At 50.6% G+C, this 144,179-nt stretch overlaps 1 protein-coding gene and 1 long non-coding RNA gene across 4 annotated transcripts; both read right to left on the bottom strand.

Annotated features, from left to right (window-relative positions):
• Window positions 1-264: 264 nt before the first annotated feature.
• On the bottom strand, window positions 265-69,624 carry NR3C1 (nuclear receptor subfamily 3 group C member 1). Of its 3 annotated transcripts, none has more exons than XM_053991021.1 (9): window positions 69,463-69,624; window positions 66,443-67,631; window positions 28,441-28,604; window positions 24,470-24,586; window positions 18,838-19,116; window positions 16,217-16,361; window positions 10,075-10,205; window positions 5,396-5,553; window positions 265-4,542 (listed from the first exon to the last, which is right to left on the bottom strand). In XM_053991021.1, the coding sequence occupies exons 2-9, from the start codon at window positions 67,615-67,617 to the stop codon at window positions 4,390-4,392; spliced, it is 2,322 nt and encodes a 773-aa protein (XP_053846996.1). In that variant the 5' UTR covers window positions 67,618-67,631; window positions 69,463-69,624; the 3' UTR covers window positions 265-4,389. The 3 variants fall into 3 exon arrangements, with proteins under 3 accessions (XP_053846996.1, XP_053846998.1, XP_053846997.1); XM_053991023.1 differs by lacking the exon at window positions 69,463-69,624 and adding an exon at window positions 68,921-69,167; XM_053991022.1 differs by lacking the exon at window positions 69,463-69,624 and adding an exon at window positions 68,388-68,428.
• A 2,522-nt stretch (window positions 69,625-72,146) lies between these two features.
• Window positions 72,147-76,447, bottom strand: LOC128814809 (uncharacterized). The gene is made up of 4 exons (XR_008439484.1): window positions 76,282-76,447; window positions 75,719-75,777; window positions 72,493-72,580; window positions 72,147-72,305 (listed from the first exon to the last, which is right to left on the bottom strand). It is a non-coding gene; the product is annotated as an uncharacterized LOC128814809 (long non-coding RNA).
• Between the last annotated feature and the right edge of the window lie 67,732 nt (window positions 76,448-144,179).

Consider the following 144,179-nt stretch of genomic DNA (forward strand, 5'->3'; position numbering starts at 1 on the left):
CCGAGGCTTTTCAGTACCTTTTATTTCCCTCTATCACTAATGTTTGGCAGCTGGCACCTGCCGGGGGAGAGAGCTTTTATCACATTCTGATGAGTATCAGACAGTTGGGAACCACCGCAGTGACAAAATACATTAAAAATCATAGAATTAAGGAGGGACTGAGGTTGGAAGGGACCATAAATTCATAGAGTCCCTCCCCTGCCATGTCAGACCCGACCCTCTCCAAGACCACAACAAAAACTCCACAAAAGCATTTTGGAGCCATTTAATGAAAAAAGCAGAATTTTATTATATGGTTTCTGTCCATTATTCGGCATTGCTGTAAATGGCTCACATTTACTGCAACTTCTGTACAGATGTGTGGCTTTGTATTACCAGAACAGCAAATTTAAATGAAAAAATAAATGTTCAACAATTCCACACAAGCTTTTACAGTCCAACATTTCACTGAGTAGGTGAAAACTACAGACTTGTTACTACAGAATTATTCAGCATGAATAAAAAACTACAACTTTTATTTTTAAACAGGAGTCACTGGTTTATTTTTTTTTTTTAATGCTGTTTAAAATTGCTGTGATAAAAATAATGATTTTTTTTTTTTTTTAATAATGCCATACACTGGTATGATATAGGATTTGTCCCCAGTATATATCTTTTTTGTTTAATATACAAAATAGAGTAATGACCCATCGCTGCCTCTGCTGTGGGCAGGGGGCTGGAGGTGGGGCGTTGCCACACGCTCCCAGCCTTCCCTCGGACACGAGGCCTCTGGCTGGAGAGGCCCTCGACCTGCACGGAAAATTTGGTTCCTATGAGACATGGATGGCTCAGCAAGCCCTGGCTGCAGGCTGGGATAAGGGCAGAGCGTGCCTGGTCTGCCACCATGGAATCCCAGCCTGGACTGGCTCGGAAGGGACCCTAAAGCTCATCTATTCCCCCCCTGCCATGGGCAGGGACACCTTCCACCAGAGCAGGCTGCTCCAAGCCCCATCCAAGCAGGCCTCGAACACTTGCAGGGATATAATAATACAATCTTTATAAAACCTCACTCTTAAGTCATGTGTCCCTGAAGTCCTCCCTCTCTGGAGTTCGGCTGCAGGATGCTCCCCACAGCCCACGTTCATCCAGGCACTTCCTCCTTCCCTACCTTTCCCTGTGGAAATGGCGAGGTCGTTTTTCGGCATCGATTGGCACCGGTCCCCAGCCCCCCCCGCCCCTGTCCCCGTGTCCCCCTAAGGCCATTGCGAGTCCTGAGCTGCCCCCGCCGTGCGGGCGGATCCGTGCACTTTGTGATAAGGCACTGAAGGGCCAAGGCCGAGTTCTCCCTGCTTTATCCAGAGTGCAGGGACTCCCCACTGCTACACGGACTACGGATAACAGGACACGGACTTCTCACTGCTGGCTACAGCTCACTGGTGAATTTAAACTGAACAGCATGTACAGGACGATTCTTCCTCTAACATCACAGTTTCCTCTGTTTTTTGTTTTTTTTTTTTTTTTTTTTCCTTAAATCCAGAGACTAAAAATGAATATACAGGCAAACAGACACAAGGGGCAGAGAGCCTCTCCTCCTATGTGACCGGTTCTCTCATGGGGGGGGGATCACAGAACCCCAGAATTTGGGTTGGAAGGGATCCTAAAGCTCATCCAGTTCCAACCCCCGACTCCACCACCTGCTGGAGTTCACTGCAGTTGCTTTTGCTGGCAGAAATGACAATTTGGGGTCCCTGCACCCCGACCCGCACACGCTGTCCCCAGGCTCCGACCGAGGGCTCTGGGGATGCAAGTTTATAAAACATTCTCCAAAGTAAGAGCAGGTTTCCCCTACCCCACGGCCCCCCAGCCCCCCCAGTACAAACTCCTATCTGTATCCCAAACGGGCGCGGGAGGATTCCCAATGACTTGGGCTGGAAGTCACAATTGAGTCCTTAGAAAAATTGAGTCGTAATTGGGCCCTTAGAAAAATCCTGACCTTTAGCAATTACAAAATGTACATATTCCTTACAGATCAAAGAAGAGGCTGATTATTTTCTTTTATTAAAGATGCTATTTTACTCCAAAGTACTGAATATAGGATCTTTCTTAATAGGTTTAACATTCAAAAAGAGCTTTAAGAAAGGATGAGAATTGAGTTTCCTATTTCAGTTGGAAACCAAGGTCTGCTCAATGTAGAAATGTGCTGTGAGCACCCCACGCTCTGTATTTACATATTGCTGGCACCTGGATGTGGATTATTGCCCAATTTCGAAGCTGTTTTTGCTGTCAGAGCTGTGACAGTTTTTGCAGCGGGGTCTGGCTCAGCCGTGCCTCGGGAGCGGCTCCCGACCATACAGATAGGAGTATCCCCCCCAAGACCAACGGGAACTTTACACAGTGATTCAATGAACACAACCCAACCCCACAAACACCCACGGAGCACAGGTTTCCCCCTCGGAGCAGAGCACTTCTTTGGATACCAACACCGAGAGCCCCGGTGCTGCCTCCGGCCCAACCACGCGCAACGGTTTCCGCTCAGCATATCTGTGACCCCTACCAAAAATATAATTACATGTATCATGATAAAGCAATCTGTCATCTAAAAATCATCCTTATTATACACTATACAAGCTATTTTACAATCATTTAATAAATTGCTTTTAAAGCTGCAGTAGCCCTTCCCTTTTTTTCTTGGATCAGCGAATATACCGATTATACATATTTGAAACTATAACTAAATATAAAAATATATTAGGTTTTGTATTTTCTCAGACGATCTTTCTCATTTCTATTACACAAACGATCTGGCCACTTCGAGTTAAAAATCAAATTTTAGAGTGGCATAGTAAATATTTCAGTTTTGAGATACAGAAAATTGTTAAGGTGCACGTAGAAAAGGCTACTACAGCTTCTAAATGTCGAAAATATCCTCATCAATGGCAACAAGGAGAAATCCACAAGGCCTATGGGAATTTATGGCACGCCAGGAATTCAGTGTGAAGGGCTGCAGCCTTACAAAGACAGAAAGTTTGACGGACAACTCTAAGACCACGAACTCGGTAGCGGAGCTCTCCTGCTCTCCCGGAAAGAGGATGGAGCAGTCAGTGAAGGGTGGAGATGTGGAATTGGGTCTCTAACCAGGCGAGTTCGGAGCTGGGAGATCCAGTCCCAGCTGCGTGGACAAGTCCCCGGAGAGGAGGATCCTGGAATCCTACAGGAGAACAACCCCAGCCACCGGGCGCACGCGCGCGTCCTCCCCCGTCCGTGGGGTCTCCAGAAATACTTGTGTGATGGCAGCTTTAAGTGTACAGAAAACGGAGTTTCTCCACACAGAAGTAAACTTTTCTGAAGCTATGCATATTTTCCTGAAAATTTCCTGATGGGCAGTCAGGACTGATCTTCTTGGCATCAATGCAGCCCGTGACTCTTTGCGTTATGGCTGTTGCATCTTATGCAAAAATCAGGCTTATATATATATATATTTTTTTTTTTTCAATATATAAAATAACCTGCTCATTTACATCCAGTTAGGACTGGGTTAATTTTCTATGAATCTGCATATCCAACACTTTTGCAATGTACCAAAAGGATTTGTTTCATCTGGATCTACTGAAATGAGATTTGAGAGTGTTCTCCCACCCACCCTGGCCCTTAGAAAAAGCCCAATTTTCATGGCCATTTTGCCGGTTGAAAGCATTAGGTTAGAAAAGCCCAACCCAGTTTCACATGAGTCTACTCGAGTATTTACTGTCTAGAGGTCATTTAGGAAAGCTACGAGCTGCCCCACCTTAAAAAACCAGCTGTACAATAGGCATCTTGAAGTATTACAAAAAAATTATGTAAGAAAAAATGAACAAGCCGAGTTCACGGTATATAAAGTTAAAGGAAATTGCTAAAACCAGACAGTAATAGCTATAAAAGGCACAACTTCCCTTTTCTGATATACACTTGTAAACTTTCTTCAGGTTACATGCATAAACCAAAATACTACCTTAACTTCAAAAAAAAAAAAAATCCAAAACACTTTACTAAAATAAAAAAAAAAAAAAAAAAGCCTAAAAAATTGTCTCCAGCCAACTGCAGCAATTAATTAATTAATTAGCAGAATGTTCGTAACAGCCTCAGAGCTTGTCACTGGTGGTTTGATGCATCCAGGGATGGTGCACGAGGGGAGAGAGAAAATTTCTGCCAAAACCAACTTCTTTTCCTTTCCTTTCTCCCCAACCCTTTCCCCAACGAGAGAAATCCGCTGCTTCTCCAGCCTAACTCTTGGCCCTCTGTAAACCACATGTAGTGCATAATTACAAAAGAAACACCTGCGAGGACAAAAGGAACAAGTTCTGTAGGTTTTCTCTTTACAAAACAAAGCTATCGTGTGACGGTTTCTTAAGGCAACCCTTTGTGTTAAGGCAGTCACTTCTGATGAAACAAGAGCTTCTTGATATTTCCATTGGAATATTTTGGTATCTGATTGCTGATGATTTCTGCCAACATTTCTGGGAACTCAATACTCATGGATTTATCCAAAAATGTCTGGAAGCAAAAGCTCAGAAGATTTTCAACCACCTACGAGTGACAAGACAAAGAATTACTTGCACATGAAGATGTTCAGAGAACATTCTCCTCCCTCCTCCCCAGCTCCTGCCCACAGGATGGGGCTCAGGCAAGACGTGCACAGGAATCCTCATTTAGTTCAGTAATTATTGTCCATGGCACTCTGATGTAAACCAAACAAACAGACTGTGCAAGGCTTTACAAACTGAGGAGATTCAGCACCAATTCCCATCCCAGCAGATAAATAACACACACATGGATCAGCTAAATGAGATATTTCCAGGTGCTTGGTACAGTAACAAGAAAAAACAGTAATTCTGATGTCTCAAAGTTACCCTTGTCTTAAACACTGCTTTGTGCTACATGTGTAATTAGAATTAAACTGCCAAAGGAGACGGTCTGAATTGGAAATTCCTTCAAAATTAGATCACTGCCAACACCACACATAGTGCCGAGGCATTGTTTTAATGGAATGACAAACTATTCCATAAACTCTTCATTTCTTGGGCTCTGAGATAAGACTGCTTTTAAATGTCACATTTCTGCTTCTACTGCAAAGTCAGTTACAGCTCCTGAGCTCCTCCTTTTTAGAGCAACGTAATTTTAAAAAACTGGAGGGACTGAAAATGAGATTAATTATACAGTTAATTGCTGTGGATTGCACTGCAGAGGCAGCCCGAGAGGACCCTGTTCAAGGCTGTCAATTTGCCTTCCGTGAGACAGCAGAGGAGCATGGCTTCCTCCTCCTCCTCCTCCTCCTCCTCCCTGATATCTGTCCCTTTAAATAGAAGAGCTGGAGGAGCTCGCTGTGCCCGCCCCAAACGTATTTCTCTGGAATGCCTGCAGCATTCCTGTCAGGACTTACATCATGCATAGAGTCCAGCAGTTTAGTCAGTTGATAAAATCGCTGCCAGTTCTGGCTGGAGTTCCCTTCCCTCTTGACGATGGCCTTGCCCAGCTCCTTGATGTACGTCATGCGGATCTCCTCAAACAGGGACTGGCTCTTCAGGCCCTCCTTGGGAACTGCAACATGGACACCAACCTTTAGAACACTGTCAAACTCAACTGTGGCACGACTGAAGTTCTCTTACACTAGTTACACAGAGATGGAATCTTCATCAGGAGCTTCAGTGACAGGACAAGGGGCAAGAGGGGAAATTTAGGTTAAAATACTGAATTCTTCCCTGTGAGGGTGGGCAGGCCCTGGCACAGGGTGCCCAGAGCAGCTGTGGCTGCCCCTGGATCCCTGGAAGTGTTTAAGGCCAGGTTGGAATAAGATGTGCTTTAAGGTCCCTTCCAACCCAAACCACTCTGAGATTCTGTGAAAATGAGCAAAAGGAAAAGGACTTGGACTGACTGAAATGACAGCAGAGAGACAAGGAGAGAGCAGGATGGGACAGTGACCAGCTGAACACAAAGCACAGGCTTGGTGCAAAATGAAAAAAAAAAACCTCCAAAGGTACTCCACCAAAAAACAGTGGGAAGGGAACTGGACCATGGAGGCAACAACAGCCAGCCCTGGAAGCACCTTGATGGAGAAGCACCAGGGCTGGAGCTGCTGTGCTCTCCAGCCCTGGGGAAATGTGACATTAGGAAGGTTCCGTAAAAATTCCGTGTGCCCAGGGAACAGCAAGGGCAGGGTCACAGGATGGCTTGGCTTGGAAAGGAGCTTGAAAGATCATCTGGTTCTGAGCCTCCTGACATGGATCAAGTAACAGGTCCAGGCAAGGCAGTGACAGACTGGACAACAAACAGACTGCACTGGCCATGGGGAGTCTGGGCAGGGACACAGCTTGTTTGGGACAGGGCTGGGACATGGAGACAGGGCTGGGCAGATGAGGAGCTGGGGACAGAAACCCAGGGCCTGGGCATTCAAATCCAGGTGAAGTCCCTGTGCCTATCCCCTCCTGGGGGGCTGGTCCCTCCACAGGCCAAGGACCAACCTGGACAAATGGAGCACGTGGACTCCAGAGGTCCTTAAGGTGCTGCCCTTTGAGGCCTCTGATCACCTCGGGGAAGGGAGAGAGTTGAAGACAGAGAAGAGAAGGAGCTGAGACAAAGGTGACCGAAAGCACCTGTCAGACAGGAGGAGAGAGGCCACAGAGCACGTTCCCTTCCTTAGGAAATCCAACCTTCCCTGCACTGTCAGCACCTGAGAGATTCTGGAATGAAGTCTCTTGTCTGTCTTGCCTACACAGGAGATGAAACCTGTCAACTGTTTCAATGCTTCACATGGAAAAGGTCTCTGAGCTACGTCTGTGTGCGAGCTGCAAGCCTAGACCTGTGTGAGATTCCTGTTTTACTCCTCCTCCTCCTCCTCCTCCTCTTCTCTTGGAAAACTTAACACAGAAACACAATAAACAAATTTAAATTGTCAAGTCGTGGATTAAAGAGCTATAGAAATTTCAGCTATTCAATTGCAGAAGTTCCCTGATGTACCACTCACACAATGCATGTACTCAGCAAAATGAAGATAAATTGTCTCCCACTGGAAATCGAGTGGAGAGGCCTCTCTGGGCAGTGCCAGCCCCTGCCCAGCCCCACTGCTGGAGCAGCTGAAACCTCCAGTGCTGCCTCCTCACCACTTCTGCCATGGAAATCTCTCCGTGGAAATTTCCAGCTCCTGTGAGGAAAGTTGGCCTACACCACACCCGAAACACTTGAGGAATTTCTGGGAGAGATTTCAGAATCAAACAGGAACTGTTTGAAATCTGCAGCTTCAGGGAAGTTTTAAGTTCCTACAAAGCCCACGGCCGTGAGAGGCTGAAAGTTTCCTCTGAAAAGAGCCCTTGTCCCAGTTCTGGGCTTGGCAGCGAGGCAGTGCTGGGCACTGCCAGGCTGGTGGGGCACTGGGGGAACTGGCCATGGCACCCTCACACCCCTGCCCACACCCCGACACGTGAGCAGTGCTGGGGCTCCCAATCCTCCTGCTCCGATCCCAAAAAAGCCCAAGGTGAACAAATTCTCATTTCTGTATAAGAATCAATGCTATTATTCACTGGAAACATTAAAGATAAGGAATGTTTACACCTCCAGTGTAATAAACTTAACAATATTTACTTTTCATCACCTTTCAGGTCCCTTCCAAGCCAAGGCACCTGATGAGGATGATGCACCAGTACCAAAGTTTGTTGACAAATCTTCACTTGCTCTGCTGCTACCTTTCAAACACGTTGGCACCTCTGTCACTGCTCTGAAGCAAACCCCTCGTGCCAGGCAGGAGCAGGAACACGTCAGGCCCTGCCTGAGGCAGCTCCCTCGGGACCCTGCGAGCGTGGGATGGGGTTTCCCAGGACACAGAGGCTGTGCTGGAGCGAGGTGCCTGGTTCAGAGCCACCCCAGCACACTCACACACACCCAGCACACTCACACACACTCACACACACCTCAGCACACTCACACACACCCCAGCACACTCACACACACTCACACACACTGACAGCCACCCCAGCACACTCACACACACCCCAGCACACTCACACACACTCACACACACCCCAGCACACTCACACACACCTCAGCACACTCACACACACCCAGCACACTCACAGCCACCCCAGCACACTCACACACATCTCAGCACACTCACAGCCACCCCAGCACACTCACACACACCTCAGCACACTCACACACACCCAGCACACTCACAGCCACCCCAGCACACTCACACACATCTCAGCACACTCACAGCCACCCCAGCACACTCACACACATCTCAGCACACTCACAGCCACCCCAGCACACTCACACACACCTCAGCACACTCACACACTCTCACACACACTCACAGCCACCTCAGCACACTCACACACACCCCAGCACACTCACACACACCTCAGCACACTCACACACACTCACAGTCACCCCAGCACACTCACACACACCTCAGCACACTCACACACACCCCAGCACACTCACACACACCTCAGCACACTCACACACACTTAGTCACCCCAGCACACTCACACACACCTCAGCACACTCACACACACCTCAACACACTCACAACCACCCCAGCACACTCACACACACCTCAGCACACTCACACACACCTCAACACACTCACAACCACCCCAGCACACTCACAGCCACCCCAGCACACTCACACACACTCACAGCCACCTCAGCACACTCACACACACCCCAGCACACTCACACACACTCACAGCCACCCCAGCACACTCACACACACTGACAGCCACCCCAGCACACTCACACACACTCACACACACCTCAGCACACTCACAACCATCCCAGCACACTCACACACACCTCAGCACACTCACACACACCTCAGCACACTCACACACACCCCAGCACACTCACACACACTCACACCCTCCCCAGCACACTCACACACACTGACAGCCACCCCAGCACACTCACACACACCTCAGCACACTCACAACCATCCCAGCACACTCACACACACCCCAGCACACTCACACACACTGACAGCCACCCCAGCACACTCACACACACCCCAGCACACTCACACACACCTCAGCACACTCACACACACCTCAGCACACTCACACACACTCACAGTCACCCCAGCACACTCACACACACCTCAGCACACTCACACACACCCCAGCACACTCACACACACCTCAGCACACTCACACGCACCTCAGCACACTCACACACACCCAGCACACTCACACACACTCACACACACCCCAGCACACTGACACCAACCCCAGCACACTCACAGCCACCTCAGCACACTCACACACGCCTCAGCACACTCACACACGCCTCAGCACACTGACAGCCACCCCAGCACACTCACACACACCTCAGCACACTCACACACACTCACAGTCACCCCAGCACACTCACACACACCCCAGCACACTCACACACACTCACACACACCCCAGCACACTCACACACACTCACAGCCACCTCAGCACACTCACACACACCTCAGCACACTCACACACACCCAGCACACTCACACACACCTCAGCACACTGACACACACTCACATACACCTCAGCACACTCACACACACCCCAGCACACTCACACACAACTCAGCACACTCACACACACTCACACACACTCACACCCACTCACCCACTCTTTCTCTCTCTCTCTTTGCTCAGTCCCTGGGTTGCAGCCGAGCCTGGGCTCAGCTCAGACCCTCAGGGAGCTCCAGCCCCACGGAGCAGGGGAGAACAAAGTCACTGGCTACCAGTGATACCAACAGAGGGGAAAAACAACACTGTAAAAGGTATTTACACATCATCACTTGATATACTTACACACAATCACTGTAAAAGGTATTTACACATCATCACTTAGGTTAGTTTATTTCTGTATATTCTAAAAGGACTATTTTTGACACTGCACTTTGAACTTTCATGCACTACAGACAGAATTTTCGAAGCTGCCACTTGTTTAACTCCAGCATATCCTACCTAAAGATAAAAACCAGCATGCAGCACGTTGTATAAATCTGCCTCACAATATCTATTGCAAATCCACCACATACTTCTGTAGAAGTAAAAGGCTTGGTACGGAGCTGTTCACCTACTTGTAGAGAGGAGAAGCAACGTCTTCATGCAGAGATACTCCTCGTAGGAGACTTGGAGCCGGGACAGCTCTCGGGCCACCATGAGCATGTGTTTGCATTGTTCATACATACACGGGAGATTCATCCTCTGCCTGAGGAGTAAAAGCACAGCATTAGTGCAATGTCTGCCTAGCTGCACGCTCGGGGGCTGCTTCTGCACGCTGCAGGTGAGGAGCTGCAGGTGAGCCATGGCACAGCACCGAGGCTCCATTTCCCAGGGCACCCCCGAGGTGACTGCCTTGGTGGCACAGGTAAACCTGGCCCCGAGGGCAGCAGGAGCCCTGTGCCACCCTGAGTGCCAGTGCCTGCACAAAGGGAGCCTGTCTGCACCGAGGACTCGGCAGCAAGCTCTGCTCTCAGCAGCACCAGCACGACACAGAAATCAAGTTCAGTCCGAGCTCCTCGAGCCTGGCAAAACATGATGGAGTGCCACACTAGAGCTGGGATTTCTCTAATTCTTTCAGTCCGAGCTCCTCGAGCCTGGCAAAGCATGATGGAGTGCCACACTAGAGCTGGGATTTCTCTAATTCTTTCAGTCCGAGCTCCTCGAGCCTGGCAAAACATGATGGAGTGCCACACTAGAGCTGGGACTTCTCTAATTCTTTCAGTCCGAGCTCCTCGAGCCTGGCAAAGCATGATGGAGTGCCACACTAGAGCTGGGATTTCTCTAATTCTTTCAGTCCGAGCTCCTCAAGCCTGGCAAAGCATGATGGAGTGCCACACTAGAGCTGGGATTTCTCTAATTCTTTCAGTCCGAGCTCCTCGAGCCTGGCAAAGCATGATGGAGTGCCACACTAGAGCTGGGATTTCTCTAATTCTTTCAATACCTTTGAGAAGTGCACCTAATTGAATGCGTTTATATGTTTATATACAAATATATATGAAATAAAGATATAAAATATATAAAAACTAAAACTATAAAATATATAAAAATATAAATATATATAATATATATTACATATAGATTTATGTATTTAGGAGTATCTTCCTGTAACTTCTCCATTTTAAAAGTGACTTTATACTTGTGCCTATGTTCCTGAAGCAATGACCAGCACTGCAATTAAACTTCATTATCTTTGTACTGTAATAAACTTGTTTCTAACCATAAATGGAAAATCATGTTGACAAGCAAAGGCAAATCTTGGAATCAGAATGACAAACATTATGTTTTTGTATGGTTTTTTTTTCCTATTTCAATGAAGCCTTGCATCAAGACAGGAACTGTTTTTATCTAATGCCTCATCTGACACAGCAATCTTGCTTATCAGTGCTCTTACAGTTGGTTACTGTGAATATTGCAGAATTAGTTTTGAGTGGGAAATTAAGAACAGACGAATTCTTAAGAGTGTAAGACAGATTTATGATTTTCCATGGGTTTTCTTTTGTAGAGAAAAAGACAAGCAAAACAACTCCATGCAATGAGTACACAATCTCTCTGCAGCAATGCCAGCACTTCATTTTTTGTTAATAACGTGTCACCCTTCCTTGGTATCACCTATAGAGCATTATAATCTACACAGAGACAAAATGGGATCCCTGTGGGAGTTACGAGTAAGATTTGGTTATGAAACAACAATTCCTCCATAGTTGATCACTTTTCCACTCTCCCTGCCTCAGCCCTTAAGGAAGATTATAAAATTTTCTCTCACAATCACCCTGGCAAACCCTGAGTAGAAACAGGGTAGAGCCCCTTCTCAAGGTGCAAAAACCAGGGGGGATTCTGATGGCTTTTGAAAAGACAGAAACACAAACGACTGAAACTGCATTAAAGCAGATCAAGCACAAGTGTACAACCCCAGCATTTCCAAAGGCAGCTGTTGGACAATTCCTTCCACATGGAACTGGGCCACGTGTGGCACTGCCCCACAGCTAGAGCTCCAGCTGTGGGCACTCCCAGCAACCCAGACACGCCGGCCCCAGCTCAGCATTGCACCACAAGCAGCACCAGCACGAGGTGCACACGGGGTGATGCTGCACAGAACAGCAGCAAGGGCAGTGCTGGGCTGTGGGACATTGCACAGGGCACCTGGCACAAAGCCACCACCTGGCCAGGCAGCAAACACTGTCCCAGCCCCTCTGGGCTCTACCAAAGGGCATCTAACACACTTCAAATTGAGTCATTTAACCCCATTCTCTGCCAGGGCTCAGCAGTTTTCCTCATGTAAAACTGTGCCCGTTTCTGGGCAGAAGGTTAAAATAAACATTAGGAAAGGGGTCAGCCTGTTGTTTGTTTCTGCCTGCTGGGAATGCAACCCCATCCAGGAGGCTGAGGATGCAGAGGAAGACACACAGCTTTTGGGCAGGGCCAAGGCTGCACAAGCCGTAGTTCCCAGAGCACGGGAGCAGCCACGGCCCCTGTGCTCAGCCAGGCTCTGCCCCGTGCCCACTGTCAGAGCACAGGGAGGCTGGTTCACCACCCTGTGCCAGGTCCCAGTGCTGGCACAGCTCTGGGAACAGCTCCCAGCCAGGCCCATCCTGGCCAGGGCACATCAGATGATCTCGGCTGGCACAGGGCGCTGTCCTGGGGACAAGGGCAGGGCTCAGGGCTCTGCCTGCTCAGGATCCCAGCTCTCCTCCCTGCACTGGGCACTCAGCAGCCCCACGGCTCCACTCACCCCACACGAAGCAGTGGAGCCCTTCACGGGGCTTACACTCAGCTCGTGGCACAGACACAGAGCTCGGGGAGGGCAGCACACACCTGCACTGCCACGAACAGGCTGCTCCAGCTGAGCCCTCCTTGTGCCCTCAACACCCAGCCCTGTGCCCCAGCGCAGGCCTGGCACTCCCGGGGCACAGGGATGGGAATGGGGATGGGCACAGGATGGGCATGGGGATGGGCATGGGATGGGCACGGGGATGGGCATGGGAATGGGCATGGGGATGGGCACGGGGATGGACACGGGATGGGCATGGGGATGGACACAGCAATGGGCACAGGGATGGACACAGGGATGGGCATGGGGATGGGCACAGCAATGGGCACAGCAATGGGCACGGGGATGGACACAGGGATGGACACAGGGATGGGCACAGCAATGGGCACAGGGATGGGCACGGGGATGAACACAGGGATGGGCACGGGGATGGACACGGGGATGGGCACAGGGATGGACACGGGGATGGGCACGGGGATGGACACGGGGATGGACACGGGGATGGACACGGGGATGGACACGGGGATGGGCACAGGGATGGGCACAGCGATGGGCACAGGATGGGCATGGGGATGGACACGGGGATGGGCACAGGGATGGGCACAGCAATGGGCACGGGGATGGGCACAGGGATGGACACGGGGATGGGCACAGCAATGGGCACAGGGATGGGCACATGGGTGAGGGAAGCAGGGCAGGGTTTTTGCACTGCTCTGAGTTACCCAGTTCAGCAGAGCTGCACAGCACCAAACCCCAGTAAACAAGATGCTGCTGTTCTGAAATCCAGATGGCACCAACTCCACACAAGGAGTTACAAAAGAATGTGGGGGGAAAAATTTGGGGAAAAAGGGAACTGACAAAGCATTGCTTACAAAAGTGACCCCACTTGTTGTTTTGCTACTCACAGCCAGCAGCACAGCCACCCTGCATGGCACACGAGATCAGGAGGACAAACGCGTGACCTCGCTCCTCCCAGCAAGGAGCTGCAGTGACGAGCACGGAACCAGAGACAAAATCCTGGGGCCCAGGACTTCCAGGAACTTCTGCCTCCAGCTGGACAGCAATTAAATGGCATCTGCTACTCGAAGAACACCACTGTGCACTGTCACTGTGCTCACTGTAATTTCGGGCACCCTGTGACATACCCAGAGGACGAAAGCTGAGACAGAAGCAGTGCCAGTTCCAGCAGGGCATGTTTTCAATCACAAACTGAGGAAACAGTTATACAACACTGCAAAATCACAGGTTTAAACCCTTTCCAAGTACTAAATAATGGCCTAAAGCCTAAGATTTATTCAGCTGCCAAACTTTTCAGCAGCTTGAATCAAGTTTCATGTGTATGTGTATAAAAACACGTATAATATATATAAAATTGCCAGCTAGTATAGACATACCTCCATAAAAAATAAATAAATTACAGGAGTACAGACATAAAAGTGGAATATTCAATAAATATTAAATTTTTAGGAGAAGACTGAGCAAATGACTAATATGCCAGTTTAAAACATAAGAAGAGAATTTAATCATCTTTCCTACCACAGACTGTGAGCTACTGGGTGTTGCTACTCCATGTAAGTAGCAGTAAATACACAGGAACACACTGGACAGGGCTGGCACAAGGATAAATGCATGAAGGACTGATGCTGCTCAGATGCTTGAGCAGATACACGAGGCTAAAGAAAGTCTAATTAATCCCATAAAGAAATCAGTCAGGAACTGCAGTTCTGTCCAAGTGAACCGCCGAGTCTCGGGGAGATGGAGTTTCCCTTTGTGAAGCTGAAGACACTGAACTGCACTCAGCATTAAGCCCTGAAAGCTCACAAAGAGGGTAAGTGGTTTCTAACCCCCCTGTAAAACCCCAAGAGAATTAAGCAGGAGTAGCTGCCCCTCTCTGCAGCCAGGGCAGTGCCCACTGCCCCAGGGGCAGCAGCTGCAGCCCCAGCTCAGCACCACTGCCAGCCCTCAGCCCACCTCCCCACGTGGGCACAGCTGATCACCCAAACCCAAGGGTGTTTATTTTTGTCTGCCTGCCCACAAGGTCCCTCCTGCAGGGCTCTCACGTCTCCCTTGGTGTCTGTCAGGTTTTACCCCGAGGTGGCTCTGTTTTATTGAGGGATGGGACATAAAAAGTTACGAGCAGAGAGTTTTATGGAGAACCTGTAGCTCACTGGAAGGAGCTGCAGTGCTCTGTCAGCTCAGTGTTTTATTGAAAACAAATGTCACTCTGATCTACGATTCACCAAACCGTAGCTGGAAGGAATTTGGGAATTACTGTTTGCTGTAACAGCATTACTCTTTCATTTCTGGGGGTTTTCAAGAGTTCCAACACCTAGCAGTGAAGCTCTGTGGTTTTGACCCACTGATAAAACAGCAGGAGACCTCTGAGTTACAGCAAATTAGATGTTATTACACTTAGTGACAACATCAATTATTTCCATTCCACCACATAGGAACTATTCTGCTCCAGGGACACATTCTTAGCACTTTAATAAACATAAGGACACAGATGGGCCCTCACCTGCCATCTCCTCCTCAGCCTTTAAAAAAAAATTATTATTATGAGGCAATGATTACAGTTTATAAAAGCCTGGATAAATATTTGCAATGAAAAAAAAAAAAAGCAAGGGAATAAATAAACATGAACTATAAATCGCTGATCCCACAGAAAATGTAACAATTATTATATTTTTTTTAAACACAGAAAGTATTTGGGAGATCTGATTTTGAAGTGAAATAGGACCAAAAATATTAAACTGTGCCAAAGCAGGCTAAGAGTATTGCCTCCATATGAAAACCAGAAAAAAGACACACGAGTAAGATCCAATCACCTCAACAATCTCAAATTCCCTCTTCCACAGCACAGAATTACTGCACAACACAAAGCTGGAAAAATACAAGGAAAACGATGTGTGGTGCAAGAAAATATACATTCAAACATTCCACCAAATTCAACTCTGCTTGAAAGCTGACAACAAAGTTCAACAAGCAAATATACGTCAGGCAGGTTGTTCCACCTTTAACCTTGTCTTTTCAGCCCTAATTTCATCAGATCAGACAGAAAAGTTTCACTCTCATTTCTCATAGGGCCACACTGCCACTTTGATACACTAAACAGACAGAACATTATGCAATTTGCCAAACTTTTCTCTCCATCCCGGGCATATTTTTAGCTGTGACTGTGTTGGCTCTGCTAAAATGAATGATTCTAGTGAATGGTGCAGGAACAGTCACAATATGGAATGTTAAAGCACAAACACCTCCTACAAAAACTTCTGGATATAAATACACTTTAATATCTCAATTCCCTTCCGTTTGACTTAGTGGCAAACGCAAAGCAAGCTGCTGGGGAGAAGCAAGTGGGGAAGGAGAGGGGCTGTGGGATGCCTGGGAGGATTCAGCAGCCCCGGATCCAGCCCAGGCACAGCCCAGCACTGGCAGCTCCTACTCACTCGTTAATGATCAGGTCTGGAGCAAAGCACAGCAGGTTGCCATTGGACTGCTTGTAGGATCTCCAGCCTAAAGCAAAAGCCATCAGGAACATCCAGGAGTACTGCAGAAGGGTCATTTGGTCATCCAGGTGCAAATTCCGGAAACCTGGAGAAATAGAAGTTACGGGGGGATGGTGTCAGTTGCAAAAAAGCAACAAAGGTCAAAAAAGTAGCACGGCTTGGAAAAGGAGCAGGGTTATGAGCAGCACAACTGTTGTGTTATCAGGGCACGGGTACTGCAGGGAGTAAAAGAGATGTAATATTAAAAAAAATCACAGTAGATGTGTGTGGTTATCTGGAACTGATGGTCAGTCAGATACATCACAAAAGGCAACAATTATAGTTCACATACACTGTAATTCACTGGGCTGCCTTCCAAAAATAACAGGGTTAGCTCCTTTTCATGAGAGCAGTCTGCTAGACAATAAATGGTTTAATATCAAATGTTGTTCTTATTCAACAACAATTGCACACTGAACCCACAAAATAAGTACCGCACTGGTTACCAGCATGAACTGCTTCTAATCTCACACGTAGCATGAACACAGCCAACTGAACAGGGAGGAAATGAGTAAAACCTGACAATTGGTCCCTCAAAGAGTCTGAAAATGCCACCAGCTTTGGATTTGCAGCACCAGCTCATATCAGATCCAGCCTACACTTACCAAGAAACCATCGTGCCATACGGAGCCATTATTAGAGCCTGAATACAAGCTGATTTTATCTATTTTTATGAAGCATCTGACATCTAAAGAGCTCATAACATCTGAAGAGCTGCTTCCTGAAGCTGTGCCAACAAGAGCCAGTGGATGAACGTGTAACAAACTTGGTGGGTCTAAACACAGCCCCTGGCTTTGGAGGCACCAGGAATGACCAGCTTCTGCCTCCAAGTTACAAAGAGAGGGTTTCAAAGTGACTCCAGTCTTTCTGGGTCAAACCTTGAAATCTGTGCTCAAACCCTCCCCAGGAAAAGGTTATTTTGAAATCCCAGCTAAAGGGTTTGGCAAGGAATGCTGGCGTGCTGTCAGCATGGCTGATGGGCTACAACAGGAGCAGGATATACAAATTAAACACTCATGAGGAACCACCTCAGCAAACAAAAGAAAGGAGATAAAAATGATAAGAATAGTTGCTATTAATGTAGCTATTAATGAGAAGATTGGCATTTTCATTGAGAGCATAAGCTCTAACCTGAAGGGTTTGGCTAATTACAAACATCTCTGCTGAGCAGAGATGATGAACAGAGAAGTGTTTTATAAAATGGAATCTAAATCTGGATCTGGGAATACCAGATGGTCTCCCAGAAACCTGTCCCAGAAGGAAGTGTGTGCATGTGAGCCTCTCCTCGAGCAGACTGAGCTAATTCAGCACAAGTGCCCAGTGCAAACAGCCCTGCCACAGAATGCCAGAATCACTGAGGTTGGAAAAGTCCCCCAGAATCACTGAGTCCCACTGGTCCAACCTGCCCCACCTTGTCCACCAGACCCCACACAAACCTCTCCAGTCACATCTCTGCTGGATATAAATGTATTTGACTTTTCCAGCCTTTCTTTCCCACTGTTAATTTACTTCCCCTGCTCAAAGAGACACAGTTATGACTCATAAATCTCATTATCAGGCTTTTTTCTTTTTTTTTTTTGGCAGACCTGTTCTGTGATGTTATTTTTGGGCAACCTATGCGTCATGGAGGTGTTTTTGCCAGGGATTTTGAGAACAGGTAGCAAACAGCACTGACAGGGGTGAGAGGGAGATAAACACTGGCCTTTGTTCTGTAGGAACAAACATCTTCAGCTCCCCTTGGCCCTGGCCTCTCCAAGACAGATGCCAAGTGTCACGTCCAAGGCTGAGATCTGACATCACTTCTTCTGTGTCTCACTGTGTCCTTAGGTGGGAGCCAGAGCAGCAGCAAACCTCCCCCTCTGCCCAGGTAAGAGTCAGTTTGAACAGAGCAGGAGAGAAAACAACACCTTGACTTCCATCCTGGAGCTGGACAGTGAGGGGGAGTCGGGAAAGATCCACCCATGAACGCAGACCCCTTGAGCCAGCACAGAGATGCTGGGCTGCAGAAGTCAAGAGAACCTCATTGCTAAAAATATTCAAGAAATAATTGTTTAGTGCCCAGAGAAGCTGTGGATGCCCCTGGATCCCTGGAAGTGTCCCAGGCCAGGGTGGGCAGGGCTTGGAGCAGCCTGGGACAGTGGAAGATGGGGTGGGACTGGGTGGGCTCTGAGGTCCTTCCAACCCAAACCATTCTGGCATTCTGTGAATCTGAGGCACATCCAGACAGAGGTAAAGACAGAGCTAATACAAAAAGTTCTCTGTAATACTTTTACAACAAATACCCATTTAAATAAGAATTTCAATATTCAGTGGTCAAAGTGTCCAAGTAAAATGACCTAATTAGTGGTAAATAAACGTTTGCATCTGCAATTTTTTCTGCTTTTCTCCTCCGGAAGTCCCTGAGCCATGAAGAAGCCCCGACACTACCCACACTTCCCGTGTACAGCTCTGAAGGAAAAGAAGGCAGATTTAGGTTCAGCAGGAAGCCTGCAGGCAGCATTCCCTGTGTGCGTGTGCCTCACCTGGGATTGCCTTTGCCCACTTGACTGCAGCGACCACCTGGCGGCCGCCCAGCATGTTGAGCGTGGAGAGGATCCTCCAGCTGGAGTCGGGCAGGGAGCTGTCGTAGCCCGAGTAGAGCACCTCGGGCTCGATGACCTCGAGCAGGGACACCAGGGTGGGCGTCAGCTGCGGCAGCGAGGCGGGCACGATGCTCTTGCTGCCAGCCGCCTCCGGAGCCTCGCGCGCGCCCGCCGCGCCGCCCTGCTGCAGCCCCTTGATCTTCTTCTTCGTCTTGCGGGCTGCAAAGGGCGGGGAAGGCACAGGTGAGGGCTGGAAGTGACCACACAGGGATAAAAGCAGCGGAGGAAAGGCTGCTCTCCGCCCGGCACAGCTGGCAGCAGGGCAGCGAAACCTGCACGGCGCTGGCTTGCGAAGCCAGGCTCTTCACACTCGTGCCAAGCAAACTTCCAGTGAAAATAATACTTCATGTTTTAATAGAAGTCACATCTATGCCAATGCTTCAGAATGCTCAGTAATGTCTGCAGGTACCTCACGAGGCTGACCCTAAAATACAAGGCTCAATCCCATCGCTGGAAATATCTACAGGACTGCACCCTTTAAAAGTTCCTTTAAATAGCAAACATAGAAACTAGGCAAAAGAAAGGAAAAAAAATATATTTAATGGGTAAGAAGTTACTGGATCTCTCGAGCCAGGGAAAATGTTTTTTTTTTTTGAAATGCTGGGCAGAAGGAACTTTTTCTCTTGCCAGCTCCCTTGCATATAAATCACTGCTGCGTAATTAAACCATAAAACTCATTCGCCAAATAAATAAAACATCACACAGAGATGTTAACTGCAAACTACAAAAAGCTGGAGCAACGATTTTATTAGCATCTTGTCCCTAATGGAGTCTCCTGCTTGGCTCTGGCTCTCCCGGATGCAGGCGGCCACACGGACCTCGCTGCGAAGGGAGACCAAAGGAGCCCAGCTCCTTCCCTGGGTGCCTCAGTTAATGAATTGATTTCTGCTCTGGAACTTCCGAGATAAATCTGCAGCCCGTAAAGGCATCACGTCATGTGGTCGTGCATTCCAAGTCGCTCCTGACCTGTTCAGAACCCCTGAGCACCCAAAACGCACCAAGCCCGCAGTGCCAGCACAGAAATCCCCCCCCGGACCCGCTTCTCCCTCTGGCTGCAGCAGAGCCTTCGGAAATCAACTGCCAAAGACAAGGAATCCTCCACAGACCTTGGATAAACTGCATTTTCCCAAAGTTTTGTAGACCGGCCGCATGTGCCAAGCCTGCCATGAGGGAATAGCAAGAGTTGTTTCCTTGGAGCAAAGAGCTTCTTGTTATTCTCGTCTCAATTTTGAAATGGCTGCTTCAAAATCCTTTCATATTCTGGCTTTTTTTTTTTTTTTTTGCCCCATTATCCGTGTTCTGAAGAGCAAATGAACTGCTTTGACTTAAATTTAGAAGCACATGCCTTCAGCTTCCTGCAGACACCTGGATGGAGTATTTCCAGCCCAGAAAGCCTGATAAAATTATAATCAAAATAAACCGATCTGATAAGACAAATTATTATGCAAGAATTTTTATTAGGCTGTTACCAGTCTTGACTTAGATATATAGTTGTACCTCACAAAAAAAAAGAAGAAGGTTGAGATACTGTATTTCTTTGCAATTAATTTTCAAATAGTAATAATAAAGACCACGAATTTAAAGCCAGCTCCTCAGGGCACGTTACAGGAGATAACCCCCACAGATAAACTCAGCATGCAGAGAAATGCATGCAGGATTTTCTGTTCAAAACAAACCAAACCCCCCAGGCCCCAACCTCCTGCAGTCTGGCATCCACCAGGCTGCAGAGGCTTCCTCCTCCCTGCCTGGGGGCAGATGGCCGAGCACCTGAGCCAGGTGGGGAGGGACCTGCCACCACCCCCGGCAGCCACACGGCCACCAGGCACTGCCCTCCTCAACTGGCAACCAGAACCAGCCCACTGCAGGCAGAGCAGGGCAAAGAATTAGCAAAAACTAAAGATTCCGCAAAAAATTGAAATAAATTCCAAGTGAAGGCTGCAGAAAAAACCTAATTAACTGCCAAGTTTAACTGTAAAATGCAGCATGAAAAGCCAAAAAAATTATGAGCCTTTTTTTTACAGGCATAAAACCTAACAATAAATCTTTTCTTCCAGCACATCACAAAGAGAGAGGGTGCCAAAGAACGCCAATTAACAGTGGGAGTGGAAATGAGAACTCAAGGAAATAAAGGCTGGAGTACAAAATATCATCATTGTGCTGGGTAAATCTCTGGTACCTGCAGCTTGATAGTTTCATGTTTTTCCAGTCCCCTACGCCCCAAAAAATATGCACTAGAAAAAAGAAAGTTCCAGAAAGGGATGATATGCAGGGCCAAAAGGATGACTGATGGACTTGAGGTCTTTTCTAACCTTAATGATTTTGTGGTAAAAAAGACTATTAGAAAATTATCACGTGACTAGAAAGAGCCACTTTGAACTCAGGACGAGAATGGGTCAATTAAAATACTGCATGATAGAATGAAGGAATGAATTCATTCATTTAAAAATAAATTTGTTTTCTACCCAATACCTAACAGTGAAATCCACTGTAGGTACCAGAAACTGAGAGCTACCCAAAACAGGACAGGCTCCTGGAAAAAGTCCAGCAGGAAGTCAGGTGAGTGCAAGGGGCCCAAGGACTGATGGGCTGGACACTGGGATCTCTTCTGACCATTCACTGGTTTGCTATAACCATTGTTCAAGCACTGAGGATACAGCTGGGGCCTTTTCAAAAAGAAATTACTGTCTAAAAAACATGCAAATTTAATTATCTTTTGAACAACAGTCATTCCTGAACTGAGACCCTAAAATAGACAAGATAAACTGGATTTTAGTCTGTTCTGCACTTTTTGCTGCCTCCCAGTTTGCTTTTCTGCATGACCACTTCTCCATCTGTTCAGATCTGTCCCAAAATTCCTTGTTTTCAGGGTGTTTTTCACCCTTTCACACTACTCTGGGTTCTTCCATTTTGTGCTCCTGAGTTTCTAGATTCCTTTTCCCTCTCAGCCGTAAAAGCTTTCCTCTCCCCACCTTCTCCAACAACATAAAAAAAAAACCCAAAATCCACCCTCCAAAACGTCACTGTTCTCTGGGATTCTCTGTGCCAAAATTGAGGCACGCTGCTGGAAGGGCTGCGAGCCACAGGTGGAGAAGGACAAGAGCCCGAGGCTTTCTGTGCTGCACAGAGGGCCAGGCTGCACCAGCCTGGGGCCACCTGGGCCAGGGGCTGCAGGAGCTCTGGGGACCTTCCCAGCCCAAAGCCTCCACAATTCCCTGATCCCACGTCCTAAAGCCACAGGCAGCAACTCTGGTGTCCACTGGAAGTGATGTGGGAGGGAAAAGCTCACAGTGGGAGTACTAAACCTGAGTGTTAGAGTGTTCCTTACTGTGAGAGCACTTTTTCCCAAAGGTAAATACATGAATATCACAGATGTATTTTGAAAACAACTTTGAAGAGAAAAAACCAGAAATCAACCTTAATCAAATTGCATTCTTTCCCACCTCAAAACCAAACCCGTGGGGTTTGGCATTATTTAAGGTGCCTTTAGGCTCTGCTGTTAGGTGTCCTTGCTCTCAGCCACACTGGCAGGGCAGTGACCTGTCCCCGTGGACACCAGAAGTAGGCAAGAGGCCTGTCCTGCTCTGACCTCTGAAGGATGAGGTCCAGCCCACTGGGAGTGTCCAAAACCCAAATCCAGCTCCTGGGAGACACTCTCTGACCATCCACGGCCTTTGGGGATTTATTTCAGAAGCCACTACTGCAGGTTTTGGCTGTGGCCTCCCCTCCTGCACACAGATGATGAGAACAGCTCAACAAAGGGAGCAGCCAGGTGCCAGCCTCCCCTGAGGGGGATGTGCCTGGAGGGCAGGTCCAGTCCCCTGCAGCCCAGGAGAAGTGGAGCTGTGTCCTCCCGAGGGAGGCTGGGAGCAGAAGAGGAAGGATGTGCTAACACAGACACCAGTCTGTGCTTCACTGATCTCTTTAACTTATCACTTACACCTCACCAAGGATGTTAGCACTGACTGAAATGAAATTCTGTTCATCCTTGGAGCTGACAAATACATCTTTGACATTTTTATTTTATCTGACAATTTTGATTATACACGTACTGCCAGGATAACTGCACTAGTAAGTGCTGCGTTAATCTCTGCTGCTCAGGGAAAAATAGCAAACATAAAATGAAGCTGACACTAATAAAAGTGTTTTATGCCATTTTACAACTGCTGATAAATCTCTGGTTGATGTGGCCTTCAGATTCTCAGGAGTCATTCAGGACTCAGCAGAGAATCATGTAGTGGTATGTTTAATTTAACCAACCTTTTCTAGAGAAGTTTTGACAGATATTTAAGAACTATCCACAGCATGAACAAAAGTATTTCAATTTTCCTCAGCTGGAAGATGTAACCCCCATTCCCATCCCTGTGCTCCACGGTCTGTGTCAGGTCACTCAGGCAGCACACCCTCCTACAGGGGTTACCCCTCCCTCCAGGTGTTCTCCAAGAGTTCTGCTGTCCCACATTCCATGAAAAGGCCATGAGATGCACGTGCTGAGAGGAACGAAGGACAGCCCCTGTCTGTGTGCGTGACTCACTTGTGCTGAACACACAGAGCCAGCAAGTGAGCCCAGACAGGAGAGGCTGCAGCACCAGCCCTGCTGTGTCTCGTTACAATGCCCACAGAACGCAGCACAGACCCAAGTTGCCCAGCAGTTGCCCCAGCAGTTGCCCCAGCAGTTGCCCTGGCAGTTGTCCCAGCACTGTCCCAGCATTGCCCCAGCAGTGACCTGGCAGTTTCAGTGCCTCAGAATTGCCCTGGCAGTTTCATTGCCCCAGAAGTGCCCCATCATTGCCCCAGCAGTGCCCTGGCAGTTTCATTGCCCCAGCAGTGCCCTGGCAGTTTCCTTGCCCCAGCAGTGCCCCAGCAGTGCCCCAGCAGTGCCCCAGCAGTTTCCTTGCCCCAGCAGTGCCCCAGCATTGCCCCAGCAGTGACCTGGCAGTTTCAGTGCCTCAGAATTGCCCTGGCAGTTTCATTGCCCCAGAAGTGCCCCAGCATTGCCCCAGCAGTGCCCTGGCAGTTTCCTTGCCCCAGCAGTGCCCTGGCAGTTTCATTGCCCCAGCAGTGCCCCAGCAGTGCCCCAGCATTGCCCTGGCAGTGCCCTGGCAGTTTCCTTGCCCCAGCAGTACCCCAGCAGTGCCCCAGCAGTGCCCTGGCAGTTTCCTTGCCCCAGCAGTGCCCCAGCATTGCCCTGGCAGTGCCCTGGCAGTTTCATTGCCCCAGCAGTGCCCTGGCAGTTTCCTTGCCCCAGCAGTGCCCCAGCATTGCCCTGGCAGTGCCCTGGCAGTTTCATTGCCCCAGCAGTGCCCTGGCAGTTTCCTTGCCCCAGCATTGCCCTGGCAGTGCCCTGGCAGTTTCATTGCCCCAGCAGTGCCCCAGCATTGCCCCAGCAGTGCCCCAGCAGTGCCCTGGCAGTTTCCTTGCCCCAGCAGTGCCCCAGCAGTGCCCCAGCAGTGCCCCAGCAGTGCCCCAGCAGTTTCCTTGCCCCAGCAGTGCCCTGGCCAGCTGGCAGTGTTACCTTCCAGGTTCATGCCCGCCTGCAGACACTTGCGGTAGCGGCAGGCGGGGCAGTTCTTCCTGCGGATCTTGTCGATGATGCAGTCGTTCCTGCCGGCACACAGGTAGTTGTGCTGCCCTGGCACAAACACAGACAGACAAACGTCAGCCCCCCACGGCACAGACCCACTCAGCCCTTCCCTCATGACAGCCAGGACCACCAAAAACCTTCCCTTGCTGCACGGCGTGCCTTGCAGAAACACCCGTGCTCACCTGACTTCACCAGTCCAAACCCATTTCTCATGTTTAGATCTCAAAGCCAATACATTTAGGTAAAAATATTATTTTCTGTTTGTTAACACCAGGCAACTTCTGGTTTTAAAACTATTCCTCCTTGCATTTACCAAAACTGTCTTCTACAGCAGGTTTCCCATTTCTCTAAATAGGCTGACGTGAGACATAAATAATGTGCACAAACACGTTCTCAGAAAACACTTCTACAGAGCACAGACACAGCTTCATCAGCTGGACAGTCATAAAACCTTCCTGTAACTTACAGCCTCACCTGGACAAACCAAATTCTCTGACATTTTTATGGATTCGCAGATTCAGAGCAAAACTGGCCCTGAAAACATGACAAGTTTAAGTACATAAATTAAAATAACTGTATTTCTCAGCTGTTTAGAGCAGGGCAACAGAAGTATCTACTCTTAATTATATGAGTTATGTGAATGAATGTCTGAATGTAACTTATTTAGGGAAAGGTATTACCAAAGAATAGATCCTTCTCCCAGACAGGGGTCAAGGAGCATGTTTTTCCAGAGGGCAGAAAGCTACAGCCTGGGCTTTTACTCTGTATTGCAAAGTACTGACAGTACAATATTGTGAGAAACAAACAGATTTTCCAAATACTGAGTTATTAACAACAGAGTCCAAGAGTTTCTCACAGGAAAACAGCTTGGAGAAGGAATTTCTTACAAGTCAGCTGTGAAAATTATGGGCATGCAGAGTTCATTCCTATGGCTTTGGCCAAACTTCTCCTGTGAAGCGTCTCAAGCTGATATTCCAAGGAATGTTTTTCTGAATGACCCCCCCACCTCTTCCACTCGGGGAAGAGAAGCCTTCCTGACCCTTGTGCCAGCTTTGTGTTTAGTTAATTCAGACAACAGATCCTCCACTCCCCATGCTGGCTGCCAACAGCATCCTAACACACAGGAACACACAGGAAACTGATGCCCATGTGCCAGCACTGCAGTGGAGCAGAGACAACAGCTCCACGTCCCTCCGTGCTGTTTGATGAGACCACAGTTTCACAGCTCAGTACAGGTGAGGATCCACAGGTGAGGATGCTCCTGAGCTGCTCCATTCTGTTCCTAACCAAGAGCTTCCTCTCCACAAACGCTCGGTTTCTTTTATTTACTGCTCACCTATCCTTGCCTTTTCTAGGACCAAGCTACACTATTGCTTTGTATTACACCACACCAAAGCCTCTTGCCACATGACCATTTTGGGGGAGAATGAAGGGAAGCTGGTGCTCCATGCCTGCCTGCTGCCCAGGGACGTGCCAGTGGCCAAAGGAACGTGCTGCGGTTCTCTGTGCTGCTCAAACCCAGACACTGCACAAACACTCTGCTAAAAAACAGCAGTGAGCCAATGCAGCAGTTTCCAGGGGGTCTGGGGCACACTGGGGCATTTTTCAGAGGCTGGCCAATCCCATCCCCATCTCCATGCCCATCCCCGTGCTGCCCACAGCCCCGCTGGTGCCAGGGCCCTGATGCACTGTGGCACCAACAGCTCTGTGCCCATTTGAGCACAGCAGCCTAAAAAAGGTTGGGAATTGCAGACAAAGGACTTTGGAAGATGGAATGGAAAGTGCTGACGAACAAGGCTGATCTGGAGCAGAGCAGGAGGGAGAGGTGCTGGGGAGTCTGCAGGGAGGGAGGTGTGAGGAGCTGGGGAGGATCCAGGTTGGGACACTGGGTGAAGGGCTGGGAGCTGAGCGGGGCTGGGGCTGGAGAAACTCGGTCACGAGGGCGCTGGGCTCTGAAACACCACAAATCAGAACTGGAAAATGCTCTCTCTGGCCAGCCTGGGCTCCTGAAGAAAAGGCCTGTCTGCCTGAAGAACTGCACATAAATTGACAGCTGCTGTCCCACCTTCACCCATCCTCTTCTCCTCTGGTTTTACTCTTTGCTGAAAAAATGCACTTTATATTGACTTCCTAGACACTGACACTTCCAGTTTCTGTGACTATTTCTGTCACAGTACACAGGCCTGGAGGCAAAGGTGGAAAAAAGGGCTTTGGCTAAAGGCCGGATAATAAGTGTGCAGAGTCAGCTTGATCTGAGCACTAACAGGTGCCTGGCAGCCACTAATAAAAAGGATATTGCAGAAACAAATTCTTTTTACATGTGTTCCTAATAAGAAAAATGCCTATAAAAGATAAAACCAAATTGTTTGTTCCTTAAAGTGAGGACTAGGACTAAGGGATCCTGGAAGCAGTCCTGCAAACACCCATGTCATCGAATGGAAGGGTTTAGGGTGCTCAGGCCTTGGTGCTGTGGCCCAGCTGACATGGTGGTGATCAATCAAAGGCTCGACTTCATGAACTTGGAGGTCTTTTCCAACCTTAATGATTCTGGGATTCTGTGAAAAGTGGGATAATTTGTGGCACAGTCAAAATGGAAGTGGAGGTGAGCCTTGAGGAACTGATTGCCACAAGCCTGCTTACATTTTTAGTATCAAAACAGTTGATTTATGGTGTGCCAAACCCAAAAGGAATCACTGGGGTGATTCCTTCCAGTATCAATACTTTTGTGATTTAGTTAAGCTTGAGAATAGGCAAACCCATGGCTATGGCACCTCTCCAGCTGCCCTATAAATTGTCTTCTGAGGGATCTCTGGTGACCATGTTTTAACCAAAGGTACAGATGATTGTTTGCTTTGCACTTGAGCTCATACTGCCTTGTTATACTTCAGCTGCCACAGAGCCAACACCCCTTTGTGACCAGCAGAAACCAGGACATGAGCTTGACTTTCCTGATCCCCCCAAGGGGCTCTGCCCTTCCATGGAGCTCCCCATGGCACCGGTGAGGGGGAGCTGGGGGAAGTGCTGCTTCTGGGGGCTGAAGGGTGGCTTGTCTTTGTCAAGTGTCAGCAGAAAGAGCCTGCTTCAGCGAGGGCTGCACGAGGAAGGCACAAGACAGGAAACCCTGAGGGCCAGAACTAAGAATGATGTTCTTCAGACCTAAGGAATCACCATCTTCTCAGAAACACTGGAAATATGCTCCAGTTTTTCTGCATGTGATACTGAAGCACAGTCAGATCTTGAGGTACAAGCTAGTCCCTTACAAAATGGCTACTGACGCACCCAAAAATCACACAGCCCTTATTCACGTTAGTTTTCCATCATCTCTGTTTTGCAGAATGATTTTCTCTAATCACAACGAGACAGAAATCTCAGTGATCCAATCCCACACGCGTCCCTGGTACCCAGTGTCCCTGCAAATAACACCCAGGGACATGGATGCAATTCAACCAACATTGTTTACAGGAAAACTACAATAACCTCACACACAACAGATTTACCAAGTTCCATGTAAGTTTTCTAAACAAACCAACTAACCTTAAATTGAAAAATCAAAACCTTTACAAATCTATTGCACACAGACAAATATCTGTATAAAAATGGGACAAATAAACAAAAACAACAGTGAAAGAAAATGAAAGAGACAAAAGCCAAAACAACAATAAATTCTTTTACACAGAGTGAATGGGAGCATTTTATCAATGTGAATGGAATCCATGCTTTGCATAATGCACCATTATCAATGTGATTTACTATGACAAGATCAGTGATCTAATGGATGGGATGTTCAGTAGGATTCTGGCAAAACCATGGATGCTGGGCTTGAAAATGGATGATGTGCGTGGGGATCTTATATTTATAAGCAGCAAACTTATATTTATAAGCAGCAAACAAGCAGGTCCTACCTTCCACTGCCCTTTTGAAGAACACTTTGCAGCTGCCACACGTCAGGACACCGTAGTGGCACCCGGAGGCCTCGTCGGAGCACACCAGGCAGAGCTTGGGAGGTGGTCCCGTAGTTGTTGAGGTTGTGGATGGAGAAGAGCTTACATCTGACCTCATTCCAGGGCTGAAACAAAGCAGAAAAATACCTTTAATTGGGATAGAGGCGAGCACAGGGCTCGTACCTGCCGGGAACAGCTTGTCCCCACCCTCGGTGGGGCAGTTCTGCACACAGAGCGCACCAGAAACAGTTAAACAAGGATTTCTGTAAAACCCCACTAAAGCTGTATGGATTTTTCACAGCCTATTTGGCTGCATCAAGATTCCTTCCCTTACACGTTTCTGAAGCCAAGTTTCTTGCACAATTATCCCAGCCTTTAAAATTGACTCTTTAAACACGCTCTTACTCCATATTGTTTCCATTACTGCCACATTCCCTGCAGTCTGCACAAGGGCTCCCTTCCCAGCACCACCACCGCCTTTCCTACTGGGATACTGTTATGCAAGAAGCTGTGCAAATTGGGCCATATAGCAACAAATATTCACAGCAACAAGTGATCCTTTCACCCCAGCAGTTTAGGAGAAGAGTGAGAAGTATTCCTCATTTCAGGACCTGGATGTAAACACCCAGCCCAGCTACAAACGAAGGATTGGTTTGTTAAGAAAAAAAACCCAAATCCCTCTTAGAACAACAAACAATCCTTCCTAATCACCTTGGAGCTGCTCCTAATCCTCAGGGCTGACCCAGCAGTGCTGGGCCAGAGCTCGGGGGCTGATTGTATAGAGCTCCATGGCACCCTTACAGACCAACCATGATTTCATAGACCAACTGTGATTTCATAGACCAACCGTGACCTTACAGATCAACCGTGACCTTACAGACCAACCGTGATCTTACAGACCAACTGTGATCTTACAGACCAACCATGATCTTACAGACCAACCATGATCTTACAGACCAACCATGATCTTACAGACCAACTGTGATTTCATAGACCAACCATGATTTCATAGACCAACCATGATTTCATAGACCAACCGTGATCTTACAGACCAACCATGATTTCATAGACCAACCGTGATCTTACAGACCAACCATGACCTTACAAACCAACTGTGATCTTACAAACCAACTGTGATCTTACAAACCAACTGTGATCTTACAAACCAACTGTGATCTTACAGACCAACCATGATCTTACAGACCAACCATGATTTCATAGACCAACCATGATTTCATAGACCAACCGTGATCTTACAGACCAACCATGACCTTACAAACCAATTGTGATCTTACAAACCAACTGTGATCTTACAGACCAACCATGATTTCATAGACCAACCATGATTTCATAGACCAACTGTGATCTTACAGACCAACCATGATTTCATAGACCAACCGTGATCTTACAGACCAACCATGACCTTACAAACCAACTGTGATCTTACAAACCAACTGTGATCTTACAAACCAACTGTGATCTTACAAACCAACTGTGATCTTACAGACCAACCATGATCTTACAGACCAACCATGATTTCATAGACCAACCATGATTTCATAGACCAACCGTGATCTTACAGACCAACCATGACCTTACAAACCAATTGTGATCTTACAAACCAACTGTGATCTTACAGACCAACCATGATTTCATAGACCAACCATGATTTCATAGACCAACTGTGATCTTACAGACCAACCATGATTTCATGGACCAACCATGTTCTCATAGACCAACCAGGATCTTACAGACCAATCATGATCTTACAGACTGTGATCTTACAGACCAACCACGATTTCATAGACCAACCATGTTCTCATACACCAACCATGATTTCATAGACCAATCGTGCTCTCACAGACCACCCAGGCACTGCCTCACAGCCCTGGAAAGGCCCAGCTGTTGAGTTCATCCACCTCCACGTGAGGAAGAACCTCCTTCCATGGAGGGTGGCAGAGACTGGCACAGCTGCCCAGCAGGTCATGGAGTGTCCCTCTCTGGACACATCCCAAACCCACCTGGACACGTTCCTGTGTCCCCTGCTCTGGGTGACCCAGCCTTGGCAGGAGGTAGGGCTGGATGACCTCCAGAGGTCCTTTCCAACCTCAGCTATTCTGTGATTTCCAACTAATTTTGAAACTCCTAAAACATGATTTCTATACTGCCTGCTTCATTTGAAACTGATTTTCACAGAAAATCCTGTTCACCAGGGTTCCAGCCACTCTCCAGATGAAGCTAGAAAAATGACACTTTTATTTAAGGTTTTGGTGCCTCTCCTTGGAAACTCTCCAGACCATCCACGTTCCCTGATGTGGGCTTAGCATTTGTATGTGGGATGGCTTTTGCATGGAAAATTCCTTTTCCCCTCCTAAAGGAAGTCTGACCAGATTTGGTCACACATTTAAAAAAAACCCCACAGCTCCAACACGCTCACGCAAACCTTAAAATTCCATCCCAAATTAAGACATTCCAACACCTGGGAGCTCTGCTTTTGCACAGGTCCATATGTCCCATCCCTAGAGTGCACCTGAGAGACATCCCATCAGTGAGCCAAAGGACTTTGCCACTGTGTTTGTCCTTTCCTATAGGGATTGAAGCAATCAAAAGACAAGGAGCAGGATCCTCCCACTCAAACACAGAGGGATCAAAGTCAAACCACAATAAATGTGTCAATGAAGTTCTCACTGTGACAGAAATGGAACCAGAAGGCAGAGAGAAGTGACAATTACTTGCATTAGGGGGAAAAATGAGACAGCACAGGCAGGCAAAGACCTACGGGATGTGCAGACCCCCTAAAAGCAGTGTCTGAGGTGGGGAGAAGCTGAGCTGTGTCTCAGAGCAGAGAGGGCTGGGCAGAAGAGAAAACACCACACAGGAACACAGCAACAGCTTCAACGTGCTGCAAGAGCAGTGGGAAGAGGAGAGCAGAGTAAGAGCAGAACAAGGGTGGTGCAAAGCCCTCAGTAGGAAAGGCTGGCAGCAGGAATGGAGGAGAATGAGTCAAACTTGAGGAAAAAGGGAAAAAAAAGGCCCCTCTTTTCCCAAAGGGAAGAATGCTTCTTTCCAGAACTTGGAAAAGAACTCAAATCTGTCACATCGCTCCTCGGCGTGCAGAAGTATCCGTGGAATGCTCGACACGTCTCCTCCGTGGCTCTGCCACGAGGCTGCCAGCCCCCACAACGCGTCTGTCAGCTGGAGCAGCGCTCACTGGTGGGCTGCATCCCTGCCCATCAGCCACGGCACGGCTTTCCTGGCTTCTCCTGTTAATTACTCTTCTTCTAAAGAGCAGCGTGCTTTGACAAACCCCTCTGGCTGCACCAGGCCAGAGGTGCCTGAGCCCTGGCAGAACGGAATCCAAGCCAGTGGCACGCCTCCACGTCCACAGAACACACAGCTTTAGTTACAGGCTCACCCTGCTTTCTGCCCTGCCTGCCTCAGGGGCACACACCTCTGGAACAGCTCTGGGAGGATGGAGGGGCACGGAACTGCCCGGCTGCAGCTCCTGGCTCTGCGGCTGCACGAGCTGAGACCTCATGGAAAGGAAGCTGAGGATTCACATCCGTTTCTGCTGTGCTGGCTCTGGCTCTGCTGCTCCGTGGAGATCTCAGAAGGAGCCCAGAGGCGAGAGGAGAACCTCAGGCTTGAGAGCCAGCCTTGGTTCTTTGCTCTCTCACAGCTTTCCTGTCTGATCATCAGACAAGGAATTCTGACCTCAAAGCTTTGCTTGCTTTCATGTGATACACATATTACTTTCTTCTTTCATGGTTTTTTCCTTCTCTCCCCAGCTGACTGATACATTTGGAAAAAGAAATTTATTTCTCTACTTTTAGACTGTCATATGCAAAAAAAGCCAAATAAAAAACCCAACACTTACCTCAAATCCAAGCAATACTCCTTCTACAAGCAGCAGTCACTGTCTGGCTACTCTAAGATGCCTTATTTTCTCTAGAAATTTAGGCCCAATAGCTCCTTTTCTAAGACCAAATATCTCAGATTAAACAATGAAGTACAGGCTAGGAGCTATGAGTTTAAATAAGGAATTTATAACTTGAGAACTTCGCTTCATTAAAATTATTAAAAAGATGGAAACAGCTTTCTATGTATAGTTTTGAAGACAGCCAATTTAGATACAAAAATAAAACTCTTTATACATCTCAAATTTCTGACAAAAGCATTTTTAAGGAAGCATTCATCAGCTGTCAGGGGAAACCATGACAGCGCCAAACATATTCCACTGAAACTTTTCAGTCACCTTTAATTTTTAAACAGGGCTCATTTTCTGCACCAGCACCACAGAAAATGTAATATGAGAAAGAAAACAGATGATATGACTTCTAAAACTAAAAATAAATGATTACATTGATTAATACAGCAGTAGCCAGCAATCTAATCCGGGCTGCAGGCATATCTTCCCAGCCTGGCTGTATCAGATAAGGGCAATATTTACTAACCGTGTGGAGAGCTGCCAGACAGCCCCGCGTGCAGAGCAGCACCAGGAGGGATTGCAGGGCAGCAGGGCTCCCGCAGCAGCCACAGCTAACCAGGCTGACATTTCATAGAAACCTCTCCCCTGTAAAGCTATACACAGCAACAGGCAAATGACCACTTCCTAAGGAAGAGGTAAGGTAGGGAAATTACACTCTGAGATAATATAATAATGGAGTATGTTTCAGTATGTACAGAAATTGCTTTCAGCTCAACAAAACCCTAATAAACTGCGAGTCTTATTTAGATAAAAGAAAAAATCAAGCAGCACAGATGAGAGAGGGAAAAACCTCCCAGTTTTCAGGGTTCCAGATCGGTAAAAATTTGATTAAATTTCATTTTGGGAGGCAAGGTATTGGTATGGGGTACTAAACTGAGTACATTCCCATGTATTTTTCAGAAATTATTCATATATAATCTGATTTTATTTATTTGTACAGATGTGCTTATCATTGCCAGTCAGTGGAACGTAAGGGGGCAAAATGGGAAACCTTAATGAAGGGGGTGAAACGGGGATTTTAATGAAGCAGGCAAAATGGGCTTAACGAAGATGCCGCCCCAGTAATGAGCTCTGCAGAAATCAAGCTGTTTAACTAAAGCCACTGCAGGGTTAATCATTCACCAGACACTTCTGCCCCGGCTCAAGGGTCACCTGCAGCACCTGGGTGGGTGTGGCAGCGGCGCTGGGGAGGGCTCCTGGCTCCTGCTGGGGGATGGACACAGCACAGCCTGGGCAGCAGGACACACGGACAGGGAAACAGGGACACACGGACAGGGACACAGGGACAGGGACACAGGGACACATGGACACAGGGACACATGGACAGGGACACAGGGACACATGGACAGGGACACACGGACAGGGACACACGGACAGGGAAACAGGGACACATGGACAGGGACACAGGGACACACGGACAGGGAAACAGGGACACACGGACAGGGACACAGGGACACACGGACAGGGACACACGGACAGGGAAACAGGGACACATGGACAGGGACACAGGGACACACGGACAGGGACACACGGACAGGGAAACAGGGACACATGGACAGGGACACAGGGACACACGGACAGGGACACAGGGACAGGGACACACGGACAGGGAAACAGGGACACACGGACAGGGACACAGGGACAGGGACACACGGACAGGGACACATGGACAGGGACACATGGACAGGGACACATGGACAGGGACACAGGGACACAGGGACAGGGACACAGGGACACATGGACAGGGACACACAGACAGGGAAACAGGGACACACGGACAGGGACACAGGGACAGGGAGACAGGGACAGGGAGACAGGGACACATGGACAGGGACACAGGGACAGGGAGACAGGGACAGGGAGACAGGGACACACGGACAGGGACACAGGGACAGGGACACAGGGACACATGGACAGGGACACAGGGACAGGGACACACGGACAGGGACACATGGACAGGGACACATGACATGGACACACGGACAGGGACACAGGGACAGGGACACACGGACAGGGACACACGGACAGGGACACATGGACAGGGACACACGGACAGGGACACATGGACAGGGACACATGGACAGGGACACAGGGACACGGACACACAGACAGGGACACACGGACAGGGACACAGGGACAGGGACACACGGACAGGGACACACGGACAGGGACACATGGACACGGACACATGGACAGGGACACACGGACACGGACACATGGACAGGGACACAGGGACAGGGACACAGGGACACGGACACACGGACAGGGACACAGGGACAGGGACACACGGACAGGGACACATGGACAGGGACACATGGACATGGACACACGGACAGGGATACATGGACAGGGACACACGGACAGGGACACATGGACAGGGACACACGGACAGGGACACAGGGACAGGGACACACGGACAGGGACACACGGACAGGGACACATGGACATGGACACACGGACAGGGACACACGGACAGGGACACATGGACAGGGACACATGGACAGGGACACATGGACATGGACACACGGACAGGGACACATGGATACACAGACAGGGACACAGGGACAGGGACACACGGACAGGGACACAGGGACAGGGACACACGGACAGCAAGCACCAGGCTCTGGCCCTGCCCCAGCCCTGGCCACGGAGCAGATGCAGGGGAGGAGGGATTCACAGTGTGGAGAAATAACCTCGTCCCAGTGCAGGGGGCACTGCTGAGGAGAACATCTGCTGGGCTCTCTTCTTCTTCTCCTTGCTGAGAAGGGCAGAAATGCCCAGCACACAGAATGGGCACAGCCCCACACGCTGAACCCAGCAGCACTGTAATGTAACTGAAGAAATACAGCACCCTCGTTACTTTGCATTATTAAATGTAAACCACGAAATGAAATGAAAATTACTAAATGAAAATCACAAAAGTATTGAGCTTCCAAGAGCGGGTTTAGATTAGACCTTGGGAAGAAATCCCTCCCTGGGAGGGGGGGAGGCCCTGGCACAGGTGCCAGAGCAGCTGGGGATGCCCCTGGATCCCTGGCAGTGCCCAAGGCCAGGCTGGGGCTGGGAACACCTGGGGCAGTGGGAGGTGTCCCTGCCATGGCAGGGGAGGCACTGGATGATCCTTAAGGCCCCTTCCAACCCAAACCATTCCATGATTCAGTGATCCTATGAAAAACAACTCTAGTGAGACAATGGCAAGGAGAACACTTTCAGGAACCAAAATTACTGATCATTTCCAGCCTGCAGCCTGCACCCCTTTCCACCAGTGTGTGAAAGGGATGGCCAGCCTGGATCACATGCTGTCCAAACAGGAGGTCACTGCTGACACACCCAGACACCAAAACGTGGCCTGCCACACATCAATGGACTCCTAAAAGCAAGTTACTTATTGGTGTAAGTGGTATCACCAAACTAAGAGTAAAGAAACCATTTTCAATGTCATTGCCATCTGGGCCTCCTCCTTATCTTCCAGCAATGAGAACAATGTAAACACTAGGCTGTGGACACTGCCTGATTACATTTTTTGAATTGTTTATTTATTTCTTCATTAACTAGAGAAACTATTAATTATTTTTATATCCTCTTAGGCAGGGAAGTAGTCTTGAGTTCAAGCAGGAAGAAATTTTAATCCAAGACTGTTGACATTAGACTCGTCATGACTATTGAAATAGAACTGTGTTTGCCAATTTGAAATAATTCCAGAAAGGCATTTTGCTGTGAACCTGAACCATTAGTTTCTTCTGTCTCTTGAAATGTTTTCACTTCATTTTGAAGAGACTGAGAATTGGTAAGAACCCAGGTTTTCCTCCCGGGCTGCCTGAACTCTGCAGACACAGAGCCAGCCCTGGCTGGGTGCCACAGAGGGGGCACAGAGCCACTGCAGAGGCACAAAGCACATGGTGACAGACCCCAAGCCAAGGTGTCCTGGGGTGCTGACTGCTCATAGAGCCACAAATCCTCCCTCACATAACTTCCTTACAGACCCACCCATTCTTCAGTTCTCTTTCCTATTTTCTGTTTAAAATGGAGGCCTGGATGGTTTCGGTAGGAGTGCAGGTCTTGACGACAAGCACGTCCACAATGATGCCGTAACAAATGAAAAATCTACTCTGGAGTATTTAACCACAGCCTGTAAATAAAAGCCCCCAGCATTTCTGGTTTCCAGCTGCTCTGAGAAGCAGGACGATTAACACGGTTTCCTTTATCGCACATCCAGATAAACACTGTATTAAAAACCCCGATAAGCCAGGAAATCAGATTTTGAACTAACGGTCTCGTTTCGTGCAACATGCCCACGACACGGCCCAGATAATGCCACCGTGAGGGATGTGTCACTCCGGAAGGCCACGGCCGAATTTCCTTCACTGCCAGAGCCAGAACCTCACGGCACAGAAACTCCTGGTGGGCAGGAACTGTCCCTCCTCCTGACCCTGCCACAGAAAATATTGCTGGGGGGCTGCCACAGTTCTAACAGAAACATTTAAAATACAAGAGACATGTCAAGCAGCAAATCCTCGGGATCATCCCCCACCTGCAGAACACCCCGTTTACCATCCCGTGCCACAGCTAAAGCTGGCTGCAGGACTCGTGGGTTTGCACAGTCAAACAAAGGCTGCTGGCAAATGCCAACAGCACGGAAGGAGAGGAGGAATCTGCAGGTTGCCCACAGAGCACGCGGAGCACGGCCGCGTGAGCTCCCCACGGAGCGCCCAGCCCTCCCCTCGCCGCGGCTCTGCCCAAATCCCCAGAGCATCCCGCCGAGCTGGGCTCTCCGGAGGCACCGAGGAGCCGCCGGCAGTTCCCGAGGCACCGGCCCCGAGGCCAGCCCTGGCCCTGCTGTGAAATGGCGCCCGCTCCCATCTTGGCATCACCGGGAGCGACGCCGGAGCGGCCGCGCGCCCGCTGGAGCCTCTCCAGAACGTAAAGGTTTCAAGGGCACAGGCAAAGCTTTCTTGGAATGGATAAATGGTAATTGATGTTGCAGCTGCAAGCTCAGCCAGAGCTCTTGGGATTTCAAATGTACTACAGACCTAAAGCATTTATGGCCAGAATATGATAATTAAATTATATGTTCTAAACTTTTATATTTATTACAGTGCTCCAGTAAAGCAGCCAAAAAGTCTTACCTTCAAGGGTAGAATTCATTTCTATATGAATCAATTTAGACATACTTTTCCAAAGCTTTGTGCTGTTTTTTAAATCTCATTCACCCTTCCTTCCCTAAATAAAGAGGCACAAAAAAAAAAAAAGACCCAGACAGAAGCCAGCACCTCTGTACTTAAATACAAACTTTACATAAAAATATGGAATCAAATTATCCTGAGCCCTACAAATTGGTTATGCTTTGCTGGATGTAAAACAGCCTGTATTTATAGCCTGTGGATCATCTCAAACCTGAAGGCACAGGGACACACTCCGTGCTCACAGACTGGGGTGAGCCAGGACCAGGGCAGCTGTAAAACAATGCATTCTACAATAAAGTGCAGAAGTCTGAATAGAATTAGATTTTTTTTTTTTTTTTAACTTTCAGTGCATCCCAAGAAATGTCTCAGCCTGGAGAAAAGGAGGCTCCAGAGGGACCTTGTGGCTCTGCACAACTCCCTGACAGGAGGGAGCAGCCAGGTGGGATTTGGCATCTGCTCCCAGGGAACAGGGACAGGAGGAGAGGAAATGTCCTGAAGCTGGGTCAGGGGAGGCTCAGGGTGGACATCAACAGGAATTTCTCCATGCAAAGGGTGGTTGGGCATTGGAAGGGGCTGCCCAGGGAGGTTTGGATCCCCATCCCTGGAGTGTCCAAGGCAGGGCTGGAGGTGGCACTCAGGGCTCTGGGCTGGGGACAAGGTGGGGATCAGGCACAGCTGGGACTCGATAACAATAAAAGTCTTCTCCAGCTTCTGTGGGTTCTGTTTCAGATCTCAGCATCCCAGAGCTGCTTTACCTTTCTTGGAAGCAGGTTTTTCGTTTTCTGAACCTTGCAAACTCAGCAAGAGCCAAGATACTGCCCAAGAATGTGTTGTGTTAACACTGACCCTTTAACACACCAACTCCATGGGCCAGCACTGGAATTCAACAGCAGCAGAACTGCACTGAGACTGAGACTGCAGTGATCACAAGAGATTCATGAGCTCAGAGCAGCTCACAGCATTTTGGCTCTTCCTCCACAGTCAGCATAGATCGGATCTGACCCCTTATTCCAGCACACATTAATGTTGTAGCAGAGGAACTGAACTTAAAATATTAAACAGGACTTGTTCCATTAATGACCTCAGCGTGAGCCGTGTCCAGTGCTCGTGTCAATCACAGGACTGTGTGCAGGCTGCCAAAGTGATGCTGCTAGGAAAGGAGAGAGGCATCTGGAAAGCTGATTCTAACATACATGGAAAAATATTAATGATACAGAAAGAAAGGCAGTAAAATATTAAACTAAACTGCAGTAGAATCACAGAATCCCAGAATGACGTGGATTTTAAAGGATCTTAAAGACCCCCCGCCATGGGCAGGGACACTTTCCAGCATCCCAAGGTGCTCCAAGCCCTGTCCAGTCTGGCCCTGGACACTTCCAGGCACCCAGGGGCAGCCCCAGCTGCTCTGGGCACCTGTGCCAGGGTCTCCCCACTCTCAATGTCCCATCTAGCCCTTCTCCCTGGCAGTGGGAAGCCATTCCCCTTTGTCCTGTCACTCCTTGTCCAAAGTCCCTCTCCAGCTCTCTTGGAGCCCCTTTAGGCACTGGAAGGGGTTTCAAGGTCCCTTGGAGCCTTCTCCAGGCTGAAAAGCCTCAAAGCTGCAGTATAGTCCTTCCACAGTCAAATAACCATCGAGATATAAATAAATTTAGACTTGTAATTTGGAAGTTCATTTCTCCTATTCTGAAAAAACCCAATAAAATCAAGACTCTCCTGCTGCCAGTGGAACAGTGGTCTGGACCCAGAGTTGTACCAACGTGGACACACACACTTATTCACCAGCTCATGCTTTTAGCTGCACTGCAGAGCTAATTCCTGCTTTACAACAACAGAAATCAGAAGAAATATAAAGAAAGAAACTAAAAGTAATGTGACTCAAACACAAACAACAGAGCAGAAATAGCACCTTAACAGAGCAGGAAGAAGGAGAGGAGAAGGGAAAGATGGAGAGGGGGCAAGAGAAGCAGAAAGGAATGCCTTTTCCTTCATTCCTCCTCCAGCCCTTCCAGGAAGCTCTGTTCAGAGGGGAGGTGATACTGAAGCAACTGAGGCTGCTGAATTCCTCGGAGCACAAAGCCCATTTCCCATTTCCCCATTTCCCCATCCCTCTGGAGGGAGCCCTGCAGGACACGAGGGGTCCTCCCCGGCACGGGCTCTCTCAATGGGAGGCACACATTCACACGTGCAGCACTCCAGCATGGAATGTTAACCAACGTGCTGCACTCCGGGCTCTGCTTCAGTGCAGATCCACGGAGAACAGGGACGGGGACCGGTGCCAACTTTAGGCTTTGGCCTCGGTCCAGTTGGTGCAGGGCCAGGATGACTTGGTCGACTGTTGAGTCATCGGTTGGTTCAATTGACATTATTTTACATTTGACTGGTTATTGTTCTTTAAACTTTGAACAGAAGTCCAGAAGCTCAAAAAACACCAGTGGACCAAAAAGAAAGCGGCCAAAACAGAGTTTAAACAAGGCATGTAAGCAAGAAAAATACTCTCCTTAAATGACAATTGCTTTTAGCAGAAACTACTAAAAAAAATCAAAATCCTCTTGTGGTTTAAAACATGTCTGTGATATTCCCAATATCTGCAGGAAGGAAAGCAAACATTTTCCCCCAAAATAAATCAACCGGTGAAGGAGAACTGTATTTTTAACAGCAGAATATTCCTGAAATTTTGGATGGGCGTTGGGCACACTGGTCATTTGCTTCAGCCAATGCTCAACCTACAACTGAAAATGAAAAGATTTAACCCCCAGAAGTTACTGTTCAGCATGGAAAACACCTTCTGTTTGGCAGAAGCGAAGCCCATGAACTGTAGTGGTTTGTTTCCACGTGGATGTGACATGAAGTGAGCTTGTTACACAGATAATTTACATTTACCAACAGGAATTTGTACTGCAGGTTCATTCCTGTTGTTTTCAAACTGTTTACTAAACTCACTGTGTTTTCACGCTAATTTCAGGTATGCATTCAGTACGTTTTCATCTCCTGAGAGGGAAATTCATTGTTATATCCACTTATTTTCATCACCAGCTAAAGAAATCGCCGAGGAGGAGCTGGAGCTGGCTTTAATGAGCAGCGGGAAGGGAGGCTGGGCTTTGCTACAATAAACCCGCCAGGACAGAATCAGCTTTCGTGACGGCTTCCAAGAGCGTGAAAAACAAACAAAAACCAATAAAAACATCATATCCTGGGTACTTTGCTGGAAGACAGAAATACTTGTGATGCTTTTGAGATCTTAGTCACAAGGATGACGACTGCACGCTGCTGCCAGCGCCACGGGCCCGAGCCCAGGTGCAGCCCCAGCCCGTGTGGATTATGTTCCCCATTTAGTCATGAGCACTAACGTCACTTCAAAGGGTAGAGATTCTTCTTTACCATCTGAGGGAACGGGAATTCTTGCAGGAAAGACAAGGAGCAAATTCAAAATTCCTTAAAAATGACATAAAAATCAGAGAGGTGCTGACGGGCGAGCATGGTGATGGCTCAGGGCCCTGAGGGAGAGGCCGAGGCCTCCCCCAAACCCTACAAAAAGCTTTTCTTTCCTGTTCCACATTTAGTTCTTGGTGCATTTTATCTTTCATATCCAGATCAGGGTGTCTACACAGCAGAGCTTAAAATGGAGTGAATCTGTTTAAAAACCATCTCCCAGACTCTTACAATGAGTTTTGCCACCCTTCAGAACACAATTTCACTTCACTTTAACTGGCCCCTGACACAGTGGATGCAAAGAACAAATACGAAACCACTCTTCCCCGTATGAACAGGAAGAAAAGCACGTCCTAAGTTTGCTTATTGACACAAAATCAGCCACAGAAACTTGTGTAATATTCTCAGAAGGCCAAGCAAGGAGTAACACCCCAGACCTCTATGACATGCATATTGTATATAATTTCCAAGGCACGTTAAAGTCAACTTTATTGAATTATCCAGTAGAGTGCTGTAATTACTTTTGTCAACACTGTTAAGCAATTACAGATACAATTTCTGCTATAACATGCACACACAGTAGGTTATTACCTGCTTTTATTTCCACTTGGCAACCATGTCACACACTCAAGACTATAAAGATGTTTCACCACATCCCTCCTGCTGCCCACACCCGGCCTTTACAGGCAATTCTCACCTTGGGGCTTTGGGCTCCCTTGTGGTGTGCTTTTTTCCCCCCCATGATACTTTTAGCTCTTGCCTTCTCTCCCTCTCCTGGGCTTCTGGTTTTATTTTGTCCACTTTCCTGTGTCCTCTCCCCTCCCTGTCAGCTGAAGGAAGCTCTATTCCTTCCTCGCTGAACCTCGCACTGTTTCCTGGCCACATTGTTCGTCTCTGCCTCTTTGTGTATTTTCTCTTCCTGAGCAGCACTGGGAACCCCTCCCAATTAAACTCCATCTGTAAACTTCATTAATGGGCTGTTTACCTCTCTCACACAGCCACCACGGCAGGGACAGACAGACAGACAAACCCCGAGGTCTCCACACCATCCCTCTCCTCCGAGAGCACCTCGGGGCTGAGCTCACTGCAAGCGTCCAACAGCAGCAACCCCAACATTCCTTCTGAAAAGTATTAAAAACTTTCCAGCTGGGAAACTCTTTTCTTTTCCTGAATTAGAACATGTCACAACAGCTCAGATCAAGCATTTTAACTGTGGTCATTACTCAAGATTTACTCAATGGAGTATACATTGCATTCACAGCTGCAACAGGTTTGGAAGTCATCTGAAGACTGTTCCAGTAAGAGAGCTGTTGTATTCCTTACAGAAGAATTACTGGGTGTTTACTACTGAAATGTGGGAAAGGCAGAATTCACTGCATGCTGGGTTTGGGGGTGAGCTCACTCTACTCAGCACCTGAAGAAAACAGGTGTTTAATTCCGTTTTAAGACTATGTATTAGTCCCTAAGTCCTTATATCCTTACACAAGCATAATGAGACAGGAGGTGACAGAACAGGTATGGCAATCTGTTTCCCATATTATTGATGAAATCAAACTATATAAAAATATCAAAAAATGCTCTTTGAGCTGCAGCTAGGAAAGGTTTCAAAGCTATGGGCACCTGAAAAGAGTGTAGCAGGGACAAAGCCAGACTCAGGATAGGGCAGGAAAAAATGAAAGTTCATCAGCCAATTCCTTCAACCCACCAGGTGATCAGTCAATCCAACAATCCCACCTTTAAAAAATATTAACATAAAGCAAAGGAGAAAAAAAAAAGATCCATTTCAATCAGACATTACTGAGAAGACCTCACTGGGGTACAACTTCATTTACCTCAGTCTCAGCTTCATAATCAGCTTTTTCAGCAGCAAGTACCAGAGAAACAAACCAAAGCAGCACTGAAACTCCCAGGGTGCAGACCCCATACAGGCACATCAAACAAGCTTCCAAATAACAGGGGACGCTGACATTCACAAAGCCTTCAGTTTACAAATGGAAAGCACATGGAGGGGCTTTTATCTAAAACACAACATCCTGGTTTCAACAAGCATTTCTGTCTTGCTTTAACAGTACAATAACTTCAACTGCTACTGCATCTTTGAGAGATGCTGATCCACTGGCGTGGCCAACTCCACTGCTGGGATGAGGTTCCCTCAGAAAAACAGCTTTTCTACCCTTGAAAAGCTTCTCTCAGATTCGTGGGGCTTTAGAGAAATTGACCCCGAAACAAACCACCTTTAGGAAACAGCAAAGTGGTTAATTTTTCCTTGTTTTTAACAGTGGTTCAGGGCGAAGCAGCACGTGAGATCCCAGACACATCAGCACAGCCAGGGCTCCGAGAGCAGAGGCTGGGACCAGCCTGGCTCCCCAGCACAGCGCTCCCACCCAGGCTCTGAACAGCCCCCAGAAGGTGCAGCCACCCCAGGAGTATTTTTAAGGTGCAATAAATACATGTATGACCAAAGCATCGCTGTATTTCCAGGCTAAAACGTGTCTGATGAAGTCCAACTGCTCTTATGTCACTTACATGTTCTGTCTGAGAAACATTAAACAAAGGTCACGCTGGCAAACGCGTTTGCAACAGGAACAAACCCAGCTCTGACTGCACACTTAACTCTTTGTGAGGAGAGGGCTCTGCTTGAACCTGCAGATAAAGCCTTGTTTGGACAGGGATTCACCTGGCACGGGTTTGTGGCTGCAGGTGCAGGGATGTCAGGTGGGACCCGTGGGGTGGCAGGTGGGATCTGCTGTGCTGGCCCTTCCTGGGAGACCAGGAGCTCCTGGTGCTATGGGGCCATCCCAGAGCTCCCCAGGAGAACAGGAGCTCCTGGTGCTATGGGGCCATCCCACTGATCCCCAGGAGAACAGGAACTCCTGGTGCTATGGGGCCACCCCACTGATCCCCAGGAGAACAGGAGCTCCTGGTGCTATGGGACCATCCCAGACATCCCCAGGAGAACAGGAACTCCTGGTGCTATGGGGCCACCCCAGAGATCCCCAGGAGAACAGGAACTCCTGGTGCTATGGGGCCATCCCACTGATCCCCAGGAGAACAGGAACTCCTGGTGCTATGGGGCCATCCCAGCCATCCCCAGGAGAACAGGAGCTCCTGGTGCTATGGGGCCATCCCAGAGATCCCCAGGAGAACAGGAGCTCCTGGTGCTATGGGGCCACCCCAGAGCTCCCCAGGAGAACAGGAGCTCCTGGTGCTATGGGGCCATCCCAGAGATGCCCAGGAGAACAGGAGCTCCTGGTTTTTATGGAGTCATCCCACCACACGTGGGGCTTTTCCTTTCCACCCTGCCTAGGGAAGTTTCCACTATCCAATCTACTCGTGGCAAGGTAATAAAGGATCTGGCTGAGAGACAAACCAGGTTAAAAGTTAAGACAACATCTGGATCATGCATGGTGGATACAGTCATAACATTTCAGTGTCTCAACGTCCAATCTGTAAAGTATAATTGAGACTATTAACAAATAAACCACCACCACAGAAAATGAAAAATAAAAGAACCAACACCTCCTAAGAACAAAATAGTAAAAAAAAAAAAAAAAAAAAAGTCATTTTTGCCCCCCAAATTAATTTCATCTCACTTCAGGAACCAAAAGAGGTACTAATTTTAGAAGTATGGCTATAATGAACACTTACCTGGCAATACAGAGAAACACTGAGCAGCCAAGAACAATCCAAGCCTGTTTCTCCTCCCCACTGCCTCATGGAGAAAACTGAACTATGGATAATTATGCTCTTAAATTTGAGTCCTCAGCACGTCTGAATTTAGATGAGATTAACCAACGCCTGAATATAAATTATCATCAAAGTGACAGGAAGGAATGTCTTAAGTTTTGTATTTTCTTATTCGTGATGCTGAACACGCCGTCATTACCTACAGCTTTTCCTACCTGTAACACAGATCTTCCTCTTACCCTATTCTGTATGTGGAACCTACAGCTGGTTCTGGAAGAAAAACCCAGGAAGCACCATGAGAGAAATACAGTAAATGATAACACAACAGGAGCAGACCCACCAGCTTCCATTACTGCTGCTACTTCTCATATTTCAGAAGCTGTGGTGCTTCAAAAAGCTTGGAAAAATCACAAGTTCACCCCATTTTCCCCTGCAACAATCCATGAGGAAATACCAGATCCAGGCAAAAGGCTGCAGCTCCTCATCTCAGCTGGAGCTGGTGCTGGAGATAAGCAGGATGGCCTTCCCAAGGAGACAGTGATGAGTGTTTCCCTGGACTGCTTAGTCTTGGAACTTTCATCACAAATCCTGCAGCATCTGGCACTTCTCCTTCAGCTTCACTTAAGGGCTGACAATGAAGAGAATCTGTCTTTTCTCAGAAAATCTGTTCTGGGCTGAGAAATGTATGTGCAGAAGAGCTAAAGAACAAAGCAGCACTTCTGATTTCAGCCAGGGAGAGAAAATGGGCTTAAACTGATGCACAAAGAAAAGAAAAAGAAAAGATTATTGCTCCCAGCTCCTGCTTCCTTCAGCCTGGGATAAGGTATGGACAGGTTTGGAAGGGGCAGCCCAGGGAGGGCTGGAGTCCCCATCCAAGCCCCCTTGGAGATGTCCCAGGAAGGGCTGGAGGTGGCACTCGGTGGGGATGGGGCACAGTGGGGCTCGATGGTGGTGGGGGTGTTTTCTCACCTCAGTGATTCTGGAATTCTGTGATCTGCATGACCTTTTCTCCAAGACCTCAAAAGCTTCCTTCCTAATTGCCCAAGCCCCAATATCTGAGAAGCTCTTTCCCTAATTTTAATATTTAGGCCAGGAAAAAAAATTTAATTGGAGGAAAAAAGTTTGACTTTTTGTATTTGAAAGGAAATTACCAACTAAATCTCACGATTAGGTTGAACCTCAAACTGTGACCTGGTAGTGTTTTTAAGCTTTGTAAGAGAAACTTGAAATATTTTATGGACTTTGATGAAGCAAGGAACAAATTCCACGTCTCGATGCTAACACCAGGTGACAAATCCCAGCTCCTGTGCAGCCCTCTGCTCCCAGGGTGCAGGAGGTAAGGACCAGCCCCGAGGGGAGTACCTGTGGCTGTGTTCACCTGCACAGCCCTACATGTACGGACAGGTATTTTCCAGAAATTCAATGTATTATGGGACTGTAACCAGGAATGTGCTCCCAAGACACGGAATAAACCCACAGATACTGCTCTCCTGCTCAGTGCCAGCTTCCTCCTGCCCCCAGCAAGAGCCACCCAGGAGTGCTGCAAAGTCAGAAATAACCAAATTCATTCCTCCCAGATTCACTTTTTCTGCTCGACATTTTTTAATAGCACCACCAAGTAAAAAAACAGTTTTATAAATACCACAGGGACAGTCATTTACAGAAAGCAAGGCCTTGAGAAGATCAGAGAAACCACCAAGTAATCTCAATGTGATCATGGAGACGGGAAATGGACTTGATAGGCTTCAAAGTGCTCAAATGGAAATTAATAATGAAGAAAACTATTCAAAATACTCAAAACCAGTTTCCACTAAGTATTACTGATTTCAAAACCAGCCTTTAAATTCAGCCCTGAATTACAATACGAAAAGAAAGTTTTTACACACTTTTTAAAGGCAAACTCCCTCACGCCCTTGGTGTGTAAAAGAAGCATTTTACTTGACATTTATTGGAGGCAGCTGGAAAAGAAGGTGGCTCCTATCATCAGCCTTTGCTCGCCTGCAAGCCTCTGCTGTTCTGGTTTCCCAAGCTACAGAATGCTGGATCTCTGCTCAGGCTTTCTGCAGCCTCTCAGGAAGCTCAGAAGACATCCCTGTGCTCCGAGCCAGCCTCCCCCTGAGCACTGCCCCATGAGCAGGGGCAGCTGCAGCTGTGCCAAGGCAGCTCTGTCACCCCAAGGAGGCAAAACCAGCCCAGGAGCTGCCAGAAATGCAACTGCTATTGCAAAACAGCATTACGTGGATGGAGACAACAGATCAGAGGAAGAGATAAAATTAAGTTGGAAATAGGGTTCTGTAGAAGAAGTGAATTAACCCCAAGATCACCTGTGCTGCTGTTTCAGTCCCATTGCCAAGGCACCCTCTGATTTCTTTTTCACCTCAAACTAGAGTCAAGAAGAGAGGTGGTATCTAAGACTGCTGTGTGAGAAAGGATTACTGTGAAGCTCCCTGCAAAAGCAGATTTACTTCAGCATCCAACAATAACTCCTTGGTATATGTAACACTGGTGAAAGGATGCCATCAAAATCACAGAATCGCTCAAACTGGAGAAGACCTCCAAGGTCATCAAGCTCTGCTCAATCCCCACCTTGTCCCCAGCCCAGAGCAGTGAGTGCCACCTCCAGCCCTTCCTGGGACACCTCCAGGGATGGGCACTCCCAGCCTCCCTGGGCATCTCTTTCCAAACCTGCCCATGCACTATCCCAGGCTGAAGAAGCCATGAGCTGGAGGGAATAATACACACATTGTGTTGGTGCCCTTGAAAAAATCCTCCTCAGGTCAAAGAAGGAGCCACAGCCACGAGCCTCGATTCACGTGCTGAGGCTTTCCCAGCAGAAGGATTTTGTTTTGGAGTTTCTGAGCACACTCTGAGGGGAGAAGGAAAGGGATGGGGGAAAGGAAGCAAATTTCCTGGCAGGTCTTTAGTATAATAACCAGCAAAAAGATCAATTACAGGCATGCATTCTGTCTAACTATTCTCCAGCTTACAGCATAGACATTTTTAACTCCACATTACAGAAATGTGATCACTCAAATACTGGATGAAAACTAGTCAGAGTGCTGCAAAACACCAGGATACTGAGGCCAGGTATGTCCCAGGGTGCTTCAGGCCATGTTCTGAGTTGCCTTCCCCACCCTGGAGTTCAAAACATGCAGGAAAGGGGATTTTCCAAGCAGGGAAAAATCTCAGCCTCAGGGACACAGCCCATGGGGGGTCAGGGCACTGCCCCTCAAGGGCTCTGTGGGCCCAACACCACTCAGGGGGCAAGCACAGCTGCCACAGACAATGCAGGCCTCAGCCAGGGAGAGAAATTCAGTGTTGAACTCCCCCACAAAGAAAGAGGAAAAAAAAAAAAAGAATTTCAAGCCCAGTCACTTCTCAGCCCAGCGTCTGTTTCGTGAGGGCTTCTGTGCAAACTCAAAAGCTTCCTCCCAAATTGCCTGAGCCCAAATATCTGAGGAGCTCTCTCCTTAATTTCAATATTTAGGCCAGGAAAGCAATTTAATTGGAGGAAAAAAGTTTTATTTTTTGTACTTGAAAGGAAAGGAAATGACCAAGCAAACAGGCATTCTTCTGGGGCTGAAAGCAAGTCCCGAGCTGCCGGCTGCCAGGGCCAGCTGGCCAGCAGCCCATGTACAGTACGTGTTTACTTGTTGTCTAACCACTGATAACTCCAGAGTGCATCCCCAAATCCAAAAAAGAACCAAGTTTTCTGGTCAGAGAGGAAGGAAGAACAAAGCAGACAACAATAAAAATATTCACTGATGATGGCTACTACACTCACTTCTGAATATATACAGTGATTAAAGAATCCAGTGTCAAATTAAAACTCTTACGTATCAAACCAGCAAGAGCATTTAGAAACAAGCAGGAATTGTATTATTATAGAGAAATAATGCTGCTATGTACATGCCCCCCATGTAAAACTCCAGCTCTCAGGATTCCGTGCTCCTTGAGCAAGCACAAGTACAGAGCACATGCAAACCTGCAGCAGACACACAACACAGATGTTTGCTTCCTTCCAAGAGCTCTCTCTGTTATTTAAGACCAATCTTAATCTTGAGATTCAAGTGAAAAGCCCTGCTGATGGGGTCTGGCAAATATTCCACAAGCCAAGTCCTACAGTGTACAGAGAACACTGTCACAGCACCCTCACTGCTCAGGTCATTTGGGAGCCACGGTCCTGGTGTCCCGGTCCCAGCCTCAGCAGCCCTGTGCCAGGGGAGCTGGAGCCTTGGCATGGCTTTGGGAAGTGCCTCTGACCCTCACGAGCAGGGAGCAGTGGCTTCTCCAAGCAGTTTCTCCTCCCTTGTAGCCACAGAAAGCAGGAAGCTTTGGGCTGAGCCCCTTGCTGACCCCGAGCACTGCGGGAGCAGCTGCTGCCAAAGCCAGCCTGGGAGCAGCTCTGGGAGCAGCAGGGACAGCAGGGGCTGTGCCACCAGCACCCTCCTCTGCCTCCAGCACCCTCCTCCCTCTGCCACCAGCACCCTCCTCTGCCTCCAGCACCCTCCTCTGCCTCCAGCACCCTCCTCCCTCTGCCACCAGCACCCTCCTCTGCCTCCAGCACCCTCCTCTGCCTCCAGCACCCTCCTGGCTCTGCCTCCAGCACCCTCCTCTGCCTCCAGCACCCTCCTCTGCCTCCAGCACCCCCCTCTGCCACCAGCACCCTCCTGGCTCTGCCTCCAGCACCCTCCTCTGCCTCCAGCACCCTCCTCTGCCACCAGCACCCTCCTGGCTCTGCCTCCAGCACCCTCCTCTGCCACCAGCACCCTCCTCTGCCTCCAGCACCCTCCTCTGCCACCAGCACCCTCCTCTGCCACCAGCACCCTCCTGGCTCTGCCTCCAGCACCCTCCTCTGCCACCAGCACCCTCCTCTGCCTCCAGCACCCTCCTCTGCCTCCAGCACCCTCCTGGCTCTGCCTCCAGCACCCTCCTGGCTCTGCCACCAGCACCCTCCTCTGCCTCCAGCACCCTCCTGGCTCTGCCTCCAGCACCCTCCTCTGCCACCAGCACCCTCCTCTGCCTCCAGCACCCTCCTGGCTCTGCCTCCAGCACCCTCCTCTGCCACCAGCACCCTCCTCTGCCACCAGCACCCTCCTCTGCCTCCAGCACCCTCCTGGCTCTGCCTCCAGCACCCTCCTCTGCCTCCAGCACCCTCCTCTGCCACCAGCACCCTCCTCTGCCACCAGCACCCTCCTGGCTCTGCCTCCAGCACCCTCCTCTGCCACCAGCACCCTCCTGGCTCTGCCACCAGCACCCTCCTCTGCCACCAGCACCCTCCTGGCTCTGCCACCAGCACCCTCCTCTGCCACCAGCACCCTCCTGGCTCTGCCACCAGCACCCTCCTCTGCCACCAGCACCCCTCTGGCAGGCTGAGCTGAACTCAGCTCACTGCACACAGCCAGCCCGGGCTCCAGGAGCCAGGGCCAGCACAGGGCTCCTGCTGCTGGCCAGCCTGGGGGGCTCCGTGGGCGTGCGGAGACAGGGAGAGGGTCCCTGAGCCCAAATGGGGAGAGGGTCTCTGAGCCCAAATGGGGAGAGGGTCCCTGAGCCCAGACAGGGAGAGGATCCCTGATCCCAAATGGGGAGAGGGCCCCTGATCCCAAATGGGGAGAGGGTCTCTGAGCCCAAATGGGGAGAGGGTCCCTGAGCCCAAATGGGGAGAGGGTCCCTGAGCCCAGACAGGGAGAGAGTCCCTGATCCCAAATGGGGAGAGGGTCCCTGATCCCAGACAGGGAGAGGGTCCCTGATCCCAAACGGGGAGAGGGCCCCTGATCCCAGACAGGGAGAGGGTCCCTGATCCCAAATGGGGAGAGGGCCCCTGATCCCAGACAGGGAGAGGGTCCCTGATCCCAAATGGGGAGAGGGTCCCTGATCCCAGACAGGGAGAGGGTCCCTGATCCCAAATGGGGAGAGGGTCCCTGATCCCAGACAGGGAGAGGGTCCCTGAGCCCAGACAGGGAGAGAGTCCCTGATCCCAAATGGGGAGAGGGTCCCTGATCCCAGACAGGGAGAGGGTCCCTGAGCCCAAACGGGGAGAGGGCCTCTGATCCCAAACGGGGTGCCTGATGCCAGGTGCTGCTGGGCTGGATCTGCAGCTGCACGTCAGCCCCAGCTAATCCTGCTCTGTGATTCCAGCAGCACAGGCTGCAGCAGAGCTGATAAGGAGCTGGCAGGGGATGGTGGCTGAGTTCTCCCTGCCTTTATGTGGACAGTTACAAAACCCGTGGCTTGTTAAGAAAAAGACTCGGCCCTTGACCATCTCTCACAGCCAGACACTCTAATCTTGTCCCACAGGCTGGGACTGACCAACAGCCTTCCAACCTGTAACTCAAAGTGTTTGTCTTACATTTGCATGTCTACCCCGAGACAAAACCAGCACGCTACTTCTCTAAAAATATTAAACATCAAATACAGACCTTCTATATTTGCCTTCTAATCTGAGCAAATACAAGTTTCATAACAGAAAATTTAAAATGTACCTGCATATGGTAAGAGAGATAATCACAGCTGGTGATTTAACAGAAAAAGGCATCACTAGGGTGAAGAAGCAGTTTTCACTGGGCAAAAGGATTCACCAAGTGAATTCTGACACGCCTGTCCTGTCAAATGCAAACCCAGACACTGCTTATTTATCAAAGGCAATTGCAAAATCCAGACTGACTGGCCTGAAAACTGAATTTGGACTGGCAAAAGGTTACTTAGAAGGAGACAAAAGGCACTTTCCTTTTTCACATGGGCCTGGGGAAAGGCTTTAAACTGACACAGAGAAGGGTTAGATGGGATTTTGGGTGAGTCCCTGGCACAGGATGCCCAGAGAAGCCGTGGCTGCCCCTGGCAGTGCCCAAGGCCAGGCTGGACAGGACTTGGAGCATCCTGGGACAGTGGAAGGTGTCCCTGCCCATGGCAGGGGTGGCACTGGATGGGCTTTAAAGTCCCTCCTAACCCAAGCCATTCCATTATCCTGTCTTCACTGTGCCAGCAATAATAAAAAAACAGAAAGTAGAGACTTCACCAGCTCAGGGATCCAAAATAAAAGGTGAATGTGTCCGTGCTGGAGTGCTACAAAATTATATTCGAATATTTGCCTCCACTCTTTGAGATGGAGGATGGTAAGAGACACAGCCCCTCCCCAGAGAGCAGCAGCTTGACGAGCGTGATGCTGTAAAGGCATTAATAAAGGCAGGTGGCAGCTCAGCCACCTGCAGAAAGAGGAAAGTAACAACGTTCTGCAGATCTTCCGTGAACAGAAAATAACAGCAACAAGCCTCAGGTTTGCTTAGAACAGTCCAAAGGAATTCAAGTGCTCAGGCCAAGAGACAGGAGCACCCCGGGTAGTCCAGGGCAGTGAGAACAGTGGAACAGCTCTTCCTGGAGGAACTGCTCCAGTGTGCAGTGACACAGCTCTGCTCCTCCACTTCTGTGCACAAACTGTGGCATCCTACAGCAAGGACACCACTGCCCAAAGACTGACTTAAACCAAAAAAATACTGCTTTGGAAGTGATCTGAAAGCCCGACTGAGCTCCAGAAATAAGAGCAAAGCAACGTGCCCTGGAGCAGAGCAGCTGCCATGGAGGACAGAGCCATTATCTGCTCCCAGCCTGGTCTCACTCATGGGCACAAAAAGGTCTTCAAAAGAGGGGCTGGAGAAGCCAATGATTGTCATTTTAACACAACATCTCCCAGGGCAGCGTCTCATCACCAGCTTGTTTGTATTACTGTTAATTTTCACATGTTGTGCGAGGCCAAGTCCAAGCAATTAATGCTGTGCAGTATCTGCACCACGACTTTCTACTGGAAAGAATTAGGAACCCCCTCAGGGCAGAAATACGCGAAGGATTCCCAACACCATTCCCCGCTCCGGCATGGAGAACAGCTTTGTTCACTAAAACTACAATTCTGGGAAAAGCGTGGAGATTCATCATCACCCTGGGAAATGTACAGCAGTAACACAATGTACTGCACACACGGAGTGGCTGAGCAGGGATCTGTGCCCTCGCATCAGCCCCGGGATCCCCCAGCCCCAGCCTGATCCAAGCACGCCCCAACAGAGGCAGCTCCTCCCTGCAGCCCCTTCCCCACCTTGGAAACCCCCGGATTTAATGCACCTTCAGAACCCCACAGCACATTGTAAACACAGCAACAACAAACATCATCACCTTCCCTGGGAAAGAATGATTAGAGAGAGCAGAGCTCCGAGTTCTATCTGTATTTCTATAAAGAAAAATAAACTACTGGAATGGCTAGACCATGGCAAAGTTCTCATTTTTCTTGAACAATTAAAGTTCTTTCTTGCTCTGTTTGTAGAAAATACTTCAAAATATTACATTTCAGTCACAAATTTGTATTAATTCTATTAAATTGATATTCATTCTATTCACTACCATCTCCCTGAAATTAAACTAGCGAAAAAAATTGATTTTTGCCAAACTGGAGTCTGGCTGCTTTTGGTGACACATCCGTGGCAGCAGCACAGGAGTGAAAAGAACATTCCTCAGTGCTGGTACAGCAATCCAAAGCGTGTGGGGACGACAGGGACAGCCAGGGAAACTCCTGGTGGTAATATGCATGACAGAGTAACCCATCTTTATAATAGAAGATTTTAATTTCCTGGATGTCTCTGGAACGATGAGTACAGCATGGAAGAAGTGAAGGATGGCTTTCAAGCCCTTAGGAATTTTCCCAGGCAGCATCTGGCAGAGCCTGTTTCCTATAATCACCTTGATTTATTTGAAATTTTCAAGACAAAATGAAATATGGAATTTAACACATGGGGTGGGGGGAATACACAAACATGTGAATATCCCAGCATCAGGAACGAGGAAAGGACAGAAGTGTTGTGCAGGAGGACATCACTGCAACCACCCTGGCTTTGCCACTGTCCCCCTCCATTTTGGCTGCTTATCTGGTGGGGTCTGGGGACAATTTCTTAAGCACTGGAGCCAAAGCCATCCAGAGCAGTGCTCTGGTACCAGTCAGGAGCTCCTGGAGCCCTTCCAGGAGCAGGCAGCAGGGAAGGGGCAGTGCTGGGATGGGAGCACAGCCACAGCTGCTCCTCCATCCTCCCTGGTGACAAACACCTCACCCACCTGCACTCTGAGCTAAGGGTGTCCCGAGAGGATCAGTGACAAGCCAGAAATCCTTCCCGAGTCCCAGCTGGCAGCTCCCAGCTCCATCCTGCACAAGCAGCACATGGGTAACGCTCCCCAGGCCCACAGCCCTACATCTCCAGCTGCAGCTCCCTCCCTGCTCGCCTCTGGGCTCGCAGAGCTTTCCCTGCTGGCACTCAGCACCCAAAATAGCTCAGGATCAGCTAAGCCAGACATCTCAGTGACCCGCAGGGAACCAGCGGCCACTCCTCAGCCTCACCAGGCACCCCCAAATCCTGCCCCACTGCCCAGCTCTCCAGCCCGTAAAAAACTGCTCTTCCAGTTCCATGACAGCCTGGGGGAGTTGTTGGGCTCCTTCTTTTGAAATGGCCTCTGGCAAGGAATCGTGTCCAAGTCTTGAAGGAAGGAGAAAAAGCAATTCCAATCTATTCGGGTCGACTGGACTTCCAGCTCATGGACAGCCTCCGAGAAGGCCAGGACACTGGATGAGGGGATGTTTTCCTCCCAGGAGCAAGGACAGCTCTTTCGCAAGAGCCTCCACGTGCTCAGTGACCTTACAGGTTTACAGCCTCCCCCTCTGCCAAGGGCCAGAGCTGGGCTCCCAACCCGCAGTGCTCGAGGTGCTCCAGGATTCCCATCACGGTGCTGGCTCACTGCAGACACCTTTGAGGGCTGGCAGCTCCTCCAGCTCTGCTGGGCAAAGCCACCCCAGCCCAGGGGATCGCTGGCACTGCACTGACCCCATGGAACTCTCCCTGCCCAGGCTGAAGGGTCCCAGACCGTGTGCCAGCAGCCCCACTGGGCTCGGGCCATCCCTTCCCACCCACCTCCTTCCACCCTGCCTGGGCCTGCAGAGCTGCCTGCCAGGTAAAAATAGGAGGGTCTGGATGTTTTTGATAAAATCTGGGACTGCAAGTTTTGCTATTTCCATGAATTTTAGGGCTCCCCTTGCTACCCCCTGTTTCATTTTGAAATTAGGACAGCTTTAAGATGTCCACGCCTTGAAACGCTGCATGCAGGAAGCCAGTGCTGGTAGCACTTATGAATACTTGGAAAGACTCAGAGAGCTGAATGCTGCATTTCCTTTAAAGCTCTTCCTCGGTTCCGAGGCTGGGGTCAGCCAGGAATAGAAACCCAGTCACTTCCTCCTCCCCACTGGTATGCCGTGCGACTCGGCCGGGCTTTGATCTGCAACACAGAACAGGCTCAGGCACTAAAATAAGTGGACTTAGAAACCTCCAGATTGTTATTTAATAAAATATCACATGGCCCAACCTTTAACGTGTTAAAAGAGTCTTTAAAGATTTATCTTTAAAGTGATAAAGTAAGTCCAAGCTCATTTGTCAAACCAGTTGCTCTGGTTGGAAAGTAGCTGTCAAGTATCTCGATGACTCAGGATGTTGTCGTGCAGGCATCCTAATATTAACTGCTCCCTTCAGTAAGAGCTGAAAAAGGAATGCTCTGCTACGCATAATACAGAATTCCAAGCACTCAAGTTCTTACAACACTTACATTTTAGACGAGGGAGTTTCAGCACTAGATTTTTTTATCAAATCATGCACAGAACTTGCAAATCACCTGGCACTGCATGAGAACAGACTTGTCTTCTCCAGCTACGGAAACCAAGACAGCACAGAACTTGTTAGATGGGTTTTGTTGAAAAAGAAGGTGTCAGAGAAGCCTCCTTTTCAGTTCAGAAGATGGCAGATGCACGGGGCTTAGCAGAAACACGTGTCCAGGAAGGGCAGAATTCGTAAAGCGACATGAAAATGAAACCGAGGGAACTCACACCAGAGCAGGACTCGGACCCTACACCAGAGAACTTCTCCCACAGTCAGGGTGGCCAAGGGACCTCTCAAAAGCCTGGGCTGGGCTAGGACAAAGTAGGTCAGAGAAGTCTTTGCTGAAATATGGATTAAAGCAGTGGTGCTGGTCCAGCTGGGAGAGCCTATCTGTGATCCAGGACCACGGCTACACTTTGTGCTGCTTCAAACAAGAGCGTAAATTTAACCTTCACTTTTCTTTAAACCTGCACCTTATCAGGATTGTTTGGTCAAAGCAAATAACCCCAAAAGCATTACAAGTCTTCCTTTTCCCCCAAATGGGACTACATCATTTTTTAATCAAAAGGCAAAGATGTAAGAGCATTCCCTACAAGCTATTTTTAATTCATGTCTGGAAATCCCAGTAAGGTACTGAAAACAACCCGGACGTGGCACTCAGTGCTCTGGGCTGGTGACAAGGGGGGATTGGGCACAGCTTGGACTCAATGGTCCAGGAGGGCTTTTCCAACCAAAATGACTCTGTTTGGAAATGACTTTTTAATAAAAGCCAGGTCTGGGGAACCCCAAAGGCCACTCCAGTGCCATCACTGGGGTCACTGCCAATCCTTACCAACAGGCAGTACATCCCCCAGCATGCTACTGTTTCAATAACCAGGTGATAAACATGTATTATCTTACTGAAATTATGGAGTGAAATTCAATTCCGTACATCTTCAGCACCCAAAAACTATTCTGCAAACGAAGTTTAAGATTTCTAATTGTTAAAGCTGTTTTAAAACTCTGTTTTCAGATACAACTGTTTTTCTTCATATTGGCTTATGTTCTAATCTAGTCCATGTTTTAAGAGAACCAAGATGCAGAGTCCTTTATAAAAAAAAAAAGTCTAATTATACCTACATCACCCTCATATGGGGACAGCACAATTGATTTGGGAGCAATTCATATGGAACACAAGATTAAGAGAAATTCAACAGGCAAAATAAACCATCAAAGGCCCTGGCAGCAAAAGTAACCCACAGAAAAAAAGCACAAGAGAGAAAACAACAGCCGGGTAGTAGGAAACTGAAATATCGACATGCGAACTGAAATCCACATGAAACTATCAAGTCTGCCAGTTCTTTTCTTTATTTAGTTTTGGTTTTTGTTTTTGAAGTTAACAAGCCTGAACTGCATTCTTGCACAACAAATCCACACATGTGCACGCAGAACGTGCACGTTTTCAGCATGGATTAATTCAAAACCTTGCTGATGGCTTTAGGAAGTTATTGCTTCAGAAAGGTAACAGAAACTCTTAGGGGAGGGGAAAAAACAAAGCAAGAGGAAAAAAAATCTATGGGTACACAGCAATGGACAGCGTGCCTGTGGATGGGTGTGTTAGTTTAAAATACATCACTGTGAATTCACAGCATCTGACCAGCTGAAAGGCTACCGAAACCACAACTAAAATGTCGAGTTTAATACATGACAGAGGTACTCACACCTCCCCCCCCCCATTTTTAAGCGATGGGGGAGATCCCCCAGCCCTTTCCTGGCAGGGCATCCATCGGAACAGGGCCCCTCCTGCACAGCCACACCGCAGCTGGGACCAGCGACAAGCTCAGCACAGCCCCCGAGCCCAGCCCGGCTCCCCCTGCCCACCCAAACCCTGAGAGGCTCCCCCGGTCCCCCAGAGGCTCCTGCAGCCCCACCTGCCCACCCCAGCCCCCCAAAAGCTCCCCAACTCCCCCATAAGCTCTCCCGGTCCCCCTGCCCACCCCAGTCCCCCAAAAGCTTCCCAGCTCCCCCTGCCCACCCCAGACCCCGAGAGGCTCCCCAGGTCCCCCTGCCCACCCACCCCAGCCCCCCAAAAACTGCCCTGGTCCCCCTGCCCACCCCAGCCCCCCAAAAGCTTCCCAGCTCCCCCTGCCCACCCCGGGTCCCCCAGAGGCTCCTGCAGCTCCCCCTGCCCACCCACCCCAGTCCCCCAAAAGCTCCCCAACTCCCCCAGCCCCCCAAAAGCTTCCCAGGTCACCCTGCCCACCCCAAGTCCCCCAGAAGCTCCCCAGCTCCCCCTGCCCACCCACCACAGCCCCCCAAAAGCTGCCCAGGTCTCCCTGCCCAGCCCAGTGCCCCAGAGGGTCCCCAGGTCCCCCTGCCCACCCCAGCCCCCCAGCTCCCCCAGCCCCCCAAAAGCTCCCCAGCTCCCCCTGCCCACCCACCACAACCCCCCAAAAGCTGCCCAGGTCTCCCTGCCCACCCCAGTGCCCAGAGGGTCCCCAGGTTCCCCTGCCCACCCACCACAGCCCCCCAAAAGCTGCCCAGGTCTCCCTGCCCACCCCAGCACCCCAGAGGGTCCCCAGGTCCCCCTGCCCAGCCCAGCCCAGGTCCCCCAGCCCAGCCCAGCCCCCCAAAACCCCCCAGCCCCTGCCCAGCCCAGCCCAGCGCGGTGGCCCGGCGGTGTGGGACGCGCTCCGGCAGCAGGGTCCTGGCACAGCTCCCCGGCCACGCCGAGCCCTCCCAGGTGCTGCATCCCTACACAGCAGCACACCTTGAGCAGGCTCTCCCAGCCCTGAGAGCAAAAATAACCCGCGTCAGCTGCTCGTTTCTGTCACCCATTCCAGACTCCTGGCTCAGGGCAGGGCGGCCCTGCTGGAGCTTGGCAGTAAAAATCCCCGAGAACCCCAAAGCCCGCAGAGAGCTCTCGAAGCAGCCTGGGAGGGCAGGGAAGGCGAGGGGACACCTCGCAGGCTGAAGCCCAAAGCAAGGCCAGGTGCACACACGCCACACGAAGCCGTGGCCTTCCCACTGTCAGCTGGGAAGGAAGAGATCCACGGAAGCCCTCCCCTGTCATACCCAGCTCACACAGCTGTGCAATGCCTGGAGGAGTCTCATCCGAGGCCAGAACCTCACTTTGTAAAAATGTCACCGAATTTGTAACCCCAGATGTGCTGTTTTCACATCCCTCTCACCAGTGAGACGCAGCCAAGCTGCTGCCCACTTGTGAGCAAAGAGGTCACCCACCTTCCATGAGAACTGCCAGCAGGAACAGGGATTCAAACATTCAGGGACAGGAGCACACACCGAAAACCCCCCAGATCACCCCTGCCTGCAAAGCTTCTAACAAGACAAGACTGAAGTCCCTGCTGCACCCAGAAGTGCACCACAAGGGATTTTCTGGGTAGGGACAATGACAGGACCTTTTCCAGGTTTCTTGGAAAAAAGCAAACCAAGCCAGGAAGCTATGAAATCACTTCCATTATTTGCTTCTAGAATAGATGACAGACTTCAATGATACTTCATGATTTGCTCCTCCTTGACTCTACAGCACATTTCTGAGTTTCTCAAGTAGTATTTTGAGGCAAACTACTCATTTGTGCCCTCATTTCCTTATAAGAAGTCCCATCCTGAGCAATACTCGCTAGCTTTAAACTCAGCTACACAAATAAAAGCAACGAGAAATAAGAAGTATCTGAATAAAGCAACACAAGAGTAAATGGCGCCCTGCTGCTCACAAGTTGCATATTAAATCTTGTGTGACCGTGGTGCAGAAATTTGATGATCTCCAGCTGCTTTCTGACACACAGTAACTGTACAAACATATTACAAATAGTTTGAAGAATGTATTACTGTAAAATCCAATATGAAACTAGTTTTCTTTACTAAATTACAGTAGCAGTGAACTGAATTCAAGAAAGACATGATCATTATTTTAGAATCCCTTCCCCAACAGTACTTTTGCATTTCCAACGTCACAAAACCCAAGGTATTTGGTCAAAAAGGGGAAGTTGTGTATGATATTGCATCCCCACAGCAAAGTACTGGCAGTCTGCGGGATATTAATTTCCAAAATACATCAGGATTGTCATTTTCTAGGAAGATTTAGCATGGGCTGGGAGCTGGAGGTTTAATGGTGACCCACTGGCACTGGCTGGAATGAAAAGGCAGGGGGCTGGTACAGAAACACTCTCCGCACACGACGTCAAGATGACTTCTGAAGAGCACAATTTCCTCCAGAAATCCAGACAATTGTGGTGATTATTGATTTAAGGCACCAGGATTATAGAACTCTACATGATATCCTGGGTAAGTAACACCATGTCCTGGAGTCCAAACTTGCCTTTCACACACGAGCGGTGAGAAAACCTGACCTCATCTCCATCCCCTGCATTCCAAAGCAGCTCCAGGCTTAGGCTCCCTGAGCCAGAGGAGCTGCAGCTGCTCCTCCTGCTCCTGCCAGACACCTCTGGGACACGGAGGTGACACAGCCAGCGGGCCAGCCCACGGGAGAGGGAGGGAAATCCTCTGTTGAGTGCTCTGTAGTTCTATTTCAAGCACTACAGGCACGGCTTGAGCCCAGGGAGACACTGCTCCACGCAGGGATGGAATCCCAGCAGGAAACATCACGGCAGAGGTCTGTGGGAGCCGAGTCAGGCCAGGATGTGGGAGGCACAGGCACAACATCTTCTTTGGAGTGAAGGTAGGTAAGGAGGAAAACCCCCAGGAGAGACAGTAATTGTGCTGGACTGTCCTCCCAGCCCAACCCTGCACTTCTGGGGACAGAGTTACTCACAGCCCGGTAAGGACCCGGGTGCTGGACTGGTTATACACTGGACAACCCACACCTGCTGCTTCTCCTGCCCTCAGGCAGCAAGAGCTGCACGGCCAGAGCCCTCCAGTCTGAGTACCTCCAGGTACCAAGTGCTCCAACCCATGGATGGAGCTCCCTCCGTGCAGGTGACCCTCTGCTGACATCCCTCTGCAGGTGACCAGCAATGCCACAGCCCCAGCTGGTCACACCCTCACACAGGGGCAAAGAAACCATGGATTGTGTGTTTTGGGGTTTTTTTCCCACAGATAGCCCAAAAGAGCTGCTCTGGAGTCAGAGCCAAGACAATGAGATGAAATTATTCTTTTTTTTGCGTGTGTCATCTATTCCAGCTGTACTGGTTCACTCCTGTCCCAGGGGGACGAGGCCATCCACTGACAGCATCTGACCAGTATTTCCAGAAGCCAGCACTGAGAACAGGATTAACTCCTGCTCTGCTAGGGCCTCGGCCATTTAGGCAAAGGCTGTGTTACAGAAGGGCATCAGCGGATCTCCCACTGCAGGGCCTGTTACAAATGGTTATCAATGGATCTCACACTCCAGTGAATCAGCCGGAAAATCCCTGGGACCAGAACAATCATCTGTACATGCAACAGTGCCACACATTAATTCTTCAGTAAATAAGATTAAAATCTCTGTATACTTGAGACTCTGGGAGACAAAGGCTGGGAAACCAAAGAGAGCTTAACCCAAAGTCCCAGGGTCTGGTGCACAGCACTCAGCACATCCAAGTGTTCTGCCCAGAAACCACCCTGCTGCACACACACTTGTTCTGTGCTCCTGAGTTCCAAGCTGATCACTTTACAAAGGCATTTCCAAGTTCATTTCTCTACACCAGAGGTGACACTCACAATTATTTTAACAGCACAAACTCAAGGTAATTGTAGCTACAGCTCTACAAAGCTTTTCCCATTGCCCGTAACTTGGATTGAAAAGAGGATTTTATTGGGAGGTTGTTTTCCTCCAGACTGATGCCATGGGGACTCTGCAGAATGCATACATGACACTGCAGCAGCACCTCGGGCTGGCTCCAACTACCCCAAAAATGAATGCTAGTCCAAAGAGGACTTGGGAACCTTTTAAAGTGCAGAAATAATTCCAGTTTGCAGTTACATATACAGACAGTTACATATATGCAGTTACATATACAGAACATATACTGTTCATTTCCAGAATGAGCAGCAATAATCAAAGGAAGAAGGGAAATTTGCTTCCCCCACAGATAAATTGCTCCCTCTGTAAAAGTAATCTTTAGCATGGTAAATATACAATGTAGGAGTTGGATAACACCTGTATTTCACATTTCTGGGAAGATTCGTGAGTAGGACTCAATTCAACCACAGCTTTGCCTTCACTGGCAGCAGGAGAGTACAAGGGGTTTAACCATGGAGATAAGTTTAAAAAAAAATTGTATGGACAACAAAAATAAGGTTGTTTTATAAGCCAGAATCAAGTTTAAAATAGAGATCATTGTCAGGAGAAATAAATTTGCAGAAGGTAACCACTTGGACTGAACTTACAGCAACCTCCTTGGCTATGAACACGATGGAAGGATCAGCCAAAACTGGGAAAAGTGGATTACATCTTACATGACCTCTCATTTATCCAGTTACCTTTCACAGCACCTCAGAGCACGTTCTGCAGGACACTCCTGATTCACCCCTTTCTGCCAGAAGAACGGGATTTTTGCCGTGCACCTCCAGAGCCAACCCCCCCAGAACAGTATTACACTAGGCTGACAAATCACAACCCGGACGACTGGAACCCCGAGCACTCCGAATACCACGCCTGGGTTTTGTATCAAAAGAGAATGATTCAAAAAGCCCCGACAGCGGATGTCCCATCCATTATACTCTGCTGAGTCAGGCAGCACTGCAAGCACTGCGTCCAGCCCTGCCAAGCCACCGGCCTTGGCCAGCAGCCGAGGGAAACAAAGCGGCAAGACAAACGGACAACTGACCTTTACCACTGCTGGCAAGCGATCCCTTTCTTCCCCTTCCTTCTCACAGCACCTGAGCCCAAGAAGAATCCCAGCTGAAGAGTCAAGGGTAGAAGGGCAGAAGGGTAACTTCTGGAAGCAAGGCTTTGGACTGGGACCGACCAGCAAAACGCTTCCTCCTTCCAGACTCTCCTCCTCTTTAATGGCTTCTCTCAGCTCTTGCCCTTTCTTAAACTTCCTTAATGATCCTTATCCCCCACAAGCTTAAGTACTAGGAATGATTTCAACTGTAATAAGAGAAGCCATAACACTGCCAGTGGGGCCCAGTTTCTGTGAATTCTGGCTGTGGGAGCAAACCCTGCATTGCTGGGCTGCTTCTCGGCATCCTTCGCTCCCCCCACAAGAAGCCACATCTCCAGGAAGTCAGAGCAATAGGAGCTGAGCGAAGGATTTAATGTATATACCACACAAAGGCCCCACGAGTGTGCGTTGCTAAAAGCATTTCCTTGAAACGGAACGGTTTTCCCTGGGTTTGTGCAATAAATCACAGCAACATCCCATCGGAGACGGACGCCAGCAACCCTCCAGCCCTTCAGGAAAGCACTGCAGGGCGATCTGCTCCTCTCCCAGCTGCTGTCTCACTGCCACTGAGGACAAGCTAAGGTAAAATGTCTGTTAGCCCACTTTTTCCTCCCGTTCATTCTGTCCACCTTCTTCACGGACCGCACTCGCTCCGGGGGGAGACCTGAGCGATCCCAGACAAAGCTGTCCTGAGCCTCCCCACCGCTCAGACCTGGAGTCTGAGGAGCTGCAGCTCAGCACAAGCACCAGCTGGCTCTTCCACAGACAGCAGCTTATTGATTATTGCCAGTTCATTCCCATTAATCAAATCCCTGAAGTTTGCATTCTGCTTGTTAACTTCCGGATCCCTCCTGCAGTTCACTGCAAATTGATTGGTTTTCTTGGGCCTGATTATCACTTGTCTCATTAAAGCCAGCCTGCTGGGCTACCTGGAGGAGCAAAACCACTCAGAAATGGCATGACATCAATTCCAGCCTGAGCGGACAGAAAGGGACATTCCAGGTTTCCCATTAAACAGGCAGATTAAACACAACCTGAACACCAGGGCTGAACTGCAGCTTTTCTTCCCCTATGTTCAGTCTACAATTAATATGTTATTAGTAGACAAATAATTCTGCAAATACCAAAAAGTATTTCCTCCTGGAAACTGAAGCTTCTCAAAATCCCAGCCTCCACCTCTCAAATTAAGTAACTAAAAAAAACCCAGACCACGGGAACCTGGCAAGAGAGTCCTTCCTTTGTTTCTAAAACAAATGCCAATTTTGTTAAGTCTTTTGCAAGAAAAACAAACAAATCCACAATACATCACCTTAAACTAACCCAGTTTAGACCAAATATTTCTGGCAAGGTTCAAGAAGAAAAAAACCTCCTGCTTCAAACCCTGGGTTCATTAATACCTCAAACACTGTAAAAGGAAGATGGACTTGCCTGAATGTTATAGAATAAAAATAATAAAGCAAACCCAAACAATGCTGTTTATAGAACTGGATTTTGTAGCTGAAGTGTACAAAAATCCTTGGGAAGCAAGAACAGCTTCCACAAAGTTGTGAATAGTGCATTTTTATGCAAAGCTCAGCTAGGAGCCACCTCGAAATTCTTTACACATTCCATAAAGAAGAAAAAAAATCCATTATCTTACAGCAAAAAGGAAGCAATAAAATGTAAGATGACCTTGCAGGAAGCAAGAACGTCAATGCTGAAGCCCCAGCGTGGATAACCCTGGGCAGTGGAGGAGGCAGCTGGTGCTGGGATGCTCCGGGACGGCCCCAGCGCCGGCCTGGGCACTGCCAGCCCTGCCCCAAACAGCCCAAAACATCTCCCCCTGCCCCAAACTGCTCCAGACAGCCCAAAACTGCCCCAGACAGCCCAAAACATCTCCCCCTGCTCCAAACTGCTCCAAACTGCTCCAGACACCCAAAACATCTCCCCCTGCCCCAAACTGCTCCAGACAGCCCAAAACTGCCCCAGACAGCCCAAAACATCTCCCCCTGCCCCAAACTGCTCCAGACAGCCCAAAACATCTCCCCCTGCCCCAAACTGCTCCAGACAGCCCAAAACTGCTCCAGACAGCCCAAAACATCTCCCCCTGCCCCAAACTGCTCCAGACAGCCCAAAACTGCTCCAGACAGCCCAAAACATCTCCCCCTGCTCCAAACTGCTCCAGACAGCCCAAAACATCTCCAGACAGCCCAAAACATCTCCCCCTGCCCCAAACTGCTCCAGACAGCCCAAAACTGCTCCAGACAGCCCAAAACATCTCCCCCTGCTCCAAACTGCTCCAGACAGCCCAAAACATCTCCAGACAGCCCAAAACATCTCCCCCTGCTCCAAACTGCTCCAGACAGCCCAAAACATCTCCCCCTGCCCCAAACAGCCCAAAACATCTCCCCCTGCCTGCCCCTTTGCTCCAGGAGCAGCTCTGCCACGTTCACAGCCCAGAGGAGCTCCCATCCCTCCAGGATCACACACAGGACACGCCGCCGGTGTCCGAGCTCCCCAGGGCCAGGCACACATCTCCTGCTACCCACCCTGACACTGCCCTGCAGAGCACAGCCCTGCACAGCACAGCCCTGCAGAGCACAGCCCTGCACAGCACTGCCCTGCACAGCACAGCCCGGGCAGCACCTCCTCGGAATTACCCTCAAAAGCAACACTGGCATTACCTCGGGGGAATCTGCTTATTTCAACTGTCCCTGAAAGCCTCCTCCCCGGTGCAGAAACATTTCTTGCTTTGACACAAAGTTTATGATTATCATTAAAGATACAGTGAGAACAGAGGAAATAAACTCCCAAAAAAACCCCCACGAAACAAACTGAACACAACACAGAACTGGACGAATTATGCCAAAGGTTAGCACAATCTAGTCTGTTGAAATAAATGGTAAGACACGCTCAATATTCACGTATCAAGGTGGAGTCTAGCCACAGATTTTGATTTTCTTTTCTGGATCTCTTACATGACAAATTGCTTTAAACACTTCCAAGAAAAAAAAAAAACATTTACAACAGAAATCAAAATCTATGAAAGAAACTGAGAACGAAAGCAAGCTAGAAGTTGTCTTCCTAAAACAAAGAAGGAATCCCAGCACACTTCATTCCAGCCATGGGAAAATGGAGCAAATATCGTGCAGGGAGAGCCCCGGGACTGGCGGGAACACCCTGGGGATCCAATTGTCAGCAGAGCAATAAAACCCAGAATGTTAAACCAGATCCTCCATTAAAAGCCTACAAATGCCGGGTTTCTGTAGAGGCACTTGCAGGGCCATTTTCCAACAGATTCCACAAATCCTGCTCCGGGGAGGCTGCTCGTGCAAGGAGCTGTTGAACACAGAGCAGCTGAGGGAGACACAGAGCTGGGTGTTCCCCTGGAAGCAGAACTGCTCGGTGGCACAGCCGAGCACACCTGTCCCAGCCACGCTGCTCCTCCAGCAGCTGCACCTCTGCATTACTCCAGGAAACACCTGGAGTAATGTGCCACCAAGGCACTGGCCACAGGTAGGAACCAGCTACCCACACCCCCTCCCAGCAGCCCTCCTGCCGTTCTGCTTAGAGTTAAATTCCAGGTACATTTAAGTCTGACTGCAAATACTCTTATCTCTTTAAAGGCAGTTATTGAACAAGTATTTCCCACTCGGAATTTTCTTGTCCATGTAAGGTAAATGCGATACCGAGCACAGCGAAAACTTGAGTTCAGCTTAAATGTAATTCTAGAAATTTACCCAGCAACCAAGTTATTTTTGTGCATAACATTTAAGTAATGCTAGGAAGGAAAAAAAAAGCCCACAGTGATTGATCCTCTAACCCCTGGGAACGAAGGAGCTTTTGTATACATTTAAATACTTCCTTCCATACTGCCTGTGTATGGATCCTGCTACCACATACTCGATTTTTCCTCTAGGCTGTATCTTGGAAGTTTTATTTTTATTTATTTACTTTTTAGAGCACGCCAGCTCCTCTCCAGTTTTCTTCCCTTTAATACCAATAATTGAGTAGTTGCTTAAAGCTGATGCTGTACTGTGGGATAAACACTCCCCAGTGATGTCTGATCAGCCACGCATACCAAATGGAAAAGGAAAAAAAAAAAAGGAAAAAAGGCCCAAGCAACAAACCAGCATGCGTGGAGTTGTGCTAAACAAACTTGTAGCGTTTTCATAAAGAGCAACACAAACTAATTACCTTGAATAGCCATTAGAGAAAGCAGGTCTGCCAGAGAGGTTGAGCGTTCCCAGCGGAGCCAATGCCTCGTCCCCCGATCCCTGGCACCTATTCCAATTTTCTGACCCGGCAGGAAGAGATGGAATGATATTAAAAATTGGTTTCTGATCCTGCTGCTGAGAGAGCGACGCAGTGTTTAAATCATAGTGGTACATCTGTCCCCCAGAGGTGCTGACACCGTGGATGGAGATGGCCGAGACCTTCGTACCCAGCAGGTTTGGCCCGGAGAAGCTGGCCTGGCAGTAAAGCGGGCCCATGTTCTCCTGCTTGATGCCGGGAGTACACAGTTCAATGAAGTCTTCCTTTTCTGTTTTCACTTGAGGCATTGGCATTTTGGAACTGGGTAAAAGGTCACCACGGTCATTAATTTTAGGTTTAGTGTCAGATAAAAGAGGAGGCTTGCAGTCTTCGCCGAGACTTCCTTCCAGGAGAAAGGCGTCGTCCGCGGATATGGGGGAGAGCAAGCCACCGTCATCGAGCAACGGGTCCAGCCGCCACGGGCTCCCGTTGGGCTCCTTGCCCGGCGACACCGGCGGCAATTCCAAATCCTGGAGGATATCCAGGGTGCTTTGGTCTTCAGAGAACAACTTCAAGTTGCCACCATTCGAGCCCACCTGGCTCTGCACTGCAGCTCCCGACTCCGCGGGGACGCTGCGCCCGGCCATGCCTGGGAAATCCGGCTCGAGCGGCACCTCAGAAGACGCGGTTCCCTTCGCGTCCTCGGCCAGGCTCGAGGACTTGTTCAAGCTCGCAATACTTTCCTCCAGGAGCCTGAAGTCCGTTTCTCCAGAAGAGATGCCGATTTGGCCCTGGTGCGAAAATCCAAGGTCGTTTCCCATCACTTTTGTGTCTGTTTCACCCATGTACAGTCCCATCGAGAGCGACACTGCCTTGGAAAGGTCTGGCTGAGGCACATTGTTTCCTAATCCTTTTGGAAAGTCAGCCAAAGCAGGTTGCTGACTGGAATCTGACTGAGAAGATGCAGGGAGAGGAGAAGTAGACACAGGGGCTTGGACAGTAGCTCCACCCCTGAAGGGTGGATGGAAGTCCATCACGATCCCTCCTTTGGTACTGATGAGTGCATTTTTCCTGGTTTCGTCTTGATCCAACGGGTTAAGCAGTTCTTTGGAATCCATTACTTTACCATTAACTATAAAAAGATGAGAAGCAGTCAAAGTCAGCACAGCAAAGGCACATTAGTAACAGCTTTAACATAAAAAGTCTAAATCCTTCGCCTGGCAAACCTGGCTCGGCTGCTGTGAGAGCGAAGGCACAGCACACCACGCTCTGGGCTGACACTGCCACGTCTCTCAGACACACTGCACTTGTTTTCGGGGGGTTTTAGGTTTTGGTTTCTGTCTAGTGAGGAGGAACTATGTATTGTAAAGCTTTATTAAACCTGGATGAAGGAGTAAGTCTGCCTGCACGCAGCTCAGAATCAAGCTACAGCACGTGACATCTGTGCTCACACTCTCCAGCTCTGTCACCCATCCCCGCACTAAGAAACTGTAAGAATTGGTAAAAGGACCCAGCTCACAAATTTTACCAGGTAAATCTCCCTGGTATTTAACTACACCTTGAGCAGGGGAAAAGGACATTTGCCACCTTTCCCAGTAAGCCCTCCCCTCGCAGAGCAGGTCCGGAGCTCCCAGAGGCGGCACCTCCATGGTCTGGCATTCCCCAGGACTCGACCTCCCCACCACAAAATACGGCGTTTGCCACCTTTGCACGGGTTCAGTCTTAAAATGCAACCCGCCCACCTCGCCGTGAACCCCGCATAATTCTTTAAATACATCTCAAATTTATAAATAAAACCTAGTTAAAAATAAAGCAGGATTTTTATCAGCTTCCAGCACTCTACCCGTTCACGGCTACTCTCCAAACACACCCAACACTGAAAACAAACCTCGTAAGTTTCAGATGTTTGTATTTGCTACATTTTTTTTTTTTTTTTTTCCAGCGGAGAGCATAAATATTTGGAGAAACACTGTAAATCCTTCGGCAAACTTCCGACACGGTGTCCGGCCTGCCCCCGGCAGCGCCCAGCCCGCACTGCCGCAGTCCGGGGGGCACTGCCAGCCTGTCCCCTGCCGTGTGCCGGGCACGGCGACACGGGCACAGCCTGCTCACGGCGCGGCTCCCGCGGCCCCGCCGCTATTTCTGTGTGCAAAGTTAAGGCTGCGAGCGACAAAAAGGCCCCACGTGTAAAAAAACCTTAAGGTGGCCCGGGCGAGCTCGTCCCGGGCGGGAGCGGCTCAGCGCCAGCAGCTTTCGGCAGCGGGGCTCCCGGGGGTCCCGGCCGCGCTGCCCGGGGGAGCGGAGCCCCAGGCCCGCGTCCAGGGAGCCGCAGCCCGGCCCGGAGCGGGAGCGGGGCGCCCCGAACCGCTTAAGGTGGACACCCAGCAGCGACCGGAAAAAATACAGAAAACACAAGAATACCTCCAGCGCTGCCTTCTTCCTTCTTAACGTGAAGGGGAGGGAAACGGTAGTTATTTCATTTGACAATTCCCCCAACGCCCCAGAAAAAACAAGGCAGCGAATCATCCAGCGTAGGAAACGTGTCAAAAAATCAGCTGCGAGAGTCTGCCCAAGGGCGGAAAACGCTGCAAACACTTAAAACCGCCGGATTGCAATAAAATCGCCTTTTGCAAAGTACAGTTTTCAGAGAAATGTGTCGGGACCTGTTGAGCCGTCTCCTGGCACACCCACTTCTGCAGAACCAGCCCCGCGCGGGGCTCGGCCGCGCTCCCCGCCCGCGCCCCCCGCTCCCCCGGGACGCGGACACCGGGGGCCCGGCCCGGGGGTCCCCGCGCCCCGCCGGGGCCGCCCCGCCGCCGTCCCGCCCCGGGCTCCTCCGGGGGCGGCTGGGCTCGGCTCACCCCCCCGCCCCGGGCATTCCTGCGGGGACCGCCGCACCCCCCCCTCGGTAAGTTCCCCGGGGGGCAAGCGCAGCCCCCCGCGGGACCCCCCGCCGGCCTTACCTCGTCCGGGGGAGGGCGCTGGGGCTCCTTCAGCCGCCCACGGCCATGGCGCCCCGCGGCGGGGGCGGCAGCCGGCTGGGGTGGGGGGTTACAGCCGCCCCTCGGGGCCGCGGCGGCGGCAGCACCGCTCCCCCCGCCGCCGCCGATGCTGCTCCGGCCGCTGCCGCTGCTCCTCCCGCGGGCCCCAGACCCTGACCCGTCCCCGCCCGCCGCCGCGGCGCCCCCTCCGTTAATTAGCGCTAATTGCCCCCGCGGACCTCGCCCCCCCCCCCTCCCCGCGCTCCCCGCCCCGTCCCTCCGCCGGGCAGCGCCGCGCTCGGCGGTTCTGCCCCCGCCACAAAATGGAGGACGGCGGCGGCCGCCTCCTCCCCTTCCCCTCCCTCTCTCCCTCCCTCCCTCCGCCTCCCCGACGTGGAGAGGGAGTGGAGACAGCCGGCCCGGCGAGGGGCGGCCGCGGCCGGAGCTGCTCCGCGCCCCGGCTCGCCTCGGCTCTGCCGTGCCGTGCCCAGCCCGGCTCCGGCCCCGCCGCCGCCGCCGCCCGGCTCCGGGGGCAGCCCCAGCCGAGGGGGAACGGTGCGACCTGTTGGCCGAGACGGGAAAGTGCAGCCGGGCCGGACAGAGCGGACAGGGCCGGGACGGACAGAGCGGACAGGGCCGGGCAGAGCCGACAGGGCAGAGCGGACAGGGCAGAGCGGACAGGGCAGAGCGGACAGGGCACGGCAGAGCGGACAGGGCAGAGCGGACAGGGCTGGGCAGAGCAGAGTGGACAGGGCCGGGCAGAGTGGACAGGGCAGAGCGGACAGGGCCGGGCAGAGCGGACAGGGCAGAGCGGACAGGGCAGAGCGGACAGGGCCGGGCAGAGCGGACAGGGCAGAGCGGACAGGGTAGAGCGGACAGGGCAGAGCGGACAGGGCAGAGTGGACAGGGCAGAGTGGACAGGGCAGAGTGGACAGGGCAGAGCGGACAGGGCAGAGTGGACAGGGCAGAGTGGACAGGGCTGGGCAGGGCAGAGCGGACAGGGCAGAGCGGACCGGGCATGGCAGAGCAGACAGGGCCGGGCAGAGCTGGGCAGGGGGAGATGCTCTCGCTCAGCCCTGGCAAGGCACGGCTGGAGCCCGTGTCCAGCTCTGGGCTCTGCTCTACTGGCGAGACAAGGAGCTACTGGAGAGGGTCCAGCGGAGGCCACGAAGATGTTGAGGGGTCTGGAGCATCTTTCTCATGGAGGAGGGACTGTGGGAGCTGGGCTGGGCTGGTCCTGGGAAGACTGGGAGGGGATCCCATCAATCCATACAAACATCTCCAAGGGCTGGCAGAGCATGGTGCCAGACCCTGCTCAGTGGTGCCAGTGGCAGGACAAGGAGCAATCAACTCAAACACAACGAGTTCCACCTCAGCACAAAGAAGAACTTCCTTTTCCTGGAGGGTGGTGGGCCCTGGAACAGCTGTCCAGGGAGAGGCTGGAGTTTCCCTCTCTAAAGACATCCCAAACCCACCTGGACACGTTCCTCTGTCACCTCTAGGTAACCCTGCCTTGGGAGAGGATTGGACAAGATGATGAGATTTTACAGCACAATTATATGTCCTCTTCTTTTTTTAAGTTATAAGTTTTTTTCGGCCACATTGACTTTTGGAAGCTGTTGTTTTACTTTTAAAATGCAAAACACATGCACACAATGTTACATTAACATCATTTTTTCCCCACAAGTTATGAAAAATGGTTCTAAAAATTGTAGCTCTTCCCCATTTTGAAAGATGTGTTTAAAGCAGCCCTCAAAACTGTCTTGTGGTGCATTTTGGATGATGCAATGGATTTACAGCTCTCAGGAAATGCTTCTTCCCATGCAAGGGAACTGGAATAGCAGAAGTCAGAGTGTTCACAGAGACTGTGAAACCTCTGTCACCAGCGCAGGGCTGTTGCAGAGGTCCTGGTTGTTCAATAAAGGCAATGACATCTCTCAAAGCATGAAATCCTAAAGTGCTGCTGGGACTACCCCTGGGAAATTCACATTATTGCTCTGTGAATGCTCTGCTGCAGAAACTGTCCTGCATTTGGGGACACCTCTCACTCCTGCAATTTGGGGAACTCAAATATTAGGGTACATGTGGGAGGACATCAGCCTGGAGGAGAGCTGTAGCTCCTTCTGTAGTTTGGGGAAACTGGAATAACAAAGCTGTCTATTTCTAAAACATTTAGATGAGAACATCTGTTTATAAACACCCGTTCAGATGCTTAATTACAGCTGGGTTTGTGCAGTAATGGGGAGGACACTCCTTCTCTAATGAATGATTCTTTATCTTAATGTCACCTTTGATCCGAAAGAACCCGATTTTAGTTATTATACAGAATGTTACTAAACCCTGGGAGAGAGGGAGGCCCTGGCACAGGTGCTCAGAGCAGCTGTGGCTGCCCTGGATCCCTGGCAGTGCCCAAGGCCAGGCTGGACAGGGCTGGGAGCAGCCTGGGACAGTGGGAGGTGTCCCTGCCCGTGGCAGGGGGTGGGAATGAGGTGACTTTTAGGTCCTTTCCAAGCCGAGCCGTGCTGTGATCCTGTGAACTCAAGCAGCCCGGGGCTCAGTGCGGCGCTGGGAGCGGCGGGCACGTCCAGCTCCAGCTCTCCCTGCGGGAACTGCGGCAGGCGCTGTGTGCGGGACGGCTCTGCCCGTCCCCCTCTGCCGAGGGCTGTTTCTCCTCGGTGCTGGCTGCAGCAGCGCTCAGTGCCAGCCCTTTTTGGTGACACTCCCGCTGTGTCCCCGCAGCTCCGGCCGCGCTCCGCCCGGCGCTGCAGCCGCGCCGGGTCTGCACCGGATTCTGTCCCTGAGATCCGTTCCCTTTAAAAGGTTTCCTATTGAATGGAGCAGATAAAAAAAAAAAATCAGATGTTTTCTGCCTCTCTCTATAAAACAGGGAAAAGAATGTTACAGGCTCGCCCTCGTCCAGGTGCGCCTCGGGCGGGGGGAGCCCGGAGCGTCCCGCGGGGCAGTGACCGGGGGATGCTCCTGTGCCCGAGGCTGCCCTGGAGCCGCACAAACCTTTCTCACACAGCCCTGTGGGGCTCAGCCACCCAGCAAACCGCCTCCCCTCGCTCTCCTTCAGACAGAAGTGTTCCCTCGGACACTCCTACACTGTAAAAATAAATGTAATGTAAAAGCTGATAAGCTGTGTTTTCTGGCTGTTTTACAACATTAATGTGCATCCAGTACAGAACAACTTCAAATGTGTTATGTGATGATGGTCAGAGTTAAATACAACTCATCTTTGCTAGTTTATACAAATGCATGGAGTAAGTTAGGCTTTAAAAAACTTGTGGTTTTTTTTCTTTTTCAAGTAAGTGCAGGTCTGGTGGGAGCCCAGAGCCCCAGGAATTTTGGGGAGCCACAGGGAGAGTGGTGCCAATTGTCATACTACAAATTTCAAAAATCTATAAATGGCTGCACATTCCTACGCCACAATGTAATAATACTGCAGAGAAAATGAGCCTTGACCTTAACAAACACTAAATATAGACTTTAAAATATAGAAGTGGAGAATATTATTAAATCATTAAAACATAATTATGGCTCTCATTGAGGAGATCAGGCAATTCATGGAAGCAGAAGCCACTTCGAGCTTTGTGTGGAGCGTTCCAAAGGTCAGAAAGAACATCTGAAGGGAACTCCTGTGCCTGCCAGAGGCTGACATAAATCTGCCTGGGGTCAGCACGGACAATGGGGGCACCTGGAGATCAGCAGATCCTGTCACATCTGACAGAAGGGAGCGTGCAGAACGTGGGCCACAGGAAGCATCTCGGTGTGGAGTCACGCAGGGAAAGATCAGGGTTTGCACTTATGGAATGAAGGCTGTATGGACTCCACACATAATAACTCCTAAAGTCCTTAAGCCTACTTGGAAGTACTTCCAAAAGTAAGGGTTGTGTTGCCTTTTCCTATGAAATGCCAGTTGTGTAGCTGTGCCTCAGACAGCTCATGTAAAGCAGAGTTTTATAGTTTTATAGTTTTATATTGCTCCTCCCTCTGCAATCTGCTCTCTCCCAAAAGGGCAGTGACATGCCCAGTGTCTAAGGCTCTTCCCAAGCCCAAATCTTTGAAGATCTTGATTGCCTTGTAAGGAGCTGTGTTTTGTTTCCTATCAGCTTGAGAGTAATTCTACTTAATTCTTGAACATACATCAAAGTCGCTGAGCCAGTGCCTGCAGCCTGTCAATAGCTTTGCAGGGAAACTGGGATGGGATAAGGATGTTCCCAGCTGTGGCTCCCACGGCTCAGGAGCTGCTGCTTTACCAGCAGGACATCACAGCATCCTCCCCGTGCTTGTCAGGGGAGGCTCCTGGCTCTGAGCTCACTCCGAGTGTGCTTTTGCCATTAGCTGTGGTCAGACACAGAGTGAGGCACAGAGGGGCTGGGCCATGCCCTCCTAACTCCTCCCTGCATTCATGACTCCTGGTATTTTTCCTATTTTTACCATGTTTTTCCCTGTATTTCCCAGGGTAGCCCTTGTCTGTTGTGGTCTGTTTTGTGCTTTGATTTCCCACCAGGTCTTTCACTTCTACATGAATCACTCTGTAGTTCTCCCTCTGTGACATTCTCCTTCCCAGCTCCTTCCTCTTTTCATGTATTGATCTGCTTCATCCTGAATCCCTTCCCCTAAAGGATCATGGAATGGCCTGGGTTGGAAGGGACCTTGAAGCTCAACCCTTTCCTGTGGGAGCTGTGACAAAAGGCTGAATCTCCAAGGTGCTGGGACAGACAGACAGTGAAATGCAGTGGTCAGAAATGGAGGGGAGAATGGGAGAGGAATTAATTGGGTTAATTGACGAGGAGGAGCACTTTGTAACATGCATGGGGTGAAGTCATATGCAAGTACACACAAACAACTTTGTTGTTCTGGAGCTTTGCAGAAACATCTGGCAACAACATGCAAGGAAGAGGAAACCTTTGGTTTATGCATCAAGACCTCTCTATGAAAAAAAGAAAACTTGAGCTAATTACAGGATGCCTGCAAGAAGAGAACCACCTTTGATTGCAGCCGTATTTTTTCCTGCAGCACAATGCCTGCTGAAATCCAGTAGCCAGTGGCACACAGATTTGAGTGGAGTCTGGGCTCTGTGGCATTGCCAAGGCAGCCCCTCCACGGGCAGGGGGGCTGTAGGGACTCCCTGTGTCACAGGGCAGCTCCCAGGGCCACCTTGGCTCAGCTGCCCTTGGGGACAGGGAGAAGTTCCCTGGACAGGTGAATCAATGAAGGCCTGATCTGGCTCACCAGTTCCATGAATTGCCACGTGCAAGGAGCCAGGCAAGAAGAAACGATGAACAACAGTGTTGGGAGTTCTTTGTTTGTTTTGGAATGTTGTGGTGGTGCTGCTGCTGCAAAGGGGCAAATTAACACCAGTGCCAAGGCAGTGCTGGAACCAGAGCGGGCACAGCTGTGTATTCCCAGGGACTCTGGAACTGCATTCCCACGTGACTCCACCATGGCAGATCCATTGCAGAAGTGCACCACGCAGCAGGCTGACACCTACTTTGTTTTAAAGCAAGTCCTACTTCCCCATGCTGGTGATTTCAACCCACGTTCTATAAATCCAGGGCTTGTCAGCAATAACACAGAGTTATGTGCAGCTGGGCTCACTAATGAAACAAATTCAGCTGTGACACTGGCAGAGTTTTCAGCTCGGACTCAGGAGTGAAATATGTAAGTAAAGGTATGAACAAAACAAAAATGTTACCACTAAAAGGGTGTTTTATGAAATGCCACGTGCCTTTTAAAACACCTGCCTTTACAGAAAGAGATATAGCACCTCTTCAAACTGAAACCATAATTCCAAACTTTGCCATGTTTAGTACCCTGGATGGGTCCTAAATTAGAGCCTGAGGCAACCCCCGGGGCCAAGGGGAAGGATTCTTGGACTTGCAGTATGAGTGCCATATGAAGGAAGGATTTTTAAACCTTTTCCTAAATATCACATACCCAAAATGGGAGAATTCAAAGGGAGTTAGGTAAGGAGCTGGGACATAAAAAATTAAAATGCTTTTTCTGGAGACAAGAAGGGAATATGGTAGAAGTTAATTTGATGCAAGGTCTTGATCTTTTAATGTCTTATGGAAAAAGTGCTTAATTGTCCTTATCCTTTGAGCTCCATCCTCTTTACTCCCCGTGTTTTGTTGTTCCAGTATTTACACGGATATAACTTTCAAAGTGCTGCTGATTTAAATGGGCATTTTCTGTGATTTAGCTGGGAGATATTATAAAACAGAAGACTTACCAAGGTATTTCCTCTGTGGGATTGTGCTTGGCATCAGACTGACATCACAGAAATTGGTGCTGAAAAGAGAAAGCAAATAAAAAGAAAATCATGTTGTCTTATCTTATTTAAAGATGAGTTTAGAGACAGCCTAAACATTCTGGTAACACAAAGCTCTCCAGAACAGGTGGTTATTTTGCCACCTGAGAGTTCCTGCATTGCCAGCAGCATCGAAACCCAGACTTGTGAGTGGCTCTGAAGCACTTCAGTGTAAATAAGCAGCAGCTCTGTCAGAAACAGCCTCACTTGAAATATTTCAAGGAGCAGGGCCTCTCCCACTTTTTGTTCAGAAACAGCCTGGAGCCAGCACCCTGCAGCCCTCGCTGGGGCTGGGGTCAGCTCTCCCCAGGACGTGGGAGCAGAGGGGACGTGTGTCCCATGTCACACCTCGTGCCACAGCTCCCCAGGGGCAGATGCACAGTGACAGGAGCCTCTTCCCCAGCTCATCCACGGAGCCAAGCAGGAGTGTGTGCTCTCCAAAGCTGTTGTTTTGCCCTAATCCTATTTCTTGATCTTTTCTACACCTTTTCATTCTAGATGTACTCGCTGAGAGGGGCGACCAGAAGCACACACAGTACACAAGACATGGTCACACAAAGCTCTTTTCCCTCCCTTTCCTCATCATTCTGAACATTCCAGATGATTTTTCTGAAAGCCAGAGGGGAGTTTGTTTCAGAAGAACTCCATATCTCCAGTGACAATATCTAATTTACAGCTTGTCATGGCACACACTCGTTTGTTCTTCTTGCTTCTCCTTGTGTGCATTATAATCTTCTGTGCATTGTAAACTCAGCCTGGCATTTGATCACCTGTTCACTCTCAGGTCGGACACTGGTCAGGTACTTCTGCAGCTCTTTACAGCTAGATTTTGGTTTACTGCTTTGAATAATTTATTTTCAGCAGACATCTTTGTCACTTCCTGCCACCTCCTCTCCTTTTCCAAGTCATTTATGAGTATTTGGAATGGCAGAGATCTCTGTGGGACTCCACTTAGCTGTGAAATGATCTATTTCTTCCCACCTTTTGCTTCCACATTTTAACCACTTTTTGACCCTTTAAAGGATCCTCTCTGTTTCCCTGGGCAGCTCAATTTGTCTGACATGAAAGCTGCCTTGAAGGGGCAAGAAAGCAGAGAATGAGCCTGACCTTTTATTAAAACCCCAGCAAAGAGAGATGACGGCCCAGTTCTGCTGTGGGTGTCAGCACAAGGAAATCAGAGATTCCTGCTGAGAGGAGCAAGAGCCTGACTCACCCTGCAGACAGAAACCCTCAGCTGCAGCAGCGAGGAGGAGCCGCCGCTTTTGCCCAAGCACAGACTCGCTGGCAGGATTTAAACTCCTCAGTTTGCAAACTTCTCCCCAAGAGAACATGAGCGAGGTTAATTGGTTTAGAGGCACTAACGAAGCTGCAGGTTTGGGCTCTCCTGTATCAATGCAAAACTTCCTAAAAAAAAAAGTTTCTCCTGTGAAACAAGTCTTCTCTGGTTTTTCAGGTATGGTGTGGAACTCGTCGTTAATTTGCAGGTAAGAGCCAGCCACACCCCTGCTGTCACAGCCGAAGGGGCTGCGTGATGGCAGAAGTCCTGCAGGTGTGATGATTTATAGGGTTTAGCAGAGATGAAGAGAACTCGAGGCTCGGCACTCGCTGGGAATTATTACAAAAGTTCCTCACGTCTCTCAGGAGCTGAAGCTCCCTGGGTGCTGTGAGCAGTCCAGTGTTGAGCCTCGCTGCATCATTTGCCTGCAGGAGAGGGTTTGCCATCGCACGGGGGTTTGTGGTGTGTCAGCATCCCTGCCATGGACCTGCATCCACGGGCACAGCTGCCAGGTCCACGGGCACAGCCTCCTCAGGGCATTCTGAGTGCTCACAGCGTGCGATTCTTTTTGGGAAAGCCAAAGGAAATGTTCAGAGAATTAGGGAATGCCAGACTGGTTTGGGCTGGGAGGGCTAGTAAAGATGATTTTGATCCAACCCCCGGCCATGGGCAGGGACACTGCGCCTTAAATGGGCAGTGTCAGAGGATACTCCCCAATGAATGGATGGGACTGAGAAATATTTACTAATAAACCGATAAAAAACTAATTTAAAATAACTCAGTCATCATCAGAGAGGAAGGAAAAAGCAGATTATGAACAGTAACTTTTATCGAGACTTGTAAAGAACCACAGGAGTCCTCCGGGGTTGTTACAGTGCCCCAAAAGGCTCTTTTATGCTTACACAAAGGTCAGTGTTTGACTTCTTCCATTACTGTTTAACAAGGAACAGGACCTGAAACAACTGCAACAGGCAAATAAAAGCTTTACAGCGTGGTCTCCTTGCCAAAACTCTGCTATGCCTGCAGCCCCCGAAGGGCTGAGAGAGAGGCAAGAAAATGGGAGGCCAGATGAGCGCAAATTCCACCGCAGCTCCCGGCCCGGGAGCGCGGGGGCTCGGGGCTTCCTGCCCGCTCCTCCCGGAGCGCTGCCTCAGCTCCCACCGGGGTTCTGAGCTGCTTCACGGAGGGGTTTCTACACAGTGAAACTGCCTGGGGCAGAACGAGAACGAAACTCCGCAGGTGATTTCTGCCCGTGCCCTCGGCCCCGCCACGGGCGGCCCGGGCCCCGCGGTGCCGGCCCGGCCCGGCCCGGCCTGCTGGGCTCACCGGAGGCACCGGTGGCTGTTTTTATTGAGAAACCTCTCTAAATAACCGACAGAGAATGCAGGGAAGCGCAGCTCTGCAGAGGATGGACGCACGTTCCCTGCGCCCGCTCCTTCCCCACAGCGTCCTGCTGCGCCTCAGGCCCCGCAAAGCCATGAGGGCCCTCAGGGGAGGTGAGGACAATGCCCTGGATCGCCTTCCCTTTCCATCTGTACTGCCAGGCAGGGCGTTCCCTGAGAGTCAGAGAACCCCAGGATGGTGTGGCTGGAGGGACCTTAAAGCCCACCCTGTGCCACTCCTGCCACTGTCCCAGGGTGGCCCAAGCCCTGTCCAGCCTGGCCTTGGGCACGCCGGGGATGGGATAGCTCTTCACAGCCCTCGCCAGGCTCACCTCCAGAGCAGCACATTCTTCTCTCTTTCAGGATTTCATAGAGCAGCACAGAGGAAAGAAAGAGAAAACAATTTCTATTTATGCTCCTTGTTTTTCCCATGTGGGATGTGTTTGGAGAATTGTTTACCTGGGGTCATTGCTTGGTTGGATTCTGGTGAGGATTGTTTGAGCCTGGTGGCCAATCCAACCCAATCCAATCCAATCCCATCCAATCCAATCCAATCCAACCCAATCCAATCCAATCCAATCCAATCCAATCCAATCCAATCCAATCCAATCCCATCCAATCCAATCCAATCCAATCCAATCCCATCCAATCCAATCCAATCCAATCCAATCCCATCCAATCCAATCCAATCCAATCCAATCCAATCCAATCCAACCCAACCCAACCCAATCCAACCCAATCCAACCCAATCCAATCCAATCCAACCCAATCCAATCCAACCCAATCCAATCCAATCCAATCCAATCCAACCCAACCCAATCCAATCCCATCCAATCCCATCCAATCCAATCCAATCCAATCCAATCCAATCCAATCCAATCCAATCCAATCCAACCCACCTGTGGCTGCACTCTCAGAGAGGGTCACGAGTTGTTGGTAGTTAGATATGGCAGTTAGAAAAGTAGGTTTGTAGTTTTAGTATCTCCATTAAATACTATATTAATGTATTATAGCATAGTTATAATAAAGAAATCATTCAGCCTCCTGAGCTGGAGTCAGACATCAGCATTTCTCCCCACTGGGTTCACCTGCTTTTACAATACTCACCCTTCAGACAGCGCAGGGGGACGGCCTGGGCAGGGACAGGGATGCAGGAGCTGGAAAAGCAGCGTGCTGTCAGTGTGCTCCCAGTGCATCACACACCTCTGGCCTCTGCAAACAGCTGGTAACAATGGTCCGGAGAACAGTAACACGGATCAATGTACAAATTCAATTAGGAAGAGAAAATGAAAATATTACGTGGAATACTAAGCTAAGCTGATACTTTAGCCTTGAGTTTAGAATTTGTTTGGTTTAGAGGAGACGTTCTAATCAGATTAAAAGGAGGTTTCAAAAAAATTACTAACAGATGTGAATGAAATAGATAATGATTTTCATTCCTGATTATGTGACCAAAGTTATAGATGGGAGGAGGGAGTTTAATGGAAATAATGTGGCCATTATGTGTGCTTAAGTGTGCTTATGCTTTTCTGATAAAGATTAACTCTTTGCAGTTTCTCTCATTTAGCAAGTGCCCAGTGATCCATTCCCGACTGACCTGAACCCAGGAAGGAAAATTGACAGCCTCAGTTTCCGCCTGCTGTCCTCAGAATGTAATCAGTGTCTGAACGATGTGATTCCTTCTGTGGAAGGCCAGAACACCTTCCCAGAGGGAAGCAGTATCAGGGCCATCCTTCACTCTGAGAGGATGCTACATCTTCAACCCAGTCCATGAGATTTCCAGCTCACAGGCTCAGGGCACACACAGCCCCAGGACCTGCTCTCCACAGCTAAAGCTTTCCTGATGGACTTAAACTGTTAGAGCCCAGAACAGAAAAATTAAAGAAATCACCTCTGGAAGCAGGGACAGCCAAGTGCACAAAGCCCTGAGGGAATCTGGGAATTGTCACTGCAGGGGAGGCTGAATTTCCAGAACTGTTTCATTCTGCACATGGAATAAGAGAATCTGTGGCTTGTTGCAATTTCCTCATAAGCACAACTCTTGGAGGGACCAGTCAGACTCACTGGTGAGACACCATCACTCTTCTCCTGTCATTCCTCCCATGTCCAGAACATGAAAAAAGTGGTGGCAGAACCTCTCCATCAGCCCCTGAGATGGCTGAGGAGCGTGGTGGAGGGCAGTGGGGGATGCTGCGGCTGAGAGCATCGCGGTGGAGCACCCAGGACACCTCAGCCAGCAGTTCCAGGTCACTGTGTTCCAAATAATGACCTGGGAGCAGCACTGCTGCTCTTGGCCTTGCTTGGAAAAGCCTCCATGGAGCCAAAGGCTGCCAGGGTGGGTCCATGTGTCCCCTGTGGCTCCATGCCAGGGAACACAGCCCCGCTTCCAGAGGACAGCTCCGACCCCGGATCAGTTCCTGGGATTTTACACTCTCTGCACTTCTCAGATCTTCTATAACTTCTGAAATGTCTCGGTTGCAAGGAGGAATTTTGGTAAATGAGTCAAATCTTGTCTTTAGAACCTGTTCAGGCTAACAGCCTGAGGGGTAAGGGATTTCAGCCTTCCCTTCCCCTCCCATGTCATATTTACTTGGTTGTGTTTCACATCTTTAAGCTTTGGAGTGAAGAGAGAACAGAGACAAATATGTTGTTTGTTTTCCCAGTGCCAGATGGATGGATTCAATTTTCAGATTCCTTAAACTGCCAACACTGCAAAATTGTAAAGAAAAAAACACCAAAATCATTTGTTTTAAAGATCTGTTGTGGTTTCTATAAACTGCACAAAATTCTTTTGGCATTTATAACAGAATTGATGCCACATGCACATTATATCACCCACATACTTTAGTGAGAAGTTTAGGTAAGGTAAAAATGAATCAATATAGTGCTTCTTTTTTTTGCTACTGCCTTCATTTAACCACAGAGCTGCAGGTAAAACTCCTCCCAGCCTGCCTCGGGTGTGAGTAGCACACCTGGGCTGTCCATAACCCCACCTGTCAGGGCCTTGGCCCTGTCCCCTGGGGTTACCCATGGAGCTGGTGGCCATGTAGAACCCCCTGCCCACCCTGCTGATACACTGAAAGGCCTCAGGAAGCAGAAAAACTGCATGGAAGAGTTCTTTCCAAGTGTGTGTTATTCCCAAACAGGCTCTGTAGCCTGAAGAGCATTTGGAGAGGGAGTTCTCTCTAGCAATCTACGAAAGTCTTGTGTGAATCACTAAACTATCACAACAATCTGGAATAATTGGCAGTTTTCCACTCAAAACCCCTATTTTATTCTGCTTCTGTCTGCTGGGTCTGAAAAGAGCTGTTTTTGTACAACATCCAGAATTCCAGGAAAACCTGCCGTTCCCATTACTCTGCCATTTCTCCGCTTCCAGAAACAATCTGCCACTACCCAGAGGCTTCCAATCATTCTGCTGAGCTGACTTTTGCCTGTTAACTGGGGAATGTTTGTGCCCTCGGAGACTTTCCCAGCTCCTGGATGAGGCCAAACTGCTCCTCTGGCGTGGCAGAGCCCACATGGCCATCCCCTGCTCCCTGTCCCGGCGGTGAGCAGCGCTCTGCACTGCCACTGGAGCCATCTGGGCATGGGCAAAGCTGCAATCCCACAGCTGCATCCTGCAGGGTCCCGGGGCACTGGGAAATCAGGGACACCCAGCAGCCCCAGAGGGGAGGGACAGCCAGGACTGGGGGCAGCTCTGAGGGCAGGGGGGAACAGCGGTGCCTTCCCCCGCTGTGCAGCACTTGGGACCACAGAATCATGGAATATCCTGGGCTGGAAGGGACCCACAAGGGCTCTCGAAATCCAGCTCCTTGCTCTGCACAGGGAAACCCTAGGAGTGCCCCCAGTGCCAAAAAAAAAAAAAAAAAAAAAAAAGGATTTTCTTGCCCATTTTATTCATCAAAATTCTCCTCACTTTTCCAATTACAGACTGAAAAATCTACTGATTTAATGCCTCATCCTGTTTTTAATCCGTGTGGAGGCAAGCCTCACATTAGACAATCATGGGATCATTCTCCTCTCAGTGACTTGGGACTTTGCTAACCCAGATCCACACAGCAGCAGTCACAGCCCAGTGGCAGAATCAGAAATTCACTTTCCTTTACAGATTGCCTCGAAGATTTAGCATTTCCTGGGACTGGACCATTAGAACGGACTAAAACTCCAGCATTTTAGATAAAACAATGAGGATTCTCTCCACCTGGTGCCCCAGGGTTCCAAGGGTTAATCAGTTTTTGGCAGCTCTGCAGGGGCTCAACCCAGAGAGGGCAAATTTCTGAAAGCAGGCTGTGCTGTGGGGACACCATCAGGAGATTGCTGTGGGTGTCATCACACAAAGGCAAAGTGCTCCCGAGAGGGGATTGCTCCTCCTGGAACGGGGGCTGGGGACAAAGGGGATTGGGAAAGGGGGCTGGGGACAAAGGGGATTAGGAAAGGGGGCTCAGCACAAAGGGGATTGGGAAAGGGGGCTCAGCACAAAGGGGATTGGGAAAGGGGGCTCAGCACCAGGGGCTCGTTGCTCTGTGTGTGCTGGGACCTGCAGGAGCAGCTCCTTGGGGTTGGGCTCCTTTGTGCTGTAATTGAACATTTCTAAATCTGCAAGGCAAAGGGAGCACAACTGGATTTAAATGGCCTTATTTGAATTGAACAATCTGTTATTATTATTTTTTAAATTAGAAAAGCTCTGGCCATGCAACAGCAGCGAGGGCTTACTACAGCCTTGAGCAGCAGTAACTATGACTCAGACTTATGTGGTTTATTCACGTATTTTCTCTGATTACAGCAAGAAATGCAGATTTGCCATGGCAATCTCTTCATCACATGTCAGGACACCCATTCAGACATAAAGGGCTTCTCTTCCAGAGACCCTCTGAGGTCACTGCTGCTCTGAGATCTTTGGGGACAGAATGTACACAGTTCACTGAGAGGGGCTTTTCATATAGTTTAAGAGCAAGATGGTCTCTGGCTGCAGAAGTAATCCAATGACAGCCTTCCTTTGGTAGATTGTTTTTCTTCTTTTTTTCTTTTTCTTTTTTTTCTTCCCCTAAAATAGTAGGAGAATATTTTTAAAGGCTTTTGCCTGGCTAAAATAAATACGAAATTGTATGAATTCCAAGGGTTTAGGGAGATATTAATTAGTGCTGGGAAAAAATTAAAAAAAGAAATAAAGATTAAGTAAATAAACTAGTACCTGAACAACCTTAATATTTGATAGAATCTAGATATTTGATCTAGGTGTCAGCTCTGTTTTTCCTTTCAGGAGCTACAATAACTGAAATTCCCGTTTGCCAAACCAGGACGCTGTCAGTAAATCAGCTGTGATGGGGAGCCTGAGCCTGCCCTGGTGCATGGCTCCCACTCCTGCAGAGATCTTTTCCAAGGGATGGAGTTGGGATGAATCCTGGCAATGGGCAATAGCCCAGCACGGTGAACGAGGAGAGGCAGAACTACAAGTGCAACCTCTCATGCACAGGGCACTGTTTAATTGCTGTGCAATGAGCCCTGGAGGGCAGCCAGCCCAGGGACAGCAGGGGAATCAGCTTTGCCCTCAGCTGGGGAAGGGGTGCTCATGATGGGGCACTGGGCAGGTAGGAGCAATCCTCGCAGCTTGGTATCCACAATTTTCCAGGTCCTAGATTCCAGTTTACAATAAAACAGAGGCCTGAAACTCTCAGTCCTCCTCTCTGCCCAGAGTCCAGCACGGGTGGGGTCCCATCTGTACCCCGGATTTTGGGGACGGCCCCAACCCATTTACTTTGAGGAGGTAACACAGCAAAGTCTGAGGCCACAAATGCCTGAAGAACCTGCCTGGCACTGGGACATTTGCTTTGTCTTTGCAATAATTCCCATTCCAATCTCCCCAAGACAAAATCCTGAGAAAACAACCCTCGACACCCACGGAATTCTGCAAAAGTTAAAGCACTTTGTAGATCAAGCATGAACAAATATGCGATGAAAGGCCCTTAAAATGAGTTAAAAGCAAGACGGTTTTGCTCCACAAGATTATGCATTTAATAAGAAACTTCTAAAGAATCTGCTCTTTTCATCTTCAGGGAGAAAGAGCCCGTGTGTGGGGGTGATGGAGCCGTGCAGGCAGCTCAGCAGCGGCAGCACCTGCGGCACAGGGGAGGCAGAGCACAGCCGGGATGCTGTGGCTGCACACAGCACTGCTGGGCAGGGACAGGAGGCAGCTGCAGGAGTGACAGCGACAGTGGGAGTGACAGCGACAGTGGGAGTGACAGCGACAGTGGGAGTGACAGCAGCTGGGCCACCACACAGCAGCGGTGTCGCTGCGAGGGCTTCAGGGCTCAGCTGCTCGGGGAACAGCGCTCTGCCAGCCCAGACTGCAGTGAGAACCTTGCCTGGAGGGAAAACGGGGCATTAAATCAGGGTTTGGGCTTTCAGGTGACATGGGAAGTGGAAAAGAGGAGAATGAACTCCAGGTGTGGCTCTGGCTGCCCTTTGTCCTGCCCGGCTCCAGCCCTCCGTGCTGGGACCCTGCTCTCCCTCAAGCTGGCAGCACGTGGAGGTGCCAGCCCTTGGCAGCACCAGCTGCAGAGACACGCCTGTCCCTGGCTGGGGGGGTGACAGGGACAGCATGGGCAATATGGTGTTGACCACTTAAAGAGTATTTAGCATTTTTTTCCTGAAATAAATAACCTCTGGAGCATTAGGAAGTCGCTGAACGGGACTGTGCTAGGGAGAAATAATTGCCTTGCCATCAAAGGGAATGCAGAGGTATGATTAACACAGTATTTATGTAATTTCTGGGATCATATAAATAGAGTCGCTGTGCGGAGATGGAGCCTGTGAATCACTCATTTGCTTTATGAGAGTGCATAAGCTTTGACTCCATCAGTGTTATCTGCTCTGAAGAAACAAGCCTAATGCTATAACCACAGATCCTTCTACTGGAATTATTCTTCCAAGTTATCTCTAAAGCAAAATACATGATTTCAAATTATCTCCAAAATGAAACACTTCCGGGTTAAGTATAACAAAACAGATGCTTCCAACCACAGCCAAGTCTTCCTTTCCTAAGGAAGGATCTACCTGTGCTTGAGGTCAGTGGAACTCTGAATCGGGTGGAATTAATCATGAAACACAAATATTATTTCTAAAGTGTCCCACCAGGGTTTTTCAGGAAGGTGCTTCTCTAGAGAAATGCTATTTCCAGGTGCCAGCACAGCTCACACTGCCCCTGAGCTGGGAGAAGCAGCCAGAAAAAGACCATTGAAATAAAACCCCAAACAAGACAAATCTATACAAGCTAGTCTGGATCTGTGTTTGTTTTTTGGCTCTGAGAATAACCACACTTGGAGGTGAGTGCAGAGAACTGCCCTGTGGTGTTACTGCAGAACATGCCCAGAGGGAAAGCCCCTGCAGGGGTCAGAGCCCTGAAACACTCCTGGTTTCCTGCCCAGCACAAAGGTGTTGGCTGAAACACCCCGAGCTGGGTTTGCTTCCAGTCCCCTGAACCCTGCGAGGCCAACGCTGAGGTGTTCCCAGAGGAGCTGCTCCCACTGGATCAGGAAATGTGCTCTCTGTACCTGCAGCCAGGACCAGCAGGAGGAACTGGGGCAAGCCAAGGATGGAGGCAACACCTGAGAGCAGGTGAGTTCCAGAGATGTCACTGAACCGGGGTCACCTGAGCCCCGGCAGGAGTGGGAGCTGCCCTTGGCTGGGTGAGCTGCAATCCTCACTGTGTGCCCGAGGGGACACCCCACATCCCCTCGGGCTGTGCTCAGCTGGAGCCCCTGTCCCAGCTGCTCCCCGAGCTCTGAGGACCACGCTGTATTTTGGGGAAGGAAATGAAATGAAGATATTCCCTCGGACTTCAGGGCGAGCTCTGACCCCGCTCCCAGTGCTGCCTGGGCCTTCTCCCATCCCAGGGCAGGGTCCTCTAGGGCTGCTGGTGTCACCCAGGGCTACTGGGGTCACCCAGAGCTCACAGGGGTCACCATAGCTCACAGGGCTCACCCAGGGCTCACAGGAATCACCCAGGGCTCACAGGGATCACTCAGAGCTCACAGGGATCACCCAGAGCTCACAGGGCTCACCCAGGGCTCACAGGAATCACCCAGAGCTCACAGGGCTCACCCAGAGCTCACAGGGATCACCCAGGGCTCACAGGGATCACCCAGAGCTCACAGGGATCACCAAGAGCTCACAGGGATCACCCAGGGCTCACAGGGGTCACCCAGAGCTCACAGGGCTCACCCAGAGCTCACAGGGCTCACCCAGGGCTCACAGGAATCACCCAGAGCTCACAGGGATCACCCAGAGCTCACAGGGCTCACAGGGATCACCCAGGGCTCACAGGGGTCACCCAGGGCTCACAGGGCTCACCCAGGGCTCACAGGGCTCACCCAGGGCTCACAGGGATCACCCAGAGCTCACAGGGATCACCCAGAGCTCGCAGGTTTGCTGCAACCCTTTACTGGCAGCTGGAGAACAGAATGTTGGGGTGCTCAGTGGGAACTTTCATCATCACAGGAAGCCCAGCTGCACTCCCAGCCAGGAGCTGCTCTGGGCTGCACTCGTGGGGCTGTTCCGAGCACTTTTCTAATTTGGCTGCAGATTTGGTGACACCTGCACAGGGTCCCAAAGGCCACGGGGAGCTCAGAACGTGGCTCCGGCAGTGCCAGGCACAGGGATGCTGTGCTCCAGCTCCCAGGCACAGGGATGGATGTTCCCTCTCTGCTTTCCTGCTGGTAGGAAAATCCACTGCACCCATTTACTGCTGCCCGGAGCAGTTCCAGCACTGCCCTCACTCCCACTCCCACCCCAGCAGGACGAGGGGCCAGAGCCCTCACGGGGCTGTGCTCAGCCCCCTGCCCACCACAGCCCTGTGCAGGCAAAGCCCTTGGCATATTTTTAAATCCCAAGATAATCTTAAATGACTTTCTTAATTAGAGCCTGGAATTTTTTGAAATTATTTCTGGCTGCCTGGGATTCTTGTTCATTAAAAGGGAAAAAAAAAAAAAAAGAATCTTTAAATCTGCAGTGACTTACAGTACAATTTTATTGACTTCATATTTGAGGTATATTACCTGACTCCAACAAGGCTGCAGAGGGAATTACAAGCCAGGCCAGAACATATTTCCAACTAAGACAAGCATAAAAACTTTTTAAAATCCATAGTTCAATAGCAAATGCATCATTTGAAAAGAACTGCAATAATTAGCCAAGAGGGGAAGAAGCCATGGAGCCATAGGTGGAAAACAGACGTCAGAGCTCGTGTCCTTGGAGGGGCCAGCAGTGCTCGTGTTCTGCAGGAGCACCAGGCACAATTTCAGGGATCAGCAAGCAGCATTTCAGGAACTGTTCACGGATGGATGGACTCGAGCCTGATTAGGTCCATGTGTGGAGTCACAGGGGGTGAACACTGCTCAGGGCAGGGCAGGGTCCCCTGCCCACGTCCCCGGGGTCACAGCCCAGCCTGGACCGTGCCACCCCCCTGCAGGGCTCCACCAGCACCTGCCCAGAGGGTTTGTGTCCCCAGGTGTGAAGTGCACCCAGTCCCTGGGACACCACGGAGTCACCTTGGCCACGGGCTGGGGCGAGGAGTGAGCAGCTCTCACTCAGCCAGGGCAGAGCAGCACAAACTGCTGGTGTTTGGGGTGACTGTGTCCATCCAGGAGGCACAGTTTGCATATTTTCCTTCTTTCCCCCCCCCCTCAAAAAAAGCATTTGGTTGTATTCAACATGCATCGCAAACAAATTTCAGTCTAAGAGCTTTCCAAAAAATGACATTCTTGTGTTCCAGCCAGCCCCGCTCACTTCTGCAAATTCAGTATTTTGATAACACAGTGAGGGCTGAGCAACAAATTGGCCAAGAAATGAAACTGATTTTAAAATCCCCCTTTCTGAAGAGATGCCCTTTGGGAAACTCTTTATGGTCTCCTCGAACTTGAAGAAATGAGTTGAGTTTTTTATCACTTTTACGACTTTAGACAAGCAGAGAGAAAAACCAGTGTTTTATGGAGGCAGAACTGCTCCCCTCAGAGCTCCCTCACCAACAGGAGGGGGAACTGAGACTTTGCAGCTCTCTGGGCAACTGAAAAGTAACTGAAGATCACTGGATAAAGATTTAATTGGCAGGAATAGTTTGTGCTTCACTCAGCTCAGCAAGAAATTGGCTGCAGGTCACAGATATCGAGACAGGGAGAGAGAGAGGTGAGGTGGAGCCTCACACGAGGGTGTGAGGAAATCCAAGTACTGGGGAGGAGATGCACTGGCAGAAGGAAGGGGCAGGGGAAATTCCCAGACCCAGAAGTGGGAAATAGCTCTAAGCAGTAAGAGAGTGCTGTGATGAACATTTATTTAGTAATTTATTGTCTGCTGTGTCCCCACATCCCTGGGGAGTGCCCGTCCCCAGGAGGTTTGGAGGGAAATGCTGTCCCTGTCCCTCAGGGATCTGTGAGCACTCTCACACCAGGTGGGAGCTGGCACAGGCTGCAGGGACAGATGCTCACCCTGAAGGAAAACTCCAAAAATAACATGGAGAAAAGCCCACATGAGGTTTGGAAGGTCAGATCAGTGGGAACAGCTCTGCAGAGCCCCCAGCAACCTGCCCCAGAAACTGGAGGCAATCCAGCTTCCAGCCCTGCTTATCTGGAGTGCCAGATGAGTTACAGAAACTATAAAACCCAAATGATTTATGGTCCATAAAGCCCAGGGATGCTCAGTTCTGCCTCCCCACATCTGACTATACATGGTGGGGATCAGAGGTGCTGCAGACCTGGGAGGAGGATGGGATTAGGAGAGAAAAGGAGATTTTAGAGCCGAGAGCTCGACAGGGGTGACACACTCCAGACTCCCATGCCCCATCCCAGCAGAGATGCCAAGCTCCTGGCAGCAGCTCCAGGGGCTCCACGGCCCAGCACAGCAGATGAATCCTTCTGGAAGATGTACAGTACAGCTCTCACTGCTGCCAAGGGCTGAGGTCATCTTGGAAGGAATCTTATTTATTCAGGAAATATTTCTGGAAATATTTACATGTCAAGACTACATGTTTAAATTCTTTGACAAAGCAAGCTGCGGGCCACTTGCAGAATTTCTGAAGAGCTTTGCAAGTATTTTGTAGGGTTTTCTGCAGACAAAAGGCTTTACTGCATCACCATTCTGGTGGAGGCATCAATCCCTTTTCTAAACTGAAGAGATGTAGTTCTGTGTTGGAGACTCCAGCCTGAGCAGGAGGCTGCAGCTTTCATTCTGTGCAAAGACACGGAATGGGAGGCGCTTCCTGTGCATGGGCTCAGGACCATGCATCCAGAGCCTGTTTCCCAGTGCAGAGCTGTACAGACAGTGAAATTCCTGCCCGGGAGAGGGACCCCCGGCTGCCTGCCTGCCTGCCAGGGCCCCACATCCAGCTGAGGAAGCCCTGGAAGCTCCACTGGCCCTGGGCATGGTTAACATTTTGAGTTTCTGCCAGACCCAGGCAGTAGTATGGGAGAAGTTTTTCAGTCTTCTTTAAACATATGTATGTATATGTGTGTATATATATATATATATATATATAATAAAGTTGTTTCCAGCTCTGCAAGACCATTGGCAGCATGAAGAGCAGACCCTTCAGGGAACGCTCCTGCTCTGGAACAGCCACAGTGAAGCCCTCTGAGGCACGGTCTGTCCAGGAGAGTGGCTTTGTGCTTCCCTCGGGTGCTGCAGGGGCAGGAGGAGATGAGCAGGGGTGCGGGAGAGCTGCGGGGGAGAGAGGAGCAGCCAGGGAGTGACTTCAGCCCCGGCTGCAGGGGCTGGGTGGCGACCCAGCCTGCAGAATGGCCAGTGGCAAAGAGAAAGGAGCACACCTGGAGTTACCCAGCCCGGGCTGGGAGGACCCCAAGCTGCACAGAGGGGACGTGCCAGCTCCTGCCCACCCTGCTCCTCCGGGGGACATTCCCTCTTTTCTGCTAAGTAACAAGTTATTTGAAGCCAGAAAATGAAGACAGCATGAAGTGACAACTGTGTGTGTTGGTTCTGATTTGCCAACATGCTGCAATATCTACTCTACCTTCCCTCAGCTCTTGCCTAATTCATGAGGTCGAGGTGAAATTCCCAGAAGCACAGAGGAACAGTGGCACAGCACCATCTCCTAACAGACTCAGCAGTGTTATTCCTGGGGTTACACACAGTATTCCTGAAGTTACAGCCAGATCTGTACTCTGCCTGAAGCATAAAATAACCCAGGCTAATTAAATACCAGACAAAAAGACACTGCAAAGTAGGTGAGATTATTCATAGAGCTTCAGGCAACACCACCTTATCTGGTTAATGATAAAATCACAGCCATTCCTGTGAGAAAGAAATACACCAACCCTTCTCCAGGCAGGAAAGCCTTGCACTCAGCCTCTCCATGGCTCAGCCTCACCCAGCACAAACCCACCTTGAGCAGACTCAAAATAATACAAAGTATTCACAGAAAGCACTTTTTGGAAGAAACCCCAAACCACAACAAGCACAGCACCAAAGTAACTCCCATGTTTTATAACACCGGGATGCTTTTGCTTTGCCCAGGAATTCTCAGGGAGGTATCCAAACCATTCCCTCCCGAGGGGCTGCAGCTCAGTGAGGATTTTCCCCTCAGGCTCCCTCTGGAGACTGCAAAGAACACCAAGCAATTCCTCTCTGTGAAAGAACAGAAATCCACGTGGAGAAGCAGAGCAGGGGTGGCCTGTGAAACAGCCTGTCCTGGATGGATGCAGGATGCCAAATGTACCACGTACAGCTCCTCACACTCCCCTGGAAACTTCTGGCTATGGCTTGGATGCTCATCAGCATTATTTATGGGATACATATGAAGATAAACACAACAATATATTCTTGAAAGAATATAATTCTGATGAGATTGGGGAGATGCTGAAATACAGGAGCCCTGGGATTAACAGCCTGAACTAATATTGCGATTGTCATCGCATTTAGAGGCTCTCGGGAGACTGGAATATTGATATAACTGTGGTGTGAAATCAAAATCTTGTCATTTATAACGGGGAAAAAAAATGTCCCTGGCATGCAGACAGCTGGTTAGGCTGGAGTGTAGCACATACAAACCACAGTGTTAGAAAGGCCCCAGGAGAGGCTGCGATTCCGCAAATACAATAAAATACTCAATATACCTAAATGGAAAAAGTTCATCTTTACCACACTCCTCAATCAGTTATTTACATAATTTCAGGGCTGCTATCCTGATTTTCCTTTGATATTCCTTATCAGCACCATTTGTGGCAATTGAGCTGCGTGCAAGACTTTGCTATAAAGCAAAGGTGCTGCCTGCTGGGCAGGGAGGGGCAGCAGAGCTGGAGCTTGTGCCACACACAGCTTATCCCACAGCCAGGGCCGGACTGGGAATGCTCCCCCTGCCCTTCACACACCACCACCGCTGTGCTTGGCTGCACGAGCAGCTCCTCAGGCAGCCCTTGGAGCAACATCAGCAAAGCTGCTCCACCCAAACACCCACCTGAGCATTGTCTCACCCACCTGAGCATCATCTCACCCACCTGAGCATCATCCAATACACCTGAGCATCATCTCATCCACCTGAACATCATCTCACCCACCTGAGCATCATCTCACCCACCTGAGCATCATCCAATCCACCTGAGCATCGTCCAATCCACCTGAGCATCATCTCACCCACCTGAGCATTGTCTCACCCACCTGAGCATCATCCAATCCACCTGAACATCATCTCACCCACCTGAGCATCATCTCACCCACCTGAGCATCGTCTCACCCACCTGAGCATCATCCAATCCACCTGAGCATCATCCAATCCACCTGAGCATCATCTCATCCACCTGAACATCATCTCACCCACCTGAGCATTGTCTCACCCACCTGAGCATCATCCAATCCACCTGAGCATCGTCTCACACACCTGAGCATTGTCTCACACACCTGAGCATCATCTCACTCACCTATCCACCTGAACATCATCTCATCCACCTGAGAATCATCCCACTCACCTGTACATCATTTCACTTACCTGGGCATCATCTCACCCACCTGAGCATTGTCTCACCCACCTGAGCATCATCCAATGCACCTGAGCATCATCTCACCCACCTGAACATCATCTCATCCACCTGAGCATCATCTCACCCACCTGAACATCACCTCACTCATCTGTGTGACCTCCACAGTGCCACCTCCACTCTGCCACTTCCACCTCCACAGTGCCACCTCCACAGTGTCACCTCCACAGTGTCACCTCCACAGTGTCACCTCCACCTCCACAGTGTCACCTCCACCAGGACTATTTGGGAATTGCTCCTTGTGGTCACAGCTCCACCACCTCCAGCTCCTCCCATTTCACAGAGCAGGACACAAACCTGAGCCCTACGGGTTTTTTTTTTTTTTTGCTTTAGCCAGTCAAGTTTCTGTTGCCCACGGAAGGCAGAAGGTCAAATGTCTTTTAGCATCATTACAGGGGGTGCAGGAAAATGCAGCAACTCAGATGCTCCTGGAAATGCCCCTCCTGAACCACTGGCTGAAAATAGGAGTAATTTGAATAGGAGGGCTAAATGATACCTGTACCCATTACATTTTCCCAGTCCTGATTATAATATAGACATGAAATCTGGATACTTAACTTAGAAAATGTGCATCTATAATGAATAGAGCTGACAAGTAAATGAAGAAAGTAAATTAAGTGCTCGTTTCTTCATGACTTGAAGGCAAAATGAGCAAATAGGTATTTCACCTGCTAATATGTAATGCAACCTAAAGCTAAATTATTATTATATTATATTATATTATATTATATTATATTACCCAGAGAAGCTGTGGCTGCCCCTGGATCCCTGGCACTGCCCAAGGCCAGGTTGGCCACTGGGGCTTGGAGCACCCTGGGATAGTGGAAGGTGTCCCTGCCATGGAAGGGGTGACACTGGATGGGCTTTAAGGTCCCTTACCATTCCGTGGCTCTGTTATTCCATTCTAGTTGCCAACATCCTGGGTGACATTAGCATTGTATGAACTATTTTATTTGTATTGTCTCCTCTTGGGAAGGAAAACTGATTTTGAAACTGATTTTTTCCATAAGGAGAGCCCCGTGGACCTTGGATTATCAAGGACTGTGGATGGAATAAAGTGCCCCAGCTATTCCAGTGCACTCTCACAAGAACACGTGGTGGGAAGTGGAAATGCAAACACCGTGTGCTCTTATTGAGGTTGTAATTGATGTATTTGGGAAAGGGACCAATGTAAATTATTTTTCATAACAGTGAGCCTCTATATAGGGTTGGAGTCTTTAAAAGCCTGCCCACTGTGTACAGGCAGCGAGGGAAATGTCAGGCCATGTTTATGAACAGTCAAGGTTGAGTTGATTTTTGTCAAACTCTGCAGTAATGGTTTCTAATTCTGACATGCAGGAGCTCAGGCCTCCCCCACAGCTCATAAAACATGTTTAAATCCAGGTGTGAGTTACTGCCTGCACCCTCGGGGTGGGGAGGGCTCACTGTGCCCAAGCCAGGCCTGAAGACACCAGACCGGCTGGTAAACGTTTTAGTGGAGTTCCTGTTTTGGATGCTGGCACTGGCTGCCCAGAGAAGCTGTGCATCCCCATCCCTGGAAGTGCCCAAAGTGGGGACAACTGGGAGAGGGGCAGCCAGAGGCACCCGCTGGGCTGGGGGTCAGCTCTGCAGAGAGCTCCATCCATCCCTGCATCCCTGCATCCATCCATCATCCATCCATGCATCCATCCATCCATCATCCATCCATCATCCCTCCATCCATCCATCACCCATCCATGGATCCATGGATCCATCCATCATCCATCCATCATCCCTCCATCATCCATCATCCATCCATCCATCCATCCATCCATCCATCCATCCATCCATCCATCATCCATCATCCATCCATCCATCCATCCATCCATCATCCATCCATCATCCATCCATCATCCCTCCATCATCCATCATCCATCATCCCTCCATCCATCCATCCATCCATCCCTGCATCCCTGCATCCATCCATCACCCATCCATGCATCCATCCATCCATCATCCATCCATCCATCCATCCATCCATCATCCATCCATCATCCCTCCATCATCCATCCATCCATCCATCCATCCATCCATCCATCCATCATCCATCCATCCATCATCCATCATCCATCATCCATCCATCCATCATCCATCCATCATCCATCCATCCATCATCCATCCATGGATCCATGGATCCATGGATCCATCCATCATCCCTCCATCCATCCATCATCCATCATCCCTCCATCCATCCATCATCCATCCATCCATCCATCCATCATCCATCCATCCATCATCCATCATCCCTCCATCCATCCATCATCCATCCATCCATCCATCCATCATCCATCCATCATCCATCCATCATCCATCATCCATCCATCCATCATCCATCCATCATCCATCCATCCATCATCCATCCATGGATCCATGGATCCATGGATCCATCCATCATCCATCATCCATCCATCATCCATCCATCCATCCATCCATCCATCCATCATCCATCCATCCATCCATCATCCATCCATCCATCCATCATCCATCCATCCATCCATCCATCCATCCATCCATCCATCCATCATCCATCATCCATCCATCCATCATCCATCATCCATCATCCATCCATCCATGTCCCCACCCTCCCTCCCTCCCTCCCTCCCTCTGGGCCCTGATCCCTGCACTGTGGTGGGGGATGGACACAGGCAGTGGGAGAAGCCCCCCAGCAATGGAACCCAAATGAGCAGACAGTGCTCGGTGCTTGTCCCCGTTTTGAAATGCGTGATTAATGTTCCTGGTGTTGCAATTTGGTGAAATGAGGTTTTGGTGAGAAGGATTCCGTGTGCCCTGGTTCCACTGGCTCATGGAACACAGCCAGGGTTAAAGTTCTGGTCTCTGCAGGCCCAGCCTGGGTCCCAACCCTCGGCCCCCTGGCAAAGGCTGAGCTGAGCTCGGCCTTAGGCAGCCACGGCTCCCCAAACCCTGGCACAGACAGCCCAGGAGAGGGGAAATCAGCATTCAACATTTCATGCACCAGAAGATGATTAATTTTCTCCCAACTAATTAATGAAATGAGATCATTTTCCACCTCCTGATCCAGCGTCCAGCATGATCAGCAAAAAGCCTCACGCTGACTTGCGAGGACTTTGCATGGTGTCATTCCATGGTTCAGTTCAGCAGGATGATACATTCTATGGGGAAAGGGAGGTGGTGGGCTCTGCTAGGAACAAGATCATTTTTCAGAAAGAAGGATGTTTACCTACATTTTCTCTGCTGCTACGGCAACTGAAAGAAAGCGTTGTTGTTTTGGTTTTAATTAAAGTTTTTAGCATTCATCTCAGCCACCATATTGGCTTTTTAATCTATGAATAAATATTAAAAAAACACATATATTTTATACTCCCTGCTCTGCATTTATTCACTGCAACTTGCAGGACTCTTTACAGTGCCCTGAGTTACACATTTTCAGCAGCATCCTGCCACATCTTAAGAAAAAAAAAAATAAAAGTAGGGCAGAAAAACCACCAGATTAACCCACAATGTCCCAAAATGAGCTGTGCTCTGCTCCCAACGGCCTCGGTGGGTTCTGTGCCTTTCTATAGCCAGGAGGCTACAGCATCTCTGAAACATCCTGCAAGCATTCAAGCTCTGCACTGCCCCAGTGCTGCCAGGTCCCATTTTGCTGTTTTCAGGCTGTGGGGATTGATTCCCAGTCACCCCAGACACCCCAGACACCCCAGGTCCCACCGTGATGGACCCAGAGTGGCCCTCGGGGACCCCAAGGCTGGGGGCTGAGACAAACAACAGAGTTTGGGCTGAAAACATCCCTTGGTCAGAACCCAAACAGGCTGGAGGAACCTGCTGGGTTCGAGACATTTGCCACACACTCCTCAGCCGTTTGCCCTCTCTCCTGAGCTCCCCTGGGAACGGGATCCCCCCAAAGCTCCCCAAGCCTGGCTGGGCATGGGGCTGCACCAAGGCACCCGGAATTTTCAGCCTGAGCTACCTGAATATTCTCAGAGCTGCCTCCTCCTGCCCACAGGTAATCAGGAAGGATAAAGAGTGCAGGAGGTCCTATTTGCCCAGGAACAGGTTTTTCCTGTGAACAGCCCCGGGGGTGCCAGGCTGGAAGCACCAGTGATGCCCATCTCAGCAGGTGTGGGGACAAGCTGGCAGTGCCAGCCTGGTGTAGGGGTGGGGAGGACAGGCAGGGCACAGAGCGAGTGTTAACGAGGTGATAAGCTGGGGAATGGAAGGGCTTCCTGTGGAAAGGTTAATTAAAGCAGCCAAGCTCACCGGCAGACCTGCCACGGCTCTTTCCCCTTTAAATATTCTGAGGGAAACTTCCCTCCCCTCCCTGCAGACACACAAATAAATAAATAAATGGAGTGAATCAAGCCGACCACAATTCCAATTAGTCCCAGCTGTTATTTCTCCATCCTTTACGGCCTTGTCTGCAGCGCCCGGCAATCGGTTACACATGGCCTCGTGCAAGGAGACATGAAATAATTGCTTCAATCTGAGGCAAGAGTAACTAATTTTGTTCATGTTTTATTCAGAGTGACAGGGACATTACTGTAATAATTCCTGCCTTGTTCCATCTCCTCCAGAATGGTGGATAAAAAGGCGTTTGCAGGCACACGAAGGGAGATGAGCCACATCTCTGGCTCCACCTTGCCCCGATCCCTGTTTATTTTTAACACCATTCCCAAATCACACGGTAACCATGCTGCTTTTCATAGCGAAGGTTCATTTTGGCTGGAAGGATGAGGAGAGCTCTTCCCGAGCCAACGTGACCTGCTACTGATTTAGCAGAAATAGATGATGCCACTGGAAAGAAATTCAAAAGAATTTTTTCTTTTCCTCCTAAGGACAGAAAGAACGACTTTGGTAAGTCACTCAGCAGGAAAATTAGGAAATTACTGTAAGAAAGTCTGTTGGGAGAGGACACCTTTAGATGCCAATAAATTTATTTATTGGCTGTTTATGGCCGTGCACATTGCAGCCTAACCTTAAAAAGTGTGGATTGTGATTTACTGACCTGGCAATGTGTTTAAAAAAAAGGTGGTTTGAGTTGTCACTGTTGAATAAAGGAGAGAAAGAATAAAAGCAGGGGTGAAAATAAAAGGGAAATCAAAAAGGGCCAAGACATGAAAGATGACAATGGTTGGACACATGCACCTGTGTGTCAGCTTTTAAATGGAAATGAAAGTGATAAAAATCTTAAATAAGTTTCTTTGTATAAGCGTCAAAGCTGCCCTGATTTGAAATCTCTGGGACTGGTCAAATGTTGAGGTTTTCTCCTTTTTCCACCCCATGTACCCATTATCAGGCATTAGGAGCAAAAGACCAAAAGAAAGGCCAAAATGATGGTTTTGATTACAAAACATAACATGGACACAGTCTGAAATCTCGTCCATCAAGGGTGACAAGGAGAGCCAAGGTGTCCCAGGCCTGGGTGGCTCCTGGGCTGGTGGTTCCCAGCTCTGGTTGCTGCCCACGTGCAGCTGGAGCAACCAGCTGAAACTGAGAAAGAGCCCAGCAGAAGGAGTTTCCAGCTAATCAGTCGGAATATTTGCTAATGTGTAGTTAATAAATTAGTAAATATATTAGCAAATGTGTTGGAGAATGAATTAGTAAACAGATTAGTAAATGTGTTGGTGTACAGGGCCCAGGAAATCTCTCAGTGCGTGGGGCTGGTGGCTCAGAACTCTCCCAGAGTCAGGCAAGCAGCTGAGCAAAGCCAGAGGATGAAGTCCATTCCCCACACATCAGAGATGCAAAGTTAATAAGGCGTTAGAAACCAGCTGAAAAACAACACATTTTTTCCAAAAGCAGCAGAGCTGGGTGGGCAGAAGCGTGTCAGGGCCTGCACACGGAGGGTCAGGTGTTGGTTTCCAGTGGTTCCTGCTGACTAATTACAGCCTCTGCAGTTACCACAGGGCTGCTAGGATTCCTCAGCACAGAAACATTTTGTTCGCTCGATGCTGAAATGTTTATTTACTTATCACATCTCTTTCAATAGCTGAGCAAGAAGGAGGCTGAGGGTGACCCACTTTTTGTCCCCTGAACAGTCAGATGGTCCTCCAGCAGAGAAAGGTCAGCAGACTGCTCTGAGAGAATCCCTGGCTTGTAAAACCTTTTTCTCATCCACAGAGCTTGCTCACACCAGCTCAGGATTAGCTCAGTGCTAAAAGTTCACCAGAAGTTCTCTGTGGAAAATGTGGGAGCTGCAGGACTGACGGACAGACCACCCAGCTGGGCAAACTTCCCGCAGGTTCTTTTCTGTGCGTTTCCCACTCACAGGGGTTTTACTGCAATTTAGGGGCTGAAGTAATAGGTTAAAATGGCACGTTGTAGTAAAACCAAAATAAATCCCTGTATTGCATGAGTCTTGGCAGTAGAGCTGAGGAAAGTCTTGTCAGCTAAGGAAACACTGCCATGAAATTCCTGATAAAATCTCCCAGGCTGGCCATCCCCAGGCTGAGTGTGGTCAGTGTCAGGCTGGAGAACAGAGGTGCACCTTGCTGCCAAGCCATTCCCCAGCTGGAGGCACCGTCCCTGTTCAGAGCCAGGGCAAACTTCTGCTCTCAGTGGGGCCTCTCCCGTGGGGCAGATCTGGTTCCTGCATGCTGAGAGCTCTCTCTCCCTGTTGAACATCCTAGGGGATATCACAGGGAATGAAACCATGCGGTCAGGCACCTTCTACTTCAGCATTTTCTCTCCCTTCTCAGAATTAAGCGGGGACTTTGAGGGTTCCAGGCAGGTCCCAGGCAGCCTCCCCTCTCTCCCAAGCCCTGCACTGCTGATCCCAAACCCCAGCCCAGCCCTGTGCCCCTCTAATGTGCCCCAAACACCAGCCCTGGAGCAGCCCACACCCCCTCGGGGTCTCAGTGCTCCCCAAAGGCAGGCAGAGCAGCGAGCTCAGCTCCAGCTCTGTTTTCTCTCCGTGCTCTGAGCTGCGGGCTGGCTGCTGCTCCCAGGCCCTGGTGGAAGCAGCCCAGCCCAGCCCAGCCCAGCCCAGCTGGCCACAGCCTCAAAGGCGAGCTCGTGCTGGGTCGGGATCCAGCGAGGAGGCCGGGCTCTGGAAGCCCAGCGCCGGCCAGGAGCTCCTCAGCACGGATGTGCCGCGCTCCCGTGTCCCCAGGAACCTCTGAGTGCCCGAGGAAGGAGCCTGTGGCAGCCCAGCCAGCCCTGCAGAGGGATGGGGGGTCCCCTCTGCCGTGCCCACCAGGGCTGCCGCAGGTACAGGAATGAGGGTTGTCTCCCCAGAAGTACAGCTGAAGGGTTTTTTTTCTCGTGGTCACCACAGCAGGGCTGTGTAACCGGCCCCTGGCTGGTTAAACCTCAGTGCTCGAGCAGGGCGCTGTGGCTCTGAGCTCTGCCCCCTCCCGTGGGGATGCCCCTCTGCCCCTGCCTGCAGGAATATCGAGGCATCTTTGCATCCAGGTGCTCTCACTGCCCGTCTCACCTTGTTTCCTCTGTCAGCTGCTGAGAACATTCTTACAGCCTTGTCAGGTAAGGCCTTATTCCTTTAAAAAATAAATTAGAAAAGCCATCTGGAGTATTTTTTTCAAACCAACACGAACTCCTCCAGCTGTTGGGTGACCTCATCCTTTATTAATTTCTGTAGACTCGCATTTACCATTGAGATCAACCCTACAAGTGTATAATTTCCTGATTTCTTTCCAGCTCTTTATTAAAGACTGGGGTTAGAGATTTGCCCCCCGAGTCCCCCGCTAACCCTCCTCTCTCGCAGGGGTTGTTAAGGAGCAGATGATGCATCACAGGTTCCTTTATAGCAGCAATAATTGTTCTGCTCCAGCAGCCACCGTGCCTTATATACTGCCTTTTCCTGAAATTGTTTTTCTTCTTTCCCTTATTGCTAAGGAAGATATTGGCACCAAAATGTGATTTGAGAGCTCATGTTCCCTTATTTTCTCCGTACCTGAGCCAGGGCAGATGCGGCGCTCGCGGTGCCACCGCTGACATCTGTGTAACCCAATCCTGCCTCATAAACAGGAAGCAGAAGTGACAGCAGCAATTTCAATCGGTGCTTTTCTTCTGCTGGAGCCATTTCTTGGGACAGGATGTATAAATCACGGCGTGTCTGATGTGGCCAGCTCCGAGGCTGAGGCAGCGCTGAGCCCCAGCCCTGGCAGGGCTGCCGGCCCCAGGCGCTGGAGCTGGGCTGGGGGAGGAGGAGGAGGAGGGAGGGATGGTCATTGCCGAAGGCCAGGGGTGGGTCTGGGGGCTCTCAGCCGTGGCTTTCTGCAGCAGCAGAAGAGTCTCACACTGCCACTGCAGGCCTGGCTTCCACACCCAGCTCCTGACAACTGCCACATTTCACTGCTTCTGCCCTGCAGAGCTGGGGAGGCAAAGCCACCTCATCCCGTAAGGCCACAGCACAGTCCAGGCTGAGAGGTGGCTGGAACTGGGGCAAAAAGGGTTAGTACTGGGTGGGCAGAGGGAGGGGGAGGATGGCACTGCTGGCACTGGGAAGTGGCAAATGGCTCTGATTCCATTGCATTTAAACACCTGCAGCTCTGAAGGGACGTTTTTAATTCTTGACAGTTCCATATTCCCAGTGCATCACAGAAAATTTTAGGAGAATGTCATCCTGCTCCCCTGAAAGGCAGAGGGGGGATTGCAGCCCCCTCCCAGAGGCTGAGCAGGATGGGGATGTGGGGATGTGGGGATGGGGGATGTGGGGATGTGGGGATGTGATCCTGGCTGCCCCAGGCAGCCCAGGACACACCTGAGGCCCCAGCAGCACCTGTGTCCCTGCTCAGGAACGATGGATAAGGGGCAGAGTTTGTTCAGGCCTAACTGGAAACACAGAGGTTGTGTTTAACATATCGCCAGGCAAAAAAGAAAAGGGTGATTTATAAATATTTGTGTGCTATCATGGCCTTGGGTTGAGCTGCAGCGGGGCCGTTTCTCCGGAGGAACAGCCGAGCTGTTCACAGGTTTCATTTCCACCACTCCAGCAGTTAATGGGCAATCCCTCAGTCTGATCACACTCCTGCTTCCAAATGGCACTCCACGAGGGAGCACCTCCAATCCAACATGTTCCTCCAGCCTCGTGTGTGGGAAGTGACTTTCAGACACCCGAAGGTTGCCGGGATGAGTCTGGATGTCAGGGATGGCTCTCCTGAGTGATGGGAAGCACAGTCTGTGGCTCTTTGTGGGAAGAGCAAGCCAACAGCTGGAAAACAATGTGGGCTCAGCTGCTCATCTGCCAGCTCCTGGTGGGAGCAGCGGAGGCAGCTGAGGGGGTCAGACCTCGTCATGTCTGCGTGGTTTTCTGGACCATGAGACACAGAGAGCTGCAGCCTGACTCGTGTTTAATTCTGAGTTTAACGACTCCATTCCAAACCGGAGCTGAGGCCGCGCTGAGGGGGAGCAGGGAAAGCAGCCTGGCAGGACTTTCCCCTGGCTAGGAGGGGACTAGAGACCCTGAGACTGTCCTAAAGACGCTTGTGGACATGATCAAATATTTAAATCTTCTTCTCTGGCTGTTCTCTATGTTGGGAGGGGCTTTTCCAAAACTTCAACCCCTCTGCAGTGGGATGCACATGAAGAGAAGCAAAAGGCTGTGAAAAAGGTGAGGACAAGGTAACCCTGGGGTGACACAAACCCTGGGAACAATGTCTGCATTTGGATCCCAAAGGCAGAGGAGCTTCTACACAAACCACCGACCCTGGGCGAGTTTGGCTGCAAATGCTGTGGCTTGGGCTGGACATCAGATCAAGGATAGGGGGTGCAGATGCTGCAGAGTTTGTCCAGGTCCCAGTGGCAGATGCTGCAGTGCTCACCCTGCACTGACCCACGGCTGCACCACCAGGTGAGAAAACTCGGAAGGACTCCGTGGATGGAAGGGCTGTGGTAATTAAGACATTTCCTCTATTTACACTAAAATCAGCACTGTGGAAAGAGGCCATAAATAATACAAGATGTGGTGAGAAAACAAGAGCAGAGCCTCCACCCTTCAGTCAGAGAATGAACAAAATTTGCTGCCTTCAATCAGCAACAGGAAGAAAGTGGAGCTTATCCTAAGAGGGGCTGGGTGCCCTCACTCCCCCTGTGCCCAGGGTCACCCTTTACAGCACCCTCACACACTGTGGGGCATTTCATGGGTCCAGGGCTTCCCAGCTGAGGCATGGAGCTGCTCCCAGGGCAGCCTGTTGTGTCCTGGCCTCTCCAGCACAGCCAGGACCCTGCACTGCTCTGCTCTGCCTCTGCAAGGCCTTGGCTTGGACAGAGAACCTGTTGTTGATGTGGCTGTGGAAGCACCATGTGGGGCCAGGATAAAATACCAAGGGAAAATGGAAGGATTTTAATAATGCCTATTTTTATTTCTACTAGATGCCAACCATCTGAGCTAATAGAATGTAATTGGAAGACTCAATTTAGTAATTTTCTTTATTATTATGTCTTGATGTACTTCTGTCAACTCCAAAATACTCATTACATGTAATTAGGAGGAAGATTAGAGTGCTGTTAAGATGTGGAAAAATGATGCAGCTCAACCAGGGCCAGTGGAAAAAACAACCCGCTCAGGAAAATATCTCCAAAGTGCTGAGCAGAGGAGGGCATTTAAAAAACTGATAAAGCTGAGAGCCGGTGCCAAATAATGAAGATGAGACTTTGAAGTGGGGCAGAGTTGATCCACTGAATCAAAGCAGTTGATGACTCTGCCTCCCTCTCAAGTGAATCCCTCGTGTTTATTTGGATGGCTGAAGTAACTTTAATAAGATAATTCCCTAAGAACCACCCTCTGTGTCTTTTTCATAAACTCCCACCCCAAACAGCATAATTAATTTTGCTGTTGTAGAGAAGAATAATAATAAAAAATCCTTTGGGAGGTAGGTGGTAATTTTTATCTGATGGAAATTGAGATTAGACACAGCACATAAAACTTTTTGATAATTTATTCACCAGAAATTGCCGTATTATACCTATCAGAGAGCTGGTGATATGAAACTTAACAAGCTGATATTTCACTCTGATTTCCTTGAGCATGATCCAATTTATTAAATCAAAATTCTAGATTAGCTTTAATGTGAAAGAAGATTTTTCTATTCCAGGCTTATGTATGTCAGAATGTACAAAACTGATAATGGGAGCCCTGACAGGAGTTAAGTTTTGTGCATCGCTGAGAGACACGATCAAAACGAAAAGGAGAAATTTCCCAAAATTTCTGAATATTTCCGTGGAACTGGGGGATAAGAGAGGAGAAGAGAGAGCAGGGCTGTGTCTGCAGCACCGCCCAGAGCAGCACACCACGAGGCATTGCCGTGGGGGAAGCTATTTCTGCTTCTATCATCAACTCCCCATATGACAGCGGAGGAATTATTTCAGGACACAATCGCTTTTCCAATGGATACGGAATAAATAGAAAAAGAGCTGCTGAGAAGCCCTTGCTGTTTCCTGTCTCACCCTCTGCAGTGCCTCCCTGCACGCCGGGTGCCACCGGCCCGGCGCAGCACCACGAGGCGCTGGTGGCCACCCCCACGGCTCCGGTGGCCACCGCCAGTGGTGCCGAAGGCCCTACCCGGTGGGTGCCAGTGGCCAGCCCGGCCAGTGCCGGTGAGGTGGGGCTGCCCCCGGTGGCCCCCGCCCCCGGCAGGCTCCGCACGGGTCTCCCATCTCTTTTCCCGTCTCCTTTCGCGTTTGCTGGCTCGGTGATGCTGCGAGGCCCCTGGCTTTGCTCGCGCCCTCCCGGCCCCTCGCTGCACCCCGAGCAGGGGTGCAGGGAGGAGAAGGCCTGGCTGGAGCCAGGGGTGGTGTGCCAGGGCTGCCAGGAGGCTCCTGCTGCCCAGGCTGTGCTGGGGGGGCTGGGGGGCACCCCACGGGCAGGACCCCCAGAGCTGGGGACAAAGAGGCTGCAGGAGCACGGAGCGAGCTCAGACCATGCCCGGAAAATGAAGCTGTGAGTGCTGAGCCGCGAGGGGTCCCAGGCTTGGCGAGAGGAGAGAGACGAGGTTTCCTGAGGCCAGGAAAAGCTCCTCAGCAGGTGTGGCATCACCGCGCCCGGCGGTGTGCGCAGCGGGTAATTCCTGCGTGTCGAATGATCTGCACGTCTTATCTGTTTTATTGGTAAGAAACATTCGTATAAAAGGTGTTTAAGCGCACGAGCCGGTGTCGGGCATTGCATCAACAGTGTCGAAACCACCGTGGACAAGAGGGAGGAGAACCTCATTTGCAAACGAAGGAACGTGGCCAGATGGGTCGTTCCTCACGGTGATCTGGGGAACACCCGGACCATGAATACTGATAAATAATATCTGAGATTGAGAGAGCCCGAGCCATCGATGAATACTGATAAATATCTGATAAATATCTGAGATTGAGAGAGCCGGAGCCATCGATGAATACTGATAAATATCTGAGATTGAGAGAGCCGGAGCCATCGATGAATACTGATAAATATCTGATAAATATCTGAGATTGAGAGAGCCGGAGCCATCGATGAATACTGATAAATATCTGAGACTGAGACAGCCGGAGCCATCGATGAATACTGATAAATATCTGAGATTGAGAGAGCCCGAGCCATCGATGAATACTGATAAATATCTGAGATTGAGAGAGCCCGAGCCATCGATGAATACTGATAAATATCTGAGACTGAGACAGCCCGAGCCATCGGGGAGCCACGTCTCAATGCCGAATTCGGGGAACGCGATCGTGGGCGCACATCGCTCCCCGGACATGGTTTTGTTCAGTTCAGCGCAGAGAAAGGACTCCACATGAATATGTGAAACTCGGAAAGGAAGAAAAGGGACTCAGCCCCGGGCAGAATAAACCGTATAAAAATCACCCGTACAGCACGGTTGGTGTGGACACAGGGGGATCCTATTCTGTAGAGCTCGGACCTGTGCCTCACCCAGCGCCGATACCCGGGCTCGGCTCTGTCCTTTTTTGCTTGGATTGTGGCTATTATTGCACGGTATCTTGGTCGCGTAATAAAAATCTATTTTTATTAAAAATCTATTTTAATATTAAGTATTAAATTTGGCTCAATTAATTTTTATCTAAAACAGAGCAAACCACAGCTGCTCAACCCCAGAGCGGCACCGGGGAGCGGCCGCTCCTGGGAGCCAGCGGTGCCAGCGGTGCCAGCTGTGCCCGAGCCCGGCCGTGGCACTGCCAGCGCTGCGGACGGGACCCGGCACTGCCGGGTGGCTCCCGCTGCAGCCAATCAATCCCCTCGGCTTGTTTATAAGTATCTGTGACTCACAGGCGTTTTTCCTGCTCCTTAATTGCCAGTTTCCTGAGAAACCATCGCAGGCAGCCAATCGGCTGCGCGGCTCTGGCTTAGAGACTGGAGACAACTGGGAAAAATAAATCCAGCGTTATTGGTAAATTGAACGGCACTTTCCTAAGTACAGCACGTATTTATAAACAACACATCTGCAGGAAGCAGAGCCCCCTCGCCCTGCTGAGGGAGGTCTCTGAAGCCCGCTCCCCTCCTCTCCCACCCTGTGCGGCGGATGCACGGAGCGGGTCCCGGTGGCCCGTGCCCGGGGAGTGGCTTTGGCCCTTGCTCCCCTCCCTGCTCCCCTTCCCTCCCCAGGGGCTCGGGGGGCTTGCCCGGGGTGCTGGGGGTGCTGGGCACAGCAGGCAGGGGAGGGGCACAGCTGTGTGTTCGGCTGGCATCCCTCTGTCCCTCTGTCCAGCTGTCCCTCCCTCCCTCTGTCCCTCTGTCCCGCTGTCCAGCTGTCCCCGTGTCCATCTCTCCCTCTGTCCCTCTGTCCCCCTGTCCCTCTGTCCCCCTGTCCCCCTGTCCATCCCTCCCTCTGTCCCTCTGTCCCTCTGTCCCGCTGTCCCCCTGTCCTGCTGTCCGTCTGTCCCTCTGTCCCCGTCCCTCTGTCCCCCTGTCCCTCTGTCCCTCTGTCCCTCTGTCCCTGTCCCCCTGTCCCTCTGTCCCTGTCCCCCTGTCCCTCTGTCCCTCTGTCCCCGTCCCTCTGTCCCCCTGTCCCTCTGTCCCTCTGTCCCTCTGTCCCCCTGTCCCCCTGTCCCTCTGTCCCTGTCCCCCTGTCCCTCTGTCCCTCTGTCCCTCTGTCCCTGTCCCCCTGTCCCTCTGTCCCTGTCCCCCTGTCCCTCTGTCCCTCTGTCCCCGTCCCTCTGTCCCGCCGTCTGTCCCTTACATTGTTTAATCCCACTCTGAACGCCGGATCTCCCAGAGCATTCTGCCTTCCTAAGAGCCCGTACAGATCGGTGCAGCAATTTTAATAAACAAACTGAAGTCCTTGGAGAAGCCACAATACAGCACTGGTGCTTTTATTCAGCATTATTATAAAAGTGATGCACGAGATCTAAATAAGAGCAGAAATCTCTGCGCTCAGTATTAGTCACTGCTCAATCACAGCTCGATTCAAAGCTGCTCACTGGTACAAAGAAATCAGCCTGTGAAGTCCCCCTAGCACAGCCTGCGCCCTCCTTTATGCTTTTAGTGCCTGATGGTGTTTGGGAAGCTCGGAAGTCTTTTTTAGTAATCAAAGAAAGCCATTCTGATACTGCTAAAAGGCTAGGAAACACAGAGCCCGTTAATTTTGGAGGAGTTCACAGGGAACTGGGGCAAAGGATAGAAAAGATAGAATGGGGAAAAGCTGGGGCTGAGCTGGAGCAGCCGCAGCACCTCCACAGCTGCGTGGCACACTGGTGACCCGGGCAGGGCAGCACAGGGCTGGCCACTGGGAACTTCTGTCCCCACGTCCACAGCCCATGGCACAGCTGCCTGTGCCCAGCACAGCCCTGGGGACTCCAAATTCCCCCGTGAGCTCCGTGGGCAGGGCGACCCTCTGCTCCCTCCAGGACCCGTGAGAAGCTGCCCCGGCCTCCTCGTGCTGCTGGCACAGCTGGGAAACTGAGGCAGCAGCCAAGGGACTGCCTGAGGGGCGGGCAGGCAGGGGTTCTGTCTCCCTTCTGGGGGGTGGAGAGCAGAGGGGCTGTTGGTGGCACTGAGCACCCCGGGACAGCCCCTGCCCAGCCCGTGCCCACGGAGCCAACGCGGCACCGGGGCTGGCGTGAGGAGCTGGGCACCCACTCTGCCTCCCTGCAGCTGCAAGTCCCTCTCTCATCTGTCTGAAATTCACACCTCTGCTGCAAATGCTCAGAACCTTTGAGCACAGAGCAGGCAAAGTCTACTTGGAATAATTCCAACAAGGGGTCTTGGAAATGAGGAGTTTGGTTTCTTTCTTCCCCTGCAGCAAATCCATCATTTTTCTGCAGGGTGACACTTAATCTTTGTGTTTGCCCTCAGAGCCAGAGCTCCCACTGTAGTTCTGATCAAGATCAAGCTAATTTCAGCTGGCCAACACTCACCATTTGACATTCCACCTGTTTGAAGCAAAATTGGAACTGGTATTTATGATGGAGATTAGCTCATGGCCATTAAGAGCTCTGGGCTGAAGATGGATATTTGCTGTCAAAGAGGTGGTGGTGATTTATCTCAGAAAAAAGTTCCCTCAGCTCTCTGAAGTGACTGCCACAGAGCTCTGCTGGCACAGGAAGCCGGCAGCGTTCCTGAGCTGCGTTTCTGCAAAGCTGAAGAGCTGACCCCGAGATGCATTTACAAAGACAAGCAGGGAGCTCTGGCTGCCTCCCTTTCCCAGCCCCGCTGCCTGAATCACTTGGTGCTGGAGCAGCATCAAACAGATGGCGGAAAAAAAGACAGGGAAATAAATTCTTCTCTACAGTCTTTGCTGGTCAAAGAAGACGGGGATGAAAACAAATCTGACAGTTGCAAAAAATTCAAAGCAGGTCCCAAGGTCTGCATTTAAAACGTGCCCTGCGAGTGACGGCAGCCGCAGCACATCCGCGCTGGGTCAGCCCTCGTGGCCCAGAACCTTCCCTCTGCCATGGCCCAGAGCTTCCAGAACCTTCCTTCCCTCTGCCACAGCCCAGAGCTTCCAGAACCTTCCTTCCCTCTGCCACAGCCCAGAACCTTCCAGAACCTTCCCTCTGCCATGGCCCAGAGCTTCCAGAACCTTCCCTCTGCCATGGCCCAGAGCTTCCAGAACCTTCCTTCCCTCTGCCACAGCCCAGAGCTTCCAGAACCTTCCTTCCCTCTGCCACAGCCCAGAGCTTCCAGAACCTTCCCTCTGCCATGGCCCAGAGCTTCCAGAACCTTCCTTCCCTCTGCCATGGCCCAGAGCTTCCAGAACCTTCCTTCCCTCTGCCACAGCCCAGAGCTTCCAGAACCTTCCTTCCCTCTGCCACAGCCCAGAGCTTCCAGAACCTTCCCTCTGCCATGGCCCAGAGCTTCCAGAACCTTCCTTCCCTCTGCCACAGCCCAGAGCTTCCAGAACCTTCCTTCCTTCTGCCACAGCCCAGAACCTTCCAGAACCTTCCTTCCCTCTGCCATGGCCCAGAGCTTCCAGAACCTTCCTTCCCTCTGCCACAGCCCAGAGCTTCCAGAACCTTCCTTCCCTCTGCCACAGCCCAGAGCTTCCAGAACCTTCCCTCTGCCATGGCCCAGAGCTTCCAGAACCTTCCTTCCCTCTGCCACAGCCCAGAGCTTCCAGAACCTTCCTTCCTTCTGCCACAGCCCAGAACCTTCCAGAACCTTCCTTCCCTCTGCCATGGCCCAGAGCTTCCAGAACCTTCCCTCTGCCACAGCCCAGAACCTTCCAGAACCTTCCCTCTGCCACAGCCCAGTGATTCCAGAACCTTCCCTCTGCCACAGCCCAGTGATTCCAGAACCTTCCTTCCTTCTGCCATGGCCCAGAACCTTCCAGAACCTTCCTTCCCTCTGCCATGGCCCAGAGCTTCCAGAACCTTCCTTCCCTCTGCCATGGCCCAGAACCTTCCAGAACCTTGCCTCTGCCATGGCCCAGAGCTTCCAGAACCTTCCTTCCTTCTGCCACAGCCCAGAGCTTCCAGAACCTTCCCTCTGCCACAGCCCAGAACCTTCCAGAACCTTCCCTCTGCCATGGCCCAGAGCTTCCAGAACCTTCCTTCCCTCTGCCACAGCCCAGAGCTTCCAGAACCTTCCCTCTGCCACAGCCCAGAACCTTCCAGAACCTTCCTTCCTTCTGCCATGGCCCAGAACCTTCCAGAACCTTCCCTCTGCCACAGCCCAGAACCTTCCAGAACCTTCCTTCCCTCTGCCACGGCCCAGAGCTTCCAGAACCTTCTGTGTGCCCCGAGTGTGTGGGCAGGCTGAGCTGGGGCTGAGCTGGGGCTGGGCAGGGCCGTGTCCAGCTGCAGACCCTGCCCCGGCAGGGCCGTGCCCCCCTCGTGTCACCGCTCCCGGCCTCATTCCCAGATCAAACCATCCAGAAACGGAGCGCACGGACCTCTCCCCACTTTTAAACCAGTTCACTTTCAGTGCCTGATTTCCCACATCCCAGCCTGGCAGCAGGGCAGGTTCCAGTGGGAGCAGGACACCATGGCATCCTTCAGATCACCTGAGCAAGAGATTTCCAAAAGAGACTGTTCCCTTCTCTCCCACGGCAGCGTTTTTGAAAATCTGCCACATTTTTCTTTCTAAATAAACCAGCCCAAACTGCCTCCAGAGGGTTTTGCCATCCTTACATTTACTCCAGCAGAGTAATCTTCTAGGAAGATAAAATACCAGAGCAGCTCAGGGAAGTGCTGAGCAGACAGGCACAAACCTAAAGATGGATTTCCAAGTTCAAGCCTTTCAAGCCCAGAAAATAAATCAAGATGACAACAGTCCCAAAACATCAGAAACCCTCAGACTTATGAAAGGCAGAATATCATAAGTTAATACATTTCCAGCTCAGATGTCTGGAAGCATGAGCTGTGTTTCATACTGCACACAGGCTGCTGGTGCCCCCAGCCCCGTCCCGAGGGCAGGTGAGCCAGCAGGAGCTGTGGGCTGGGGCTCAGGGGAGCTGCTCTGCCCATGCCAGCCCTGCCAGGAGCCCACATCTGCCCCAGGGTTTTGCCCTGGGGGATGGAGCCCTCTCCTCAGCAAGGGCTGCCCAGCCACCGCTCTGGGAGCCTCCTGCAGGGTGATGTGCAGAGCCCTCCCTGTACCAAACACACACCTCTGTTCCTGGAAAATCCTCCTGCAGAGGATATTAAAACTGTCTCTTCCAATTCAGTTCAGGGGCTCTCTAAGCAGTGTGTCAATAAGGCCACATAATAATAATCAGATGTTTCAGCTTGGCCCAGATCAGCGAGCTCCTGGAGAGCAGCCAGGCTGCTCTCATCCACCCAGGTCAGATGCCAGCTCGGAATGAGGAGCGATGGTAAAGGCCAAATCTCTTCAGTTTTATCTAGAAGTTCAAATTAGGAACCAAACCAAAATACATGTTCTTGGGCAAGGTCGTATTGATTTAGTTTAGGTTTGGTTACAGAGGCTGGAATAAAGCACATGAAGATATTTACTGAACATAAGCTGTGTTCAGTCGTGCCAGGGAAGAACCCCCTGGAGCCCCATTTTCCTGACACCTTTCCCCAGTCCCCAGCTCTGTGCCACCCCCTCGGCCAGCCCAGGCACCAGGACCCCCTGTGCTCACCTGAGCCCTTCATTTGTCAAGTCCAAATGCCCAAAATTACAGCTGCCCTACAACATGGAGGCAAAACCTCCACGTGGAGCAGTTTGATGTTGACAGTCAAATTGCAGCTACTGGCATTTGAGATGCAGAGCTGAGAATTCGTGATATAATTGGGGTTTTTTATTCCCTCCTGACTTCTGCAGGCTCTGTACAGAGGGCTGTGTGACTTCCCTGAGGGTCATCCTGCCCAGGCCATCGTTTCTCATGCAGTGCCCTTGCTGTCCCTCATGTCACCTTCATTAGCACTGAGCACAGGCAGTCAAAGGCTGCCAAGGGCTGGAGAACTGGGAGGAAACTGAGGAGGAGTTCAGGGAACGATGTTCTGAAAGGACAAGGATCCCCATCAGTACAATCATGGATTTTTCTGGGTGCCTAAGCTGGAGGCACAGAATAATTAGAAGGTCATACAGTGGCAATCAGTAAAAGTGCACCAAAATTTGTGTTAATCTCATCATTTGATTGCTTCTCTATTTAGACTTACACTAAATATAAACAAGCAAATGGAAGAGAGCCCTTTTGAAATTCCAGCCTCAGTATAAACTCACCATCAGTCACTAAAGCAACCAGACAGTGCAGGTGCCCCAGCCACTCTGAACTCTGCTTTGCACCTCCTACAGATGGGCAGAGTGCTGGGTTATATTCAGAATAAATGCTCAATGAACAGCAATTTCCATAATTTTGCCTCTATTCCGTTATGACACCACTGCTCCCCACTGCTCCCCACTGCTCAGTAGCATTTCCTTAGGCCTTTCACAGGGTACTCTGTTTAAATTACCTTTAAAAACCCATTTCTTTGCACACTTCTCACATCATTTTATATCAGCCTGGCTTGTGCAGATGGAAGAGGTGGTAATTTAATACTGGCATCAAAGGATGGGCAAGAGCTGTGGGTGTTAGGACTTTGCTGATGGCAGAGGGCTGCAAACACAGCCTGTGACAGGGGTCTGCTCAAAGCTGAGACTAATCACTCAGCCAAGTTCAGCTAATTGCATTGATTAGCTCTGCATCGACAAACCAGTTACTGGGGAATTGTTTGTGTCTCTCTCCTGAAGCATCCCTTGGGTTTGGGAGACAGTAACAAGTACTCAGAGCCAAACAAAGCTGTTTTCATTTGACTTTTACCCAGGCTTGATTCCCTGGGTGTCCATGGAACAACTGTAAAAAGCAATTTTAATGTTGAATTTTAACTGCCGTAAAGATTGTGGTATAGTGTTTCAGTTTGGTTGTTTAGCAAACATAATTATTTTGAGGACGCACATCAATGTTATTTATTACTCTTTAACTGAGCCCTGGAGGGCCTGATCCTGTTCTTCTGTTACTTTTGCAGAGGGAACCTCCAAGCTCTGCTCCTCATGTACAAACACTGACATGAAATCCGTGTGGAACCTCTACGCTGAAATTGCAGCTTGCAACAAAAACTGTCTTGCATTTGAGGGCTGGGGAGAGCAGCAGTTTGAAATCATCGTCCATCACAGGAAAACATTCAGCTGTAAAGCTGAGGCAGAGACCTTCAGGCATGGAGCTGCATAAACACATTGGCTGAGGTCCACCATTAAGATTGTCAGAGTAAATATTAAAGAGAGTTTTGTATTCAGCTAAAATTGCTGTTTACAGATTTCTTCTGCTGAAGCCGCATATTGTACAATGAGATGAGACCTCCAAACCCATTTCTGTTCTAATAACTTTATAAACTCTGCTATATACTTTATGGAATTTGAATGTATGAGGGGTTGGCCCAGAACTCCTTCTGCAGGAGATGATTGGGAGAAACCATTACCATATGTCAGGAGGATGGCAACGTCCCATCGATCCTGGAGAGGATCTCAGCTCAGCCCAGCCCTGTGTTTATACTGTGGCAATATTTCCATACTTCATATATTGGTACCTCTGCTTGTATAAACAACATTATGGCCATGGTTGTCAAAGACACTTAGGGGATTCCAATGAAAATAAAAGTCAATTTCTTCTTCCATATTTTCAAAAACCCCTGCTCCTGCTAGGCCAGCTCTGCTGTGAGAGAGCCCAGGCCACCACCCCTGTGCCAGCCTGGCACAGAGCCCTGCCAGGGCTTTGTGTGTGTGCCTGGGGTGTCCGTGGGACAGGCTGAGCCTGCAGAGCCCACTGGAGTCTTAAGTGTGAGTCTGAAATAGGGTGAACAGAAATCCTTATTCAACAGTTAGTTAATCTTTTTCCTCTTCCCTTACTCCTTCTCAATACTTGCAGCTGTAGCTGGAGGCTGGAGGGAAGGAGGTGACCTCCAGCAGCTCCAGGCTTTCCGTGGGGAGCAGTGAGGACCTTGGCTTTGGCCCCTGGCTGTGCCTGAGCCCCCAGAGCCCTGGCACCTGATGCTCACTGACAGGGCGCTCAGGGTGAAGTGGTTTTCCTCCTCTGGGCATCTCTGCGTTCTGCCCAACGCTGCAGCCCGTGCCAGCCCTGCCCTGCCACGGAGAGGGGCATCCCTGTCCTGCTGCCCTCGGCGCTGGGGCTCGGGGGGCACAGGGGGCTGCTGGCAGGGAGGGGAGCTGACCCACGGGCTGCTGCAGAGGCGAGAGCTCAGTGCTCACAGGGAGCACGGGGCACAGCTTTCCTTTGCTCAGCACTCTTCTGGCACCTGTGGGACCAAACATCATTCCAAACCCAGCTGCAGGCACAGCTTCTTGCACTGTGGAAGTGCAGAGCCCAGTGTCCGAGGCTGAGCACTTTCCTATCACCATCCCAGTAGCAGTTGCAGCTGGACAGTTTTCCTCATCTCCTGTTCATGGGGCCATCAATGTCAGAGATAAAACTCTCCAGGAGCCAGCTCTGTTGAACAGGTGAATAAGAACACACCTTGTGACTCAAAACAACATCAGCCCATTGTGAGCTGCTCCGCCCCAGGGGGAGAAGCTAGGCATTCCCACCTGGATAAATCCAGGGATTTCTAGACAGAAAAGCAGCCTTTCCACAGGTTTCTGAGAAGACACAACAACCACATCTGCCACTCCAATTTGGACTGCTACCAGCACGCTGGCCAAAGCGGGTGTCAACCCGCTTTGGCCAGCGTGCTGGTGGCAGTCCAAATTGCTGTATTCTGACTTTGCCAGTGGCCTTCCTTTTGCATCATTGCGTGTATTTTTTAGATTAATAGTTACACAGGGGAATCTCTGTCCTCTAATTGCACAGCTTATGCTATGCCACGCAAGAACAGGTAGAAGCATTTATTTGGGAATAAAACCTCTATTTAAGAACCCTGAGCATTGTCTGGACAAGCAGAACAGCTTTTCCTGAAAAAAAAAAAAAAAAATATTGTTCAATGTCAAAAATGACAAGGATGTAACTTGTGAAGTAATTTTTCAGCAAAGATACGAAAAATGTATTTGCTAATAAAATAGGATGGGAAAGCAAATCCCAAAAGCACCCAAAATTGCCAGTTCAGACTCTTGAGGAAAAAACACCTAAAGGTTCCCAAAACTATCAGGGGGGATTCACAGACAGCTCTTCCTTCCAGCAAAGGCAGATGGAAATTCTGAGGAGCTGCTTTATTTTGTAAGAAAAATAAACAGCTTCTCATTCTGGTGATGAAGGCCTGAACTGAGATTTTATTGGTTTCCATTGGGCTCATTTGGGACTGACAAGCCCAATTAAGAAGTATCTGATTCTTTTTAATGATGTAAAAGTCGAGGCTGTGAGATGCTGGTGCTGTTAGTTTGACCTTTGTGTGTAACTCGCAGCAGTTCCAGAGGATGGAACCGTGGCCACGTGTTCCAGGTGCTGCCCAGGGAGGAGCTGGCACATCCCTGGCACCCCCAGGCCTGCTGGGGGCCAGAGTATTGAAAATGCAGGTGAACCTGGTGGGGAGAAATGCTGATGTGTGACTGCAGCTCAGGAAGCTGAATGATTTCTTTATTATAACTATGCTGTAATACATTAATTTACTATTTAATGGAGATACTAAAACTACAAACCTACTTTTCTAACTGCCATATCTAACTACCAACAACTCGTGACCCTCTCTGAGAGTGCAGCCACAGGTGGGTTGGATTGGATTGGGTTGGGTTGGATTGGATTGGATTGGATTGGATTGGATTGGATTGGATTGGGTTGGATTGGATGGGATGGGATGGGATTGGATTGGATTGGACTGGATTGGATTGGATTGGGTTGGGTTGGGTTGGATTGGGTTGGATGGGATTGGATGGGATGGGATGGGATTGGATTGGATTGGGTTGGGTTGGATTGGATTGGATGGGATGGGATGGGATTGGATTGGATTGGACTGGATTGGATTGGATTGGGTTGGGTTGGGTTGGATTGGGTTGGATGGGATTGGATGGGATGGGATTGGATTGGATTGGGTTGGGTTGGATTGGATTGGATTGGGTTGGATTGGATTGGATTGGGTTGGATTGGATTGGATTGGCCACCAGGCCCAAACAATCCTCACCAGAATCCAACCAAGCAATGACCCCAGGTAAACAATTCTCCAAACACATCCCACATGGGAAAAACAAGGAGCAGAAATAGAAATTGTTTTCTCTTTCTTTCCTCTGTGCTGCTCTACGAAAAAAATCTTAAGAGAGAGAAGAATGTGCTGCCACAGCAGAGCAGAGCAGCACAGGCAGCTCCTGCTCCAGGCTGACCCTTTTGCAGGCAGGGATCTCCCCCCGGGCTGGGCTGGGCTCTGCTCCTCTGCATCCCCAGAAATCCTTGTCCCAGGCAGGGGCAGACCTCGCTGCTGTGGAGATTTTCCCTATTTCAGAGCCAGCCTTTCCTCCTACTTAACGTTCATTACTGGGCCAAAATTCTTCACTTGAAGGTCAGAGCAGCTGTGAAACCCTTCCATGGCCCTTCAACAAAGCAACAAGTAAAGTGTCTGTGATCTAATTGATTCTCTGAGCAGGATCTGCCCCTGCCTCAACACCACCACTTTGGTACAGCTGTAGTGAAGCCACAGGAGAAGTTATGTGAGTAAAATTAGAAAAAAAATTACTCAGGTCCAAATTCTGGGTGTTCTGGGTCTTTTTTAAGAGTTTGTGTGTGTGATGCTTTATTCCTTTTGATGCAAATTGTTCATATAAGCTGTAGTTTTTTAGATGAGAGGAAATTACAAATTCAGACCATTAACTTTTGCTCCTCTGAAATTTCAGAATCATTTCTTAGCAAGAAATATATATATATATATTTTTTGTGCCTTGCATTACGTTTCAGTGACAGAAATCCCAAGAACAGTGTCCAGCCATGCAAACAAGGGCTGATACTTGGGCATAAATCTCACACTGTGAGGTATTCCTAGGGCCTGGCAAGGCTCCTGACCCAACAGCAGAAGTGTTGAGAAGGTGAGAGGTGAGCAGCCTCAGTGGCACAGTTTACAAAACCCTTATGATCAAAGCCCTGAACCCCTCCCAGCAGAGCCCACGGTGGGCAGTGAGCAGGGCTGGTGTGGCACCCAGGGCCTGGCGTGGCCACAGGGACATCTGCCATCCCGAGGCTGCAGGGGCCAAGCTGAGCTGAGGGGAGCTCCCTGCACCTGGGACAGCTCCAGCAGGGCAGAGCAGCACCCGGCCCTGGCGGGTTCTGAGCACAGCCCCTGGATCACCACGGATCTCCCGGTTCTGGAATCTGCTCCGTCCCCGAGGCCAGAGTCACTTGAGCCTCAGGTGGCAGAAATGTTTGGCAATCCGTTGCCAGTTGGCAAATGGATCCAAAGCAGGAGCCCAAAGGAGCCAAGAGCCCTGGCCGTGGGGAAGGGAGGAGATGGGGAAGCCTCGGAGGGAGGGCTGAGACAGGACAGGGACGAGCTGGTGCTCAGAGGCTGCAGGAGGAGCAGGGGGTGGCACAAGCGAAAGGGCAAGGCAGGTGAAGGCTCAGTGTGAGTGTTTGCTGGTTTAAAGAGCCCTGGTGAGTGTTTCCTGTGACTCTGAGGTCACCAGTTGTGACCTCAGTGTTTCATCCCCAGCTCTGTGCTGTGGGTAAGCAGAGAGAGCGCTCTGCTCGTGTTTCCCCAGCAGACAGAACGTGGGGCACTATCGTGAAAGGGACCCCCAAGGCCTGGGAAGAATGAGCTCTGAACTCCAGTGATTAGAAGGCTAATTAATTACTTTCTTATAATAGATTATACTATAACTACATTACACTACATTACACTAACAAGAGCTATCACTGCCTTGCTGACCCCGGACTCTGCTGAGTCCTGACACAGCTGCTGGATCCAATAGGTCCATGAATCCAAACAGCATCACCAGAACCCAATCCAGCAATCACCCTGGGTAAACAATCTCCACACCACATTCCACATGGGCACAAACACAGGCACAGATAAGAACTGTTTTCTCTTCTTCTCTCTGTGCTTCTCCAGGAGAAAACCCTGAGAGAGAGAATTATGTCTCTCTGTTCAGAGAATGTGAAAGCCACAGGGCAGCCCGGGCTCAGGGAGCTGTCCCACCTGGGCTGGCAAAACCAGGCAGGGAAATGGCAGCTTGTGGCATTTTGGGTGCTTTTACCCAATCAGATGCACTTAGAGTAAACCAGAAATCAGGCAGAAAGTAAAATAATGGAGCTGAAAATATCTGGAGTTGAACGGGACCCATAAGGATCATTGAGTCCAGCTCTGTTCCTTGCAGGACCACCTGTCCTGTCAGAAAGAGAAATCTATTTTATCAGCACTTTCCACTCTGCCAGCTGAGCTGGACTTAGCAACACAGAGGTGTTTGTCCAAGCCCTCCTCATTCCAGTGTTGGTGTCCCCTGCTGTGACTCCCCACCAGAGCACAGCTCTGAACAGGTGATGCCACTTCCTTAGGGATGGCACAACATTCCTTGGCGTGCTTTTCCTTCCTTTGGCTGCTGGTGCCGGTGAGAAAAAAAAGATTTAATATCAAAACTCTCAGACAACAATGTCCCATTGCTGGGTGACCTTTCCACGTGTCCAGGTTTGAGGATTCCCCTCGCTCTGGTGCCAGGCGCAGCAGGAGGGGCAGCACAGGCAAAGCAAAGCAGCCCATGGCAGCTGGGGCTCTGTGATCCCCTCCAGCTCACACAGCAGCACAGATCCTCCCATGATTTCCTCAGCCCAGCTCCCCCAAAAACAGCTTCCACATGAACAGAGCAAGGCTGGGGACAGCCCAGAGAATCCCCCAGGCCGTGTCCTTCAGCCCCTCTGAAGCTGCTGGGACTTCTGGGCGCTTTTCCACACGAGCAGCTCGCAGTGAGCTGCTCTGCTCTCTGTGTTTTCTATTAAGCCAGTCACATCTTCCAGGGCTTGTTTCCGTTGGCAGCCCCTGTGACTGTCCCAGATTTCTCCCTCTCTCCTCAGTACTGGCACAGATAACAGCTCATTTTTCACTCCAGCAAAGAGTCCAAACACACTTTACATGGTGCAAAGACCACAGCTTATCCTCAGCTAGGCAGAAAAGAAAAGAATGACCAGAGAATATGATGAACAGCCCGTAGCATTTGAAATTGGCTTCCAGGCAGATACAAGAATCATCCAGAGCCTGGCTCCTTTTGAACATTCCCTTTCACCAGCGTGAGGGAGGAGCTGCTTACCTGGGTGGTGCTGCACAGGATTTACCCCACAGTGGCACAGAAGGGAATCTTTGGTTTAGTGCCTTTGGATCACCCAAGTGAAGACCTTAGGCAAGATAAGGATTTCTGCTCCTTGGAGCTGTCACCAAGAGAAATGTAATGGCTCTGGAAATAAGGAACAAGAGACTTGCTCCATTTCTTGCAGGAGATTAAATATACGCTATCCAAAAATAGCTGATGTACATACTTTTCTCTGGAAAATGGAGACAATTCCAAAATCAAAGGTGTCAGCCAGGGATAGAATTGATGCTGCAGAGGCAGCCCAGGCAGTCAATGGAGCTGGGAGCAATTTTCATAGCAACCCCCTGGCAAAACATCTCCCACTTTGGACACGATCACAAACCCAAACTCCGCTCAGGCTCGTGAAGTTTTCAGCCAAGCTAAGCCATATAAGAGAGAATTCCTGCAGGATGCTGCCTGCCTGGGCCGTGCTGAGCCCAGGAGGAGGGGAGGGATAGCTCAGCACTTCTCCATGGCCTCCCTTCTCTTCCCTGCAGCTCAGTGTCCCAAGGAGCTGCTGGAGGCTCACAGACCCTGCAGGGCAGGACTTCCTTTGGGCAAAACCCTGCAGGAGTTGATCCCGCTGAGCAGGATGGGCCAGGGCCCTCGGGAGGTCCCTCCCAGCTGAGGTCAGTCCATGGTTCTGTAGGGTTTCACTCCTTTCCCTCTCCCCTGATCACTGAATGAGAACAGAAACCTGTCCTTCAAGACTCTCTGTGTTCCTGTGGCCCATTTCTCACCCAGAGCCACGGGGTGCAGTGAGCACAATCATTGCCACAGCTGGAGCTGAGATTCGCACCCACGGAGCATGATGGATCCCAGGGGGGAAACACACAGTGCTGGAGCAGCAGGGCCGAGAAATCCATCAGCAGTGTGAGTCAGGAGAAGAGCTTTCAATCCCCTCACCTCTGCTTGCAGTGTTTCTCTCCCCATACCCGAGTGCCTGAGCTCTGCTGGGATGCCAGAGCCCATCTCAGGAGAGGCAGGGCACTGACCTGTCCTGAGCTCCTGGGCCATCCCTGCTCATCCACCTGACACTGGGAAAGGGGGACTGAAATGTCCAGTCCCCCTTTCCTTTTTTTGTTCAGTCTAAAAAGAAGGTGAAGGGACAGAAAGCTTTCATAGCGTGTTGAAGTTGTGTGCAGCTGGAAAGAGGAGTGCCTGAAGCCTCACTCTGCAAACCAGGCAGTGCATGGGGGCAGAGCTATCCAGAGGGATCCCCAGCACCTCTCCCCAGGCAGGAGCAGGACTCCTGAGTGACCCTGCCACAGACCTCTCCTGCTGGGGTTCCCAGAGGGCAGAAACAGCTGGGTCCTGCTGGGCTGCTCGGGAGATGCTCACAGAGAGCAAAGGCCTCGAGAGGAGGGACCAGGCAATGCTGCTGTGCCTGCAGAGCTCAGCTCCTCCAGCCAGGACACAGATGCTCCCAGAGCAGGTGGGGAAGTGGGAGTCACCTGTGTGCAAATAATAAGTTAGAAACAACAGGAGATGCCAATTCTTTGGTTTTCTCCAAAGATGGACTCTCCAAGGCTCTGAAGCTGGGGGAGGAGGGGCTGGGACACTTGATGCCAAAACCAGGTTGATTTGGCCAGAAATACTGAATTAAACACCCGAATCAGACATGGGCAGAGCTGCTTCCTCATCAGCTGTTTCCCCGTGCCTAACCCGTGTTGTGAAGTGAATACAGAAAATCCCAGAATCCCGGAGTGGTTTGGGTGGGAAGGGACCTCAAAGTCCACCCAGTGCCACCCCCTGCCATGGGCAGGGACACCTTCCTCTGTCCCAGGGTGCTCCAAGCCCCATCCAGCCTGGCTCTGGCTGGATAACCACAGAGCTCCATGGACAATAAACATCTTTGGAAGTCTGATTTGTAGGTACCAGCCATGTCCTCCTGCTCCCTGGAGCAACCCAGGGATGGCAATAACTGGACACAGCCATTCACTAAAGGACAAAATGGTTTTGTACAGAATGTGTTACCTCATTCAGGTGTTTCACAGCCTTTCAGGGCTGAGACAGTCTGAGGTGGGAAATGAGCTCTCAGGTGCTCCTGGCTGCAGGCTCACATGTGCCAAGGGGTGAGTTCTGTGAGTTCTGCTGGACTCAGTGAAACTACAGAGGGGTGAGCAAAACCCCTCCAGTGTTCCACGGTTATAACCTTTGCACACTCTTCCCTCTTTGCTTGGCCTGGCCTGGGTCAATGGGTTTCATTTTCTGAAAAGCATCCTCGCCTGGAAAAGCTGCCGGGAAATAAAACCCAGAGTGGTTTTATTTGGCTAAAGCTCACCAGGCAAGTTTTGCACATCCTGAAGCCAAAATCACTTGTGTGGTTTGCCTAAATATTCTAATTCCAACTTGCAAAGTCACGGGGATTTGGAAAGTAACTCCAGCTTTGGCCCACCTCTGTCAGGGAATATGAGCTGGGGTATCTGCTGTCAGGGCTGCAGATTTCTGTCACTGCCATATCCCAGCTTGAATGAAGTGAAACGTCTGAAAGGAATCTCAGGCGTGTTTGAGAGACAGCACACAGTGCTGTGCACGTGGGCTCTTTCCAGACTGCTGAGCCCCTTCTGCCCATCCTGCAAGCAAGTTCCAGCAGCGTGGAACTTCTCCTGTTGGAGGCATCTTCTCACACAAGGCTGAAACGCCCGTTCTGGGCATGGGAAGTGTGACATCTCTACCTACATCTGTATCTATGTCTATCTATCTCCACAGAGTCTGGGGAAGCAAATGTAAAGAGTGACTAATATAATTGCTTTTTTTCAATTAGAAAATGAGCAAATGGTACGTTTCATGGAGGGTTTTAAGGTCAAGCACATGATCAGATTGTGCATCAGTTCTGCTGTTAGTCACTGCACTCGAGGAGTTAATAAACCAGCCCTGAGACAAGAGCTCAAGGCAGAGCCCCCTCCTCGCTGCTCACTGAGTCATTTTCTCAATGCTCAGCTCTTCCTTCAACTTAACTCAAGCACAATTTGCTTAAAGCCCTCTCTGTTCTAATTCTTATTTGTGGAACTGAAGGGTTTGGCTCAGCCTGGCTCCGCACAGTGGCTGCAGCTCTTCCTTCCAACCCCATCCCCACGTTTGGCTTCTCTGGGGAAACACCAACTCAAGGCCACTCTCTGCAACACAACAAACCCACCAAGCGACAGGAGAAGGAAAAACACATAAACATTTAAATATTTAGAGAGGTGGAGCTACATCCCCAAGAGGTTCAGACCTTGACATGTGTGAAATTACAAATTGTGTCCAACTATTTGCACGCTCAGTTGAAATGTAGTAAAAAATTCCCCTAGAAAGAGGGGAAGGAACATTTGGAAATACTGAACCATCTAAAATCAACTCTATTTTTTGAGAATTTCTTGGAAATCATGCAAAACAAGAAAGAAGAAGTCATCGAGTCCATTCTCTTGCTCCAAGTCAAGATCAATTATAGTTAAATCATTCCTGATAACAACTGCCAAAATTATTCTTAAAGACTTCCCATGATGGAGTTTCCTTAAGCTCTGCTGGCAGCCCAGGCCGTGCCTCTCCATTTGAATCATTAGCAAGGTTTTCCTGATGTCTGGCCTAAACTGCCCTCGCTGAAATGGGATGTTTCATCAGATCTGCTCTTTGAATAAAGAGCCCGATTATATTAAAAGGGATCTGCATACACAAATTAAGGATTTCATTTGTAGGAAACTGTTCCATCAGGAAAAGCGTTCACAGCTGCTCAGTGCAAAAGCAAGGAGCTGCACCACTGATGCCAGGACTCAGCTGAGCAGCCAGAGTGTCCAGGGAGCCAGACTGCTGCTTTGCTTACGCGTGACACACAGAAGGAATCATTTCACCTTCTGGAATATTCTGGGATGCTCTTTGGACAGACAGGCCTACAACCTGGCCCTCCCAAAAGTGGGGGTTGGGATGGGAGAGCAAAGTGAGTTGGAATTTCTTCTCCAGAGCCCTGTAAAGCACAGCCCAGTTTCCTCCAGTCAGTGGGACTGGGGCAGGCTCAGGCACAGCAGGATCCCAGTGGGGACCCCAGCAGTCCCCAGCTGCAGCAGTGCAGAGGGGTTCAGGGCTCTGGGGCTCCTCCAGCACAGTCATTCCATCTCCCTGCTCAAACTGCTGAAGCAAAGCAGATAAATGCTATTTTGATCAAGATTTGAAACAAGTGATAAAAGTAATGCTTTAAATACCATTTTGTGACTCTCAGCCTGCCCCCTCCTTGTTCAGTGCCTCACAAGAGACAGTTGCTCTTGGATTCCTTGGAAATTATTAGAGGCTGCTTTTGTACTTTCAAACCAGTCTAGGAGAAGAAAATTGCAAGAATATTTTCAGGTTAATGAGCCTGAATTACAAAATCCGAGACGAACATGACACTAATCACTAAATCAATGCTGCTCAGAGCACAGCTTCACCCTGCAAGTCTCTTCTTCTCGTTATTGTGACAGCGTGCAAAGAAGCATTTGTCAAATAAATGACATTTTTTAAAAAGAACATGGATTTCAGCAAATCATGCAACAATTATTATGTTACCAGTCCCAATGAGAAACACTTGGGGCAAATTATGATGGATTTGGAGACAAACTGGGGAAGATCTGGTGTTCTCTGTCAGACACTGCCCGATTCCCTGGGCTCTGCTTGTGGCAGATCCCTCCCGTGCAGGGATCCCCCAGAAACCAGCCCAGAGCAGGAGGAGCGTCCCAAGCAGCAGGGGACACACTGGCCAGGCTCAGAAGGACATCTGAGCCCTGAGCAGGCCAGCAGAGCCCCTTTGCCACTGGTGAGACGTGGTGAGAGGCCACTGGGGGGCTGGAGGGCTGAGGGTGGGCGAGGGAACCCTGCAGTGACACAGGCTCAGCCAGGCACAGCCAGGGTGACACAGACACAGCCAAGGTGACACAGGCACAGCCAGGGTGACACAGGCACAGCCAGGCACAGCCAGGCACAGCCAGGGTGACACAGACACAGCCAGGGTGACACAGGCACAGCCAGGGTGACACAGGCACAGCCAGGCACAGCCAGGCACAGCCAGGGTGACACAGACACAGCCAAGGTGACACAGGCTCAGCCAGGGTGACACAGGCACAGCCAGGGTGAGCAGGCACAGCCAGGGTGACACAGACACAGCCAGGGTGACACAGACACAGTCAGGGTGACACAGACACAGCCAGGGTGACACAGGCACAGCCAGGCACAGCCAGGGTGACACAGACACAGCCAGGGTGACACAGGCACAGCCAGGCACAGCCAGGGTGACACAGGCACAGCCAAGGTGACACAGGCACAGCCAGGGTGACACAGGCACAGCCAGGGTGAGCAGGCACAGCCAGGGTGACACAGGCACAGCCAGGGTGACACAGACATAGCCAGGGTGACACAGACACAGCCAAGGTGACACAGGCTCAGCCAGGCACAGCCAGGGTGACACAGGCACAGCCAGGGTGACACAGACACAGCCAGGCATAGCCAGGGTGACACAGGCTCAGCCAGGGTGACACAGACACAGCCAGGGTGACACAGACACAGCCAGGGTGACACAGGCTCAGCCAGGGTGAGCAGGCACAGCCAGGGTGACACAGACACAGCCAGGGTGACACAGGCACAGCCAGGCACAGCCAGGGTGACACAGGCACAGCCAAGGTGACACAGGCACAGCCAGGGTGAGCAGGCACAGCCAGGGTGACACAGGCACAGCCAGGGTGACACAGACATAGCCAGGGTGACACAGACACAGCCAGGGTGACACAGGCACAGCCAGGCACAGCCAGGGTGACACAGGCACAGCCAGGGTGACACAGACACAGCCAAGGTGACACAGACACAGCCAGGGTGACACAGACACAGTCAGGGTGACACAGACACAGCCAGGGTGACACAGGCACAGCCAGGCACAGCCAGGGTGACACAGACACAGCCAGGGTGACACAGGCACAGCCAGGCACAGCCAGGGTGACACAGGCACAGCCAAGGTGACACAGGCACAGCCAGGGTGAGCAGGCACAGCCAGGGTGACACAGGCACAGCCAGGGTGACACAGACATAGCCAGGGTGACACAGACACAGCCAAGGTGACACAGGCTCAGCCAGGCACAGCCAGGGTGACACAGGCACAGCCAAGGTGACACAGGCACAGCCAGGGTGACACAGACACAGCCAGGCATAGCCAGGGTGACACAGGCTCAGCCAGGGTGACACAGACACAGCCAGGGTGACACAGACACAGCCAGGGTGACACAGGCACAGCCAGGCACAGCCAGGGTGACAGAGACACAGCCAGGGTGACACAGACACAGCCAGGCACAGTCACATCCCTGAGCACCAGGGATTCTCCTGACCCGACTCCAAAACCTCCCCACCAGTGTTCCAGGCCGGGAGGGAGGGTTTGGGGACGCCCAGGGGATGGCAGAGCACGGGGTGTCCCTGCCAAAAGCCCGGGACGAAGGCACGGGGGGTGAAGCTCTGCTGCTCCTTGGGGTGCCCCGAGCTCTGCCCAGCTCCTTCCAGCTGGATGTGCCTTGGTGCCCGCAGCTCCTCCCCTTCTCCAGGAGTCCCTGCTCTGGCTCCTGCTGCCAGGTGGGGCGGGGGGCCAGCAGCAGCCCCCCAGCAGGACCCCAGCAGGATCCTAGAGCAGCCCAGCAGGATCCCAGCAGGATCCCAGAACAGCCCAGCAGGATCTCAGCAGGATCCCAGAGCAGCCCAGAGCCCAGCAGGATCCCAGGATCCCAGCAGGATCCCAGGATTCCAGAGCCCAGCAGGATCCCAGGATCCCAGCAGGATCCCAGCAGGATCCCAGGATCCCAGAGCCCAGCAGGATCCCAGCAGGATCCCAGAGCCCAGCAGGATCCCAGCAGGACCCCAGCAGGATCCCAGGATCCCAGAACAGCCCAGCAGGATCCCAGAACAGCCCAGCAGGATCCCAGCAGGATCCCAGAACAGCCCAGCAGGATCCCAGGATCCCAGAGCCCAGCAGGATCCCAGAGCAGCCCAGCAGGATCCCAGCAGGATCCCAGCAGGATCCCAGGATCCCAGAGCCCAGCAGGATCCCAGCAGGACCCCAGCAGGATCCCAGGATCCCAGAGCCCAGCAGGATCCCAGCAGGACCCCAGCAGGATCCCAGGATCCCAGAGCCCAGCAGGATCCCAGCAGGACCCCAGCAGGATCCCAGGATTCCAGAGCCCAGCAGGATCCCAGAGCCCAGCAGGATCCCAGAGCAGCCCAGAGCCTAGCAGGATTCCAGAGCCCAGCAGGATCCCAGCAGGATCCCAGGATCCCAGAGCCCAGCAGGATCCCAGCAGGATCCCAGCAGGATCCCAGGATCCCAGAGCCCAGCAGGATCCCAGCAGGATCCCAGCAGGATCCCAGGATCCCAGCAGGATCCCAGCAGGATCCCAGGATTCCAGAGCCCAGCAGGATCCCAGCAGGATCCCAGGATCCCAGAGCCCAGCAGGATCCCAGCAGGATCCCAGCAGGATCCCAGCAGGATCCCAGGATCCCAGAGCCCAGCAGGATCCCAGCAGGATCCCAGCAGGATCCCAGGATCCCAGAGCCCAGCAGGATCCCAGCAGGGCCCGTGGAGCAGCACAGAAACGCCGTGGTTTGCCCGAGTTCAGCCGCAGCTTCAGCAGCAGAAAGGCTCCTGGAGAGGGGTGCTCCTGGGGGGGTTTGGGGCTCGTCACCCCCTCCTCAGCCCCCTCTGCCCCCCCAGCCCCGCCAGGCTGTGCCCAAAGGAGCCTCTCTGCCCAGGGTCTGCGTTTGCTGCAGAGCTCAGCCGGGCAGAGCCCCCAGAGCACCAGGGGAACATTTAAATATAGAGTGAAAGCTGCGTTCTTCTTGGGGCAAACCAGAATAAAGCCACGGGCCCTGTGTGACCCCTCAGGGACAGCCAGGGCTCAGGAGAGGGGCTGACAGACACTCTGTGCTGAAGGGCCCCTCCTGCCCCGCTCACACCAAAGACAGGAGGCCAAAACATCAAATCTCACCCCCCTGGCAAGGCTGGAAACAAAAAGCCAAACCCCACAGACGTGGAGCGGCCCAGAGCCCCCAGAGCCATTATGGACTTGGGGATTTCCTCCCTCAGAGCTGAACGTGGCACTAAAGGCAAATAGGAAACTGTTCTAGGGGATAGAACCACAACATAACTTCTTCGGCTGCTCCACAGATTGCTGACATTTCCAAGGACTCTGTATTTTGAAAATATCATTCAATAAGTGGTATTTTCCATAAGTATTTTTTGCATCTTTCCCTCTACCCAGCAAATGTTTTTCTCCAGCACTTCTACCAGGAGAGAAGTGTCTGGTACTACAGAAAATTCAGTTTTGCACTTTCAAATGCAAATATTAACACAAGCAGCCTGGCTTCTCTTGCTGCTTTTGGCAACACAACATGAGTTTTTTCAACTACAGGCAGAACTGTCACAGTCTGAATAGCAAATATTAAATAACCACGGAAAAATACTCAGAATTAACTCAAGGAAATAAAAATAGGGAAAAAAATATTATCCTGGTATTACAGGAGGAGGAAAATAGAGTAAATCGGAAAAATTAGAGCAACAGAGATCAAGTTCCATAGGTTAATTCTAGAAGACACTTTCCAGGTTGTTAAAGTCCAAAGGGCCCAGAAGTGAAGGTTGGAACAGTTGGTTTCTTTCCCATTGGTTTGGTTTGGTTGGTTCTCCCTCCCACTGAGTACATTCTGCTCTTATTCCATACAAGGTGAATGGTTTTAGTCTTTTCAGTCCCTTTTGTTCTACTCAAATGTGCTTCCGAAGCCGAGCACGTCAATTTATGTACAACAAGCCTTCTGTCTGTATTTTCAGTTTCTAATTACATACAAACAGGGACAAAAAATTCCCCCAAGGATGAGCGGAAAGATTATGTTCCTGTGGAGATGCACTGTGATCATCTTTTCTCAGAAACCATCGTTTTCAGCAGCCCATGGGGAAGTTTGGTCCCTTAAAGGGTGAGAGCTGGATTAAAGGAGGGACCGTGGTGGTGCTGGAGCCTCTCTGCCACCACAGGACCTGAGAGCTGCCCCCAGAGCCACGGGGCAGCACCAGGGCAGCTCAGAGCCCTGCTGTGCCTCAGCCTGGGCTGGCTGTGCCCAGGGCTGGCCTCACGCTGGGGATGTGCCCCAGGTGTGCCCAGGGATGTGCCCAGTTATTTACCCCAGGTGTGCCCAGTGTGACCTGGTCAGGGATGTGCCCCAGGTGTGCCCAGAGCTGTCCTTGCCCAGTTATTCACCCCAGGTGTGCCCAGAGCTGTCCTTGCCCAGTTATTCACCCCAGGTGTGCCCAGGGATGTCCTTGCCCAGTTATTCACCCCAGGTGTGCCCAGAGGTGTCCTTGCCCAGTTATTCACCCCAGGTGTGCCCAGAGCTGTCCTTGCCCAGTTATTCACCCCAGGTGTGCCCAGGGCTGGCCTCACTCTGGGGATGTGCCCCAGGTGTGCCCAGTGTGACCAGGCTCAGGGATGTGCCCCAGGTGTGCCCAGAGCTGTCCTTGCCCAGTTATTTACCCCAGGTGTGCCCAGGGCTGGCCTCACTCTGGGGATGTGCCCCAGGTGTGCCCAGTGTGACCAGGCTCAGGGATGTGCCCCAGGTGTGCCCAGTGTGACCTGGTCAGGGATGTGCCCCAGGTGTGCCCAGAGCTGTCCTTGCCCAGTTATTCACCCCAGGTGTGCCCAGGGATGTCCTTGCCCAGTTATTCACCCCAGGTGTGCCCAGGGCTGGTGCTGCCCACACAGGCTGTGACCCCTGCTGCCCCCCTGCCCAGCCAGCTCTGGCTCCAAAGGGAGCCTGAGTCTGTTCCTGGACAGGGAAGGGCTCCAGGGGCACAGGGACTTTTGCAAAGGAACCATTCACGAGCTTTTCCCTGTTTGCTGTTGCCAGGCCCAGCTCCCAGCTCTGCATTATTTATCCATCCCTGACGCTGTTGCTGGGGCTTTAAACTTTATTAGAATTATTTTCAGAAGGTAATGCTTTAAAACAATAATTCAGGTTTTGTTCTGGCGTGATACCTTCCATGTGTATACCCATGAAACACATCCAACCATGTACAGCCACGGAGGAGCTGCTCCCAGCTGAGATCTGCTGGTGGCTCAGGAACCTCCATTTCCGTGCTCCCAGCTGCAGTTTCACACACTCAACACCCAGACTTCAATTAAGTGTTGATGAGAGCAGCATTTAGTTCCATTTTGACTTTTGCAGCTGTAATAGTTTTAACCAGAGACTCACATCAACTGTCCTGGCAGGACTGAGCCAGAAAAGGCCAGAGAGGAGCAGAGCCTGGCTGGGGTGAACTGGTGGAAGTTCACTCAGTGGTCAGCTGTCCATCAGATGTTTGTAATGCAGCTTAAAAGCTTGTGCCCCACTTGGAACAAATATTGTGCTTTGCTTTTGAAAGAATTCAAGTTGGTGCAGAAGAGTGAAAACCTGGGAACAAACATTCATAAAACCAACTGGAAACTCAGATGTTTTTTCCCCCTGTGTATCTATTTATGATGAAATAGAGACCCTGGAATCTGAAGATGCAATTTGAAGAGCTGGGTTCATGGCCATAGAGGAAGAAACATGCTTTTCTATTGATTGCTACTGTTACTCATCATCCTTTTACTGTTATCAACAAGACAGGAATAGAATGAACAGACAGCTAAACAATAAGGCAAAGTTCTGCAGCTGCTTAAAATAAAATAACTTTTATTGACGAGGTTATCAAAATGTCAGATGTGCCAGCTCAGCTGGCATTCTTCTCTGCCTTTTTATTAAAATCTCATAACAAAGTAGAGCAGGCAAGCAGAGAGTTCAGCATTTGGAGCCTTTCCTGACCTGATGGTTTAGGATCTCTTTTTAAGGATTGGTTTTCAATTTGCATCTGCACATAAATAAAACGCACAGATGGATGGGCATAGTGATTTGATTTGGGGCTTTATTTGGGTTTTTTGGTGTGCAAGAATCATGTCTCTGCTGCAGATGCACATTCCCACTGTCTCTCCCCCATGGTCCCAAAGGAACAGCGGGACTGGGGGAGAATTCTCTGTTTCTGGGCAGGTTCCTTCCCAAGGAGCCTGCCTGGCTCTTCCCAAGGAGCCTGCCTGGTCCTTCCCAAGGAACCTGCCTGGCTCTTCCCAAGGAACCTGCCTGGTCCTTCCCAAGGAGCCTGCCTGGCTCTTCCCAAGGAGCCTGCCTCTCTTCCCAAGGAGCCTGCCTGGCTCTTCCCAAGGAGCCTGCCTCTCTTCCCAAGGAGCCTGCCTCTCTCCCCAAGGAACCTGCCTGGCTTCCCAAGGAACCTGCCTGGCTCTCCCCAAGGAGCCTGCCTGGCCTCCAAAGGAACCTGCCTCTCTTCCCAAGGAACCTGCCTGGTCCTTCCCAAGGAGCCTGCCTGGCCTCCAAAGGAGCCTGCCTGGCTCTTCCCAAGGAACCTGCCTGGTCCTTCCCAAGGAGCCTGCCTGGCCTCCAAAGGAGCCTGCCTCTCTTCCCAAGGAGCCTGCCTCTCTCCCCAAGGAGCTGCCTGGCTCTCCCCAAGGAGCCTGCCTGGCTCTCCCCAAGGAACCTGCCTGGCTCTCCCCAAGGAGCCTGCCTCTCTCCCCAAGGAGCCTGCCTGGCCTCCAAAGGAACCTGCCTCTCTCTCCAAGGAGCCTGCCCGGCTCTCCTGCGCCTGGTCTCCACCCCCAGCTGAAGCAGAGCAGCCCCCAGCAGAGCCCAGCCCAGCACGGGTCCCTGCAGCCCCTCGGAGCTGAGCCCCAGGGCCAGCAGCCCCTGCCTCTGCTCTGCTCAAAGCCCAAATGTGCCGCTCCCAGCCCGGCTCTGGCATTGCCTTGGCAACATTTTTTATGCTTTGATTAAGGAGCAACTGATGCAATATTTCAGGAGACGGGGGGGAAACGGTTTGATACTGAGAAAAACATTCTGGCTGTTCTGTATTGTCCTTGAGGACTTCGGCGTGTGCCGTCACCGAGTGCTTAGCAACAGATTGGTAGTGGCTGCAAATCAATCTTTTCAGAGCAGAAAGCACAGTTTACAATGCAGCGTGTTCCAATTCAAGAGATGCTATTGGGGAGCTATATAGGCATCAATTATGGTTTTTTAGATGGAGTTAATTATAGCAGGGAGAACTCTGATCAGAAATCAGCTTTCCATACTCCCCCTTCTGCCTTTTAAAAATCACAGGAGAATTACTATAGATTAGCAAATTAGAAATCGCAAAAATGTAATTATCCAAAATTAAGATGGGTTGTCAGGCTCTGTTTCTGAATGGATTTGTGCCAGAAAAGTGAAGAAAAATAAACTTGCCATCCTTTAAAAAGTTTTAAATTGAATTGTAATTATTCTGTGGTTTGGCTTTTGATTTTTTTTTAATGTACTATTAAAAACTTTTTTTTTTTTTTGATTAAAACTATTTTTATATAGGGCTCTATTCCCAAAAATATACGCAGACATCAAAATAGAAAAAAAAAAAAAAAGTGGACAGCGCAAGTAATAAGAATGGGGAGAAGTTAAGGAGAATAAAGGCACGAGAATGAGGCACATCCCTGAGGAGCTGGCCCTGGCACAGGGCAGGGGCTCTGTCCCTGTGCTTGCCCGGGGCTGGGAGCCGCACCGGGCACAGGCTCCAGCCCAGCAAAGCCGCGCCTTCCCAGCGCGCAGTTCCGAGCAGCGCCTCGCTCGGGATCAGCACCTACCCTAAAATGTGAACGCTCCGAGTCCTGCAAGAGCAGCGGGGCAGGGACTGAGTGCCTGGGCAGGGCCCGCGGAGCCCCGGCTGTGCCAGCCCGGCTCGCTCCGTGCAGCTGGGGAGCTGCTGAGGAGGAGGAAGGCTCCTTCCTCCTCCTCGGAGCCCTGGCACTGCAGGGACCCAGCGCTCGGGCACGGCGCTGCCCTCGGCACCAGAAAGGTTTGGGGGGAGAGCGCTGGGGCTGTCCCTGGGCTCCACGGGATGGGCTGAGGTGGGGTCTGTGCTGCTCTACAGCACCCACGGCCCCATGGACAGAACCTATAGCCCTATGGACAGAGCCCACAGCCCCATGGACAGAGCCCACAGCCCCATGGAGAGCACCCACAGCCCCATGGCAGAACCCACAGCTCTATGGATAGAACCTATAGCCCTATGGACAGCACAGCACCCACAGCCCCATGGCAGAACCCACAGCCCTATGGATAGAACCTATAGCCCTATGGACAGAACCCACAGCCCCATGGCAGAACCCACAGCCCCATGCACAGAACCTATAGCCCCATGGACAGAACCCACAGCCCCATGGAGAGCACCCACAGCCCCATGGACAGCACAGCACCCACAGCCCCATGGACAGAACCTATAGCCCCATGGACAGAGCCCACAGCCCCATGGCAGAACCCACAGCCCCATGCACAGAACCTATAGCCCCATGGACAGAACCCACAGCCCCATGGACAGCACAGCACCCACAGCCCCATGGACAGAACCTATAGCCCTATGGACAGAGCCCACAGCCCCATGGACAGAACCTATAGCCCTATGGACAGAGCCCACAGCCCCATGGACAGAACCTATAGCCCTATGGACAGAGCCCACAGCCCCATGGACAGAGCCCACAGCCCCATGGACAGAACCTATAGCCCCATGGACAGAGCCCACAGCCCCATGGACAGAGCCCACAGCCCCATGGACAGAACCCACAGCCCCATGGACAGCACAGCACCCACAGCCCCATGGACAGCACTCACAGCCCCATGGACATCCAAGCACCAAATGGCATTTCTCATCCCTCTTGATTTTGATGGAGTGAAAATAATGGAATGGTGTTTGACACTTTCAAGTCCCAGCCAGGACCTAAAGAATCCAATAATGTGTGAGCTTACAAATACTCCCCTGTGACTTCAATTCCCAAAGGCTTTCTTGCTGATTAATAGTTGGACAGAAGGAACAAAATAAGTAGAAATTACAGCATGTTAACATCAAGGAATGTCACTTGTGCACATGTATTCAAAGAGAATTTAATTTCTCTTTTGGAGTTTCTCCTGGTTTAAAAGCTTGAAATGGAGATTAAAAGCTTCCCTTTCCCTGCATCTTATCAAACACGATTTCATATCTCCACAGCTTTCTGGAATCCCTCAACTATATCCCTTAAATTCTGTGCTAATTGAATTTAAAATTAGTCCCCAGTGGGGACTAAGTAGAAGCCAAGTAATTTAATGGTCAGACAATTAACAGCTCTGCATTAACCAGAGCTCTGAACAACAACTGTGTTGGGTTCTGCAGGCAGGCTCACACTGGGCAGGCTCTGCCTCCCTTCAGAGGAGGGAGACCACAGCTCAGAGCTATTACAGAAAAACGCCACTTTTACTGCCACAGGGTGATTAAATGGTGGCTTTTTCCCAAAACAGAACAGCTTTGTGGGCCCCCTCAGGTCGATTTTATCTTAGCAACTTCTTGCTCTGTTTTCATGTCTGATAACCATATCTGGGCCATTTGGAAGGGTTTTCATTGCAGGCTGGGTAAAATGTGCTTTTGTAGCAGGCAAATATCTGGTCATAGCCTGGTGTTAGTTCCAGCCCTGGAAATGGAGTTTCCATTTACACTGAGTGTTCTGGAGCCAGGGAAATGTCAGCATTTTTAAAAACAGGAGACATCCCACATGGATGCAAATATACCAGCATCGCTGCCCCTCATGTGGCTACACAAAACCACCTCTAAAACTTCAAATAAACCCTCCTGGAGAGGCTGTTGCTAAGAGCTGCTCCTACAACAGAGGCTCCCTCACATCTCACAGGGACCACGACTCCACACCCTCCGTTCACTCCAGTTCCCACCAGTGGAACCCAGCAGGGCTCCAGCCCCAGCCGGGACCTCACCGAGGACGGGACCATCCCTTTACCCCTTCCCTAAAGGTCTCCCCATTTGAGGCACCACTTAGAATCCCAAATGGTTTGGGTTGGAAGGGACCTTAAAGATCATCTCGTTCCACTCCCTCCTACCTGTACTTAGATACTTTACAGTAAATGTTATTTCCTGCAGTGGTTGCAACTCTTTATTTGCTGGGCACTGGGGTTCAGTGTTGCAGCCTGTGGTCTGGGGCCCAGAGCACCCCAGGGGGGTCCAGCCCTGCAGAGCTCCTCAGCCCACGCTGTGCCAGACCCCTGGAGGCTGGAGCTTTCAAACAATCCCAGGAATTCCACTTTTTCTTTCACTACTGCTTTCATTGATTTGGGACTAATGAAGACAAGACACGTGCTCAGGAGCCTGAAGGGTGGAAGTCTTGCAGCTTAAAGAGTTGTTGGAAGTGAGTTACAGCCTCCTCCCTGCCTGCTCCACAGGAACATCAAATTCCCTTCTGCTCTTCCCAAAGTATCAGAAACACCTTCAGAAAGTTCTTTCCAATGCAAGGATCCAGCAATAAAATGGGCAAACCTTCAACCCAGTCATCTCTGATAACGTAGGCTGTGCCCCATTATAACCCTCCAGCTCTGAACCACACAGAGCAAAAGTCAAAATTACTGGGAATCCTTTCATGAAATACATTTTTAAGTGCTGTTCACTGCATTATGGCTTCACCAGAGTGCAGGTGCCTTTCACACACTCAGTTTCCCCCACTGCTGCCCCTGTTCCCATGGCTTGGCCCTGGCTCCGGGGGTTTTCCCTCCCTGGGAGGGCAGACACAGTCCCAGGGGAGCAGGGAAAGCTTTCCAGTCTGGGAATGGCTGTGCAAGCAGAGGTGGGAGGCACCCAGGGAAATTATCACGGAGAGCAGCAAAACCACAGCTCCTTCGAGGTGCACAGGAACTTGTCAGAGCAAGATCTCAACTGCCTCAGTGCCAGAACAGGAACGTGACTTGCATTGTTCTACTGAGACAAAATAAAACCCTATTCTTTTCCTGATATTCAGTATACTTGGAGAGACACCGTAACTACTGAGGGCAAAATTATAAATAACAACTCATTAGGAGGGGGAACAAAACAAACCAGACCTCGGTTATTTCACCCTCAGAGCCCTCACTGACGTTTGTGGTGACCCTGGAGCAGGATCCCCCTCTGTGCAGCTGCTTTTGGTTTCAAAAGAGGCAGGTCTGGGTGAAGGTGGCACTGCCTGAGGGTTTGGGGACACCCCCGGGGCAGAGGGCTGGGCTGGGACACGTGGGGAGCAGGGCTGGGGTCTGAACAGCCTGGGTGCATCCTGGAACGGGAGTCCCACTGCCCAGGCACAACCAGGCACAGCTTTGCCCTGTGTGAGTGCCACAGCAGCCGTGGCACAGGGCAGGGCTCGGGGGCAGCTCTGCAAGGCCAGTGCCCCCACAGCCCTGGCCACCACGGCCACCACGGCCACCTGCCCTGCCCTGCCCTGCCCTGCCCTGCCCTGCCCACACCGTGCTGGAGGAACAGGACACGTTCAGCTGCTGAGGCAGATCTGGCAGGTAACTGCAATCGTTCTTTAATTAGCTTAACACCTTCCATCCATAATTAAGCAGTGTGGTGGGGAATGGACTTTAAGATCCTAATTGTGCATGTTCACAGGAGGGGAGATAATTGAAGCACAAATTAAATAGGCTTTCCTCTAAAAAAAAAGTAAACAGCTATTTTTTGTTAACTTGAAGCTCTGTCGAAGTCAGAACTTGTCTTTTCTAAATGCATTCCTTCCCTAAAAACCCTTCAGTGCCAGCTTGTGCAGATTTCTTCTCTGACCAGGCACAAGGAGCCATTCTTACACCCTGGAAAGGCAGTTAGGACAGCCCTTAGATACTTCCAGAGAGCTGATTATTTCCCTTGCAGACCCCAAGCAGTGGCAGGAGGAGGAGGAAGAGGAGGAAGAAGGAGCAGCTTGGTCCTGCTGCCCTGGAGCCCTGGGACCTGTCCCTCATCTCTGCACACCACGGTGCCAGTCCTCAGGAGAGGGCACCCAACGTCTGCCCTGAGCTGTAGCACCCAGGAATAGCCCCCAGGCCACACTCAGCTGCTCAGGGCCACCCCAGGGAGCGTCCCCTGCTCTGCCCCTGCCCTGTTTTTACTGTCCCCTCTCCCTCTGGGGTCTGCAGCCTGCCCCATGCCATACCCTTCACAGCTCCAATGAAGTTCTTCCATCCCAGTTCCACACAAAGCTCGGGAGCGTTTCTCAGCTGCCTTGCAGGTCTGAGTGAGCTCTCCCAGCCCCTCCCAGCGTGGATTTCCAGGTTCAGTGACCCCTGTTCCCTGCTGTGGCAGCAGCCACTCCGAGTGCTGTGAACAGGGCTGGCACCGAGGCCCCTCAGGGAGGAGGCTGCACCTGGAGTGCCAGGAACCCCCGGGTGTGCCAGGGCTGGACATGGACTTCTCCATAAAACCCTGCTGGCATTTTAGGAAATGATCAGAAATGGATTATTGTTCAATAAACATGCCAAAGGTCAAATCTGTGTGATGGCAGAGCCACTGCTGTTCCCCATTCTCACTTCACAGACTCCTCTCTCCTGGCTCCCCATGGCAGGAGCTTCATTCCTCACGACTTTTATCCTACTGGCAGCAAGTGCCATTTATAACTCAGACAGGCTGTTTCCATTTTTACTTTGACCAAGCTCCATTGGTTTCTGCAGAGAAATCCCTGCATTCTTAGGCAAGAGGGAAATGGAGCATGTCCAACTCCAGAGATGTCAATTTACACAGCCAGAGGGTTTGAGCCCCGTTTTCCTTCTCCTCTTTCATCCCCTGGCTTCAGGGCTGGGAGTTAAACCCTTGGGATTTACTGAAATGTTTATTCATTTTCCCCAGTGCTGCATCTCTTGAATGGTGCAAAATGCACATCTGAAGAATAAGAAAAGGCAAATGGAATGAGCTGAGTGTGAATGTAGGAGGTGATAAATGGGCACGGCATCAATTTTGCAGAAGGAGGGATGATCTAATGCGCTGCTCTGTGCAGCCCCACGTGGTGCAGCTTCATTTAAACCACCCAAAGCCCTCCCTCCATCCCCTGCAGGGACCCTCACCCTTGTCTTGGGTGCAGAGGAGCATCCCTCCCCCCCGTGGGACGGGCACATTGTCTGGGGGGAGAAGGGGCAGTGTCACCAGCGGCTCTGGCCCGGGTTTGTCACCTCCCCCTGCCAAGCTCTCCGAGCAGCAGCCTGTGGTGAACACGAGGTACATCTGCATCTCATTCTCACTGAATCCTGTATGGGCAGCTCCAGGAACTGCCTTTGAAGCTGGAGCCTCATAATTTTATGGGAGAAGTTGGAAAAAATTGTTTCACTCCTTTGAAAATTAATGAAGATTTTGCATTTCATGCTAACGCTCGGTTTGATCGGAGTGTTCCCAGCCTCTGATGAACAGCTCCTGGTGTCCATTCACTGAAAATTTGGGACATTTTGGAGCTGCCCCAGAGTGGGTGGCCCTGCAGGGGGGTCCTCCAAACCACAGGGAAAGAAGGGACTGGGGGGAAAGAACTTGAGGGCTTTCCAAGACCTTCATAATTGTTTAATGCTTAAACAAGCTGAGTGAAATGAGCTGGGAAATCAAGGAGGAAACCAAGCTGAGTGTGCACGAAATTAAACAGGACCTGGGCTTTCTCCACAGCTCTGCTCTCTCAGGAAGAGCAGGAATAGAAGTGCAGCTCCCCGTGGTTCTCATGGATAAATGGCAGCAGCTTTCATTATCAGAATGACTACATGCCTTGGATGGAGATAAGGTGCTAGTGCATGAAAAATAACAGAAAATATTTTATTTAAGAGACTTTCTCAGGTGAACTAATTTCCTTTTGCATGGCATTAATTTTTTAATCTCTCTGCTGCTGCTTTTCTTCCACTTCTCATTACAGCACAGTTATTTAAAGCTTCAGTTTATGGTTACAATCCCTATGCAAAATTTTAAATAAATACTAATGCATCATTAAATACCAATTAATAAATTCTTTCCACGTATCGTTGCTATTAACTTCCATTTGAAGTTAGCTCTTCTCTCTGCATGGAGCAAGATTTTGCATTGCAACAGCCCTGATTCACATACAGAACCATCTGTTTGTGCTGCTCCATTCGCAGTTGGACTGGGCAGAACAATTCTGCAGATTCAAAAAAATCAAGAGCCTGAGCACTGGAAGGCTCTGGAAGCCTGTACTCACTCAATATTTCAGTCCAGAACATTCCTTGAAGAAACACCCTGTACCTGTATCCTTGTGCCTGAGCAGGCAGAAAAAGTTTTCCTTTCAACTGCATCGTGGTGAAACATTCTGAAATTTCCATGCCTTGGCAAGCCAATCGATCCAGAGAAAATACAGCATCTGCAGCCAAAGTATGAACTTTCCCCTGACTCCAGGAGAAACGGGCTCCCTGGGGGGAGCTGGGACACCTCCAGCCCTCGGGGGGCTCATCCAGCCCCAGGAGGGTCCCAGGGCCGGAGGGTCCCGGCCGCTGCCCCGCGGCGATGACCACGCACGGAATTACTGATGGAAACCTCTCTGAGCACTGAGCAGCCACAAAACCTGCTCCAGGAGCTCTGTTCTCAGCACCTCTGCTGCCAAGCTTTATGCTCAAGTGTCTGTTCTGTTCGCTGCCTCCCAGCTGACAATCCATCAAGGGCAGCGAAGAAAATCCTGCAGGAACTACAACAAGCCTCGTGCCAACAATAATTGCTGCCTCTGTTAACACAGGCAAAAGAACGCTGCCATTCATGCTGGGAAATGCAGGCTCTCGCCTTCTCCTACGAGAGGTGCCTTGCAGAAGCTTTTTCTGCTCCACTGGTTTTTAGTTGAGCTACCAGTGCAAGGAGATATGTTTGCAGGAGTCACGTTATTTGTACTCCAGGGGTACAACACAGCCCCAAGAAAAGACACTCTGATCCTCCTCTCCTCTCCTCTCCTCTCCTCTCCTCTCCTCTCCTCTCCTCTCCTCTCCTCTCCTCTCCTCTCCTCTCCTCTCCTCTCCTCTCCTCTCCTCTCCTCTCCTCTCCTCTCCTCTCCTCTCCTCTCCTCTCCTCTCCTCTCCTCTCCTCTCCTCTCCTCTCCTCTCCTCTCCTCTCCTCTCCTCTCCTCTCCTCTCCTCTCCTCTCCTCTCCTCTCCTCTCCTCTCCTCTCCTCTCCTCTCCTCTCCTCTCCTCTCCTCTCATGAATTCTGCATCAAACCAAGATTTCTATGAGCAGCCACATTCCCCAGTGCTGACCCTCTAAAGGTTTTTACTGTTTTATTCCCTTTGCTTTCCTCCTGTTCCCCCAGAAGAGAGAGATCAAGGCTGTCCTCTAAGATGAGTTATGGACAGTTGCCTCTCCTGCTGCAAACAGAATTTCTGAGCAGCAGTGACGGATGTGTCACTTACACTGCTGACAGCTCTTACAGTGGCTCTGTTCAGGAATTCCTCATGGGCCGTGGTGATGGCTTGGGGAGTCTCCCTCCTCCAGCAGCCCAGACTTCAGTCACTGCTTTCACTTCTGGTCCAATTAACTACACCCAGTTAAATGGCCCTCAAAGCCTGTAGCAGTACTTTTCAGTTATTTTGCCTTCTAGGAATGTTAAGCTGGTTGTCTGTACCTGCCATGGAGCTCTTCTCACAGGCTGTGGTTGGGATTTCAAAGTCTGGATTTCAAAGGAATTACCCATGGGGAATAATTCCAGCCTGAGGACTCAGAGACATTATTTATTTTTAAGTGAGGTGAGACTGTATCTGTATTCATTTTGTTGCCCTTGGTGTTCAATAGATTACAATTCTATTTTGGAACAATCTGTGCTCAGTTTACATGCACACAGCTTTGGGAAATGACATTTCCCATGACCAGGGAAACCCCTTTGTGCAGTGACCCAGAGGAAATCTGGGGTGACATGAAGGCAGTGGTGCCCTGTGGAGCTCTCCCTGGTGCCTGGGTATCAAAGCCAAAGCACACTCGGCCTCTGCAGGGCTCAGGAAACTCCAGTGTTTATTTTCACATGGTCTTGAGCAGCTGTGAACTGGGAAAATGCAGCAAAGCCCAAATGGACAGAGCAGTTTCCTCTGAATCAGGGGAGCAGAAAAGCTGCTGAAGGGTGAGGAGTGAAATGGGAGTGTGGGACCAGAGCTCAGGGACCTGGGTGTTCTCCAGAGGAACCTGCCCCAAAAGGGGGATCTGGGGGGAGCTCCATCAGGGGTGAGTGTTTGAAACAAGCTCCCAACCAAACTGAGCCCCAGCTGGAGCCAAGCCCTGGCTGTTCAGAGCTTGGCTCACCCTCCACTCTCAGGAAAGGGCTTGAGGGAGGCTGCTGGGGCAGTCTGTCCTTGGGCCAGGGGAAAGGATGTCCCTGTGGCCAGGAGGGGACAGCCACATCCCCTGGGATCACCCCTGGGGTCACCCACAGCCACATCCCCTGGGGTCACCCCTGGGGTCACCCACAGCCACATCCCCTGGGGTCACCCACAGCCACATCCCCTGGGGTCACCCCTGGGGTCACCCACAGCCACATCCCCTGGGGTCACCCACAGCCACATCCCCTGGCATCACCCCTGGGGTCACCCAGCCCTCAGAGCCCAGGGAGAAGGTACAGGATGGACAAGAAGTGGTGCAGAAGTCAAATCCAGCAGAGTTCTGTGTATCTGCTCTCCCTTGGAGCCAAGAGACTGCTGATAAGACAGCTTCAGACAGAGGAGCTGTGCAGCCAGGGGGCCCTGGAAAGCCCAGCACAGCTGGAAATGACCTCAGGGACTGTAGTGCACCCCAGGGCCAGGGGGCACTTGGAGCACGGCTGCCACGGTAAAAAGAAGCACAAGAAGTGTTTCCAAACCTGGCAGAAAGAGGCACGTTAAGGTTACCTAAAGCTGGAGTGATTCCATTTGCTTTTAAAGGCTTTAAAGGTGAGGTACAAGCTAAAGGGGAGGCCCAGGTATCAGAGGGTGCCCCATCTAACCAAGCCACGAGCAGAAGAGGAAGGTGAACCTGGAGAAGAGCCACCAAACCCCTGTCCATGGCTCGTGGAGCGATGTTTAACATTTTACAGCTGCAGTCACTTAACCAGGAGGGATAAATGTTTGCTCCAGATCTCACGAAAAAGTCAACAGGACAAAAATCCAGGTCTCCCTGATTGCACTGTCGTCAGCTCCGGGATCAGAGAAATCCCAGCCCGGGCTGCTGCTCACAGCTAACGAGCTGCTCACAATTAACCCCGGGGCGTTTGGGCTGTGCTGTATCGATTTCAGAAAGGCAGGGACCCCCCCACCTGGACAATCTGACCCAGGGACACCTCTGCTTTCCTGGCTTTGGAATTCTTACCATTACTGGGCAATGAATTTTATTTTAATTTCAATTAAATACTTCATTTGACATCAAACGTTGGAATTCTTTTTCATTTCTGGTGCTGATCAATAGCTAAATCCATAAACTCTAGAAATAAACAATTTTCAAACAGATTTCTGCTGCTTTTTTTTCAGCTCAAAAGCTAAACCCCTCTCTAAAACAAATACAAGTCTCATTGGGGTTTTCTGAAAGTTTTATCCCCCTTTTTTAAAAATGAAAAAATTGCTAGCTTAAGTCCCAAACAGGTTTTATTCTCTTAAATAGAAACTTCCCACCCAAGATTTAATAGATATTCACAGATTTCCTTCATATATTATAGAAGAAATCAGTTAAAAATGAATCCAGGCTTGTCCATTTGTCCTGGAGGGGGATAATTAGGGATTTTAAGAGCAAGGAAGGAGCTTTCCCACTTCAGCTTTTCGAGCCTTTTCCTTGTCAGCACAAAGCAGATGTTTTTCAGCAGTTCAGCCTGGACACTGCATTGAAGACAAACAAATAATATCAATTTTAGGATATATGGCTATCGCTCAGCCTGACATGAATTCTGCACAGGCAATTGTGAATTCAACTCCTCAATAATGGTCTGAAGAGCCACCTTTCCCCAGCCTGAGGTACACCCAGCAGGGCAGGACACGAACAGAACATCTGCAGGACACAGATAAAGCCCCCTACAAGGCACAAATAAACTCCTTTTGGCCTTGGAAACCTTTCTTCCCCTGCTCCCAGAGCCTCAGCCAAGGATCTGTGCTGCTCAGAACACTTGAAACTAGAAATCGACTTCTTTTAGGTAACCTGAAGAGATTTTGGTGCCAGACCATGTAAGAGAGAGGCCCTGGCAGCCAATCCTTTGGAAGGCTTGGCCCCCAGGCTGGTTTTCATGGCATTTTTGCTGATCAGTAAACACAGTGTAATTTGTGTCACAGAGATGATTTGCAATTAAAAACTTATTAACAAAGTGCGACGATAACAAGAGCAATAAAATGCCAAGCTGTGGAATTGCTTAATTATGTGAAATAGTTCTACCAAACCCAGGGCTCCACGGAACATTTTTCCCCCTCTCTGGTGAACAATCAGTTCTCTCTGAATTCTAATTAGCCTCAATAATGTTGATGCCTCTCAAGTATTAGCAGCAGAAAATGCAAAGTGTTTCATTAAAGCACTGCCTTCAGGTGGCAGGAGCTGTGCAGAGCTCCAGCAGAGCAGGGGTGTCCCAGTCCCAGGCCAGCTCCCAGAGTGTCCAGGAGGAGCAGGAGGAGCAGGAGTCCCTTGCAGGCCAGAGGCACCTGTGATCTGCTGGGAGCCACTGTCACGTCAGCCTCTTGCCCAATCTGTTCCTTCCAAGCAGATTAAGACTGTGAGCTTATCCAGACCTGTTTTAAAGCCTATTTGATCTTGAAATAGGACTGAAGAATCCAACAAGAAGAGGCTTGCAGGAGATTTTCTTGTTTAATTGACACTGGAAAGGCAAGAATTGGAAACTCAAGAACAGACCCCCTTCAGCACCTTCCTTTTGCCAAGATTACAAAGTACTGAAGCACTTGAAAACGAGATGACAGCTCCTCTGATCTGCCAAGCCTGAACTGCTCCCAGCCCCAGCAACCAAGGAGCACAACAAAAACCACTCAGGAGAAAGTTCTGGGAATTCTGGCATTACAGACGCAGATCCCTCATCCCTCTCTCGGTGTCACGTCCCCTCCTTGCTGTGGGACACGAGCTCTGCCTCACTAATTCTGTGAATTTCCCTGGCTCTGGTGCTTGCTGCAGCACCCTCATTCTCCCTTCCTCGCGTCTCCCCACTAGGAAGGAAAATAAAATGTTGTATTAAGCAGGAGAGGAGATCTGCAGTATAGTCTGCAAGAATGAGAGAAGCAAGAAATAATTCATCTGCTCCTGGGTACGGTTTTATTCCTGAGAGTAGGAGGGAATTGAATTAATATTTCAGCTGAAGTCCAGTGTCTGTGAGCAAAGCACAGCACCCACGGGCTGCTGGTGATGGCCATGGCAGTGAGGGCTGAGCTGGTGCTGAGCATCCCCAGGAGCACAGGGAAGTTTTCATTTTGCCAAATTTATCACGGTGAACACCTGAGCTGGCGTGTGGGCTGGAGTCCCACACAGGGGAGGGTTTGTGGAAAGGGCCTTCCCACGTGTTGTACTGGTGAGCAGAGTTCTTAGAGCCCAGACAGAGCCAAGAGCAGGCCCCATCCCTCGAACAGAATTCCTTGTGCCTGCAGGAGCAGCTGAGTCGCTCCCGCATCCCCCAAGCACTCCAGCTGCAACAAAGCTCTCTCTCTCTCTCTCTCTCTCTCTCCACTTTCTCCCACTCCTCCTCGCCAGCCTCTGCTGGTTTTAGTGCACTCAGGCATTGACCCGGTGCAGATTTGCTGCTCCTCATGTCGCAGCAGCGAAGAGAAACGAGCCCCGCGCTGAACGAGCACAGAAGCCAGCGTGGGCAGAACTGCGAGGGGCTTCGGTGCTTCAAAACAAAGGGAGGGAGCAGCAAGCCCTCTCGCTGGGACGAGCCCCAGCGGTCAGAGGACAGCAGCGCAGTGGCGAGAGCTGGAGTCCCCAGGGCGCGCAAAGCCTCACACAAAGCTGGAAAGGAGCTGTTTGTGTCTAATGTCAAACCACGCGGCCTGCCCAGAATTCAGCCCTTGTTCTCCGGCCCAGCTGCCTCCTCCGGCCCTGAAGCGCTGCAGCAGGCAATAACTTCAGCTATGTAACCACACCGACGGGTGCAACGCAAAGCAGCTCTTTGCAGGGCCGCTGGCGGTGCTCAGAAGCAGCACGAGGTGAAGCCGGAGCGGGGAAAGGCTCGGGAAGGGCTCCCAGGGCATGTGTCCTTGTCCCGGGGGCTGCAGGGGACACGAGCCCCGCCGTGGGCCCGCGGCAACCTGCCCAAGGGCTGCACAGGAGCTGAAGGGGCAGCTCGGGCTCTGCACCCGCCTGAGGGAGCGCGGCCGGGGCAGCGCCGCTCCGGCCCAGCTCCAGGCTCGGCCCAGGGCTGCAGTTCCTCCTGTACGGCTGGGGCTGGGGCTAGACCCAGCTCAGAGTTCCTCCTGCAGGGCTGGGGCTAGACCCAGCTCAGAGTTCCTCCTGCAGGACTGGGGCTGGGGCTGGGCCCAGCTCAGAGTTCCTCCTGCACGGCTGGGGCTGGGCCCAGCTCAGAGTTCCTCCTGCACGGCTGGGGCTGGGGCTGGGCTCAGCTCAGAGTTCCTCCTGCAGGACTGGGGCTGGGCTCAGCTCAGAGTTCCTCCTGCAGGACTGGGGCTGGGGTTAGGCCCAGCTCAGAGTTCCTCCTGCAGGGCTGGGACTGGGGCTGGGCCCAGCTCAGAGTTCCTCCTGCACGGCTGAGGCTGGGGCTAGACCCAGCTCAGAGTTCCTCCTGCACGGCTGAGGCTGGGGTTAGGCCCAGCTCAGAGTTCCTCCTGCAGGACTGGGACTGGGGCTGGGCCCAGCTCAGAGTT

This window comes from Vidua macroura, chromosome 15, assembly GCF_024509145.1.
Source record: "Vidua macroura isolate BioBank_ID:100142 chromosome 15, ASM2450914v1, whole genome shotgun sequence".
Lineage (NCBI taxonomy): Eukaryota > Metazoa > Chordata > Aves > Passeriformes > Viduidae > Vidua > Vidua macroura.

Excerpts from the sequence above, each read along its gene's own strand:
- NR3C1 (XM_053991021.1), bottom strand. The coding sequence starts at position 67,617 with ATGGATTCCAAAGAACTGCTTAACCCGTTGGATCAAGACGAAACCAGG. Across the intron at positions 24,587-28,440 it reads CTTCAAAAGGGCAGTGGAAG|GGCAGCACAACTACCTGTGT; the intron begins GTAGGACCTGCT and ends TGTTTGTGCCAG. Across the intron at positions 16,362-18,837 it reads GTGGGCAAAGGCAATCCCAG|GTTTCCGGAATTTGCACCTG; the intron begins GTGAGGCACACG and ends CTATTTCTCCAG.